At 39.3% G+C, this 144,179-nt stretch overlaps 2 protein-coding genes across 8 annotated transcripts; both read right to left on the bottom strand.

Moving 5' to 3' along the window:
* Nucleotides 1-2,987: 2,987 nt before the first annotated feature.
* On the bottom strand, nt 2,988-9,321 carry fscn2a (fascin actin-bundling protein 2a, retinal). 2 transcript variants are annotated; one of them, XM_053653960.1, is made up of 5 exons: nt 8,133-9,321; nt 4,976-5,132; nt 4,188-4,318; nt 3,907-4,110; nt 2,988-3,717 (listed from the first exon to the last, which is right to left on the bottom strand). In XM_053653960.1, the coding sequence occupies exons 1-5, from the start codon at nt 8,953-8,955 to the stop codon at nt 3,512-3,514; spliced, it is 1,521 nt and encodes a 506-aa protein (XP_053509935.1). In that variant the 5' UTR covers nt 8,956-9,321; the 3' UTR covers nt 2,988-3,511. The 2 variants fall into 2 exon arrangements, with proteins under 2 accessions (XP_053509935.1, XP_053509927.1); XM_053653952.1 differs by having other exon boundaries at nt 3,907-4,074; nt 4,197-4,318.
* Nucleotides 9,322-40,711: 31,390 nt separating this feature from the next.
* LOC128625465 (BAH and coiled-coil domain-containing protein 1) lies at nt 40,712-120,177 on the bottom strand. Of its 6 annotated transcripts, none has more exons than XM_053653784.1 (29): nt 119,705-120,177; nt 116,576-116,908; nt 78,651-78,833; nt 67,314-67,439; nt 64,989-67,136; nt 64,559-64,685; nt 64,245-64,450; nt 63,850-64,008; nt 62,350-62,594; nt 61,175-61,529; nt 59,511-60,377; nt 58,725-58,894; nt 58,439-58,575; nt 58,159-58,269; nt 54,654-54,780; nt 54,342-54,543; nt 54,082-54,255; nt 52,938-53,111; nt 52,615-52,862; nt 51,199-51,276; nt 50,797-50,926; nt 48,432-48,549; nt 48,057-48,132; nt 46,128-46,236; nt 45,867-45,983; nt 45,538-45,690; nt 44,202-45,400; nt 43,824-44,060; nt 40,712-43,705 (listed from the first exon to the last, which is right to left on the bottom strand). In XM_053653784.1, exons 2-29 carry the CDS (start codon nt 116,745-116,747, stop codon nt 43,496-43,498), a joined length of 8,358 nt encoding a protein of 2,785 aa, XP_053509759.1. In that variant the 5' UTR covers nt 116,748-116,908; nt 119,705-120,177; the 3' UTR covers nt 40,712-43,495. The 6 variants fall into 6 exon arrangements, with proteins under 6 accessions (XP_053509759.1, XP_053509777.1, XP_053509787.1 ...); XM_053653802.1 differs by having other exon boundaries at nt 52,938-53,108; XM_053653812.1 differs by having other exon boundaries at nt 54,672-54,780.
* Nucleotides 120,178-144,179: the final 24,002 nt, after the last annotated feature.

Here is a 144,179-nt window from a genome sequence, read left to right as displayed (position 1 = left end):
AGTAAAGATTAAGTTCAGTATATCCTAGACCTGCAAGAAAAACACCAGATCTTGTGTCAAAGGCTCTATAATAGGTGCTGCCAAATGAGATAGTTTACACTAGGCGATAAAGTCTTAGTACTGCTTCCCATCTAAGGTTGACATTGCTTGCCAAATGGCAAGGGCCTTTTCAACCTGAGTCGGCTGAGTTCCTTGAGCTGTCAGCCAGTTAATGTTACCTTATCTTATGTGTCCTACCTTACCTAATCCTTCATTGCTGAGTGTTTCCCAACAATTCTGGACATATCTTTAGTAAGTTTAATGAGTTTATTCTCAGTAGCATTGGCAAAGATGCAGTGAAAAAACTTTCCATTGCCAGTGTTTCTGTGGTAAACAATCATCTACAAGTCTTACTGGAAATCATTTTACCCTGTGTCATCCTACACCAGTGGCAGAACTAGAGTTTTATACATGGGGTGGCCACTGCTACTTTCGGAGGTCCACACACACACACACACACACACACACACACACACACACAAACACACACACATGTGATAGTAATAACTAAAGGTGGGGGAAAAATTTGATTCTTAGATGCATCGCAGTGAGACATGGATGATTCTGAATCAATTCACAAATGTCAAAAATCAATTTTCTAAATGTTAATTGATAAGGTAATGTTGACAGAACGCAAAAGGCAGACTGCGGAAGGGCAGAGCCCGGACAGTCTGTGGCGTGCACATTCCCCTTGCGCTAGTGCTGTAGCATGCAGTGTGCTCTGAAGCTCGAAGCGTGAGCAAGCACTTCCGGGTTTCAGTGACATTGACTTTGTTTACTTTTGACATGTGCATTTGTTATGATGTCATTGGTTGTTCCCTTATGTGTCAACATTAGTGTCAGCTGTTTGGTGTTCACCCTTGATTATGTTTGTTACTTAAACCAATCATGTGTCTATATGTGGTGTGAAGTATTGTGTGAGTGTTACCACCGTACCAAGCCTTTGTTCCTCATTTACATGCTATAGTTTTTGTCGTATTCTCATCCTCGTTATTTGATTCTAGCTTAGTCTCATTTATGCCCGTTTGCCAATCTCCTGACCCTTTACCTGTTTTTGATCACGCCTGTGTTTCATGTTTTGGATTTTTCTGCCTGCCTCTCTTCAGTAAAGCTCTTATCTGCACTTGCATCCATCTCAGCCCCCATTACACGACATACATAACAGAGACATATTTTTGACAAGTCTCTGTTCTAACTCGGTTTACACAAAAACGTCAGACTTAAAAGCTGTGAAATTCGGGTACAAAAGAGTCATACAAAGCTATTTTGTAAAATAACTATTTATACGATTTATAAAACTAGGGATCACCACTGCAGTAATGGCGATTTGGCACGCATTCACCGTGAGACACACGTATTTCAACCAGTTCACATGCCACACCTTGTATTTCTCATGTTGAGAAGTAAGGGATAACTTGTCCCGCTGACGTTGGGGAATATAGCCAAATTAGTGCTAAATTATTATTTTATATGTCATCAATGAAAAATATTGTAATAGAGATTCTACACTCTTTGACATTTACTTAATCAGCTTAATGAATGCAAATAAAAAATTTAGGAGAGTAATTAGGCCTCCTTGGTTAATTTTTTTTTTAAAGGTGACCAGTTGAGCAGATTTGGAAGGCTGTCTAAGATTGCCAGACTGGTTTTAGTTCTTCCCCACTCGAATGCAGATGCAGAGAGAGCGTTCTTCATGGTGGGTTTGAACAAAACCAAAACTAGGAACAGTTTGGCTCTGGACGGAACGCTATCATCCATCATGACTTTGAAAATGGCTGGCCTTGAGCCACAGTGCTTTAAGTGGGAGCCCCCTACCCCATCATCAAGGCATCAACATGTGCAACAAACACGTACAAACACAAACACCATTCATAAACTGAAATGTGTACTCACACACACACACACACACACACACACACACACACACACAGCTTGACATACATGCTCAGGGCAAGCTCTGCTGGTTGTGCTGGTCAATTATGAACAATAGGTAAAATTTAACTGCTACCAAAAACTTGAGAGAATTAGGTGGTGCCGAGGGGCCGCTGCTGCAAATATATGAGTGACGCCTCCCCTAAGAGATGTAATCTCACTCCAGACTTTTGATAAAACTTGAGAGCCCTGGGGATATGTATGGTTATATTGGGTAATACAGAGAGTACCGTGTATACTGGTAGTGATATGCATAGCTAATAGGGACAGTGCGGTGATGAATCGGTGATCGGTGAAGATACAGAAATGAAGCTGTGGGAGCACAGACATTGTTAAAGGCTATTGGATGTTGTTTATTAAAAGGAACTAAATGAAGCCACGCTTGTATCGCCTTATTTATATGTGCCGTCCTAACATTACAGGTAGCCTATTGGAGCCTTATTAACTCACACAGTGTCTCATAAAAGTTATTCAGCAAACAAACCTGATGCTAAACCTTAAAAACTTACTTCAAATATGATGTTTTCTTATTCTATGGTATCCTGCAACCGTATTCTCTCGTCCTTGGCTCGTCCTTAATTTGAAAACTGCACACGGTGCCGGAGAAAATAAAAAACCTCTTCTTTCGACAAGAGGTGAAATGATGTGCCACTCAGCATCAGCAACTACCAGTAGCGAATAAAATGTTGGGGTGGCACCCGGGGTGGCCAATCAGATGCCAGGGGTGTCCAGTGCCACCCTGGACACTTCCCTGGACACAATGTCCTACACCCATTGGACAGGTTTATATATTTATTATTTATTACAGGTGTGTTTACAGGTTTGTAAAACTGTGATATATCACAATTTGTGACATTGGGTTGTGCAGCTATTATTTATTTGCTTTAAATGGCAAATGACATACTCAATGTGAAGTATGTCAATTATTATCTTAATCACAACTGAAATGAACCTCACTTGGCCTTCATCATAAGAATGAAACAGTAGAAATTTAATCAAATGAAATGAGCATTTTAATGAAGCAGGTGCAAAAAGTTAAATTCATACTATGTCCAACATGTTACCATGTAGACTACTAGCTCAGTAAACACTCACAGCCACCCAAAACAAGAACCCTTAGATGATTTAAGCATTGAAGGGTTAAATAAGAAGGATTGCTAGGACTTTTTAAGGCCCTATTGAGAGGACACAGCAACAACACTCTGAGAGCTTTATATTACCTTTTAAGTATTTTATATACATATAAATATCAAAGGCAGGTTAATGTGAAGTGGAAACACCAAAAATGAAATATCAGTATCAGGAACTACTTATGGTTCTCGCTAAGCTAAATAATAACAATGTATAATAGTCAAAAATACAAAGATAATGGCAGCACTATAGACAGACTTGAGTCCTCGTCATTGACAGTATTTAACAGATAAAAAAAATTAATAAAATATGTCAGCCATTAACAGCAAATGACTTTTACTTATTCATCAGTCTGTGTGGCTCTGTTGCTACTACAACTTGGTGTATTAGTGAAGCTTCATTAAAAGACTCAGTACTCCCAGAGACAGGAGCTGTCCATAGTAGTGACGTCACACTTGAGAGTGCCTCCTTGGTCAGCACGCAGATATTTATTATTTTTGCTCTTGATGGCCATTTTTCCATGCTCCAGAAACTCTAGAAAGAAGTTCTCTGGCTCTTCACCATCTGCACACACCAAGTCACTGCTAGTGACATACCAGAACTTTCCATTTCCACCTATGAAGGAACCCAAACAGTTAGTAGGTTTTTTTGTTTGTTTGTTTTACCAGCACAGCTGAGGAATCTAGACACTAAACTAGAGCTACTTCTACTTTGTTAAAATCCATATAGTAGAATGTCTGAAAGATAGTTATTACTATACTCAAAGAGACTATGCACCACTTTAAATTTGATGTATGGACTTACACTGTATGTGATATGCACCATCGTTGTAGAGCAATGAGAAGATGTCATAAATAGAGCGGTTGACGTCCAGTGTATTGGAGCTCTTGTGGTGGCAAACAAAGCCATTCACCCCTCGCAAGATTAGGATTGGACGGTTTATCAACTTCAACAAGAACTGCTCATCACTGCCTAAAGGCGCACAAGAAGAGTGAAAGCTTATCCTTTGTTCTTTTTTATAGGTTTGATAGCAGCAATGGAATTTGAATGAGTTAATAAGTCAGGTAGCTGACCTATTATCTTATTACACTCACCCACTGTATCGCTGACTGCAGCAAGCTGTCCATTTTTTCTGTTGCAGACATATTTTCCATTACTAGCTTTTAGAGCCACTCTTCCACCAAGCCATTCTATGTCGAACATTGTGTTGGGCTCACTGTTGGTGAGTGTATACACAATATATTTATTCTAAGCATATGAATAATATATTAATATAAAGATTCAAATAAAGCCATTGAAATAAAAACAAAATCAAATAAATTAATTAAAATAATTTTATTCAAGTAAAAATCTAATAGGAGTCTAGTATATTGCCATTATATGGCTGACATATTAAGAGTTCCCATGAACAGCTACCAAATTCAGTGCTTGGATTCAACCCTTTAGCTCCTTAATTTGTTATGAAATATTGAGGGAACTGGCCACGCCTGGCATGAAACTGCTTAAAAGTCAGTTTCATGGCTGTAGTTCCTAAAGGGTTAATGCAATATTTTTGTTAGACCCCTTGAATTAAAGCTGAAAGTCTACACTTCAATCACTTATTGATTGCTTCATTTTAAATCCATTGTGGTGGTCTACAGAGGCAAAATTATGAAAATTGTGTCACTGCCCAAATACTTATGGACCTGACTGTAAGTAAGTAAGTGTGCTTCATCATTTTTCTATAAAGTCCTATAGCAATTTCTTCTATTTGTGTAATGACAATGCCCCTTTGATTCTCCTTGTTTACTCTAAACCTAAAACCTGGATATTTAAATAAAAAGAGTAAACCAAATATCAGAAATGGTAAAAATGCATACAGACATTGCCTTACATTTCTGTGGCTGTAGTATGGATGCCTGCATGAATGACGAGTGTCCAATAATTCCCTGAATTAGTTCTGAACATGCATTTCTTAGTCTTTTGGTCAAGTTCCATCTGAAATGTCTCCTGATCTGTTTCCTCATCCTGATTGGCTGAGATGCTGACACCTGTAAACAGAAGGTATTTGTGAGGGTGTTCAGTGATTGTGATTGAAATTACTAAAAAAAAATTATTACCCTTAACATTTTTATAAGAGGCAATTAGAACATTTGAAATCACCCTATATTGTAGTGTTACTTTTTTTTTTTAGGTTTTCTGTGAATTAGCAATTGATTTTTTATTAATCAGTCTAAGGCAAAGGAAATCGTGCACATCACAGACTAGTTAGCATGATTGTCATATCACAGCAAAACAGTGACTACATTTCCCATCCTGCACTGCGGGGATTGCACCGCAATTCCCAGAACACTCGCCTTCATTCTAATCATGCACACCTGCATTCAATTCACAGCACAATCACAAACACAGTTTAAAAGGACTTTCTATGCATTCGCTCTTGGCAAAGTATATGCTCAGTTGCCTTCTGTCTCTGTCATTATCAAGCCATGATACTGTGTTTCTTTATTCTATTTTTTGACCTTGTTCATGTTTATGACCTCGGCTTTTTGCCTTGCCTTGTTTGGACTGTTTGCCTGATCACCTGACCTCTGCCTTACTTTGTTTATTGATTTCTGCCTGATCCTTTGAACTTGTACTTCTTGGATTAAACTATTAACCTGCACTTGCTTCCGTCTCAGCCTCCACTATGTTCCATAACGTGACAGTGATATCATTGTAGATTTGTGCATACTGCTGGCTTTTATTCATTATTAGCAACCATGTGGGAGAATATTCGTTTATTCTAAGAGAATGTGATAAGTAGGCTAAGTGTCCTGTGTCTTTTACCATGGTGTATTGAGGTGAAATGTTAACCAAAATACTCACTTATAACTAATCACTTACTAAATAAAGCTAATATCATAAATTATGTATTATGATACATAATTGTGCCAAATGCTGATGCCACTTAATATTACTCAAGGAATTCATGTAAATGTGAAAGGAGGTAATGCAGATATCTCACAAAACCCTTAACAAGTATAAAATTGTCTACTCTATTGTCTTCTCTACAGGGTTGTGCATTTAAATGCATTTAGATAAAAAAAAAAAACTTTTTATCTAAATAAAACAATAAAATCTCAATAAATCAATAAAATCTCAGCATATCTATAATAAAAACTCAGCATGTAAACACATATTTCATCATGGCATGTCTAAGAATTACCTTCTAACTCTTATTCTAAGCCTGTTACTAGAATAATCCTGCACCTACAAACTCCTCCCCACCTGTTAATTTGCTTACTGCAGTAGATCTATGCATGGAGCAATGCAAATGTGAAGGGCCAACTAAGCAGCTTCATGTGCCTTACTCCAACTAACATAAAGCAATGGGGAGCTAAAGTAAAGAAATGTAAACCAATGTAAAGAAGATTTCTTACTCCCCATTTCTTTAAATTATTTATATATATATATATATATATATATATATATATATATATATATATATATATATATATATATATATATATATATGTTCTTGCAATGCAACATACATCTGTACTTTACAGTATGTTCTCATTCCACTGGTTGAGTCCAGTGAGATTCTCAACAACCTACCAGTAGTTTAACTATTTAAGATGTGCTCATGTGTTCCATTTGCTGGACATTTTGTAAATGTAATTTCTGAACACTGTCCAATTAAATACTAATGAAAATTGGATTTATAGCAGATGAATGCAATTTTATTCATATTACTTATTGCTGGAGCTATGCCCAGCCATATTACGATGATTAAAAGCAATCAATCTGCCTCTTCCTCTGTATTTCATCTAAACAGTATGATAAAAGTATGCCTGAATTAAGTCTTAGATCTGTTTCTTCTACCTGCCTACCCCTTCGATCAAACAAACCTTTTTACCCTTCTACTGTATATAGCTCACTAGTAGGGTTTGTTATAGCAAAAAATCTCTGGCTTGTTAACAGGACTGAACTCATATGCAACTAAAATCTGCAGTGGGTTTACAGTGAGGATACCAGAGTTAATTAATGCTTCCTACAAAGGCCATAAATGTCTTGTCTAAGACTAGATAGCTGATGACTTGATTTGCTGTGTATTGCAGTTTCAGCACTGTGGTTGCTGTATCCTGTACAATAAAATGTTTCTCACAGCATATTTTGATCATCTAGTAATTCCATAGGTTAAGCATGACCTTGATCACATATTGAAAAGGAACATCTGGTGGGAATCATCTTAGTTTCTTCTCTCTGTTTACCCATCAAACCTCACACTGAGTTCTTTCCTTTCCACTCTTGGTCACTGTTACCCTACAAAATGCCATTCAGAAGCTTATTTTGCCCTACAGGGTTACATTTCTAGCCCATTATCCCATTACTGTTATTAAAGTAATATGAGTGTTGCTGGCCTATAATTTGTATGAGTGCAGAATAAAACTGCAGACCTCTGTGAACCAGATATAGAGATATATGTGCCTAAAAAAGTAACTAGATTGTTCCAAATGTCTATCTGTGCTCTTAGCAATCATGACCTCAAGGTATAGTTTGGTGGGTTATAGTTTACAAATTTGAAGCAACAAAAGAACCTCATGTCTGAAAACAACTATAAAATAACATTGTAAATAAAATTATAAAATAAAATGGCATGCTACCTATATAAATTAAGCCTGAGACTCCAATTTTAGCTAGTTCATTTGATAGGTAAATAATAATACACAGCAAAGATCTGCCTTGTCACTAGCTAATATGATAAAAATATTTGATGGTACTTGTGGACTTCCCAAATTCATTGATCTCTCCTAGTATTTTCCAAACCAGTCTGCAAATATTTATTTGTGGACTGTAAAACATCACAGTGCATAACATTGTTTGACTTGCATGAATGCACGAAAATTGTGCTAAACGTTACAAAGAATCAGCTAAAAATAATGAACAATTTTTACTTTACTGAAATCATTATATTACATCACATTACATTGCCTTACTTGCTATTTAGTCATGGTCCATCAATATACAATATATATCTGCTCAAAGTAAAAAAGCATAGTGGTTACCTTGACGGACAGATAGGTATCTTTTGTTGGCTGCCAGGAAAACCACTTGAGGATGACTCTCCTCAAGATCAAAAAGCTCATCTTTACCCGGCTTTGTACATCTCCCAGACTTCAAGGTGCCTGAAGGACCCGTTGGGGCTAGGTACTTTCCCTCATTATCTTTGAAAGCCAGCTTACCAGACCTGAGATCCAATGTAAAAGCTGTTTCAGGACCATAATCATCTACCAGCTTTCCATTGCTACTGAGAAAGCGGTTGTCACATGTTTTCACACTGTACTTTCCTTCCTTGAAGACCAGGGTAATCAGGGAATCCACACCCCATGGGATATCACTGTCAAATGAAATCTCACTCTTTGAATCAGACAAGTGTGCATAGCGTTTGCGCGCTATGCTCAACATGTTAACCTGTGGGTGGAGGGCCAAGTGGATGGTCCACAACTCAGTTTCTCCAATGGTCTGGCTAAAACAGGTCAGGAAATCTTCTGTGCCTCCAAAGTATCGCAGATAAGGCTCTGACTGCAAGGCCCAGCGGCCATCTGACTGAGCTACAATCAAAAAGCGACAGTCAGATTCTGGAACCTCAGTTGCACAATTCACTTTGCCATCTTTATCTGTGGATAGGTAACGGCCAAGGTGACTGCGAAGGAAAACCACCTGACCATCCTGGTCATCCTGCTCCAGACTCCAGAGTTGTTTTTTCTTCATACTTGTACCAGATGCATTTACCTTGAAGCCAAAAGTCTCAGCTGTGAGGTAGCGGTTATCATAGTTGATGAGCCCAAATTGGAGCTTTAAAGATTTGCTTATTCCATTGGTAGCCATTTTGATCAGATAACTACAGCTTGGTATTAGATGATTAAGATAGATGGAAAATTGGGTGCTTTTTTATTAAGGCTACAACAGGTAAATTTAAATCCCTTTGAAATTCCTCTAATCCTCTGGTTCCAGATTTACTCACCCTTCTGTCCTTCTTGTTCCTTATTGTCATACAGTACTACTAAGGTTTTTTTTTTTTTTTTGGTTGTTGCTCTTTTTGCTGTTGTTGTTTGTTTGTTTTTGCTCCACACTTCACTAGCTAATGTCTCTCTACCTCTACTGCAGTTGTACAGGTGCCTGCTTTCTTTTCCTTAATCCATCTGGATTAGGCTCAGCAGGACAACACAAAGTAACACCTCTGACATCACACAGCAAGGCTCTAACTCCACCTCTCTGTCTGTTTTCTTCTTTCTGCACAAACCCTTACTGCATAAAACTGCTACTTAATTTACTTTTCGATTCTTGTCTTCCCTGACAGCCTCTGTCCACTCACCAATATTAGATTTGTAGTAGGTGGATAAGTGAGTGGATCAGGATCTTGAATGCATTGTTTAATTTCTTCAGAGAAACATTTTTTGACCATTTCATATTTTGTCCACTTGCTCTCTGATTTCATTTTTTTAAACTGGGCAAATATTTATTAAACGGAAAATGTGTTTGTGAGATCACATGAATTTGTGCGTTTGGTAAGTGTTTTTACAACTGAAGGAAGAGTCAGGCCTTTCTCCCTTATGTTTGTTCCTAGGTAAATATTTCCAATTTACATCTAGTTTGACTGCGGTTATTTTCTTTTTCGCAGGATCAACTTTTTCTTCCATATATGTCAGTATCCTGCCTGAAAACTGCCCGATACCTTGTGTCCCTCCTAATTTACCAGTCATGTAGCTAAGACACAAAATACAATAATAAGGACTACCTCACCCCTAGACCCTAGCATTACTGACTCTATTGAGAGTCAGCAAGTCAGTAGAGTCACATTAAAAAGTATTGAAACCACTTTGCTCCTTTGTTTTGTGGCCAACATCTGATACATAAGTACTTCAATCTAAATGTGGTTTCTTCATAATCTCCCATATTGACACTTACAGGGCCATCACAAACTTTATGTTCCATTGAAGAAAGCACTCTGCCTGGAGAACACAACAAACCCAGTATAAGCTTTGAACTTGAACTTTTATTTATCTGACTTGCTAATAGCATGTTGGACAGATGGCAAAATGAACAAAACACACTCTCTTTCTGCTGCTCTGCACCATTAACACACACTTTGCTCACTGTGGGGAGAAAGAAAGAAACATAAAGAAGTAAAATACAGATGTGCCTCAACAGCCATCACCCTTTTGGCACATCACCCAATTCACACTCTCACACTAAACTATGCCCCACCTGCTACAGTCACTCCATAACATTATAGGTCTTGGCATGCATGCACAAGTACACAAGCAGGTATCCAGGTGATTCTTACAGCCCCTCGAGGTTAGGAGGGGTGAAACTGCCAGTAAAACCCATTTTTCTAAAAGTGTAATGATAAAAGGTTGTAAGTAAATTCCCTGCCAGGAGCCTCTATGGGACTATTGAGCAAGGCCTCTGCCATTCTACCTCTGTATTCTACCTAATTTGTAAGTTGCTTTAGATAAAGTCATTTGCCATGTGAATGAACACAATTAATTATTTACTAAGCCAATGTTTTAATAATGTTTTCACAAAGTAAAACGTTTATTGTATTTGGGTATGTAGTTGTGGAGTTGTGTTAGGTCACACCACCTCTCCATTGCACATCAGCTGTTGGCTTGGTACTAAAGTGAAACGAAGCATAAGCCCTCACACAGCCTCACCTGATAAAATGCAAAAGACACTGTGTTAGCCTAAACCTAACACTAACCGGCCCTGCATGCCCAATCTATCCCTAATCCTCACTCAGCACTAATGGACATGGTATATATTGGGTCAATAAATCCTTTTAAGGGCTTAAGTTAATATTATTGGGCTTTCAAAGGACTGGTAAATTAATGTGCTCACTGTGGATGCTGAGTGTGTCCCACTGTTGGAATTCAAAAAAAGGAAATTTACATTCTTATTTACAAAGCAACTACTTTCATACTTTGCATCTCAAAGGGACACTAGGGCTAAAACAAAACCTTAAATCTATTTAAATTTTAGACTTATGTGTGTTTCATGATATACTGACGTTTTTGTTATTTATCACCAGTTCACTGCTAATATTGGTTATGCGGTAATGCTTTAGAATACAGATCCATCATTAATGATTAACTACACAGGAAGAAATTAATAACGCAGTATTAACATTCTAGTAACTACTATTAACTGACAAGAAACTCTGATTAACGAAGTAATAGCACACAGATGTATGCAGTAGTTCATTAGCTAATCAATAACTACTATTTCTTTCATGCCTCCAGTTTCCTCACCCAGTTGGCTGATTGACATGTCCAAATTGTCCGTGGTATATGAATGTTTATGGGATTGAGCCCTGTGATGGATTGGCACCCTGTCCAGGGTGCCTGTGCCCAATGCACCCTGGGATCGGCTCCAGGTTCCCCGTGACCATGAAGGATATACAGTATAGAAAATGGATGGATAAATACATGTGGAAGTAAATAAACATAAAAATAAAGGAATGCATAAATAAATACATATAAAAATAAATGTAAAAATAAATCAAAGAGTAAATGCAGAAAATAATAAATGAAGGAAAAAAGTCATATATTTCTATTTATTTTTTTATTTCTGCAAGTTTGGTCCTATGTGACATTTCATGGTTAGAAACATTTGCTGTGGCAAGCTAGCTAATGTTAACGTCTTTAGCGATGGCGTATGGTTTAATAATAAGTTTGCAGTTTAAGTTAACTCATGAGGACCTTCCATTGATATAATTACTAACGAAGCTAATTAATGCTAGGCTATAAATAAACCAACCTTTCATAATCTTTAGGTTTTTTTTTTTGTTTGTTTCTGTTCACTCAGTGATTTACATATTTGCATATCGGTAATCACTACATATTAAGACTCAGACTCAGTTTGTGTTTCATTCAAATACTTTATTAATTCCAGTGCATCATTTAACTAGTTAGAGTGCACACATCCTAATTTATGTTGTATTATACACACTTTTGTTAATACTGTTTCCTTTAAGTTACTGTTGTGTGGAATGAGCTGAGGAGGGGATGGCTGGTGTATAGTTGCCTTGCGGAATCGCCAATGGGGTCCGTGCGCATTAAAGGCCGACACGCCACATTCACTGCTATTTTTAGTTCCGCTTGCCAGTACCAAGATGCAGACTGACTGTGGGGAGAGTGGGGTGTTTTGTGTTCATTTTCTTTACTTTGTTATTCATTATGTATTTTTTTTATTTATTTGTTTCTATCTTTATTTCAGTTATTCAGCTGACCTTGTCTTTAATGTTGTACTTTTGTTTGCAGTGTAAGTTTGTAGTGTTTTGTTTCTCCCCTGTGTGTCTAAAGTGGACTAGTCCATTTGTATAAATGTGCCTCTGTTGATTTATTTGTTAACTCAGTTTGGTTCTGTTCAGTCCTCAGTTATTTGAGTTTAGTTCTATTGAGTTTGTAATGAATAGAATATGATGTGGCCTGTGTTAATAGTTGACCTCTTTTATAGGCCTAAATATTGATTTTGATTGTTTGAATTTAATTAGATTTATTGGCAAATATATACTGTGATTCATTAAACTCTTTTTTTGGGGGAAACTGTGTCCTTTGTGCCTTGACTGCCTTGGTCCCTCACAAACAGCTTACCCAAATCATAAGTCTGCTGTTACCTATTTATTTATGTAAACAATCTTGTTTATTCTTTAACAGTAGCGGTTTCACTTTAATTATGAAACAGTATATAGTTTCTTAGTAGTTCTCTGGGAGGCATGAAAGAAATAGTAGTTATTGATTAGCTAATAGTGAACTACCACATACATCTGTGTGCTATTACTCACTTATTAGTTAATCAGAGTTTCTACTTAGTTAATAGTAGTTACTAGAAAGTTAATATTGCATTATTAATTATTAATTAACTGTGTAGTTAATCATTAATGACGGATCTGGATTCTAAAGTGTTACCAGTTATGCTAGCTAATACAATAGAACCCATTAATTATTTTAAGTTACTTAATACCAGTTAGTACTGGGTTGGCTTTTCCCTATTTTGTGATATGTGAAGGAAAGGATGTCAAGCAAGTAAAATTTGGTACTAACACATACTCTAACAATGTAGACATGAAGCTAATATGAAAAAGCTATCCGAATTTTTGCGAGCACACATGAGCTACTTGAATTGCAAAGTAGGACGCTGTGCTTAAGAGTCTCACCTATTTTTCTTAAGTAAAAACTTTGACTAGGTATAATATTGACAACTTTATACTCTATAGAAAAAGATTTTAGGTGCACCCTTAAATTGCTTTACGGCTTTTAATAAGTAAAATTAAAATTCAATTAAAAATCACTATTGCAGTTAGCTCACCACATTTTGGTGAGCATGACTTTATATGTTCTGCTTACATTATCCTTATGCATCAACTGTATGTACAGTAGAGTATTCAGTATTTAAGGTATCCAAAGGTCATATTTGAGTAAAGATAAAGATATCTTTCTGTGAAATAACTCAGTCAAATATCCATACCCATGAGAAAACTATTCAATTTTAAAACTTTATTATATATTTAAAACATTTAAATAGTTGATATTATATAAACTTAAAGTGCCAGTAGTTCACATATTGTTTGCCTTTCTTTTACAAGAAACGTGATGTAAAATATATTTTATGATAACAGTGTATATGTGATAAATCATGTGTCCCATATGCCTGAGGAAAAAAAACATTTGGAAAAAAGGACTTACCTTCACATTCATGCAGTTATCCAATCAGCCAATCATGTGGCACCAGCACAATGCAAAAAATCATTGAGTGAGTATATATATCGGTGAGTGTATATAAAATTAGCTATGAATTATTTGTCATTTAGGGCCCAGAAATGTTCAGAAATGGTCCTGTTTTGTACATTATTTTATTTATTATATTTACAGTGCAAGCTATTTTTGTGTGAAAAAGTTCAACTGTGAAGCTCGTAAGTGTCACTTACACCATGGACAATTCCCCTCCAGATCGCCAGAGCGCAACCTCCCTCATAGTTTCAATGTCTTCCTTGGTTGTTTCACTGATTTCCTGTGTACACATCTTGTGTTTTCTTTAAATTGTCCCCGTAATAAGTTCTGTGTTATACAAGTGGTTTATACATACTTAACTGTATAATGTTTAAAATCAGCAATTGAACAAAAGTGTATTATGTGTTTCTTGAATTTTTTTTTTTTTTAAAAAGTACTGTGCTTTCCATCTCTGGTTGCTGGGCATTTGTGTTGTCTGGTGTGTGTTCCCTTTCCAAGGGAACTCTACGTTGCGTCGCACTTGACGCTTTGGGAACACCCTGTTTCCGAAACGGTGTCTGAATACCTGTGAAATCACAGGTGACAAAGTAGAAATGCGTCACAGAGACTATATAAGGCACCCACAAACTATGTCTTTCAGCTTTTTTTTACCCTAGGTTTCAGAGGTTGTGTTCCACCATGCTCCTGATGACGGGCACACATTCTGTGTTAAATGTTTGGGGGTAGAGTCCTTGAGGGGGCTGTCTGTGTGCATTGTGAGAAATTCTCACTAAAAAAACTCCGGGCTCAGCTGGCTCTTTTCTCGATTGAAGGGAGCAGGATGCCTGCCGGCTCAAATCATGGAGGTCACGCCTCCCCCCATACAGAGACAGGTTGTCCGGGCAGCCACAATCCCAGTTCTCCAGAGGCACGAGAATGGATCTGAGGATCGTTCTAAGTGCTAGAAGAAAGAAGTAGTCCCGTGGGGCTGATAAAGTGGGGTATTGGGGACTTTGAGGTTGTTACTGCCCCCAGTATTTCTGTAGGGCCTCATCTATTCAACAATTTTCCACGTTCTTATGTCCCTGTTCATTGAGCTGGGCAGAGTAATGAACTTATGATACTTTCACTTAAAAAAAAGTCTCTCTCTCTCCCTTGAGTCTGCCAAGGTACGGGAATGCAACTGAGTTTGGGTCTGCGTTACCTAAAACTGTGCTTATTATATGAGCAGTTTCAGTGTGTTATGCTCAGTTTATCATTTCCACATTCAGTTCGAGTATTGATTTGACACAATAAAATCTGAAAATCGCACATTCTTGCATCCATGTCTGTTGGGTCTGTTATGAATGCAGAATATTTCTGAGGAAATATTTCTTCTCATATTTAAAGGGGGTATTTATTATCACTGGAAAGTTTTACGCTCTATTACATGTCTCTTTCACATCGTGATTCCAAGCGTAGTGGGACCCAGTGACTACCAGGATAATGATACAAACGCTTCAAATTTACCCATGGGGTAATTGTATGCTCTAAATATGTATTGCTTCACTTCGTGGTGTGGATAGCATCAGTTAGACCCTGTCACTGAGGTGCAGGGGCTACGAGACGTTTCACAGGCAGACTAGCGGTGTGGCTACTTAACGGCTGACTATATGCTTTGTGCTGGGGTTCATCCACGGGGAAGTGTATGCTCTAATATGTTTCATCTCATCGTGGTATGATTAGCTTTAGTTAAACCCAGTAACTGAGGTGATGGGTTTTTTCGCAAATGCTTCTCAGAAGAATTTAAGTTATATAGTTGCTGTTCAGGTGGTCAAATGCTCATAAAGGGGCAAAAGGGATGAGGGAAGGTAGCTGACTTCAATTCTGTTATGTAAACCATGCTCTCTTACAGGCAGTTTCTGGATGTTTTATCCAGCTTAGACACTGTTATCTAAAGCCGCATTTTCCCACAGCAACATTTCCCCTCCGCTCCTCAGTCGAGGCTGTTGGGGCAGGTGAGTCCATAATATTTCTGAGGGAATATTTTTCTCATATTTAGGGGGAAAGTCCCTACCAAGCCATATATTAGGTTACCTGAGGGGTCCTAAAAGTAAAGGGTGGGATTGATCTTGAGGGGCTTCTGGGTGGGCCTTTTGGAGTGTAGCTGAGCTTAGATTGCGTTACCAGAAACCTGGCTCATCATACGTGTGGTTTCAGTATGTTACATATATACTGTCATATTGTACGTTCAATTCGAGTACTAATTTGTCACAATAAGATCTAAATGTTGCACACTCCCGCATACCCCCCCCCCCCACCCCCTTTCAGCCGAGTCTGTTAGGGCTGGTATGAACGCAGGGTATTTCTGAGGAAATATTTCTTCTCATATCTAAAGGGGGAATATTGTTGAAGACAGACATCCTACTGAGGTAGGGGCTGAGGCCCGGGGCATGGAGTGGTTGAGGCCATGCCTCTTTCCCGATTTCCCGAGTTCGTCAAAATCAGTAAAGTCTACTGCTGGCAGCTCCGCTTAGAGTCTAAGCCTTAGACCAACTCCGAGTATGGTTATCAGACATCAAAGACCTGTTGAGGCAGTGTAGGTTATAAGTCTGGCCCCTGAGGGGTACCAACTCCTAGGTGTCTCTCAACCAAGGTTGGGAGAACGTTTTTAATATTAGAGCGTTATCCACAAGGAAGTGTACGCTCTAATGCGTGTCTGTTCTTTTGTGGGATAAATATTGCCAGTAGAACCAGTAACTGAGGTGCTTGGATTCTACAGGGGTGAATTCAAGGAGACTTAGGTGGTTATACTCGAGGGTGTGGCTTCCTCTAAGGCAGTATTTGAGGGTATGCTGTAAGATGAGACATTCTATGTTTGTTCAAGAAATGTTTTAGTGCATATATACTTCAACAGACATTTTTTGACAGACATGTTTCAGTATGGCATAGTGAGTATTCTCATTCCCAAAGCATCAAGTGTGATGCACTGTAGGGAATGCCTGGGTTATGTATGTAACCCTGTTCCCTAAGAAGGGAACGAGACATTGCATTTCTTTGGCCATACTTTGCCATGCCTGCAAACTGCATCTTCCTTCAAACAAATAGAAGCTGAATGACATAGTTTGTGGGTGCCTTATATAGTCTTCGTGAAGTGTTTCTACTTCGTCACCTGACTGAGGCAATCCAATCAGATTTGCGTGATTTCACAGGTATTCAGACACTGTTTCCGCCAGGGGGCATTCCCAAAGTGTCAAGAATGATGCAACATCTCATTCCCTTCTCAGTGAACAGGGTAGTTAGTTTGTACTCTTTTTTTGGTGTTCTAGCCTTTTGAACATTGCCTTAAGTGTTTTTTGCTTTTTTAGTTTATGCCTTGTTTAAAAAAAATATATTAAAAAGTAAAGTCACCTCCCTGGATTTGTTAGTATCATTTTTAAAAAAAACACCCTGAAGATTAGTTTTTAAAGAATTGGGTATTAGTATCAGCTGTATTAATACTGAAGATATCAGTATCTTCAGTAGTAAGAATTTATTGATTAATATTATTATTATTATTATTAATAATAATAATAATAATAATAATAATAATAATAATAATAATAATAATAATGTGATGATGATAATAACAATAATTGTACTTGTTATTATTATTATTATTATTATTATCATCATCATCATCATCATCATCATCATCATCATTATTAAAAATTATTATAATTAAAGCTGCAAGCAGCATTTTCAGGGGCCAAGCACCCAGGCTCAGTAGGCCACACATTCACAGAGGGGCTACAGTTGTTGCATAAGCAATCACAGGAAAGCAGAGCTATAACTATAGGCATAGGGATTCAAGAATTATTTGCAGCTCCATGCATTTGCCAATCCATTATGGGAGAATGGTTTTGAATTTCAGAGTTCCTTTGATAATGTTTAGACAGGTATCAAGATGACGTGAGACAAATTTGGTGAAGATTGGACAAAATTTGATGCTGGAGTAGCAAAAATGGCATTTTTAACATGTTATTGTAACTTCTGAGCAGTAAGTGGCACTGCCACAAAATGTATTGCATAGCATCAGGGCATGGTCCTGAAACGCCTACCAAGATTTGTATCAGTGTGCAAGGTCATTGCTGAGATACAGCCTCATTTCCTGTTTGGTGGCTTTGCTGTCAGATTTGTTGGCCCATTATGGGCAAACTGTTTGGAGTATTCAAAATTCTTTTGATAAGTTTTGTGAGACTTCTCTGAAGATGATGTATGACAAATTTGGTGAACATGGAACAAAATATGTAGAAGGAGTAGTGGAAAACAGTTTTTGACAAAATCCAAGATGGTGGAACATCTAATCTAATCCATGGATGCCCGGCTTCTAAATTTTGGACAGACGTGTACTTTCAAATTAGGCCAAATTTGACCAAAATTTGTATGGTAGACTAGAATGTTGGCAGCACTTGGCCCAGATTTGGTCAGAATGTTCCTTAGACCCTCCCTAATTAGTGTGTCAAAATTTCACAACTTTTTACACGATGGTACTTTGGGCTGCCATAGACACCCTAGCAAGAAGAAAAAGAAGAAAAGTTAGAATAACAATAGGGTGCCTACACACCTTCTATGTTTGGCACCATAATAATAATAATGGGAAAACCTATAAACCTGGGGGCATGAATAGAATGCTAGGTGACAATTTAGCTAGCTTAGAACACAGATGGGTGGATGGATGGATGAATGAAATGACTCCTCTTCATAGTCTAAGAGTAATTGTTTGTAACACACATGCACATGAGAAATCATAATAATCCATTTTATTTATGTAGCAATAAAGAGCAATAAAGAGCAATAAATATGACCATGGTTAGTGGTTAACATGTTTTCCTCACACCTCTGGGGTTGGGGGTTCAATTCCCACCTCTGCCTTGTGTGCACAAAGTTTGCATGTTTTCCCCATGTTTCAGGGGTTTCCTCCGGGTACTCCAGTTTTCTCCCCCAGACCAAAGACATGCATTGTAGGCTGATTGGCATTTCCAAATTGTCCGTGGTGTGTGCGGTTGTGCCCTGCGATAGGTTGGCACCCCATACAGGATGTTCCCTGCCTTGTGCCCCGAGTCCCCTGGGATAGGCTCCAGACTCCCCTGCGACCCTGTGTAGGGTAAGCGGTACAGAAAATGGATGGATGGTAGTATGGAAAATATGACCATCTATCTTTTTTGTCCTGATAATTATCCATCCATCCATCTTCTACCGTTTACTCCTTTTCAGGGTCACGGGGGAACCTGGAGCCTATCCCAGGGAGCATCGGGCACAAGGTGGGGTATACCCTGGACAGGGTGCCAGTCCATCGCAGGGCACAATCACATACACACTCACACACCCATTCATACACTACGGACACTTTAGACATGCCAATCAGCCTACCATTCATGTCTTTGGACTGGGGGAGGAAACCGGAGTACCCGGAGGAAACCCCTGCAGCACGGGGAGAACATGCAAACTCCTCACACACATGGCCCCGGCGGGAATCAAACCCCGGACCCTGGAGGTGTGAGGCGAACGTGCTAACCACTACCTGCTAATTATATTGCATGCAAATTATTTAAATAAAAATATAATGAACAATTAAGATGCAGCAGCCATGTTGAATATATTAGCACAACAAGAATAGTAAAAAAAATTTGAGATGCTCATTTACCACCAAAGAAAGATATGGTATTTTTAGTCTGTTTACATCCCTTTGGGTTCTGGTTGCTCCTGCAATAATGTTAATGCCTGGCCATCACATACCATGACCTCATCCCTCATTTACATGCATGCATATGTACAGTAGAAATTTGAGTGCATGAAACCACAACTGTACCATGAAGTGTGATTATGGACATCCTCAGAGACCACTGACAGTGTACCATACCATGGGAAATGTCAAATTTGTTATTTGGTGGTTCCACCAAGGCCATTCTCTCTGCCTTGTCACCCACATACTGTGCCTGAAAGTAATCATTTCTTCTTTCCACCTTTCTGTCTGTTCCTAACATTATTTCATGAAACAGCTTGACTGTGGACAAGGGAAAGTAGAAGTCCATAACACATGCCCATCACACTTCACCTAATTCAGTTCATCTTACCTTCATATCCTTGGCAGATGTCCTACCTTTTTTCTTATTGCTAAAAAAGCCTCATGATATACCAGACTTAACCAGCTAAATGGAGAGATGTGGTAGATGAGTTACATTTTAATGGATGTAAATGTTTACATTGCCCACAATTAATAGAGCAAAACTAGCCTACCATTTGCTTGATACAAATCTATTACTTTGGCTCCTCTTGCCCACCAGACCTGCATGATTCAATCTGATGCTCTACTTCTGCATGGAGCTTCAGCAGTTGCAACTCAATTTCTGCTGTGGATGATCCCACATGGATACTCTACAATTGCTGGGGATTCCCTCTTGTACCTTAGAACCCTTGTAAAGACTCTGATGGTACTGAATTTTTTTTCAACACACTTAGTAATGTTTGACCTTATAGTATACAATTGAGTAATCATTCATAATCCCAACATTGGGTGTTTCCCAGAAGAGGGTAGGTTCCCTATTGAATATGGGTCATCTTCTTTATATAATCTCAGGGATTTCACCTCTAGCTTGTTCATTAAATCTAAATCTACATCCGGATCTCTGTAAAGCTGCTTTTGACAACGTGTAGTGTTAAAAGGGATTTACAAATAAAATTGAATTGAATTATAATTTAAATATCTTACTGTTACAGGGCTTTGTAAATTTAGGCAACCAACCAGCTTTATTTGAAATACTAAGTATTCCACTTATTGAGTGTATACCATTAGAAAATTATGCCTGTGTCGTGACGCAGAATGAGAGAGTGCTAAATGAAGATAAAGCAAATGAAAAGCCAAGAAAATACCCAAAAGCCATGAAACAAATGAGGGTCAGGCACTGAGCAAACTGTCATTAGCTAGGCAAATCCAAAAGAGCCGAAAGCTAAACGAGATCAGGCTCAAAATCAATCAGGCCTACAAACGGCTCAGCAATGTCACTGAGAATGATTCTGTAGCGATTCTTCAAAGAGTTCATATTTTACCTTACAACACATTGTAATTAGATATCTGGTGACTTGGGGTATGAATAGGCTAGTGGTGAGTGCAGGGATCGATCACATGATGGAGCATGGAGTCCATCAGATGCCATGGAAGCCTGCATGAGATTATTGGATAATATGGTTGTTGAAAAGGACCATCCAAGCTGTTATCAGTGTCAAATCCAAAAGCCAGCGTCTGTCATGGTATGGGGTGTGTCAGTGTCCACGGCATGGGTAACTTGCACATCTGTGAGGATACCATTAATGTGTATGTACACATTATGTATACCAGAATGATATGTACACATTTTGGAGCAACATACGCTGCCATCCAGAGCAGAACAACGCCAAACCACATTCTGCTGGATTACAAGCATGTGCTTGCGTAAGCAGAGAGTGTGAGTGCTAGCATGGCTTGCCTGCAGTCCTGACCTGTCACCGATTAAGAATGTGTGGCGCATTATGAATGCAAAATAAGGCAACAAGGTCCTGCACAGTTGCACAGCTGAAGAAAAGCATAATGGATGAATGGGGGAAAATTCCGTTTGCTAAACTTAATCAACTGGTGTCTTCCCTCAGCGCCCAAAAGCTTAATAAGTGTTATTAAAAGAAAAGGTGATGTTACACAGTGGTAAATAGTAGACTGTCCCAACTTTTTTGGAGTGTGTTGCAATGAGTCTGTATTTTCAAAAATAAATTAAATTCACAAAGTAAAACATAAAATATTGTGTTAATAATGTGTTTTCAATTTAATTGAATTTTCAAATGATTCTTTTTGTTTTGCATTTTCCATACTGTCCCAACTTTTTCGGAATTGGGGTTGTAGAACAGGTTAAAAAATTAATTAAGTTTAAGACAGTAACGATGGATTGAATATGTACATATATTGAAATATATTTCAACATTTGCAGTCAGAGATTGTGGTGATGTTAGCTAAAGACCTCTTTCTTCGGTGTTCCCTCTGAGCATACTTCGGCTAGAATGCCTGAATACTAATCCAAGAGGCAGAGCTTTCTGAATTCACAAACAACATGATTAACAGTCAAGTCACAATGTCTTCTTATCATGATTGGCTCGATGTTACTGGTCCAAATCCTTAGATTTGCTTTCTCCCATTGAAAGAGCCTGGGGTGCTGCAGCGACATTTTTCCTTTGAACATATGTTGTTGTTGTTGTTGTTGTTGTTGTTGTTATTATTATTATTATTATTACTATTATTATTAACCATTGATGAAATGTGGACATTGTCTTTAACAGTGCACATTGTCACAAAGCAGCTTTACAGAAATCCAGATATATATTTTAAATGAAATTTATCACTAATGAGCAAAAAAAAATGAGCAGTGGAAAGGAAAAACTCCTTGAGATTGCATGACGAAGAAACCTTCAGGGGAACTAGGCTCAAAAAGAAACCCAAGGGAACACAAAAGGGAACCCATCCTCAGCTGAGTGACACCAGATTTATTCATCATTTCCCTTCTACAACTGTATACCATAGATCTTAGATCTAAATCTCAGATTGGGATCTTACTATTTAGAATTGTGACTGGAGTGAGAATCATGTTCAAGATCTAATTCTTTAGAATCTTATTAATAAAAGTTCTGGTGTTGGTATCATTACTTAAAGTCTTATTGTTGGCCTTGGTCTCAGTTTCTGATGATCATGATCAAGTTTTTTCAGCATGCTGAAAATCAGCATCTGTTCTTTCCACTTTTGCACCATGTCATCACAGTCATAGAAAATAAGCCATTTGGAGGGATTTTTTTTTTAGCAGTGTGTACACATGGCTCTCATACAACAGATGACAACACCCCCCTGGCAATTCCATAAATTGTAGATTAACACCATGAAAATTCAGCTGCATACCATTATTGAACAATAATTATGAATAATCACAGCTAGTCATAGTAATAATCACAGCTAGTTATTGTAGAATTATTGTGTTAACAAATTTGCAAAAATGAATCAAAATTGTTTATTGTCACTTTTATTTGCTCAGGCACTAATCTTTGAGAAATATTAAACAGCATTTGGGACACAGTATTACACAAATGGTGTGTCATTAAGAACATAAAAGATTGTACAAAGACTGGTGAAACTTTGATGATGAAGATCACCTACTTTTTGTGTAGGGAAAAAAAATTATAAATTATAAATATCCTTTATTGCTCTTGATTTAATATTTTATGGAGGTTTCCTGCTCCATAATTTTCCAGGCTTTTCATTATGGTCTTATAAACGGTGTAACATGCAGTAGGTTAGCTGTTTTGCTTTTTTTTTATTTTTCAGAAGACTCTCTTGGGCAGCATGGTGGTGCAGCAGGTAGCGTTGCTGCCTCACGGTTTCTGGGTTCCAGGTTAGATTGTGACCTCTCTGTTTTGCTCAGGCTAGTGTTTCTGTGTATGTTCTCCCTGTGTCTGCATGCCTATACTTTAGGTTCTACCGTTTCCTCCCACGTCCCAGAAACATAGCAGTGTGGTTCTGTAGGTGGATTGGCTTAGATAAATTGCCCCAGGTGTGAACGAGTGTGTGAATGTATGTGCTCATGGTGTCGCATCCAGAGCGTATTCCCACCTGACGCCCATTGTTCCTGAGATTCGTGAGATGACAGGTTCTGGATTCACTGCAACCCTGACTAGGATAAAGCAAATACTGAAAATGAGTGAGGAAACTCTCTTCTTCATAGTGATCAGCAGATGGAGCCATTTAACTGTCAGAAATAAGCTCCTAGTACCACTTGGTGGCAGTAGAGTCTATAAATGGTACAAATAAAGGAACAAAGCTTTGCTTGAGAGGCAAGAAACAAAACAAATAAATACATTTTAAAAAATACATTTACAGTTACCTAGAAACAAAAATAGCTTTTTATTTTGTTGTTGGTGTTGAAAAAAGATTGTTGATGTACTGACAGTACTGAAGATCGAGATAGATCAGAATATTATGGGGTAATATAGCAAGGAATCTAATACTATCATTAACAACTTTTTCTCAGTTTAACAAATATGACCCTAAAGATAAATGTACCAGTTCTCCTGAATTATCACCTCAGTTTCAATCCAATGTTGCTGCTGAAATGACATTCACATCCATATTTGCAAAAGTAACACTTCCTTTATTCATGCCATGCTGAAATCATACTGTTTTAACACCCTTATTATCCACATTAAAGCCCATCCTGCTCTGTATCAACCCCCCACTGCTGTAATCAACACCTTCAGCCATACCACTGATGGATGAGACAGGAAGAGGTAGCCCCTGCTGACAGGAAGCTCATTTTGAGTGACAGGTGTGGTCATGCTGCTGGGCTAGGCGCTACCTTAAACAATGGTCATAAATGTCAGTGGATGACAGTAGCTGTTTAAATGACAATTTGGCTTGTTTATTCAGACACTGAATATCACAATTAGTGATGGCAGCCCAGTGCATCTCACTGCCATCAGCTTGATAAATGGCTCAAGCTCCTCTTCCACAGTACACATTTTAAGATTGTGTTTTATGTTTTTGAGTAAATTGCTGTCTTCTTTTATTGTACCATGTTCATGTATTCATTAAATTATTCTAGTGTCCCTTTTAAATAGGAAGTGTAAAATGAGAGTAATTAAAATGCTTTGTTTTTTTAGCCGATATTCCAGATTTCTTTTTATGTATAGCAAACAGAGGTCCCCGAGAGATTCAGAACTGCTGAAGGCAGAAGAGTCATAAGCATGTGAACATTAATGTTTAGTGAAGTGTTCACAGAAACTCAGAGATGGATGTATTCAATTCAAGCACCGTTATGTCTCATGTCCCATCTCACCAAGTAGATTCCCTTTTCTTTCCGTTCGTCACTCTCAGTCTTTCTCTTCATCTTTTCTTTGTCTTTTCTTTGATTCTCAAGGTTTCCAGCTGAAGGAACTGTTGAGGGAGCTACAAGGAGATGTGCATTTATACAGACAGAGAGAGAGAGAGAGAGAGAGAGAAAGAGAGAGAACAGAGAACTGATCAGCTTTTATAAGATCCTCCTGTTGGTCAGGACATAGATGAATGTGCTCACCTTTTCAGAGAAGGCCATTGTTCAGGTTTGCTATCCATTAGCACCTACTACTGCATCCATTAGCTTGTTAAACTCACAAGAGGGCATATTCTATGTGATAATGTCTATTGTTAAAAGCACTATACAAATTAAAGTTCCAGCACTTGCATGAACTCTGTAATCTTGTTCTATGTTGATACATAACTGCCCCCCCACCACACACACACATGCACACACACACACACACACACACACACACACACACACACACACACACACACACACACACACACACACACAAAATGAGACTCTGCTAAGTGGAAGGATGTCAGTGTGATATTGCAAACTCTAGATGGCTTTTATGTTATATATGGTATAACAAGTTTTTGACCTGTCTGATTTGGAGAAGTGTGTTTGATTATAATAATTCATTGCCATCATCATCTTAAAGTATTTTTTACATGAATATATTTGAAAATGAATACTTCTTGTACTCAATTACATTTCCATTAAAACATTTTACTTAACTTATATTTTCATTTAGACCTTTTAAATACCAAAAATACACATCTTGAGGATCATGACTAAATTTGATGAGTTATATACCACAGCCATCAACTTTGCATAGGAACTGCTAGTTAGTCTCGTACATTAAAAGGAAAAATAATGAAATTGTCAGGTTGATTTCATGCAAATAAAGCAGTAAGGAAAGCTATTTCCTCTAACCTAACCTTCAACTTTATAATTTTATAACCTAAGTCATGCAAATTGTTACAAATTCGCAAGTATGCGAACAAAACATGTCCTGGCTTCTAATTTTTTAATAATTTTCCTTAAACATTTCCTTACTGTAAACTGAAGAAATTTGTCATGATGATGACATGACATGATTTTAATACATTTATACATGTATAATTTTTCTATTTTCTTGCCTAAAGCATAATGATTTCAATAAATAAAAGCCAACAGGGACCAAAATTTTGACACAAATATACATAATCATTTAATATTTTGTCATAAATCAAACTATATGATGACTGAAGACAATAAATTGACACATTAATAAAACTGATAGTTAAACATGGGTAATAGGTTTAAAAGGCAGTCCCTTGTGAACTCACATGCAAATCATCACATGATTACATGTGCAAAATGTTTTTCAGACACTTTGCAAGTTACGTTTCACCCTTTTCTAACACATCTTGGACTTTCACACGTAGTGCATGCGGTATCATTTTCACATGTGATTCTTTTCACATGATTCATTTCACATGAACCATGTGAAATTGTTCATTGTTTTTTCGACAATTCACTTTGCACACCTTTTTTTTCTTCTTTCATTTATTTTTTGACATGCGGTTTCTAACATTGGGGCATGGTGGCTTAGTGGTTAGCACATTTACCTCGCAGCACCAGTTTGGGGGGTTTGATTCCCCCCTCCGCCCTATGTGTGTGCAGAGCTTGCATGTTCCCCCCGCGCTTCGGAGGCCTCCTACATCCTCTCTGGTTTCCTCCCCCAGTCCAAAGACGTGTTGTAGGCTGACTGGCATTTCTAAATTCTCCGTAGTGTGTGAATATGTCTGTTTAATTGTGCCCTGTGACAGGCTGGCACCCTTTCCAGGGTTTCCACCGCCTTTTGCCCCAAGTTACCTGGGATAGGCTCCAAGCTCCCCTGTGACCCTGTGTCAGATAAGCGGTACAGAAAATGGATGGATGGATGGTTTCTAACAAGCTTAATTCATTTTCACATCACCAACATCATATCACTCATATGATGTCACATATTTCCGGGCATGGCAGGGTGAAATGCACTTTCACATGTTTTTCACATGATCACGTAATATTCACATAATTGCAATCATGAAGTCATATGGGAAAACATATGATTGTATTGGAATGTATGTGATTTTCTTTCCATAAGGGGTGGATGGTACAGATGCTGTTCTGCTTTAACTGGAGAAAACCGTGAGCTTCTGACCAGCTCTCATTACTGAGGGTGTGCACACATCAGCACCACAGGCTGCATTTCCCTCTCATCAGCATGTCTGCACTTACTGACTCTGTAAATCCACATATCAATTCACAGACGCACACAAGCTTCTCAGTAACAGTTTATGTGGTCTAATGGGGACCTTTGGTACACAGAGTTGAAGTGGTCATCATACGAAGCATTAAATGCCAGCTGTTTAAGAGTGCAGCTAGAGAGCTGTTCTTTATTTTCATGTAGCGAGAGATTATTACTGGACAAGAAGATTCAAAGCAGAAATCAACAGAGAGCGCGTGTGTGTGTGTGTGTGTGTGTGTGTGTGTGTAGTGTTTTGTTGTTTAGGAATATTTGCTACATTGGTAATGATTTATGGATAATATATATTTTAAAAAGTCAAAAATGTAACATCAATTAATTTCATGGCTTAATACTAGACATTGATAGTTTCCTATACAATTTTTTTGTTGTTGAAGAATAAACTCAATTTTGAATGGGATTAACAGAAATTTAGCCAGTTGGAATGTCAGTCAATATACAGTGTGTCCAGAAAGTATTCACCCACCTAGTAATTATTTTCTTTTTGCTGTATTGTAACATCAAATTTAAGTGGGATTTTTTTCTGCTCCTTTTGAAGTGACTTTCTACAGAAATAAAATTAAATAAATTATTTAGAGGGATTTCTTTAAAATCAGAATTATTTAAAGAATTATTAGAATTCTTCTGGACATCTGGAGTTTGCTAGAAGGCATGTGACAAAAAACTAATCACTAAGGGGGCGAATATTTTTGGAGGTGCTATAACATAATGAATATAATAGAGAGTTGTCTAATGATATTATGTATAAGTGTAGCTACACTGCTTAGATAAAATGTATAAAAGAAACACAAAACTACTAAAATACTTAATTTTATTCTGAAATCATTATATATTGCTTTTATAGTTACTTGTGGTTTTTGCCTTGTAAGAAGATGGATTAAATTTAAAATGCTATTCAAGTTGTATTTTATTTGTGTATTAGTGTCACGGTGGTGCGGCATGTAGCCTTGAGGGTCCTGGGTTTGATCCTGTGCATGCTCTAGTTGTGTTCACATCGGTTTCCACTGGTTCTCTTGTTTCTTCCTACTGTCTGAAAACACGTAAGTAGGTGGATTGGCTATGCTAAATTGCCCCTAGGGTGTGAATGTGTGTTCGTAGTGCCCTGTGATGGAATTCTCTCTCAATACGTCTTAGCTCTTATAAATCCTCCATCTTGCTAGAGAATTTGTCTCCATGCCTGTGTATGTAGTGACTGTATCTCCCTCTCTGCTTTCACTGTTTAATATATGGTATTGCAATCTAAACCTGGCTGGATGTGTGACGGGTTGTGATGTGGTTTATTACATTTCCACACACAGAGCCTGTAAAAGAAGGACAGATTTACACACAGGAGAGTAAATAGTGAACAGGCGGGACACACTGCAGCTGGTAATGCCAGGGGTTGAAGTACAGACACTGACTTCTAACTGCTCAAATGTGTTCAGTTTTCCTCACACAAACTGTAACATATGGTGGCTATAAATAACTGTGTTTCTCAAACTCACACCAAATAATGAGGCCGAAGCTACTATCAGTGGTACCAGTACCCATAACATTGGACCTGTAATGTTTATTGTCCTGTAAGAAATGCAGTAATTGACATGAGTTCCTTACCAAAAACACACCACTGTCAGATAGTTTATGAAGAAGGTCTGCAGATTTATACCTAGCTTTTTTTCTCTTCAAAATCTAAACTGCCGTTGAGACATTTCCAGATTCATGCAGTTTGGAAAGCACACGTTTTAATTATATAATATTAAAATCAGTTGAGAGACAAATGTATCCTCTGTAGCGCCCTCTATCTGCTGATATTTATATAACACTTTTGGCATGCCTTCCTTTTGTAGCTGGTTTGGCATGTGTCTGAAGCAGTGCATGCTTGATGCTCACTTTGCCAGCACAGTTCTAATTTATTTCCTATTGGGATCCATCATTTGACCAAAAAAAGTCATTTAGCAGATCATTCCAGCTGTATTTGATTGCAATGAACCAGACCCCCATTCAAGCAACAATCCAACTGGCACCCAGTATATGACCCATACAAGTACGTGGCAAGATCAATATGCAGAAAGCAATAGATCTTTGTTTGTTTGTTTGTTTGCCTGCTTGATCATTTATTTACAGTTGTGTGAAAAAGTATTTGCTTACCCCTGATTTCTTCTGTTTTTGTGTGTATCTCATACTAAATATTTTAGAAATTAAAACAAAATCTAATATAAAAAAGGCAACATGAGTAAACACAAAATATAGTTTTTAAATGATAATGTTATTTATTGAAGCAAAAAAAGTTATCCAATACCAACTGGGCCTGTGTGAACATGCAAATACATTTTCCCACCACTGTATTTACATAATTATTTACTTTTACTTATTACTTACAGCAACAAGCAGATTTCAGAAATTATTCCCATGAAGGCTTCTTTATCATTAATAGATCTATCTATCTAGAGTCCTAATCTTACCTAATCTAGAGTCCTAATCTTAAATGTCAAATACAAAAGCATGTAATAGATATCAAAATCATTGTAGCACCATGTAATTAAGGGGAAATTTTAATTAAAAGAAGACAAAAGAAAATGAAAAAATGAAATGCCCCCAATGGCAGCAAAGAAGAAACACATTCTAAATGAAATTGCAACTGCTACTATTTGAACGTTTTTTTTTTTTTCTTTTCTTTTAAATTATCTTGGTACTGTTTATAGACATATTACAGAATTAATTAATTTTTAGGTCAAAGTTAGTTTTGCAATATTTACATCATTACAGTTCTAGAAAAAGATTCAAGAAAGCTTCAAATTTTCACAGTAAATGTCTGGCATTATTTAGATTTATTTCCCCCAGGTGTATAGTATAACATTAAATCATTCAACCAGTGTGTATTGAACATTGTGACTACAGACCTCCATTTGACACGAATAGGCACTGATAAGTAAGATAAAATTTCACTGATAAATATTTAGCATTGAACATAATAATATAATGTTTGGTGTTGGTTTTATTGGACGTATTGGGAGCTGGATCTAAAAAAAATAATAAAAACTTAAGAATATCAGGATAATATACAGCTGCACATCATGCAGAGAACATTTCCTTCTTCCATGTTACACCTCTGGCACGGAGGAGAAATATAATTTTCAAGAATGCTTAGCCTACATGGACCATGTAGTATCAAAGGTCAGTTTAACGCTGATTCACAAAAAAAAAAGGTTTTGTAGGAAGTATATTTTATGATATAAGAATGATGTTAGCTGAATATGGAAGCATATCATTTAAGGTCATTTAATATTTTTATTTTCTCTTCAGAGGCACTGAGTGCATCTCTTAAGTGGTTTAAAAGTACGCTTGCAAAGGGTCAAAGGTTAGTGAGGGCATATTTAATCCCTGCGCTGATTGAATCAGTCACTTCTCATTGTTTATGCAGCTGTGAGGTATGCAGGATAGAGTGAGGGAGGGAAGAGGTGCAAAGATTTGTGACCTTTGACCAGTGCCCCCTGAGACAGGTGAACATGGTCGGCATAGTGTGAACCCCAGAATACAGTGGGCCTGAGTGGTTGGTGCTGATGTGTTAAGCCTCTTGAGTGTAATGACCTCAATAGCACTATGTCACTTACACACACACACACACACACACACACACACACACACACACCATATAGTATTCTAATCCTATGGTATCCTAATCAAGTAAAATTACCCTTGGAGGTTCAATGAAAAACAGAGCATATCCCTATTTATACTTGAAGCCTCAGAGAAGAATTCAAGTAGAACCAAATATTGAAACACTGAAAGCTGAAACATACATTCTGTTACATTCACATACATACTAGCATTTAGTCCATAGTCTATTCATGTCCATAGGCATTATGTATAACTTTGTTATGGCCACCCCACACTTTGTTTTTTCCTTCTTACTTTGGTCCCTATCTAGTGTTTGAATGAGGGCGACATCAGAGCCAGTACTTTGCTGTGTGTGCCGCTGGATTTCAGACAATGCTTGGCGATCAAAGGCAACAATCCTGGCTACTTTGAGGTCAAGTCTCTGAGCCTTCAGGTTGTTTTCAACTTGCTTGGTCCACATCTACTTTGGTGCTGATCACAGCACTTTCCACTGTGTGGGCAGCTGAGAGCAGAACAGTCTGTATGGTAGCCGGCTGGCATTCACCCTGCACACGTGGCCAAACCTTTGTCTCTGGATTTTCTCCTCAATTGTGGGGTGCTGTTCATATCTTAGTGGGGTGGTCTTGATTTGAAAGTGATTGTGAAGGGGAAACTCCCAGGATTTTTCACAAACATTGCGTTTGGAAGACCTAAAGCTTGTACATGTCTGAGTAGAGTAGTGTCAATATCTCCATAAAATGGCGATGATCTTGATGGATATGTTTTGGGTTTTTTTCCACATTCAGCACTTGAGTGAAGCGAAGACTGTGGTAGTCTGACCAATCTTGCTGTGAATCTCAGCTTGGTGTTTTGTTGAGGTGGACAATGGTTTGCAGTCCATCAGTTGCCAGGACCTTGGTCTTGTTTGAATTGATATTCAAGCCAGAAGACTGCATGACACGTGCAATGTTACTGAGGATGTCTGTTGCCTCAGCTACAGGCTCTGTGAATATGGCACTGTCATCTGCAAACATTAGGTGGGTAACAAAGTGGTTTTCATCATACAGAATGTTTTCCTAATGATCACTATATTGAGGGGCAGTGGAGAGACAATGTCATCCTGGCAAATCCTTGGCTTGGATGGAAAACTCCTCAGACAGATTATTTTGAGCATGCACACAGCTATATATATATATTGCTTGGAGGAGACAAATGGCTTTCTGGGGCACATGCTAATTTTCCAGTGATTTCCATAATGCTGGCCAATGTACACATTCGAAAGCCACTCTGAAGTCGATGAAAATTATGACATTTTACTTTCCACATTGTGGAGTGATCAAATGACTTTCCTGAAGACTTTTGGCTGATGATCAAGAGCAGGCCGAAGCTTCTGTAAATCTCTAAACTGTCACCTTTTTCATGATTGGCACAATGATTGCTCACGTCCACACTACCTCTTAATCCTACCTTAACCACACCCACCTTAACCACCCTAGTCAAAATGTTCTTGACCTGCCACTGCCTGTAGAACTTCTTTAGAAAGCTTGAAACATTACCAATCCAAACCAAAACTCTTGAAGAGTGTGCACTCTATAAAAGGTTCAATCTAGAAACCTTTAGGCATTATATCTGAAGCCCTTAAGGTTTGGGAGCAACTCTTTGGAAGTTCTGTGAACGTTTCTCATTCAAGAAGAAAATTCCAAGTAGATCCACCTTTAAAAGCTAGAACTGTTAACAACCCTTGTGGTAGTTTTTGTTCTAAGAATATACAAATGCTGCAAATGAAATGCTACAGATTTATTTATCTAAATGCCTGCAGTTCTCCAAAAAGTTGAAATAAATGTTCGGGAAAAAAATATTTTCCCCATAGCAGTTGGTGTGAATGGGCAGGTGGTGGCACTGTGCCCCTTATGGCTCAAGTGAGCAAAAAAAACATTGGTTGCGAGTAATTGGAGAGAGCATAATGGCTTCTCATTGCTCTAAAAGTGGGCTGAGATAGAGCACAGGTGGTGGAAGCTGAGGTTCAGTCTGTGTGTGTGTGTGTGTGTGTGTGTGTGTGAGTGTGTGTGTGTGTGTGTGTGTGTGTTACACAATGGGGGACAGCAGATCACCTTACATTATCCTCTGAACTTCAAACGGTTAAAATCGTTAAGACCATGAGCAACACAGTAAATCAGAGGGGGTTCTTCACAGCTGTACTCCTCATAAATAATGAAGTTGGGGGGGGGGGGGGGGGTCCATGTTAGTGTACAGTGTACTGCTGGCAATTTGCTATGAGATATGCCATTATATAAATGTTAACAAATAAAATATTCTTGGTAGCTTGTTGAGAAACATGCAGTGAAAATGCAATGTGAAGATAGACATATATTCTCCCGAATTAAACATAAGAGAATATATTCCTTGGTGTCATATATACACATGAGGAACACACCTACATAAATGTGTAGTACTTGACCTCAGAGTCCAGAGAAAGATAAACTGTTGATTTATATACACACCAGATAGATTACCGTTGACCTTTATTTTCCTTGTTGGCGTGCTATAATTTTCCCAGTGCTATGTTGCGTACAAGGGCCTGACTTTGTATTCCTACTTGAGCCTCTGTGCAACAGAGATGAATCCTTATTTAAGTATTTGCTTAAAGAAAAATTGCTCTCAAATTTCTCACAGAAGATAACTCACCTGCAGGTCAGTTTCCTTTAAAAAATCAGGCAGATCCCTTTGTGGCTTCTTGCTGATAGTGTATACACAACCCAGTACCAGTCAAAATTCTGGACACACTATACAGTATTTTCCATTGGATGAAATATAAAGACAAATAGTGAAGTTAATGACCATGTATAAATTTATTTCTGAAGTAGTTTTTACTTAAAATTAAATAGTTGCCTATTATTAAATAGTTGTGTGTATATAAACACCGATCACCTCCTACCTAATATTGTGTCTTACCACCAAAACAGCTCTGACCCGTCAAGTCATGGACTCCACAAGACCTGTGGAGGTTTTGGTGTGCTGTGGTATCTGGCAGACTTTAGCAGTAGATCCTTTAAGTCCCGTAACATCCCACATGTGCTCAATCAGACTGAGATCTGGGGAATTTGGAGGCCAAGTCAACATCTTGAGCTTTTTGTCATGTTCCTCAAACAATTCCTGACCAATTTTTGCAGTGTGGCAGTGTGGCTGTCCACATGATGTAAAACAACACAGGATTCATCATACCAGGCCACCTTCTTCCATGGTCCAGTTCTGATGCTCACATGTTCATTGTAGATGCTTTTAGTGTTGTACAGGGGTCAACATGGGCATCTGACTGGTCTGCAGCTACGCAGCCCCATGCACAGCAAGCTGTGATGAACTGTGTGTACTGACACTTTTCTGTTCTAGCCAGCATGAACTTTTTCAACAATTTGTGCAACAGTAGCTCTTCTGTGGGATCAGACCAACCTTCGCTCCCCATGCACATCACTGTGCCTTAGGCACCCATGACACTGTTGCCGGTTCACCGGTTGTCCTTCCTTGGACCACTTTTGGTAGGTACTAACCACTGCATACCAGAACATCCCACAAGACCTGTCGTTTTGGAGATGCTCTGACCCAGTTATCCAGCTATCACAATTTGCACGTTTTCCTGCTTCCAACACATTAACTTTGAAAACTGACTGTTCACTTGCTGCCTAATATATCCCAACCCTTGACAGGTGCCACTGTAACATGATAATCAATGTTATTCACATCACCTGTCAGTGGGTTTAATGATATGGCTGATTGGTGTATATTTACAATATACACAGTCAGGTCCAATATTTGGACATTGATCATAAGGTAAACCCACTGCATTTACTCTGGAGAAGCCTTGTCTTGACTGTTGACTTTAAGCCTACCTCCTGGAGGGTGTTCTTGATCTGGCCAACTGTTGTGAATGGCTTTTTCTTCACAAGGAAAAGAAGTATTTTGTCATCCACCACAGTTGTTTTCCATGGTCTCCTTTTTGGTGTTCCTGAGCTCACAAATGGTTCTTTCTTTTTAATAATGTACTAAATCATTTATTTGGCCACACCTAATGCTTTTTGCTATTTCTTTGATGGCTTGCTTCACTGGCAATCACAGCTCTTTGGGTTTCATTTTGAGAGTCAACAGCAATCGATTCCAAATGCAAATGCCACACTTCAATCAACTTTATACCTTTTATCTGCTTAGTTGTAAGTGAAAAAATGAGGGAATAAAACATATCTGGCCATGGAACAGCCAAGCAGCTGATTGTTCAATTACTTAAGTACAATCCTTTTTTTGAATGCTATATATTAATTACTGCAGCTACAGTGAACTGGAGAATTATTCAAATGGCATGTTTGGCAAAAATGGGGCCTACATACAAGCGAAGAATTCAATGCTCACTATAAAATATGGTGGTGGCTCATTGCATTTTGGGGCTGTTTTGGTTTTCCAGGTCTCGTGAAAATTGATGGCACCGTGAATTCAACTAAGTACAAGGAAGTTTTAGCATAGAAACCTGGTTACTGGTCATTGCAAAACACTGATATATGTTGCATCTCATTCTCCAGATTTGAGTATTGCTGAAAACATTTAATTGTACAAATACAATGAATATGTATTGTGGCGCAATAATATTCTGCTTCAAAATCATTTTCTGGGGCAAAAATCAGCTGTTTTAAGAAAATTCTAGGGGGAAAAACTTTAAAATCTTTGTGAATGAGAAAATATTGTGTTAAAATAAAACTGTATAGTGTCTATAAATTTTTGACCATTGTCTTGAAGGGTGCCAATAATTCTGGAGCTGACTGTATATCAAAGGCATGATGACAAGCACAGCTTATTACCAAAACGGCCTACAAGTGAAGCAGCTGTATGCTGACCTCAACTGCACAGCACAGAGCTGCTTAAGGGCACAATAGTGGCTCTCCTGCAGTCATGTGATTTGAACTCAAAAGCTTCCGGTCACTAGCACAGAATCTTAACAGGAAAAGAAGAAAGTCAGATACAGACTATGAAAAGAGATGGAGTGAGTGAATGAGAGTGAGAAAGAGAAAAAGCAAAGGGAAAGGGGAAGGGGAGGGATCGATGAATCTCTTCACAATGAGCTATTCAGTGTGTATAACTGCCTCCATTCAGCAGCAGATGTGTGTGGGTGGAGCGACCCAGCATGACAGAGCTGCCCAATCTCCCATCACTGAATCAGGATATGGAATTCATATAGAACGGATAGGGGGGTGGAACATATTTTGGCGCATTGTATAAATCCTAAAATGCGATTAGTCCTCAAGACTGCATGGTAAAAAGGCCCTTGTGTATAGACACTTGATCCCAGTATCCATAATGCATGTGACATCATCGCTTACCTCTGACAAGAGAAGTCACTTGACTGATCCAAACAAGGCTGCATTTTTCTGACACACAGACATCCGATGTGCTTTCCTTAATGATAAAAAGCTAAACATGAAGGGAAGTTTGTATTGCTGCTGTTTTTTCTCTCTACACACATAGGAGCCTGAGGGAGGCAGTGTGTATTGTTTGGAGATTAATAGCTGATCCCCTGTTTTCGAGTCTCTAGGGAGGCTTGGTGACCTTCTCGCTCAGGTTCCCCTTCCTCCTGACTCAGCAACAGCTGCTAGCACATGCGCACATACACTATAGGCAGTAAAACCTGGCACAAAGGGTACACAGCACGAAGTCCTTTCTTATTAAACCTATTCAGCTAATTAGTTCATGCTCAGTACTGTGCAGTACTCAGTGCAGTGTATTTTAGAACAACAGGTGGGCCATTAAGGAAGGCTGTGAAAGACCTTTAAGCATGTTCTCTGTGGTATAGCAAAGTGGTCAGATACTTTGCAAAAAATAAAAATAAAAAAATAAATAAGAAAAAACAGACAACAATTCTATTTTAAGGTAGATAGAATACTCTATGATTGCTGTTTGAATTATATTAGAAAAATTATGAAAGAACCTGCCATAAAAACTGCATCAGTCTAAAGCAGCATCGTCCAGTGCAATGATACTCCCCTACACACACACACACACACACACACACACACACAAGTTTACAGCCTTCGAGACCTGAGTAAACAGGGTCTGCATGCTATGTACACAGCGACAGAATTTAGTGGGCTTTGCTGCTTTGAGTGTCATAAACACCCACAAACTTTCAGCCAAAAAACTTTCCTCACATGTGGTACAGCCAACTTGGTTGCATCGAAGACTAGCAGCGCACAGCAGAAATCTGAAGATGATGTAGTTGATTAGCAGATTAGCTGTGCTTTAGTGCACAGAACATTAGGTTCAGCAGGCTGCTGGGACTGCTAACTCTAATTCCATATCTGGTAATTTATGTCTAAATGGCAAGGATAGAAGTTAGCCAAATGCATCCAGTTGGCTTATTTATTTCACTGAGGTGCTTTCCCAGCTGTCTTACTGATCAAGAGGAAAAGGAAAGGAAACTGACTTTGTTTTATTGCCAGTCAGTCTCTGTCCTGGCATTGTCATTCAAGGAGGAACTACAGGCTACAGCTTGAGCTCTAACAGGTGACACACTGATTATGGCAACTGAATGACAGACACAAACCCAGGTACAAGCACAGACTCCATGAGATCTCTGAGTCCTATTAGCTGAGAGGGCATCCCCTATGTGACAAGTCCAGGGAGGAAAAACACACATACACCTTAATTTCCCAAGGTAACCTTTCAGCACTGAGGAGCACCTTCACTGCACCCACAATGCCCTAATGGATCTCCAGCAGCAAGACCAGAGGGAGACACACTGTGTGTGTGTGTGTGTGTGTGTGTGTGTGTTTCTCTGAAAAGGCTTTGCCTTTGGTTAGAGCTGGCTATCAGCCCTGCTGAAAGGCTTCAGGCTTCTCATTGTATAGCATTGTTACAGTCCAGCTCAAAGAAAGCAAGAAATGAGAGGGACCTACACATTGAAGAGAACAGCTTAACATTCTTTTGACTCAATTCTGGTAACATATTAACCAGAACAAACAAACAAAAAATAACCAAACTGTCAGTATGCAGGATTAGTCAGTAATGTAAAGCAGATCATTTTCAACACCATTTAAATTTAAAATTTAAATTTAAATTCATGCATAAATTATGAAGTTATCCCGACTCCTTTGATGTTTTTTTTCTTCTAAATATGACATTAAAAAGTATATTTATTTTCCATGTATAGGAATAAAATGAGTTTAAAATATATATATATAAAATTATACCTGAGAAAAAAAAATTTAAAATATTGGCCAAAATGATAGAAAATATAAATTCTGAAAGAAATATAGCAATAACATTGGCATGTACTATATTTACACAGAGAAAAACGAAAGAAAAAGAAAATTAGCTTTAAAGAAAAGTAATGTCTGTTTTGGAGTATTTAATTTAATTTGAGATTTTGTTCAGAAAGTTTGTTAAGTTATATGAGAGGCATGCTGCATTTGAGATCAAGAAATCAGGATAATGATTTATGAAAAATTACGTTATATTATATTCTCTTAAAAACAGCTTTAAATTGATTTGACACAACTGTGAATACTATACATGAAAGGCTTAAGAGTAGTGTTTATAAGGCTTTACACCTACATAAACCTGCATAAGTATTTAGGTTAAGGTTAAGGTTTAATATAACAAGCATCAGTTCCCATAAAGACTGCTTATAACAATTTTGATGTCTAATAGACAGCTTAAGTCAAGTGGCTTGATTTTTATTTACATATGTTTGTGCTGTGACGCTTTCCAAGCTAGTGTACATTAGAACATCACGATTTGTAGCTCAGTGCACTTCTGGAAAGTCAAATAATGGAAGAAATGTGACATGTCTAAACCAACTTCAATCCCTTTTAAAGCCAGAGAAAATATACTAAACTCTTTATGAGCAATTACAATTACAAATGAGGGTTGACTGGCCCTTAAGAAAAGTGTAATTCATATTTCTGTTATTATAAAGATTAATTCATTATTTCAATGAATACTTATATATGTGTATATTCTCTCAAGACTTTACATTAGATCACTATTTAGAAGATATTTATGAAAACCTATGGCTATGACATGACACCATAATGACAGTGAGTTATGAATATTTTCTCTGGATTTAAATCAGTGAATTTATGATTGTTTCAGAGTGATGTTTCAACATATCACATCTTTACCATTATGTTACTTTGAAGTACACTGAGCTACATGACATTCTAATATAAGTCAGCCTGGAAAGGGTCAATACACAAACATATGTCAACAAAAATACCAAGGAATGCCGCTTGACTTTCACATCAAAATTCACAAAGTTGAGAGTTGATGCCTCTTGGAATAAACCTTAATAAATATATGATTAATATTATTTGCATTAACCACTTGTACCACTTGAGAGGTCCAGTTTTACATTTTTCACCCTTGGTAACAGCATTCTTGTTAGTTTTCTCTAGTTAAAGAATACCTTATTAAAGTTACTAAATAAAACAGGAATAAAACATGGTTGGGTGTGCTGATAGAAAATAATCACCCACAGGGTGCCTTTACCCCAACAGGTGATTGTTTTTCTACAACTGTATATCTTGAAGTGTTTAATTTATCTTATACTATATGTTATCATTGATGTTATATGAGCTATACAATTCCCTCCCCATCCTCTCTTCTCTCTCTCTCTCTCTCTTGTGGTAAATACACTCATTATCTTTTGAACAAACACTAGTGCTGTGAATGCTGATATGATGGTAATGACTGGGTAATACCAAACCGCAAAGCTCCTAATTAAACTCAGCATACATGAGAGTGGAATTTGACTGGTTATGTTACAGCAGGATTTCATTCATAACACCCACACATAATTAGTGTTCATCCAACTATGAGTAACTAATACAGTTATCATACCCCATGTAGTAGGGCTAGTAGTACACTAAGTACATATGTAGGTGACCTTAGGCCTTGCGCACTTCCTTTCATTTGAAACAGAGCCTTGCTTCTCTTTTGGACAACCAGGGATTCTCATAATACAGAGATGTTTATAGAGAGGATGGGATTGGGCAGGTGGTGAAACATTATTCCTATAGAGGCCCGGACAATCAGCTATCTGAGAGGTGGGATCGCAGGGGCACTGTGAATGTTAGGAGCATGGCCTTACATTCTGTAAGCATGGTCATAATTGCACATTTCAGGTCTTACATTTACATTACATTACATTTATTCATTTAGCAGACGCTTTTATCCAAAGCGGCTTACAAATGAGGAAATACAAGCAAAGTGATATATCAAGCAGAGAACAATACAAGTAGTGCTACTGTACAAGATTTATAATTGAATTCTGGAAGAAGCAAAGTGTGCAGAGTAGAGGTGTAAGAGCCAGGGTAAGGTTTTTTTTTTTTTTTTTTTTAAGGGTTTGTTACATGTTCACGGAAGAGGTGGGTCTTTAGCTGTTTTTTGAAGATAGTGACAGATTCTGCTGTCTGGATTGAGGTTGGAAGTTCATTCCTTACATCATGTTAAGATCCCAGTCTGAGTTGGTCTAAATGACTATTTGTTACACTGACATAATACCTTTATGGCTGGTTTGGCCAATTAATTTAGAGTTGTGGCTAAATCCATATGGATTACCATACTGTTCATTTGGAATTAACAATAAATCTTCCTAAATTGTCTTCCTATACTTATAGTGAATCCTAACTCATAATCAAGCAGGGGCTAAACATTTTCTTGGTGATGTTTCATAGACTGGCCTACCTTTGACCCAATGTGGTTTATGCTTGGTGATGGAGTTAAGTGTTCAGTGCTGGACATGAAGGATGTGCTTTCTTTAACCTGGCCACAATATGTAGCCCCTGCAATGACCCTGAATCACTGAAAGGTCAATGACCTAATTTAAGGCTCCCCAGTGGTGCTGATAAAAGTCTTCATACTCTTTTGCACCTACACCTATAAAAACTCAGGCAGGTGGAGGTGGATAATCCGGGCTGTCAAACATGACAAAGGGTAACAAAATTTTCCTTTTCACTATTTATTTTTAATTGCTATCAAAGACCTGATTTGTAAAGCTTGACTGTCAGATGGGATCTTCTATTTAAGGATAATCAATCATCCAATAAGCACACAGTTCTTTGAGCTTTAGAAAGAATTGGAGAGCTCCACACCGAGGCTGCCATCCATGGCGCCATCTTGGTTAACCAAGCATGATATTTATTCATAGTCCCTCTATAAAAAAATCTTAATACTAAAACACATTTACAGCTTGATACTCATAAAGTGTTTTTTTTTTTTCTGTAAAATGTTTACTCCCCAAACCAGACCTTACTTTACACATTTACAATCTTTACAACAGTTTTCAGCACAGAGAAATAAAACTGACAAAAAAAGAACAACAATAAAGTATATACTTAATTTTGCTTTCATCGATGTTAAAACAAAAATTCTGTGACAGGCTGAATATTAAGTACATATATTTTACCATGTACAAATCAAAGTAGAAATGGAAAGAAAACGGTTTCACAGGATAGACGTTCCCGCGTCCTCCTGATCATTTCCTATTACCCATTATCCTTTATTAGAAGCGCCACAATTGCTGACCATCATTCAAATGTTGAGTCAAAGTAGTATTGCACTTTTATCAATGGGCAAATGACCTTTTCTTAAATTATGATAAGTGACCAATTTCTAGGCAAGACCATCTGAAAATCTCTAATATCTGTTCTTCTAAAAAGTGAGACTGACCACTATTATAGAACAGTAATCAGTTTTCTTTGCCTTTTTTTAGAAGGACAATGTAACTAATAGAACTTTGCCTTCACGATAAAAGATCAGAATTTTGTGCCATTCAGACAGGTCTTCACAAGATGTTCGCGCTTAACTTATACTAAGTACATTCATATTACTCAGTCCAGTGCCCTCCTTTATCAAGACAGTAAAACAAAGGCAAACATTTAACATACAATTAGTATGGCCTACGCAGAGAGTTAATAAATAACCTATGTAAGAGTCAATTCAAGTTTAAATTATATATGTAATGTGTAACCTTACTGCCCATTTTATAAAGAAACTAGACATCATCAAAAGTCCTCTTTTTCTTTCAGGTTATAGGTGAGAGGCGAATGAATAGACTGAATATTGAGACACATTTTTGGTGTCCATTTGTAAAGCACGGAGGATAAGGTTAAATGGTCACTGAATGATGTCACTTCCCCTGCAGGGCCACAAAAGTTGTTAATGGGGGCCAGAAGGTGAAGGTCTAACTATAATTCAAGGCACAAACCAGCATACTAGTCCAGTGTTCTCTCTGTACAAGTACTCTCTGCCAGACCATTGCACGTTGATTTAAAGAGACTCTAAGTTCAACACAAACTAAATAAGCACTGTCACATTTTTGTTTGGTTTTGTGATGAAACAGCAACACTGACAATAAATAGGTAATAAAAAATAATAATAATAATCAATACTTAGAGAATACAGTGAAGGTTGCATAATAAAAACAAGATGTTTTTGGCACACAAAAAAAATCTAATAAAGTATCTTGTGATTGTGTGAGCCTGTCAAACAGTCCACACTTGCTCTCTTTTATGAACACGATTGTCCCTAAAGACAAACAACTCATCGGCTTCTCTAAGAGCTCTTGTTACGATTGGAACAATGCCATTACTTTGTTTCAATGCCTTAGCAAAACAGTCTTCCTCAATATGCCATCAACATTGCTGATGAGTAGAAAGTTGAAGAAAAATGGTATGAAACATTGTCAGTAAAGCAAAATAGGATAGTCATCACAACATATTAAGAAATATGTTGATTGCAGAATGATGTACAGCACTAATTAATATATTTTGCAATTTCAAGACTGCTCTGGTATTTTATACCTGCATGTTAAGTACATATTTAATAAAGTAGGGACTGCATGTTAAGTACATATTTGTAGCGCCTGTATTTTCCATTTAATTATTGTTTTTCTGATATTTTACGATATACCTCTTAGACATGTATTTCTCATTTAAATAATATCAAATAATGTTTACAGGGTTTCCCCCACCTTTTTTCATTTCATTTCCTTTTTTGAGTAAAAAGCACAGTGGACATGAAAATAATGGTATGAGCAGAAAAAAAAAAACAGAAAAATTATTCATAAATGCCCAAAGTGCAGCCATAACAATGACTGAAACTTGTAACGTCGTCTCTTTCTGTCTCAGCAGGCAATGTGCAGTGCAATGCATACATCTTCAGTTCATCTCTTCTCATAGAAAAATAAATCAATCCAAGCATCAGACAATAAACCTCATATGTACTGTACATCACCCATATAAAATAACTTTGTATATACATATAGACAACAATGACAAAACTAATAATGAAAATCAGATCACACATGCACCTGTACACTATACACCTGAATAAGAAGACAGGTAAGAGGTACTGAAGTGTATGGCTTGGTAGTAAATAACTCCTTAAATATATACATAGATAAACTTAATATACTAAATCTATTATTTATTTAAATATCCCTGGAATCATCACATGGTATGGGGGAAAGCACACCACTCTGCCTTTGTCTCTGTTTTTTTTTCTACGCTGTAGAATTCTGACAACAGCCATCTTTCAAAACCAAAAAAAGGGTTCTGCTTTGGTGACTTTAAATAGAATGTTAGTTTTTTGAAGTTAAATTGTAATATGTGAGATTAAACATGGATGTAATATACAGAGAAGCTGGACCACAGGCAAACTACCTGTGGTGGCAGTTCGTCTTTGGGAGACCAAGCACAGGTTGTGTGGCTGAGAGGTTGTGGACTGGTCTTCCTAGCCATGCATTTCACCACAACTCAATTCCTTTTGAACTTAAGATAATTACAGTTGTGATTCTTGCAATACCCCATCTTGACTGGTTGGTCTCTTGTCAAATCCCTACTCAGGCAAAATGCTAGATTGTCATTACCCTCAGACCAAAGCTAGCAGAGGATAGATACTCCGTCTGCAGGGAGCAGCTGGCCACTGGTAGGGTCATAGGTGCCGGCCAGGTAGTAGAGGTCCTGAAGGTTGCTTCCAGGCTTCCTGTTGCGGCTCAGATGCTCATATTCCTTACGGCTCACAACCTGGCACTTATGAGAGATTGTCTGCACGTCATTCTCATCTTCATGGCATGATTGATAGAGGGCATGCTGATGGGGAAGAAATATTTTATTTTTTACTAAATTAATGGCAGAAAATCTGCAAATATAATATCTCCTGGAGAAAACTAGGCTACTAAGTCATAGTTCAAGACCTTGTCGTGTTTACCTTGCCATCATGATGTCTCTTGCCAAGATTGGTCTCTTCAGGATGGTAGAACCACTTGACCTTAACTACCATGCTGCTGCTCCAGGACTCCCAGAAGCTCTCAATGCGACCGATGAAGGGGAGGTGGGGTCGGCCAGCTGACAGGAACACTGCGCAGTCTCCTACATGCACCGTGTCCCTGCCACGGACTATGGACTTATAGTAGAGCTTACGAGCTTTCCCTTTTAGCCCACGTCTCTTGAGAACAAGAAATATTATTTTTGACATAACATGTTTGTATGAAAATTGTTTAAAATGGAATATAAGCTATAACTGACTGATAGGCTTTGGACAGATATAAGACAGACATAAGACATGTTTGAGCAATTCCTGCCTTACCTGGGTGGGATTCCCGGACCATCTCCACAGTTGGCTGGCTGGCATGCAGGAAGATACTTTGGGCCTGCTATGGTCAGCCAAGAGTTTTTGTCTCTTGACCAGGTCTTTAGAGGATTTGGAAGATGAACTGAGGCATTCTTTCCTTTTCAGGGGCTTGCGGGTAGCACTGTCAACATTCCCACCTTTGGCACTGGAGACAGCCATAGCTTTGGCCACAAATGAACGCTGTGGGGGTCCGGTAGGAGCTTTATGGGGATGAAGCAGGGAGTGGTGGGGGGTTAGGCAGCTCTGTAGGAGCAGTGTGGAGTTCTCATCATCCTCAGAGCTGTAGGAGGAGTCATTGTCAGAGGAGCAGACGCTGGAGCTGGAAATAGAGCCTGAACTAGAAGAGCTAGATGACCCTGAAGAAGATGAGGATACAGAGAGGTGGGAGAGGAAATGACCAGCCATCCTCATGCCACCAGAGGCTGGGACCAGAACTGACTCACTTCTTCTCCTTTCCTCTTCTTCTTCATCTTCATCATCCATGTCTGAATAAGAGCTGTGGCAGTCCCTGTGGCAACTAAGGCCCATGTCTCCATGCTTGCCTATTAGCAGGGATGGGGATGGCTTTCTCTGGATAGGAAGGAGCTCTGCCCGAGAACTGTCTCCCTTCCTTTTGTCCTTTACCAACAGGACTGGGTGAGAATAGGCTTCAGGCTTGGGTGGGGCACCTATACCTTTAGAACCAAACCCAGACCCTCCTAGCATTAGCAGAGCCTTGCTGCTCTTGTTCTTGGGATTCATTACTCCCTCATGATCCAGCTTGATCAAAAATTCATTTTTCTTTCCCCGAGGCATGTCTGATTCCTCAGACTTCCTACCCTGCCCATAGGGGCTGCTCCTGCCCTCTACAGGCATGCCAGCGGTCTGGCTGCAGAAAGACGAGTAGCCATTAGCAATACTACTAAAAGAATCCACCTCAAAGGACCTGCTATTGAAGATGCATTTGGCTGATGTTGTCACAGAGACTGAAGCATGAGGAAACACTGCCTCCCTGTTCTTCAGGGTCTTCTTAGGTGCTGAACCATTAAGTTGAAACAAATTGATAGGCGCTCTCTTTCTAGGCTGAGCTATTGATGGCCAGGTAAGTGGAGATGCTGAGGTTTTGGAGACACCATCTGAGATAAACCTCTTCAGACCTGAACCTTTAGGTCTCCCTGAGAAATAATATATCAAACCATGTCTTTTCTGTAGATTTAAGGATGATTGATCAAAAAATATATTTGGTGCATATTTTTTGCTGTATTTTGAAACACACTTTTGGCTACATGCATGCTTCTAAGATAAACCATACCTGGTTTTCTCATTGGCTTTTCCTTGGTTCTGGCTTCCTCTGTGCTAGTTGTTTTCTCAAATGATCTGTCAATCTGTGAGCTTCTTCCCTCTTGACATGAACCTATCATGTCTGATCGATCACTGGAGACCAGAGTAGGACTGGACTCGGCATCTACCAAAATTGAGGAAGAGGATTACAAATTTGGCACAATATTGAGATCAGATCAGTAACAAAAGATCAATCTCATTTGATATGCATTTTTTTGTGTATTTGGATTATATATTTGATTAAATAATGTAATGCCATGTTAACAGTTTTTGTTTGTGGAGAGAATCTAAGGGACCCACAATGAATCTGGTATCCAGGTGGAAGGAGACGAATGTTGCGGAGAGAGATCCATCCTCTGTCCCCATCATCAAACTCTACCATCACTCCACCTGGCTTACATTCATCATTAGAGCCACCTATTAAGAGCGCATGAAACATGAAAACACAAAATTCCATAACTTCAGGAAGTCCATAACATGACAAGCATGTGCATAAACATAGTATAACAAAAATGGGTAGTCCCATAATAATGCAGTTAAGAGAAATTCCAGATTTCTCACCCCTTCGCACATAGCCTGGGTAAAGACATCGCGAGCGCTCACTCCAGTAAGCGCACACTCTTGTTTCTTCAGTCAGCACTGCCTCTGTTTCAGGACGCACATCCAAAACCTGGTACGCACACAAAAACACACCGCTGCTAGCCAGTGCCAGTCCAAGACAAAGAAGTGTTTGGACCCAGAGAAGAAAGTCAGATAGCAAAACAGACAGCTACAAACACAAGTACATGCACTTGCACGCACACACCAGTCACTGTGGCAGTGCTGAAAGCAGCACTTATCTCATGCCAGCATGCCAGTCAGGCCTGAAAGCAGCGGAAGCTGTGATGTGGTAAACCCCGACTTGCTGAGTAATACTAAAGAGTCTGTGAATGGGAGGGCTGTGATTGCAGGTTGCCAGCATTTCTCCCTTTCCACAATGCAGACAGGGCTCAGCATCTGCCATTTGCCAAGGCCCTCTTTCAAGTTGCCTTAATTTAGGGTTGCTATGGTTACAGGTAATTTTTCACTGATGAGGTGTGAAACTGGATTGTGACAAGTGAGAGGGATTGAGGTTTTCCTCAATGTGTATGTGGGAGGTAGTAGATTGAAGTCAAAGGTAAAAGTTTACTTGAGTCATGGAAGGATAGGGAAAGCAGAAGTGCATGTGTTATTAGATCCAGCTGCTGGGAGACTGCTGTTTACTCAGTGGAGCAGCTGCACAACAACTGTATATGTGACTGTGAATGTGTGTGCACGGCACATGTGTCTTGAGTGGGTTTGTGTGTGAGAGCTGTGCTAGATTCAACTAACCCAAAGCAGAAGTTATGAAATATAAGTATATATGAAGAGCTATGGGAAGAGCCCAGGAGAGTTTGTAAAACAATTATTAAAAAAAAAAAAAAGATGTCTTATCATGCCTCAGCAATGTCACTGGTAGGGGTATCAATAAACATTTTTAAAAGAACAAACACTTTTTAGGTTACATGAATTAGATATGTAAGTAAAATGAAAGTACCATTTATACAGTGACGCTTGTATTTAACTGGTTCCTGTTCAGAGTGTAACTGTTTACATAATCATTCTGAATAGTCATGTCAGGTTTATCTATTGACACATTCCTCACAAGATTTCGACAACTCATTTGCCAGTGAGGTGTGAGCAGAATTTGATAACTATGCAAAACAATAGTCAGAAATAAACGTCCCCCCTCCCCCTACCTCACAGGGACAAGGAAACACATAGTGGGAGGAAAAAAGAATGCTAGCCAAGAATACTCTGCGGTTTACAGTGTATCATTAGAGGCCATTTCATTGGTGGCTTAGATAAACAGTAATGTTAGCATAACCCCATGAGTTCAGCTCTGAACACACAAAGAAGAAGAAGAACTTGACACGTTTCTCTATCTATCATTTCAGGCCAGAGGAAGCTTAGTGAAATATATCAAATGTATTGACAAAGAGGACAGAAGCTGAAGGGGGGGGGGGGGGGGGTTGGGGGGGGTTTGTAAGTGCTGGTTCTTAGGGATGTGGTTCTAATGGAAGGGTGGCATGTTTTATAATGAGGAGGAGGCTCTAAAGAGACTGGACTGCAGCAGTTTCATAATGGTCATTACAGGAAGAGAAGAAGGAAGGTGTTCATTAGGCTAATGGATATTACATTTAATGAGGAGGTGTGAGCTGAGAGAGGGCTTTCCTGGGATCTGGTGTTGGGTGAAGGGGGCGACACAAGAGAAATGGTTTCTGATGAGAGACCTTAGTGGAAGAGGATATGGCTGAGTGTGAGGCTCTGATGGAAGGGGATATTTAGTAGGATGTGGTGAAAGTAGTGGGGGGTGGTGTAAGTGGTAGCTATGGAGGAAAGGGTGTGAGTGTGTGTGTGTGTGTGTGTGTAAGAGGATAGTCCTGAGAGGCTAAAGCCTAGGCTTGTGCTGCAATTTGAACAAGAACTCACTGCTTCCTGCAAGAGCTGCTCGAGGGAGTAGATTCTGGGGCGGTTTCCTCTCTCTCCATCGATAACAATGCTGTAGCTGAGAGAAACAGAGAGAGGGAGGAGGAGAGAGTACAAAGGAGTTATTTTCAGCTGTGTGTGTAATGCTTGACTTCCCGTGTCCGGCTCCACTTCTCTCACTCGCTTTCTGTGACTGACCCTCTGCTGCATGCTGCTCTTTCAAACCAGGGTGAAACCAATTTGCTCAAGTGCATATGAAATTTCCACAATTCTCTATATAGAGCATGTATATGTATATGTAATGTATACCATTTGGTGCTTTCTTTTAGTGTTGGAAGATAAAGTGTTTCACACACAGTGTGTTTGCATTGTGCTCACATGTCAGGCAGATCTAGAGTTCTCACACGGGCGGCGTACAGAAGCTCATCTTCTTTACTGATGAGTATTTTGAGTCCTTCAGTCAGCAGGTCTTTGGTCAGGACACAGTTTGGAGGAGCTGAGGGCAGAAGAAAAATACACAGAATCAAATAGCAATTATTATTAAAAACATAGTCATAGTGTATGCTGTATATTCTGGAGTCAGTCCAAGGACATGGTGCTACTATTACAATTATCTCAATGACATATATATATATATATATATATATATATATATATATATATATATATATATACACACACACACACACACACACACACACACACACACATATATATATATATATATATATAGTATTACACAAAAGTGAGTACACCCCTCACATTTTTGTAAATATTTGATTATATCTTTTCATGTGACAACACTGAAGAAAGGACACTTTGCTACAATGTAAAGTAGTGAGTGTACAGCTTGTGTAACAGTGTAAATTTGCTGTCCCCTCAAAATAACTCAACACACACCCATTAATGTCTAAACCGCTGGCAACAAACTTGAGTACACCCCTAAGTGAAAATGTCCAAATTGGGCCCAATTAGCCATTTTCCCTCCCTGGTGTCATGTGACTTGTTAGTGTTACAAGGTCTCAGGTGTGAATGGGGAGCAGGTGTGTAAAATTTGGTGTCATCGCTCTCACATTCCCTCATACTGGTCACTGGAAGTTCAACATGGCACCTCATGGCAAAGAACTCTCTGAGGATCTGAAAAAAAGAATTGTTGCTCTACATAAAGATGGCTTAGGCTATAAGAAGATTGTAAGACCCTGACACTGAGATGCAGTACGGTGGCCAAGACCATACAGCGGTTTAACAGGACAGGTTCCACTCAGAACAGGCCTCGCCATGGTCGACCAAAGAAGTTGACTGCACGTGCTCAGTGTCATATCCAGAGGTTGGCTTTGGGAAATAGACGTATGAGTGCTGCCAGAATTGCTGCAGAGGTTGAAGTGGTGGGGGGTCAGCCTGTCAGTGCTCAGACCATACGCCGAACACTGCATCAAATTGGTCTGCATGGCTGTCGTCCCAGAAGGAAGCCTCTTCTAAAGATGATGCACAAGAAAGCCCGCAAACAGTTTGCTGAAGACAAGCAGACTAAGGACATGGATTACTGGAACCATGTCCTGTGGACTGATGAAACCAAGATAAACTTATTTGGTTCAGATGGTGTCAAGCATGTGTGGCGGCAACCAGGTGAGGAGTACAAAGACAATTGTGTCTTGCCTACAGTCAAGCATGGTGGTGGGAGTGTCATGATCTGGGGCTGCAGGAGTGCTGCCGGCACTGGGGAGCTACAGTTCATTGAAGGAACCATGAATGCTAACATGTACTGTGACATACTGAAGCAGAGCATGATCAGTATGCAGTATTCCAGCATGATAACGACCCCAAACACACCTCCAAGACGACCACTGCCTTGCTAAAGAAGCTGAGGGTGAAGGTGATGGACTGGCCAAGCATGTCTCCAGACCTAAACCCTATTGAGCATCTGTGGGGCATAATCAAACGGAAGGTGGAGGAGCACAAGTTCTCTAACATCCACCAGCTCCGTGATGTCGTCATGGCGGAGTGGAAGAGGACTCCAGTGGCAACCTGTGAAGCTCTGGTGAGCTCCATGCCCAAGAGGGTTAAGGCAGTGCTGGAAAATAATGGTGGCCACACAAAATATTGACACTTTGGGTCCAATTTGGACATTTTCACTTAGGGGTGTACTCACTTTGTTGCCAGCGGTTTAGACATTAATGGCTGTGTGTTGAGTTATTTTGAGGGGACAGCAAATTTACACTGTTATACAAGCTGTACACTCACTACTTTACATTGTAGCAAAGTGTCATTTCTTCAGTGTTGTCACATTAAAAGATGTAATCAAATATTTACAAAAATGTGATACTGTAAATACAAAAATGAGATACTGTGTATATATATATATATATATATATATATATATATATATATAAAGAAGCAATATATATGAGAAGTCATGCAAATTACACCAGCAACTATTTAAAAAAAGATGAAAAAAAGATGAAATTTGAGGAGCATTATAGAGGCACATGACTAGCCCAATCCCAGCAATTTGGAGGAATTTCTCAGTATAAAGATGGTGAAAAAAATGCAATAAGGCAGCATGTTGCAACTTCTCTATTCTTTGGTTTGTGAGGGATTTCTCCCCATGGTGTAGGTGTGTACCGCCTCCTGAAGTATGCACCCTGAGCAAATCTCGCACATATGCATTTAATCAATGGAAATCCGTCGGTCAATCAGTCTGTCAATCGCTTAGCAGAAATTTCTTTTCCAGGCTGATAGTTACCTGGAGAATTTCTAGTGTTTGATGAAGAGTTCTCCTCATCCTCATCGGAGAAGCTGCTGTCTCCACCCAGCTGGAAGCCATCGTCTGCTGCAAAGCTCTCCAATAGACGACTGACTGCGCGCCCTTTAGACTACACCACACACACAAAACACACACACACAGTGAACCATACAATAAGGGGGCACAGACAATGACAAATTCACATACACATTTCTGAAATCAATACATTAAAATCACAGCAATGGCTCCTGGGTTCAATCTTTATTGTGCACACAAGCTGTGCTAGGGTTTTAGTAATAACACATCATTACTGCTGAAAGGTATGGTTATCACAGTAAAAAAAAATCTTGTTTCAGCAAGCAAAACATTTGCCTTTGGAAATATGCCCTCTTGTGTATCTACCTGTCGAAATCTGGTCCTCCGTTTACAGGTGTCATCACTCTGAGGAGACTGGACCACAGCTGACCAACCACTTTTTGTCTGTAGCATTAGAGAAAGTGATGAAAGAAACAGAGACAAAAATCAGGGCCCTGAGTCACAGAAGCTAAGCAATCTTTTTGTCACAGTTATAGAGTAGTAGAAGTACATGTACATAAGTACAAAAGTGCATGTATTCTAAAGATATAATAATGTATATTAATACATCATTCAGATTAAACAGATAATGCGTTCTGAAAAGATACAATAGGCGTGGTGTATACCAGGACTGGAATCCCTCTGAACGCAACAAAAAGTCATGCAAGAGGGATGTTTTTATTTTCATGTGAGTGAGCAGTCACATATGTAGCTTGCAGATGAAGATGAACATGACTCACGACACAATCCAGTGCAATCCATTCATTCATCCTAACTACCTAGGAATTGTGGCTTAAATTATACTACAAGTTTGTTTATATTTTGAGAAATAGAACCAACTGATTTTGTTAAAAAAAAATAATAAAAGCACAGGCAGGAACAAGCAAAAATATTAATTGTATGAACAGGATAAACATTTTTTAAAAAACATCACACACTCATCTCTAGTTAAGTCTGATTATAAAGCCAGAATCCATAGATAGTGCTGACATTTCTAGCTTTGGGGGTTATTCCAATGTTTTTTCCAGTGTTAGGCTGTGCCCACTTCAAATGTAAAACTGAATAGAGATACAGATATTTGGAGCAATAAACAGATACAGATACTATCATTGTTTGTTGGTAGTGACGGAAAACCTGTTTGATGTCCAAGAGCAGATGTTTGCTCTAAAAAACCTTGTATACTCCTTTGATTCATAAATAAAGACAGTTTGAAGAAGCACAGCATTACCAGCCAGTAAAATGACTCAATGTGTAAAAAACTGCTTTAGAGAAAAGGTTAAAAATTTTATTCCATGCACTTATTTCACTGGGTATATGACAGCTTGAAAAGCTAATGCATATGATGTATGCATGCATCATATATTTAGAAGGAAATCCAATTATTGAATTATTTATACACAATATCAGATTTTCTTGTACATGGGCATGTTGTACATATACATAATCACTGAAAAGCTGGAGCAAAGCATGAGATACATATTAGGAAGGTCACTTCGCTATACCAATGTAACTCTACACTCATGTTGCTCACGGGTTCTTTGGATGGTTAATGGTTCTGATTTTCTACAAGGACTCTTTTAGAAAAAGGCTCTACTTGGAATCTTTCTCAATAAAGAAAGCTTTATTGTTGTTCTTTAAGAGTTTCCACAGAGTCCCCATTACTGACATTTTAAAGAGTGTGTAAAAGACATGGCTCATTATTATTTAACGTCATCATGAATAAACTTCCTGTTCTGTGTTCACCTTGCTAAGAACTCCACGGAGCATGGAGCTCTTCCGCGTGGCTCTCCTCAGCCTCTCGCTGGTGGTGGAGAAAGACAAGAGACCTGCAGGTTTACGATAGTGACCAGCCCACAGCTTTTCCTGCAGTCTGGGACGACCTGGTCTCCTCCTCACCTCCAAGGTCTTTGCTGCATTGTCTGGTGCTGACCTGCAGTGGGGCCTTTTCTTTACTTTCACCTCACCTTCTGTATTTGAGCGAAGCTGGGAACCTGCAGGGGTCCACTAATAAGACAAATACAAAACACAACGAATAAGTAAATAGTGTCTGTGGGTTTTGTACTCACCGTACAGTTCTTGCCGTTCTCTTTTATTCTTTGCCTTCTGATTGACTTCCAGTTTCACAACAGAGGAAGGGGAGGGGTCTTTTAGGATGGAGCTGGATAGGAGCTCCCTGAAGGGTGGGACTTTGATGGTATGGCTTGCATCGATGTTGTAACTGCCCTCAGCTTCCTCCTCTTCTGTGGGATAAACAGCAATGTTTTTGCATGCAGTTTCACTAAAACACGATCTATTGCAAAACCCATTTTCAAATAAAATATACATCATATTCTTCACATGACTCCAACCCTAATCTAGATAATATGAAGTGCAATTCAACTTAATTTGTATAGCACATTTAACAGTAGATACTGTCACAAAGCAGCACTGCAGAAATCTGGATACAGATTTAGATCCCTTATGAATGAAATATATATGTAATTAGTGTCCAGGGTCTTTATGTTTTATGATTATAGCAGCAGTTCTTAGAATGTACAAGTCTACAGTATCCAGATAAGATTACCCACTGAAGCAATGGATTTACGAAATGTTTTTGGGAAGTGCAATTTTTTTTTACAGTATCCTTGTGGGATCCATAGCAACAGAAGGTGAATCACAGTGAGATTGAAGTTTCAGAGAATGACAATTTTTGATGCAGGAGTCATCAACCTCTCCGCGTTAATTATGTGTAGTGTGTGCAGTATCTGTGCATGTGCATGTGTGTGTGTAGCAGTAGGTGTTAATGCCCAGTCAGCTGTTGAGTTGTCGCATGAGACGGCAGGCTGCAGCTGTGTCTGTGTGTCTGCCAGCAAGAGGCTGGAGTGAGAGGTGTCAGGTGTCCACACACCCCCAGGCACTCTTGTCATTTACAAGCCATTCATCAACACCCTCTCACTCACCTCCGCGCACACAATCTCACACACTCTTGTCTTTCACTTGTCAGCATTAACAAATTAACATCTCCTCACATGACCACTGGGGGCACACTCACTCAGAGAATTTCTTAATTATCTGTGCATTACTGAGACTTTCTTTTCTCAGTTTAGATCATAATGCTTCCGTGTCTGTGCTTATCTATATACAGTGATCAGATTTATTCAAATATGCTCGTACAATAAGGACATTCCTGGGGTTTTCTCAAAGGCTGATGATTAAATAGGTCAGACTCACCTTGCTCAGAGGACTCTGTATCCTCTGCGAATGTTTCCCCGTCCTCTGTCGCATCCTGTCCTCTGGCCCGAGGCTGCTGCACACAAGCTGATGCTCGATTTAAAGCCGCCTCACTCTTCTTCTTACTTTTCCTCAGGCCCTTCCAGCTCTCCCGAGTGCCGCTGTCTCCACTGCCTGTACACAGAGACATAGTTAGAAAAATGCCGGCTAACACCAAATTCACACGTATAAACAGCATTTAGACAGTGAACGTATCTGACCTGTGTCACTTTGGCCTTCAGACTCGTTGGCTGTCATGTTAGAGAGTCTGGAATCAGCTTTTGGGCTGCGCTGAGAAGCGTACAAGTGAGCAGACCCCAAGGTTTCACGGTCCCTGATGGTTCTACTGACAGCAGGTTTGGACTTCAACTGTGCCATGTGATGCTCGTGGAGGCTGCTCTTTTGAGTGGATTGCATCTTCACCTGAGAGATAAAAAGAATTACAGGGACATAATGTTAAGCAAACCATAATGGAAGTGCATGAGGCATGTGGGAATAAAGATCACTGATAAATAACGACATGATGAACCCACTGAGGAAGGGACAGTAACCTGTACGGCTCCAAGACGGCCAAAGCTCCGGTTGGACAGCCTCCTCTTCTTCATCAAATCCCCACCTCCTCTACCCAAGTCCTCTGTCAGCTCGACCACCCCCACGGTCCTGTCATTGAAACAATGCCACAGGTTTTTAAAACACAACACTTGCACGCTCGGTAAAGAAATACAGCAATTGCACATTTCTGTCGCTGAGCATTAGAGCATTTGTTCTGCATTTCCATGTCAGTGCCATGGCGCTTCTGTCTTACAGCGAGAATGCCCTTGCATTTCCCTGGTAACGTGCCCAAAGAAGCGCAGAAACGTGTGGCAGGCTGCACTCAAACAAAGAGATTAACCTCCCTCCTACCTTTGCTGTGCCATTTGTTACTGGGAGCTTAATGTGAATCGCAAGTGGAGCCCTTGGTGCAAAAGAGGGAAATCTCATTGACATTTTTCTCACCCATGTACTGCATCTTACATAATCGAATTAGAGTGTGTTTTTTGTAGCTTACTGTCTGTGTGTCTATTTGTATTTGTGCTAAACGTCTGTGTATGTGTGTCTCTGTGTGTTTGTGTATGTGATATCGTGCCCTGGGGCAGCATGATTGACAAGCTGGGGACAGAGGCTTCAGTGGTGTGTGTTGTCCCCATGAGGCAAGTTCTGCTGCACCATGCAATGACAAACATGATGTGACACGGCCCCTCCCTATTGGGAACTCTCCCAGCATCTAATTAAACAGAACTGATTATCAGGGAGTTGCACTCATTCTCTCTCTCTCACACACACACACACACACACACACAGCTCATTGTCTGTTTGTAAAAGAAATCACACAAGATGTAGCTGATGCTAATACACACTATGCCACTTCCCTTTATCATAATATACTAAATAAAATGTGTTATGTTCAAGTGAAATATAAGAAAGAAAAACACAAGAAGAAAAGAAAATGTCTCATGAAAGGTTGTATGTAAGGTACCACCTCAAAGGAATTTTGAGAAACAGTGATAACATGAAGGAAAAGCACGTGTTATGAACAATAAGTCAAAATGAATCTAAAAGAAAGAATGTGGCTGCTTGCCTGGTGACTGCAGCAAGACATCCCAGTCATCACACACACACACACACACACACACACACACACACACACTTTTCTAGCATGTGCTAAAGGGATTCTGGCTAACTGCCCATGCGTCTGAGTGTCACTGTCACGGAGTATCATGTCGCGGCCAGCGTGGGGACATGACTACAAGGGCGGAAACAGAATGGAGGTGACACAGCAGCAGGACAGCTGGGAACACAATGGAAGACTGCCCAAAGGTCCAGAGAGAGAGTAAGAAAGACCAGAAGTGAGAGAGAGACAGAGAGAGAGACAGAATGACACAGAGAGAGAGAGAGAGAGAGAGAGAGAGAGAGAGCACATGGGTCCTGATGATGGCGTCAATTGAAAAGTAACAGGCTCTCTTGACTTGTAAATCAAGGAGCCACAGACACTGCACTTGTCTGAGAACAAGAACCAGTATGACCTTAGGCTAGTCTGACCTCCAATTCACATAAAATGTAGCATACATTTATGCGCATATCACAATCTACAGTACAGTGGATATAAAAAGTCTACATACCCCTATTAAAATGGCAGGTTTTTGGTATGAAAAAAATTAAACCAAGATAAATCATGTCAGAACTTTTTCCACCCTCAATGTGAAATTGCAACATATAAAAACTAAGTGACAAACAATCAGAAACGTTTTAGGGAAAAATAGGAAAGTAAAAAAAAACAAAAACATACAATAACCTGGTTGCATAAGTATGCACATCCCTAAACTAATAGTTTGAAGAATAACCTTTGGATTTTACTACATCATTCAGTCTTTTTGGGTAAGAGTCTATCAGTGTGGCACATCTTGACTTGGCAATATTTTCCCACTGTTTCTTACAAAAACCTTCTAGATCCTTTAAATTGTGAGGGCATCTCCTTTGCACAGCTCGCTTCAGGTCACCCCACAGATTTTTAGTTGGATTCAGGTCTGGACACTGGAAAGGTCATTCAAAAACATTGATCTTCTTTTGGTCTTTGTTGATTTGGATGGATGCTTCCAGTCATTGTCGTGCTGAAATATAAAATTCCTTTTCATCTTCAGCTTACTAGCAGGCGTCTGAATGTGCCTAAAACTGGCTGGTATTTGTATCTATTCATAATTCCCTCCACCTTGATATAAGCTGCAGTTCTGGCTGAAGAAAAGCCTCCCTAAAGCATGATGCTTCCACCACCATGCTTCATTGTGGGTATAGTGTACGGTGTGGGTATTTTTGCACAAACATACTTTTTGGAATTACTGAATTATTATAACTTTTGAAATTGGTCTCATCAGACCATAACACGTTTTACCACATGGGTTGGGTGATTTAGTTGGGTGTGGATGTTTTTTGTGATAAAGGGCTTCCATCTAACCACGCTACCCCATAGCCCAGACACATGAAGAATATGTCACATGCAGAGAGCAATCAGTACTTGTCAGATATTCCTGTAGCTCCTTTAATGTTGCCATAGGTCTCCCTAGTAAGTTTGTGTCTTGTCCTTTTATAAACTTTGCAGGGATGTCCTGTTCTTGGTAATGTCACTGTCATGCCCCATTTAGAGTTCATATTATTGATGGGACGATGAATGGAGCCCTTTACCGGGAGATTCTTGAGAAGAATCTGCTGCCATCCACCAGGATAATGAAGATGAGACGTGTGTGGACCTTCTAGTAGGACAACGATTCAAAGCATACAGCAAAGGAAACTCTCAATTAGTTGTGGAGAAGAAAATCAAGGTGTTAGAATGGCCCAGTCAATCACCTGACTTGAATCCAACTGAGCAAGATTTAAAGACAATATGTTTAGAAGAATGGGCCAAAATCACACCTGAATACTGTGGCCCATTAATTTCTTCATACAGGAAGTGTCTTGAAGCTGTCCTTACAAACAAAGGCTTCTCCAAAAAGTATTAAATAAATTTCAGTTAGCTTGTTCAATACTTTTTTCCGGTGTCATTCCCCTTTATTACACATAACCTCATTTATGGACTTTAATGATTTCTTTTTATGTGTGGATTTCTTAAGTTAATACCAAAGTCTGGTGAAAATTTTATTTGAATAGCCTCATTGGAAATATATTTACTGAAAATATTTTTGATGCATTCAATACTTATTTCCCCCACTGTATATTCATAATCCATGAACCTTGTACTCAGTATCAGGTTTCCACCACATTGCTGGCATTAGCAAGCCAGGGTCCTTTCTTACATATAAAAGAAAGTGTGCTTCTTTACTTTAAACAGACAGGACAGCCTGCTTGTGGTGTGATGTAATTCAGACTCTTTACTGGCTATGATAAGACTGAAATGGACTTCATTACTGGGGTCAGATGAGTTCCTCTGTTTCCAGTTTATAGTATGAGGTGTGGTCTAAGATGAGGGGCTTATCTAAAAGTGTGGATGTAGAAGGAGACATTACTTACTTGACTTTCTTTTGTGGCTCAGGGGGAGCCACCGGCCCTAGACCTGTTGATTTCCGCTTTCGTGGTCGGCCAGGGCCCCGACGTGCCGGACTGCGAGGAGTCTCCTCTTTCCTAGAGAAGAAACAAAAGCAAAGTTTGGTTAAGGATTTTATTCACCAACATGGTTGGCAGGATTCTAAGTGAACACTCTGAGTGATGGCTTTGTGATTTATTTTAAGAGCACTAGAAACGAATGTTTTTACTAAGGAGAAGTTGGACTGGGAAGGAAGGCAGTCCTTACTGGTGCTCGTGCTTCCTCTGAAGCTTGACTAACTCCTTCTGCTTCTCTTTGTAGCGCCGTTGCAAATCTGCCAGCCTCACTCGCATAGCCAGTTCCTGACTGTCTATAGCGTCCATAGCACCCTTCACAGGACAAACCTAGAGAGCAGCAGTAACCATGCCGATCAAAAAAAAAAAAATCTAAGATTTGGGATATTGGTATGCATAAAAATATTTGTATGAATTAATTCAATGCAAAATGAAGTGCATGAACATGAATAAACAGGTATGAAGTCAAAGTTAATTACTGGCTCATGGCGAGGGGTCCAATTGCATTTCCGCCGCAGGTTGAGGGTTCTTTTTGCTGGACACTGCTTCTCAGCATCTGCTATACTGTTTGCCTTGGAGTCCAACTCCAGGGCACGAGCCACTGCCAAGGTAGCAAGACTCTGGAGGTCAAATATTATTTGTTCTTGTCCTGTGTCAGGAAAAGAAAAGGATACCAACTATTGAGTTCTAAGGACACCGGGGTCCTAAACATCCAAACAATGGGGTTTGCTATGTGAGTCAGGAGCTGGATTCATATTATTGTTTTATGAAGCAGCAGGATTTATTTATTAGAGCAAAGACTGTTATATTTAAATTTTGATTTGCATTGTGTATTCTGAATAAAGTGATTAAAGTGATTAAATAAGTACATCAGTAGCTTTTAAACCATTTTTAGACCAATGTGCTAATGGGCTAATTACCCTTATCAATGCTAACAAGCTTTAGCAAAGTTTTGATTTTGCTCAGAAATGGAAAACAAAGCACAGTCCTTGCTTCACTTTGTGAAAAGTGTGTGGATCAAACGAGTTTGCAGAAACAAAAGGCATAGAATGTCCCTCAGTACAAAGGGTAGCAGCAGCAGCCCGGCTTGTTTCCCCTATCCCTTGGGACTGAAAGCTCTTTAGAACAAGAATCCTTCTTAATCGAACCCCGCCCCCAAGACAAACCACTTCATTCTCTTTTCTGCAGGTATATTATTTTTGGACTTTTAGTAAGGTACATTGCTAGCTTGTTTTCTAGCATGACTTCTGCTCACTAGAGCTCACCTTCACTTTTTTCTGCACTGTGGTGTTCCTGTTGGCGCTCCAGATCAGCCAGCTCACTAAGGAGCTCCATGCCATATGTACTGGCATAGAAGGGGCCGGCACAGCCCTGAGAAGTGGTGGAAGCAGGTGGGGAGGGGGGAGGGCAGTCTCCACAGAAGGCAGCGGCAATCAGGAGCTCCAGGCTCCAGTAACTTGGCACAATTGGTTGTGGGAAGGGAGTGGCACTGATAGGAGATGAAGGAGGAGAGAGGATCTGTACACAGTCTTCCTCTGGAGCTTCCTTTTCTGTCTCTTCTGCCACTAGCTCAGTGGCTGTGCTGGGCTGGAGGTCAGGATTAACTGGAACACATGGATGCTCGGGAGCTGGTGCTGTCTGTGATTTCAGCTCAGAAACAACACTGTCCTGCTCAAGAAGGCGACCTTCTTCCTGACAGACTATGGTAGAATCCTTATGTACTGGTTCCTCTAACCAACTACCAGGACAGTGTGCTGCTTCACAGGCTGACTCCTCTTCAGGGTGGCAAATAATCATTGCTGCTTCTCCCTGTGCTTGTTCATGCTCCACAGGCACACAGCAGCCCACTGGATCCGGCTCTCCGCTTTGGTCCAGTGCACCTCGTGCCTGCTCTTGTGCCAGATCTTCCTCATTTTTCTCCTCCACTGGCAACTGGGACTCTGTGATGGGCCTTACTATTGCCTGGCACTCAGGCCCCTCTCCAATACTGGACAGAGGGGCTGGAGCATGCTCCACAGGCTCAACTGGAATGGCTTCCAGCTCAGCTGGCTCAGCCAGCTGTACATCTTGTGGGGATGGCCCACCTCTGTATCCCATGGTGATTGAAGGATAGGTGTATCCAGGTGGAAGATCTGTGGAAAGAAAATAATTTTGAGACAATTCATCACCTCAACAGAGTACATTGCATATTACACAAGCTGAATTTTGTGAGAGAAGCCCGTGTAGGAGGACATCTGCTTAGATTTGCTGAGCTGATCATTTCCACACTAGGCATCTGCAGAGCTGTTGGGAAGAAGCTCTGAAGTAGAGCTGTGCTGCATTTCTTCAACTGCTCTGGTACGTTAATATCATCTGACACACTAAAGTACTTAGTGAGGTGTTAATGATAAAGAAAAAGTTGTGGATAAAGAGGGAGTAGTGGAGGCAAGGTCTCTGGACAAAGTGATTCTCATCATTATTGAGGTGGCAGGGCTTGGAAGACGAGCTGCCGGCCATTTTCCGCAGCTTAATCAATCACGGGCTTGCCAATGCAGCCACCCACACAGAGCCACAGATTCTAAAAGCAGCCAGATTGTTCCTGCATGAGTGTTGAGTAGCTCAGTGCGGATAACGATCTACATATGGTGTTCTTGATTTGTAGAGTGAACGACTGGAGTCACTTATGCTTCAGAAAAAAGACATGAAGGTGGGCGTACAAAGACTGGTGTGATGGTTTGATGTGTTTTCTTTGAACCTCAACAACACAAATTCCAAAAGGCCTCTACGGTTGACATTAAGCCAGGCAAAACTATTTGTCAGCACAATCTCTACATAGGCCCAATAGATGTAGACACACAAGGTTCTGAAGCCAGATCCTGTCAACTGCACTTGTAAAGTACAATAGTTTCAAGCTGTATATCCAAATCAATAACATGAATCTGAGTCTTACCTGGTTCCATAGACTGAGGGTAGTCTTGTGGTGGCTGGCCCTTTGCTCTCTTGTCCTGAGTTTCTGTTATATTGGGTAATTGAGATGGGGCAGGGCTGATAGCAGGGGAGCACGGCACAGTAGCGGCAGGACTCGGGACAGGACAAGGGGTGGAGGGTGTGCTTTTTGGATGAGGATGCATACATGGCGACTGACAGCAAGGTGACATGTGTGCAGCAGAGGCCCTGGGAGGTGATGATGCCCGGTTTGAAGAGCCATAGGTATAAGACTTGGTAGCTTTGGGGTTCCTAGGCTCAGACAGGATGTCCTGCAACTCCATGCCACATGCTCCATGGTCCTCAGGTTTCTTCTGCATCTGAAATAAATAGAGTTGCAAATTAAGGCAAAGTGAATCCATAAAGAGCTTTTGATCTATCTTTCCATCCAAATGTCAAACAAATAGGGACAATCTGACGAACAAAAAAGTCTGAGAAATGTACTGATGGTAGCCAGTGAAAGCAGCATCAATAGAACGCCAGTGCATTGCTGAAACTGACACAGATTTGGACTGAAATGCGTTTAGATTTTGAATGTAATACAATAGTACTTAGTCCCCTAATGCTGCACTGTACCATTCTTAATACTGTGAAATACCCTTGAACTGTGCAGAGATTATGAGGAAGCTTTGGAGCCATGGGGGCTGCAACGCTTTGATAGAGGGATCGTTCAGATGATAACTCACTGGTTTCAAATACTATGTACTCCCCTCTGTGCAAAAACAGTTAACTGATGTGCACTATAGTTTGTGCAGGCATTTTAGCATTTATGAAACCTCCAGCTCATAGAATCCTAATGCCAATCTGCATTATATGGCGATTAAGTTATCATATGTTGTATTAGTACTGTTTTTTTAAAAAGAATGTTAATGTTAAATTAACATTTTACTTCAGCTCATATATTGTATTAGTGTGTTGTGACTTGGTTATGTCTGGCAAGTAATACGTCACAGTAAAGTGATATCTTGAAGAATCTTCACCATTTCACATTTCTCATGAAGTGATAAGGCAGAAATGCTGAGACCCCTGCAATGTGTGGGAAAAAATGTCTTGTATATTATCATACATGGCCAGTCCATTTGACGTTTTCCCATTTGCTATACAACTCTAGCATTATATATAAAACCTTTAAAAACGTGCCTGGTTGTGAGTATTTCTGTGCTGAGGCTCTATGCTGTGTACTCCTCTGTGTTGCTGTGGTGGTTGAGGTGGTTGCTGAGGGCCAGGATGTTGCTGATGCTGCAGCTGCTGATGTTGCTGGAGCGCATACAGTTCTTGTTGCCGTAGAAACTGGGAGCGAGAGTACACAGCGGGATGCTGCATGTGGGAGGGAGGCCCTCGGGCCCTGTACACTGGGGGCCACAAACCCGGCTGCTCCATCACATCTAATAGAAGCAAGAGAAAGGGGGAGTAAATTTTGTGCAATCATTTTATTTTGGTATATACAGAAATCAAACAACAATGTCAAATTCACTTACACAAGTACCTGCTCATAGAGACACAAGCACAAATACAGTGCTCTCTTATTGTACCACAGCCTACACTCAGGGCACTGCAGCAGGACTGTTAAACCAAACAGAATACTCCCACATTTTCTATCTCACATACATGCTGACACATAGATAATATGTTTTGTTCCAAATTGGTTTCTGGAATCTTTGAGAAACATGTTATTACATTGATGATAACAATGATGATGATGATGAGATTTAGCTTCAGAGTGGCCAGTCTGATCTAAGAAAACAGGCATGTCCCTTAAAATTACCCTATCTCCAAGAGCCACAGTGGACCTATATGGAAGCATGTAATGCAAAAAAAGTTCCCAGCTCCCATGCTGTTAGAGCCTCTTCTGAGCAGCTTAGCTAGGGAGCATGCTGCGGGTCAGCAATAGCTGAGCATGCTTACTATGACACACCCTATAACTTTCAAGGCCCAGTGTTGTTCCTCCTTTGCCATATTTCTCACAGCTCTTATAAAATCTTACACATTCAGGCTAACCCCTCCTGCTCAATACCTCCACCCCCAATCCCAACCCTCCCTGATGCACCATGGACCTTGTTCTGAAATGTTAACCCAGCTTGGCTAATGTTACCCAAGGGAAGACTTTTGTGGATGCACATCCAGACTTAGCTTAGACTCCAACAGAGAGCGGAAGGAAGCAAGCTCTGTCAAGGATGAAGAGCTAATTAAATTTCACAGCCTGTTTGCAGCAAAGAGGCATGTGTGGACTAGAGGGTCTAGAGAAACTTCATGTGTGCTATCACAGTAGCGGCCTCTATGTATAGACCTGGGAATGGGAAGAGCATCCTGATAATGCAGATGTCCATCCCTATGGAGATGGTGGAGGGAGGTCCATAGGAAATTGCTGGATTTTAGGGAATCATGCACAGAGGTTTTGTCCTTTAGCTAACCACAAACACCACATAACAAACTTCACTTCTATATTATAGTTCTCTACAGCCATTCTCTAGATGTCTTTAAACCTAAATTAGTCATTGTTGGTAGATTTATAGGGACAAGCCCAGAAAAACCGCAGTGTAACAGCCAAAATAAAATAGACAAATGATAGCGAATAACAAGAAATAAAGTTGCAGACAGAGTAAAATGAGTATAGGAAAACATCAAAAGACTTCATCATACCTATGTGATGAGTGGCTGGATGGGCAGTAGGCTCAGTGGGTAACACTACCAACTGGGCAGAAGGGTCCTGGGGCAGGGGCAGTACAGGCTGGAGGGGAGCAGGCATAGTTGTAGAGAACCCCGGGGGAAGATTCTGATGGAGACCGGTGTGGCTTATACCTTAGGAATAGGAAGAAAGGAGGAAGATTTTAATGCACAATATTCTAAAGTACATAATTATTTGCACTGTCAAATACATACATGGCTTGGTACACAGTACACCATATGGTACAGCACACAATATGTTTCTCATTGTTATAATTATTCAACTATGTTTAAATGCATAAAACCATCATGGAGCTTCATGTCTCATTTCCTTTTCTGTTTCCTACAACTTTTTTTTTTAAATTACACACCATAGGAATGACCTGTCATCCAGAGGGAAGGACTTGCTGTGCGGGGCATCCAGTGGTGGTGCGCAGAATGGGCATGTGCAGCAGGGTCTGCCAGCTGGCTTGATGGCAGGGAACTGCCACTAGGCACCATAAGATGAGTGGGGATGTCACCACGGCAACTATTGGAGGGATGGATCCTTGCAAATTCTACCCTTTCCTTGTTGTCTCTAAAAATGCAGATGAGCAAAGGCTAAAAGTCAGAAGCTATGCAAGTGATAGAAACATGTGTGTATATATGTGTGAGAGAGACCTTGTGTCATAAGTGGATTATTTACCTGATAAATGTTTCTCGCTCTCTGTCCAGGCATGGATGACCCCCACTGACACCCATGTGCTCCCCACTCATTCGCTTCCTGTCCTCCTCTCTGGATGAGTCTGGGGGATACATGGGCCGTGAAGCACCTAAAAAAATTAACATTTTATTTCAACACCCTTTCTCTAACTATGATATCTGAAATGCTATCTTTTCAGTAATCAAAACCATCTGTAAAGTAACAGCTGCACAGCAGCCTCTGTATGTGTTCCCTCTCCCTGTGCAAGGATTTAAACAAGCAGCAGGAAAAACTGTTTCCACTTTAGGCCCTGAAAGGCATGCTGTTTATTTTTCACCAGAAAGTTCTTCCAGAGGTCACACACAAACAAGCAGGAATGCTTGCTTTTCTGCTTGTTTATTCAGTGTCTAAGAGGTTAAAAATTTGTGCTTACCTTTCATGCCAGAGTGAACCCGCCCCTGGCAGCTGCTTGGATGGTTGTCGGGAGGTCTGCAGGTTGGTTCTTTCTGCCGTGCCACAGCAACTGCGATACCCACAGGGGGTTGCCGCACTTCCCCCTCACCATGAGCCACCTCCCCCATCTCCCTGCTCCGTCCTCCACATTCATGCCGTTCACTCTCATTGGTTATGACTTTCCTGGAAGGCAGGGTTGTTTTTCCAGTCTGTAAGGTGCAGTTGGTGCTGTTAGGTCCTGTTTTGATGCTTCCCAGTCCTCCAAATGGGGTTTTCTGGGACAGGAGGAGAGGCTGCTGCTGGTTGCTATACTTAAGAAGGTTTTTCATGGCACTACCCTCTCCCTGTGGGCCCAAAATCTCCTGCTGGTTCTGTACAGGAGCAGGTGGGGGACCCATTCCAGCTGACTGGTGTTGATGGGGCTGCTGTCTACCACTGGCAGTTCCACTGACAGATTCCATATAAGCCCTGCGCTGATCCTCCTCCAGGTGGGCATGATGGGGGTGCATTGCCCATGGTGGCACAGGTGATTGCTGATGTGAATGATGCTGCCCACTGTTATTGTAACTGTATGGAGACATGTCCATTTTCCGCTTCATCTCTTGACTGCTATTGGTCTGGCCCAGCTCTGCTGAGGGAGCACCTGAACCCGTTCTGCCATGCTGCTGGTGGCGGATACGGGCAACCTTTTGGCCTTCTCTCTGCATGGAGCAGCTCCCACCTCCAGAACCAGGTCCTTGCTGAGACATGTTCTTTGCAAGGGGTGAGGAGTTCGGAGTTGACCCAGAATGTGAGCAATCCCTATAGGACTGTGTGTTAATATTACTAAGATGAGTTAACAGATGGCCAGTTTTAGGCTCCTGTGTCAGAGCAGATCTATAGACCTCTGTGTCCATGCCATTGATACAGTCTGCACTATGAGAGCGCACAGCCTGATGCTGCTGCTGTTGCTGTTGTTGTAAGTGATGATCATTGTTGTGCATCCAGTCAGGGGCTTTTTCTGCTTTTCTGTAGGGATGCTGCTTCTGTGGTGGAGGTTGCTGCTGCTGTTGTTGGTGCTCCTGTTGTTTTCTGTGCCAGTTCCCTGGATGCCCCACTCCCCCACTTGTCTTTTCCATGACCTTTTCTTTGGTACTGCTTACCCCAACAGCCACGCCCTGGCATTCAGGGTTTCCCAGTTGAAAGAGGCCTCCAGCTTTCTCCCCAAGGTGGCCTACAGATGGTACAAATGTGGGTCTGGTTGCTTTGGGTTCTCTTGCTCCACCGTTGCCAGCCCCTTTTTCATGTAAGGAAGGATTGGTTATCGGGGCAGGAGGGGGGCAGAAAAAATCTGGGTGATGGTGCGAGTGGTGGCTGTGGTGTGGATGTTGGGTGTGATGTGGATGACTAGGATGGAGCTGTAAACAGTGAAAGCTGCCTGGATGTCCCCCACCAGTTGCTGAACCCACAGGCAAAGGAGGAGGCACAGAGTATGACAAAGACTGGTGTAGCACCTGACCCCTCTCCACACAACCAGGAGGAGGCTGCTCGCTGATCCTCATCTCCCCACTCACAGCTTCTTTTGTGCAGCGCCCATTAGTACTGTTACCCATGTGTCTGGCTTGTGCATTTGTTGAGTCTCCAGGACCCCTGCCCATGTTCTCTCCTCCACAGCTGGCCATGGATCCTTTGGACCCAACTCCAGCCCGAGAGTCTCCATTCTGCATCTTCCCATTGAGTAGACAGGCACTAAGAGGCTTACCAATACTCTGCGAATGGTCCTTGTACTCCATAAGTAAGGAAGCCTTGTGCCTCTCCATGCCATTCATGTTGTCCATAGTGGCAGGGTGCTGAGAATGGTGTTGGGGCTGGTGTGAGTGGAGGTGCTGGGGCTGTGGATGTTGGTTGTGGGGGTGGCGATCTTTAGACTCATGCTTACTGCTGGCCCTTTCTTTGTCCTTTGTACCTGAGACCATGCCTTTGTCTATACTGGCTTCCTTAAGACCCTTGTGCAAGTTCACAACACTACCTGTGTCCCTACTGCAAGAGCCCTGGGTGTTTCCTGGCTCTGTCCTTGACATGGGTGGAATGCTGTGATTGGCTGAAATAAGTGGGGGTTGGGATGGAAGGCTTCTTAAGTAGAAGTTTTCTGGGAAAATGATAAAACAGTATAGTTAATAATTCAGAGCACCTCAGTGCTAAAATAGTTTTCCACGGGTTCTAAAGGTATATAATTGGAGTATATATTTGGGGATAAAAACAAAAGGACAGATACAACAGATGAAAAATATACTACAATGAAAAAAATGTTAGATGCTTTACCCACCTTTTTGGGTGTCATAGAAATGGTGTTGACCATAGAGAACCCCACTGTTGGCATGGTGATCCAAATGACTTATAGGAAGGAATGTGTGGGCTAGACTTCCTGAAAAGCGTGGGTACCCTGGGGCTGCTGAAAGAAAAGGAAGAAGGGTGAAGAGAACCGAGAGCAAAAAGAAGACAACAGAAAAAGATAGAGAGAAAGCCAGGCAGAGCAAGAAGGAAATGTGATCAAAGATTACTGGGCATAAAAGGAGAAAAAAGACAGAGTATGCTTTCCTTTAGCTGTTAAAATTCTGGTTATAATCTAATCCTTTCATTAGTTTATTACAATAAGTGTGCTCCACACACCATTAACCACAAATATCGGATGTTATATTTGCCATTCCTAGTTCTTGCAATGCAAAAGATAAGACAATATCTTGCTGAAACTGTGTCCCAAACACATACATCTCACTGAATTAATCTCTCTGACTGACTGCTGATGGAGCAGATAATGATGTTTTAAAAAAACAATGCAGCTGCCTTTTTTCATGTTGTCAGGTCTCTATGTTCAAACATTTGCATCAACAGCCGCTGGCCAAGCTGACATAATCACTGGTGAGAGGGGGTCACCCACAAAAAGACACACTATGTTATTTATTTGCGGATAGAAGCTATATAGAGGTGTGTTTTTGTAGCTTAAATGCTCAACAGACAAAATGTTTGAATCCATTTATGCCAAAGAGCTGATCACAACTTTGTAAAGCATGTGGTGTTTGTGCACTCAACAAAACTTAAGGGCAGATATTCTTTAGCCAGTGGATAATAAAGGTTGTTTCGTCTCTCTCATGTCTTTGTTTTCACTCTGCATGTGTTTAAAACGTGAGACAATGGAGCTCTTGTTTGATGCTGAACTTCAGCTGAATCGCTTCTGTGCAACGCATTCAGGCAACCTATAGAAAACTTGGAAAGCTCAATAAAAATAAATAAATAAATAACCTTAAGGGGTTTGGAAACTACTCCTCTATATACATCAGCTTTGCAAGAAGCTATAAGCCAAAGGCAAGAGCTCAACAAGTAAAGTCACTGGACGTTCCAACCTCTGACTGTACTACAACAAGCCCATGTGTATAGCATTTTGAACAAAATCAAACAGAGCACTCATGCAAACCTCTGAAGCCTAAATAAACATATAAAGATGAAAGAAACATGGTTTTCCCTACAAAATCCTTCACAAATAGAAATGATGTTGATGTTCTAGGAGTGCATCACTTTTGCCAGTTAATGTCAAATGTGATAATTTAAGAAGAAGACTGTAGAATCTGATCTTATGTCAGATCAATTATATTGCAAACTGAGGCAGAACTTTAAAACGCAGATGATTTGTAATTCACCAGATGCGTGACAAAGCCAGATAATTAACCCAGTTAATCTGTTCCTCCATAAATCTCCATCACCCATTAGGTCCAAAAATAGCTTTGGCCAAGACAGCAATACTTCATATTCAATGTTATTGCATGAAGATTAGAAAGAGGATGGAAAAAAGAACTGAAAGAATATTCATTATACCTGTATCCTTCTACATAATGATGATAATTGAGAAGTATGTAATTATATTACATTAAATTATGAAAATCTACTGAATATTATTGGATATTCTCCAAATTACTGAACTTAGATATGAATACTTTTATAGAAGCCATATACTGTATGTTCACAATAAAGATGACACCAAGAAAGCTATAATCAATAGCTTATCAAATTACTCCTGCCTATGTCTCTGTGCCATTATTTCTATTTGTACCCATAGTAACCATAATATATATCCTAATGAACTCAACAAGCTGATATTCAATATGACAAATGATTATTTGTGCTTAATGTTCATCTATATCTGAACTTCATTTTTTTAATTGTGGAAGGACTAAGGATGAAATAATATATGATCTATATGATCTACTACACAACACAACCATCCAAATAAACTGAAACACAAAATGGACAATTTAATAGTCTATAGAGTATCTATAGCAGGGCCTTCAAACTGAAATTCTGCCCGGGCTACATCGACAGTTTTGTGAGACCCTAAAGTGTCATAATCAAAGTCTATAATTTTTAAAAGCTTATTTAACGTATTCTATCGACTAATGCCAATAATCTAGGCTCTGAAGTTACAATAGGATGTTCCTATAAGAAAAATAAGTGCTAACAGACACTATTAAAATGTATACACTATTAGGTGATAACATTTATTATACTGATTATAAAAAAAGTTTTTATTTTAAAATTAATGCATCCCTTTGTTTAATCACATTTTAGTGGATAGCAGCTGCTGTGATGAGAACCAGAATCAGCCAATTGGGATAATGCATTTTTCTTGCTTCTGTTTGAAAGCTACTAGCCAGCTACCTCCACTATAAGAATGGAGATAGTGAAGTAAAAGCCAGTGAAATAGCTTACTGGAATTTACTGCACAAGACAAGTAGATCAGAGTTTATAATATAAGGTAATTTTTCCCTTATTATTAACATGATATTTTACAAAAACCTGGCTGTGTAAATGTGTACATCCCTTAACTAATACTTTGTTAAAGCACCTTTTGCTTGTAATACAGCACTCAGTATTTTTGGGTAAGAGTCTACCATTTTGATTGGTCATTTGCAATTTTATTACACTCTTCTTTTGCAAAAAAAAAAAAAAAATCACTCAAACAAGGAGGGGATCTCCTGTGTGCAGCCCTCTTCAAGTCCAATTTCAATTCCACAGGTTTTCAACAGAATTTAGATCTGGGATCTGACTGGGCCATTCCAAAACGTTGATCAATCCATTCCTTTGTTGATGTTGGTTTGTGTCATTATCATGATGGAAGGTGAATTTTTTCTTAATCTTCTGCTGTCTAACAGAAGCCTGCAGATTTTATACCAAAATAGATTGGTATTTGGCGCTACCCATGAGTCCCTCTGTCTTGACTAGAGCCCCAGTCCCAGCTGAAGACATATGAAGAATATGAGAGATTGTTGGCACATGCAGGGAATGAACAGTACTTGCCAGATATTTCTGCAGCTCCTTTCATTTTGCTGTAGGTCTCATGGCAGCCTCCCTGATGTGTTTTCATCTTGTCCTTTCATAAAATTTTGAGGGACGTTACTGATCTTGGTAATGTCACTGTGGTACCTCATTTTCTCCAATTGTTGATGATGGCCTTCACAGTGTTCCATGGCACATCTAATGTTTAGGAAATTCTTTTGTACCTCTCATGCTTTGTAAACTCTTTGCAGCCCATAGCTTCAGCAGTCAGATAAAAGCAAGAAATGTCAAGAAAATCCTATAGAAACAGCTGATCTTTAATTAGGGTTAATCAGAATCACTTCATTGATGGCATCTGACATGACTTATTTTAATTTAATTTTTTAAATCACAAAAAAAAAAGTTTTTTTTTTATCTCTATAGTTTATTTATAGAGTTCTACTTAAGAAAATTAAATGATGCATCAAACAATTTGTCAGTGCTATTCAGTTTATAAAATAGTTGATTTAAAAAGTAACTTGCTACCGCCCTGATACTGGTAACTATAATCAAACAACTAGTTTGTCCACTTGTAAAGACACTACCACTTAAACCAGATATGGACAATCTCTCCCTTGACACGTTTCATCATAGCAGCAGCTCTTGCCATTTGTCACCACCTTCATATGTCACTACTGGCTAATCGGCAGCACATTCAGACAGTCCTGGTCTGAAGACTGCCACAGATGATAATTAGATTTATTTTTTTCTCCCACACCACCTGTCAGCATTAATGGACACCGTCATTAATGGCAATTTGCTTAGGACTTAAGGAAGGAAAAACTGGTCTTCATTTAAACAAGGCTTTACTATTATTTTATCGCAAGAGGAGCAAAAACAGCATTATAGAGTGTAGCAAGCCTTGCTGAGTGTGAATATGTTTTCCCCCCCTCACTTGGGATAGTAATCCCCATTTCACAGTGCAGTATGGCTGTAACCGATAGCGGGAAGCTGCTCAGTGCTGGGCAGGGGCATCACTGGATGGGGAGTGTGGGCAGCTTTGGGGTGGCACAGAGGCTCATTCAATTGTTAATCGAGCTGTGAGAAGAGAGGGTAGCTGCAGTCCACCTGATGTTTGATATCTTTACTGCCGAGTGCTGGCGCTAACTACGTTAATGCAATGCCAGCTGGCATGCTTGATTAAAGATGAGCAGGTTTTATAGAGAGTGACAGAGACCAAATTCAGCAGTCCTATGCAGACTATCCAGCACCTGTGGAGGGGATTTATGGGATCCTGAGGCTTTTACTCAACAGCAGTCAGCAAGAAAGAAAATCTAACAGACAAAGTAGACCTTGCTGCAGTTGGAGAGAAAGAAAAATTGAATGGAATTAAAAACTGTTGACAGCAATTCTTTATGTTGATAATAAGGAGATTTAATATGGCAGTGGATGGCAGAAGTGGAGCTCATTTGACCGATATTTGATATTTCAAATTTCATGATTTTTTTTCACCAGTCTATTTTAAGCCGCTAAAATATCTGTATCCCAGCTTTTAAATGAACCTAGTTAATAACGAGCAATGTATAAATAAACGTCTAACTCTCATAATAAGCAAAAAGCATGAACTTCTGAAGGATTATGTTTAGTAGAATGCATTTTTTCATTAGACTTCAGGAATGTAAATTTCCAAACACACTAATCATCAGATCATTCATCTCTACATCTCAGCAGACCACCACACAAAAATGATAAGGAATGCAGTACAATATATACATTTACATCAACACTTTCCATGTTGTATGTAATTCTTCAATGTAAAGTTCAGCAGAAATCAAAGTTTCATTAAGTTTTTGAATTTCACTGGTAGGTGAATGACTACCAATAAATTAGAAGTAGATAGGTCCATAATGATTTGCGTATATATATATATATATATATATATATATATATATATATATATATATATATATATATATATATAAAATTTTCCTTATGTCTAAAGTTTGGACTGTCATAAATGTTAACTATTTCCTATAAGGAAAAACAGACAAGGATCCATAAGTATTTGGATAGTGACACAATTTTCGTAATTTTGCCTCTGTACACCAACACAATAGATTCGAAATGAAGCAATGAAGATGTGATCGAAGTGTATACTTTCAGCTTTAATTCAAGGGGTTTACCAAAAATATTGCCTTAACTGTTTAGTAACTACAGCCATTTTTTACTACAGCCAAGATGGAGTCCCTCCAATGGAGTCCCTCCATTTTCACAGGCTCAAAAATCATTGGATAAGTGACTGATAAGCAGTTTCTAGGCTAGCTGTGGCCTGTTTACTCATTATTTCATGACAAATTAAGGCCATAAAAGGTCTGGAGTTGATTCCAAGTGAATTTGCATTTGGTAGCTGTTCGCGGAAACTCTCAATATACGGTTCTACGAGGTGTTGATGTAAGTGAAGAAGGAGGCCATCATTAGGCTGAAAAACAAAACAGATCTATCACACAGATAGCAGAAACTTTAGGAATGGCCAAATCAACAGTTTGGTACATTCTTAAAAAGAAGGAATGCACTGGCAAACTGGGCAACACCAAAACAACTCAAAGACCATGGAAGACAACTAAAGTGGATGACTGCAGAATTTTTTCTTTGGTGAAAAACCCCTTAACAACATCTAGCCAATTCAAAAACACTCTGCAGGAGCAAACCACTGGTGGCCATCAAGAACAGGAAGGCTAGATTAGATGTCTAAAAAAGGCTGGATCAGTTCTGATGCAAGAGCAACTTGTTCAAGAAAAATGGCAATAGAAGAGTATGGAGAAGGAAAGGAAGGGCTCATGATCCAAAGCATATCACATCATCTGTCAAACATGTGTAGGCAGTGTTATGGCATGGGCATGTATGGCTGCCAATGGAACTGGGCCACTGGAGATTATTGATGATCTGACTGCTGATAGAAGTAGCGGGATGAATTCTGAAGTGTATAGAGCTATACTTTCTGCTCAGATTCAGTCAAATGCTGCAAAACTGATGTTTATATTTATTTATTTACTGTGACGGCACATCACAGTACAGATGGATAATGACCCAAAACATATTGTGAAAGCAATCCATGGGCTTATTAAGGCAAAGAAATTAAATGTCTGATGATATCAACCCAATTGAGCACGCTGTCCACTTACTGAAGACAAAACTGAAGGCAGAAAGCCCCACAAACAAGCAGCAACTGAAGGTGGAAACTCATTGGTGCCATTTGATGATGTTCATGGTAGGGATGGGCGATATCTTATCGTTTGCGATATACCGGTAGAAATTCCCCCCACAATAAGAATTAGTCTTCCCGCAATAATAACAATACAGCCTAGTTGATGACGTATTTCTGTGTGCGACGGTCTGCGACTGATTCGCAGCTCACGTGCAGACCGAAAACAAGTATGGCGGAAGGCAGACGTGAAGCTGAGGAGGAGTTTATCGCTAGACGAGGAGCTACTGTACCTCTACAATCTGGAACTGGTTTGGTTACAAAAAATCATTTTTATTTTTAGATCAATGTTTGTGTTTCTGAGGCTCTCAAGATCACAGCTATCACTTGTAGCCAAAAACAGTGGCGCATGGTATTATATTTATATTGTCACTGATATCTTTATCGCAATAAATACCAGAAAATATCGTGATATAGTTTAAAGTCCATATCGCCCATCCCTCTTTCAGGTAGTAATTCACTACAAAGGATTTGCATCCAAGTTTTAAAAAATTTTAAAAAATATTTATGATTATCTTAGTTTTCTGATTACTTTTGAGCCTGTGAAAATGGAGTGACTTCCCAAAAAATGGTTGTAATTCCTAAACAGTAAATGCAATATTTTTGCTGAATTACAGTCACTTCAATCGCATCTTGATTGTTTAATTTCAAATCCATTGTGGTGGTGTACAGAAGCAAAATTCCAAAACATTGTCACTGTCCAAATATTAATGGACCTGACTGTGTGTGTATATATATATATACACAGTAATTAAAAAGAATAAAAAAAAATAAAACACAAGTTATACTAACAACCATTTCCTGAAAAACTGCATCACTTTTATTATTATTGCGTTTTCACTACAGTTTCTCGAAGAGATGTTATTAGTGCTTTACCAGTGTGAATTCTATTGATGATGATAGGTATGTAGGGCTTTAATATTAGCCAATTTAATCTGTCAAATGATATATTGGTTAGGCACTAGTGCGTGTGCATGATATTTTTTCTATTCAATTCACCTTTTCCCAGCAGACAGCTTATGCCTCTTCCAATCTCCACACATGCCACCAAATACAAGCTTTCAACTGTAAATAGGCGAGAGTAAATTGCATTTGAGACAAAAGACAGAGATAGCAAAGGGAGTGACAGCAAAAAAACAGAGGAGGGACACGCAGAGCTGCTTGTCAAGACTACTAATTGAGAAAACGTGATAGAGCGACACTTACAAGGCAGAGGAGAAAAACGTGAAATATTGTTCCCTGTGATTGTTAATTGAAAGGAAGGGAGATACAGAGAAAAGGGTGGGGATAACTCAGAGAGAAGAGGCACTGAAGATATGCTTGTGTACAGGGAGCTGACACAAGCCATGTGTGAGCCAAGGAAGATGGGAAAACCGAGTGAGCTGGGGGCGCAAGATGGAGGAAATGGCAGGCCCTGTGTTTGGCATAGTTAAAGTCATAATTTGGACACTAACCATCAGGCTTCCAGCCCTGAGGTTTTTCCCTGTGTCTTGTAGAGTATGATTTCTCCCTTTTCAAGAAATCAAATATAGTGTGTGTTTATAGACTCCATTTGCCAGGCCTCAGGCTGTCGATGTCATAAGCCTATTTATAACATTCTATTCATGTGTTACTGTAAAGTTAATACTGCCATAATCTGCCAACTTGGAAGACATTGAAAAGTAAAAGAAACAAAGCAATGCTGCTGTATTAGATGGGGGAAAAAACCCTTTATGCATGCGTGTTTATTGGGGAATTCCATGGTACTTTATCAGCAAGAAGTTAAGTGTAAATGTAAGCCAGAGTTGAAATCTTAGATCTTAGGAGGATTGCCCTGGCAGCTGATCAGGTTGAGACCTAATGCAATTTTTGGGACATTATCACGAAGGCTCATGTGTGATTGTAAGGAAAAGCCAGCAAAGAAGAACAGAAGATATATCTGGAAATTCAGTAATTATAATTCAGTAATTATAATTCTGTTGGCCATTTGAACCAAGGACAAAATTCTTCAACAAAAGAATGAATTTCTCAATAAATGAACAACAGAAACTCAGTGTATAATTTATGATTCAGAGAATGGGGTGTAAGTAGAGAGAATATGTCAGTGATTCAAACTAAAAAAACCCAAAAAAGTGTAATCTCCAGTAACCATATTGTCCTGATCAGAATTCATGGTGGCTCTGGAGCCAATGCTGGAAACACAGGTCACAAGGCAGAAATATACACCAGTCCATCATAGACCATAACATACATATTCACGCCTAGGGGAAAAGCTAAACTACCTACCAGATTGTAGGAAAATTAGAAATGGAATGCCAATAACATCCCAGGTTGAGAGTATGAAAAAATGTATCGCGTAAAAATCTATTTTGTCAAAAGGCAATTTAGTCATAACTGTATCCCAGACTTTCCAACCTAACCTCTCTCCTGTTTCGTACATAGAATGCACTCAACTAATGGACTTTTTCTGCACCATTCAAATGGTTAAATAGACCAAGAACCCACAGACACCACAGACACTTCAAGATTTTGGATGTTGATCGCCACCAGACTGATTTGAATACTGTCACGGTTTCCCCTTTAAGCAGCATGCTGGAGAGCATGTGGGTGCGCGTGCACGATGCACCTGCTTTTCGTATGTTGACAATCGTGACATTGTGTACATTGGACACGTGCTTTTATTATGTTTTTGTTATGTCTCCTCCCTGTTCTGTCATTGGCTGTTATTTCACATGTGTCTAGATTGGTGTCAGCCGTCAGCAATTGACGCTGATTATGTTTGTATATATACCGCGCACCTCCCAGCACACGGCGCGGAATATAAGAATAGATTAGATAAGATACTTACGTTAGATATAGTAGATTAGATTAGTTTAGATTCCATACGATAGTTAACCACAGTCATAGTCTTAGTTATTTTCCTTGTCATGTTCCATGTTTAGATTAGTGCATTTAGTCCACGCTGGTTTCTCTGCTCCCAGTTCCTCGTTATAGTTTAGGTTTCTTGTTTTGTATATCACCCCCGTATTCCGTGACCGCGACCTTGATTCATGCTTTGCCCCGTGTATGCCTGTTTGCCGATCGCCTGACCTTTGCATGTTTGTGGATTATGTTTCTGGATTACGTATTTGGATTTACCTGCCTGTGTCTCACATTAAATAACTGTTAAACTGCATTTGCATCCGTCCCTATCTTCGTTAGGTCTCGAGATGTGACAAATACATGGTATGAGCATTAGTATAGTTTAGATTAGATTTAATATACTTAGCATAAGATTATCCAATTTTACATTGGTGACAAAAGCAAAAGACATATACAAGATTGATGCAAAAGAAGGACTATTTAAAGGAACTTTCATATCTCAAAAAACCTTACAAAGGCAACAGGCGAAGACAATTACACACACTCACACACCAATGCTGCTGGCGGGAGACTGTAGGCACCCATGGAGCAGAGGACAGGCTGGGTAATTGTGCCCCTCGTTTTGATGACTCGCTTTCGATGGAAACCGGAGAAAAGACAATATGCAATTAACTTAAAAAGGGAGAGAGCCGAACACAGCTGATGAAGGGCTGGGATTCAATCATGCTCCCTCAGTGTTCTACACAATTAAACTGCAATAGAGATAATAGCCCATCATAATAATCCTGCTCATAATCATCCTTATTACTTTTAGTAACGTCCCTACTATCATCGCCTTTTTTTATTAACGTGGCATTTCTTCAGAGATGACTGACATTGATAGCACAACTGTTATTCTACCCAAGTCATTCTAGCAAGTTGAGAGAATTTGCAAGTCTGAGGTTGACTGTTATATATTTTCTACCAAGCAGATACGGTATGTTGTTGTTTTTAAGCAAATTAGCAAAGGGTTCTTAGACAGGATGTCTCCAGCACTAGTAACACTTTAGCTGGTTCAGTGAGCAATCACACCCCTAGAGCAACTGTCCATAATCTAATCTGAGGGCAAATTCTTTTCAACGGTGTGCACTTCTAGGGACGCAGGGGGCTTTCGGCCATTCTGACAGGGAAATTGGTTCCTCAATGGTTCTTTGGATAGTTATTGAGTCCTACTTGATGGAGATGCAGTATGCTGAAGGATTTCACAGTTTAAGTTTTCTTCCCCTAAGAGTGTAAGTTGCTAAAAGTAGTAAAAAAAAAACAACAAACAAACAAAAAAAAAACCCCACCAACGATCGCATCACTGGTGTACATTAAAAATCTGCAGTAAAAATGTATAAAATAATGGTCATAGGAAATACACTGTGATACTGTGAGAACAGTGTGCCTGGAAACCAATAATAAAAAAGGCTAGATTGATAACGTAGCTCCAGGGCATAACAACAATGTGGTTCCGAATTATACAAATCACAAAGGGATGAAATCCTAATGGTTTATGAGTATTTCGCACATTGAAATGCAGAATACTCCCACCCGACTGTTTCTCAACCAGGTCTGACCAGCACCTTGGCAAGTCTGGACAACTGCTTCTTCATCTGTACTCCCCTTTCTGTGCTTCTAACAGTTTTTTCCCAATCTGTCATCTGTTTTTGCAAGTGGTGCTGTGATGGTGGACAGAATCAGAATAAAGGGGAGGGGAAAGCGATCACAAGTTTAGCAGATCACTGGCCGGGAAGAGCTTGGGGTTGGGAGTGAGAGGCATAGCAGGATGGGAAAAGCCACAGTGTCTTTCAGATGACAGCTGCAACCACTGTGGACTGTGTAGCATTTTACTGCCTGAGGGGTGTGTGTGTGTGTGTGTGTGTGTGTGTGCATGTTTGCATGTGTGTCTGTGTGTTTGGGTAGAAATGGCATTCTTCCTGACGTGTACAAACGACCACAAGATTCTTTGGCTGAACTTTTGCCCTCTTGTCACAATCTGGAAAAGCTCTAGGGTGGGGCCTTGAAGACAGTGGGAACCAAAAAGACCTACTTGGACTATAAACTCAATGAGAAAACCAGCAGGCATACAGACTTTCCAAAGACATAAACTCTGTCTCTTTCACACACACACACACACACACACATACACACACACACACACACACACACACACACACAGGTATATGCGCATGCATAGCCATACAGGACAAGTGTAGGTAGGGATTGACTTACCTTCATGCGAGTGTGGGAACCAGATCTGGGAGGCAGTGGAGTGTGGCCCTCCACGGCACGGAGGAGAAGAAGGGGAGGACGGAGGTCTGGAGGGGTGAGGTGGGTGTGAGGGAGAGGAACCAAGGCTGCTTGCCAGAAACGTCCCCATAAATGAGGCAGAGGAGTTGCCCATCAGTCCGCTGCCTGCATCCGAACAGGAAAATAGGAAGTGAAGCAAAGGGGAGGGGAAGAGAGAGAGAGTAAGTGAAAAAAAAACAAGGATTAGGACTATGAGCTTTGGGTAGCTATGGCAATGGTGGACAAGTCTAAGCATATTGATTCATTTTCTGACTGGTTTGCCATCTACAACAACACCTGGCATACTGCTCTAATACGCTTGCTGAATACAGACCTTGCAGCAAGATCTGCAAAACTTATCTAACTAACATTGATCCAACCAGCCACATATTTAACAAATTTGAGGGGAATTTTGCTAAGAGATGGGCAACACAGTGACACAGCAGGTAGTGTTAGTGCCAAGTTCAGGGTCTGGGGTTCAATCATGAGCTCTGTGTGGAGTTTCACATGTGCTTCCCATGTATGCCTGGCTTCACCCTAACCAGGTTTCCTCCCATTTCCCAAAAAACGTGAAAAACCAGCAGATGGACTGGCTACTTTAAATTGCTCAGAGAAATGAATTGGTGTGCCTTTTGGTGCCCTGTGATGGACTAGCATCCCAATCAGAGTGTATTCCTTGAAAACACCATGTGTACCCAGGGGAAAGGCAGTGTACCCACCATAAGCATGACCAGGACAAAGCACCACTGAAATGGTTGTGGAGTGATTGGGATACATACATGTTTTGGCATCTCTTATCTAAAAAAAAATCATCACAGGTGGCACATTGGCATCATTGCTGCCTCATGGTATCAGGGTCTCTAGTTCTAGTCTGTGTGAAAGTTTGAATGTTCTACCCATGGATTTTCTCTGGGTTCTCCAGTTTCCTCCCACATCCAAAACATGCTTGTAGGTGACTTGGCTACACTACATTGCTCCTAGGTGTGACTGACTGTATGAATGTGTGTGCACATGGTGCCATGCATGTATTCCTGCCTCATGCTCAGTGTTCTCGGGACTGATTCTGGATCCACTGCAATGATCCACTGCAATGACTCCATCATCTAATCAATCATAAATACAATACTGTGATATTTAGGCATTTTTTCCCTGGTGTTCATTCAGGTATTCTTATGTGCAAATTCTAAATATATTCGAAAATATCATCAATTAAATATACAGTATATACATACTGTAGCTATAGCAGCCCAGAGACATATGGACCAAGCCTGGTTCCCTCACACCCGACTGGGCAGACATCTCATCTCACAGCTGAATGCACACTCTCAGTCTCCTTCCCTCTCACATACTCCCTTGTGTTCCTTTTCTAATCCCCCCCATTTCTCTCTCTCTCTTGCTTTCCGTCCATTATCTGTTTTTCTCAATCTCTCATTCTCACGCCCTCAATCTCTCCCCGAACCCTGCTCCATTTCTCTATTCCTTATCTTTTCCCTTTGCCATACCATTCGTCGTCCTTCTGGAATTTTCCATCCGACTCCTATTTCTCCCCGGCACTCACGTTTGCACTTTCTCATCCTTGCACATTTAATGAACGAAAGTATTCTTCAAGAACAGAGCAATGATTGACACTCGATAGGTACAATCTTGTCGCGCTTCGACCTTACGTTTTGAGCCGCACACCTCCAGTCAGACAAACATAATCATGCGGCCTCAATTTCAAGCAGGTAAACACTTTGTCTTAATTATACAGAATGACACTAAGATGTATAGACTACATTACCCAGAGGCTCGGAGAGCGCTCACTCCACTCTCAAAGGGTTTCTGTTTGCCTCAGCGCTGTAATAAATGTAGCAGTGCTGCAATCTGTTCTGCACCCACTCCAGTATGTGTTTAAGTAGACAATGATGAGTAATTGACCATTCAGAACAGCACCTCTGTAAACTGCCCCCTGATTGTCCATTATTGTGTTATGGGTACAACCAGGAAAAAAATATACTGATTAAGCAAGGCTTTGTGTTCACGTTACCCTGGTACACTCTTTTGACAAAGACACCTGAGATCTATTCCCCAATGTCAAAACACTAGCATGGTGCATGAATAGAGTATATATATGAACATATCTGCTGTGTTTCATAAACTATAAACATATAAATTACAGCTGCTGAGACTGTGTATTGGTTTATTCATAAGCATAATGCATTCAGTCATTTAGTAGTGGATGGGGTTATTAATCAAAATGCTGCGATTTAAAATACGGCAAGTAAAAAAAATTTTTAGCACACCTTAAAGAGGTTTACACATTTTAATTCTCTTGTATTTTTAGCTCATTTTCTTTCAGTTAGGGAATTCTTGATTCCCACCTACTAGTTAGTTCGCCTGTATTGCATGACACAATATGTGAATGTGACTCACCCTCTGCATCTTTCAATCAGCTGCTCATTCGATGTCATAGAACAGTTTAACATATTTTTCAGAAAGTTTTAACTGCTCACTTACAAAGAGAAGGTGCCCACAATTGACTAGTGTTACTCCAATCGACATGGGACAGGAATGTGCAGTTTTGACATTATTTAAAAGTTACAATATACCTTATCACTTACTATTTCACTACATCACAACTATTTGTAGCAAATAAGCTAAATAAGCTGACAAGACATGTTCAGCCATTCATTCCTCAGGCATGTTATCCTGCAGGTTTCACGTTCTCTGCATGGTCCACTTTTCTGCAGCAATTCGGTCAATTCTACTTTTTTTACCATTGCATGTACACACCGCTTCAACAGCTTGTTCAGATAGAAGAAAGAAATACACATGGATATACAAAAATGCATTTAGCCAAGACTGCTCCTAAAGGTTTGACAGACAGATGATGTGCATCCTTAAACACTTTGTGATTTATATTTTCGTGTAGAGAAATTCACTTCTCTGAATAATTAAGGGACATGTATATTTTATATATATATAAAACCCATTTTTTCAATTGGTCTAAAAGAAACTACCCATACCGTCATCCACTTTCAGTAGACCTCTTTCTAAGGACGTCCACTCCACAGGCATCAGCACACACCAACACATTTACTGACCAGTGTGATAATCATTCCAGCATGAGTTCTTTCCTCTCCATCTCCACTCTCCACCCCTCTCACACCATTTTTTTTACCACCTACAACATCTCCATTTGTCTCCCTTGCCTTTCTCTCTCTCTCTCTCTCTCTCTCTCTCACTCACTCACACGCACACACACACTCTTAACCTAGAGCATGTCCTGTAGTGAACAGGTGTTGTAAGCAGCCACATCATCGCGTCCCCCCTCCACATTACTCTCCCTCTTCCTGCCTGTGCTAGTTCTCCAACTCTAATAATTTGATCACACCCACACAGACCAAAGTGGAGAAAAGTAACAGGTTAGGGGCTGCTGCCAAGGAAAGCAGGCAGCCGAATGAAGCAGAGGTCTAGGGTGCGAGAACACAAATGGGGCCCACGCCACTGTTTGCTTAGCAACTTATTAAAAGGATGACATGGGCTTCAGCGAGCTAAGCCAGTGCTCATAACTGCCTGTTTTCCCCTCCACTCTGTTCTTTCCCTCAGACTGCTTTTATTTTCAGCTTTGGCATACGGTCCTTATTGGTGCCAGAGACCGTTTCTGTGGACACTTAGGAAATACGCCTCACGTGCACCCTGATCAGAGCCTGCAACGGAGATCCTTTTATAAAATTAAGGCTTTAGGGTTTGCCTTTGCTTACCTCTATACACAAATGTGCACAACTACAATTAATATGCAATTCAAATGTTCTTGTTTACAACCATTGCACACAGCTGGGCTCACATGTGTTTTCATGCTGAAACGTGACTGTGCAGTTGATGTGAGGACAGGAAGGATAAAAAATGACTAATACATCCATGGACACATGAAAACAAAGTAGATATTATTTGTTTAGCACACAATATTGGTAACAGCACCATTTTATTCTGATCTGAGACCGGTTTTGTGATCTCTTTAAAAGTGGTTACTCTTTGATTTGGGTCAAGAGAATCTGCTATGCATAATCAGTTAACTTCAAGAAGCAGCAACAAACAATGTGATGTGCATCTGTTCACACCCATAGTGAATCACTCTAAATTCATACTACAGGGTGTCCCAAAAGTCTCTATACAGTTTTTAGCTAAATATCTTGCAAACCTTTTCATACTTAGTTTATATTATATAAATATTTTTTTCGGATAGCCTTTAAGAATGCCTTTGACAAATGATTAACATATTGGAATCATTCTCATGGCTGAATCGGGAAGCTGTCACAAGGATGGACTTTAACAGGAAGCATGGCGAGGACATCACAAGACACAAATTCAAAAAGACTGGAATTGCTGCGGACCAACCGAGATGGGGACATCCACCAACATCCTCTGCCAATGCACAACCGACATGGTGCTGGCGTACATAGTCCCCTACGTGTGGAGATTATTGGGACACACTGTGCACACTGAAGAAAAAAACAAAACAACTGCATATGGATTCAAGTAACACTTTTCCACTGGACAGCATGGTACTGTAACAAATCCATGCTCGCAGATTTTGTTGTTATTTCCATGCCTAAGTGACCCATGCCAATATTAAATACCCATGCTGAATTGGGTTACTCTTCTTGCCTGGGTACTGAGTATACCAAACAGGGAAATCTAAGAGGTCCAGAAATGGCTTAAACAGAATAGTCACAGAATCGCCCTGATCGCCACTTTAATGTAGTGCAAGTATGGCACAGCAACTCCAAAGTTTATTTGTCTTGTGAAAAGTAATTTCTGGTGGATTTTTATCTTACTCTCTGTAATGCTTTCATGTTGCTGATATTTAGCTTGATTTGAGTTTTGTGCTTTGTTTGTTTTTTACCCATAGCCCACATAAAACGCTCCATATTAGAGTTAATCCAAATTCCGAAAACAGCATCCTATTCACTGTGTTTGCTCAATACTGTAACATGTTAGCATACCAGTGCATATGCATTGAGGTATAAACTGCATTTATGATTCAGTCACAAGAAAAGCACAGCTCTTATTATTTCTTTTTGTATTGTACTGTACTAAAACTTTGACTGGGCTGCTGTCTGCCATTTCTGCAGGCCAAAGAAAATTGCAGCTTCTTGTCTTCAGTAAAAGCCCTATGAAACGTGTGTGACAGAAAAAAACAGATCTGAATCTGTAATCATACTGTGCCATACTGCACCGTTTGGTTGAAAAGCGCTAACAGAAATACAAACTGACTGTCAGAGGCAGAGAACTTGTAAAAACTTTTATTTCTAGGATTGTCAACATGTTTTTCCTTTAATATAAATGCGAGAAAATGTTAGGTAATTCATGCTAGAAGGGAGTCAACTTCTGAATTCTTACACGAGAATTCAAGAGAACATAAAGGAGGGTGAAATTGCTACTATTGAAACTGTGTTTTGATTGTTTTGCTTTGTTGCATAAATATGAGGTTAACATTTATGTAGCTATCTAAACAACTACCAGCGGCAAGCAGCAGTTACACAGCCTAAAAGCATGTAAAAACATGCTACATTTTTAACTTGCTACTTGTGTAAAAATAAACGGGTGACAGAAATATTCCACTTTCTTGCTACGCCTCATGCTATGCCTCTTATAACATTATACAAGCTTCAGTAATTGCTTGTTAGCTAAACGCAGGTGGGTAAGTGGTGGTAAGGTTGTCGTTCCGTGAAGCTTGTGTTAGACCAATCAGAAATGTTCACCGTAGTTGGCTCTACTCTAGTTCCTGCTTCTCAGAAAGGTACCTACTCTGATACTAAACTAAATATCAGCCTTGATTGCTCCAGTGGAAACCCACCTTGGCACTGTTGAGCAACAGAAGGAGCCAATGAGAATGCCACACAACAGCTATCCAGATAAACGACAGATGTGACAGTTGGACCTGCCAGCTAATTCCTCTCTACTCCAAGCACACAGGCACATTCTCTCTCTCTCTCTCTCTCTCTCTCTCTCTCACATACACACACTCCCAGACGTGGAAGACATGCAATTTAAGATTTTCAAATAGTGAGTACAGAGGAAAATGTGTACATATGGCCTCGTCAGCGCTCAGTCACTAACATGTGGTGGAGGCTTTAGGAAGCTCTCATCATGCTGGCACGATCCAAGAGAAACAATTGTCTTGGTTCCACAATCTTGGCACACAAAGCCAGCCACACAGGCTCCTGCTGAAATGAAGCGAGGGAAGAAATCTACTCAGGAGGTGGCGAAAATGAAGAGCAAAATGACAGCAAGACTGACAGACTCACCCAGCAAAAACATCCCTGTAGTGTCGTAAGAACTCCTCTGTCACACTTGGCTTTTCTCCACAAAACAGGTGCTAAATATACGGTTTGAAAAATGAACCAGTAAATCACGGCACCGCACACTCCCGTGTCTCAGAGAACGAAAGCCTGGCCTGAAGATGAGCAGCTCAGGCGCTACGGTACTCACTGGTACGCCAGTTAAGCCTCTGTTGACGAGACAGAGCAGCCAGCTTACTCTTTTCACCCAGTGACTCAGAGCACACTTCCGTGCTGTAAAAAAGCAGAAGGAATTTCAAATGGCTACTCAAATGGGGGGATTTCCTTATAACGGTAAAAATCATCTTGAAAACATTAGACGGATTGGTAGCCAAGCATTCCTGCCGGTCTGGAGGCAACTGGGGACGGACGCCCTGTTTTCGGGACGCTGTGGGAGAACAGCTAAGAGTAGGTGGACCCCCTTGAGGTTCTGTGTGGGTGTGTGTATAGTGGGGGCTGGTGGGTTTGGTCTGATCAGAACCAGAGTAAGCAGCGTTGGAGTTTTCCCAAGACTTGCGTAGGAAGAGACCAAAGGAGGGCAGCGCACGCCTCCAGCACTCGCCTCTATGCATGCTTGTGGAGTGAGTCTGGTGGATGTGGTCAGTCTGGGGGTGGTGAAGAGATGTGTGGGAAGAAGGGTGTGTTAGAAACTGTAGGTAGGACTAAGTGGAGAGAGGAAGAGAGTAAAAGAGTGTGTGGAAGAGAAAAAGAAAGGGAGAATTGTGGCCATTCGCTTCAGGGTTGGCAGCCAGTGTTTGTGCAGTGGCTTGGTGGTTAGCCACTCAAACTCAAATCAAAGAGGGTGGGGTGAGGAGCATTCTGCGACTTTGTAGTCTAATGTAAATAAAACAGGAGCAGAAGGTCACAAAAAAAAATTTTTTTCTTCAAATGTGCTGTTTACATTACACAAGTTGACATAATGGAGATAAGCCTCCTCAACCTCAACAAACCAAGAAAAAACCTATTCAGGGACCTCTTTAAAAACAAGTGGATCAAATTAAGGCTTTATTGGAGGCAGTTAAGGTGCCTGTGAAATGGCTACAGCCAGCCAGACAGTTTGGTCTTCAAAACTTAATCATGCCAATAACCATGGAGCCAGCCAAGTCAGACAGGCTCATACAGGCTGTGTGTGAACACATGGATGTGAATGTGCAAGAGTTCACGCCTGTGTGTCAAATGCAAGCGAAGGAGGAGGGATACATCTGTAGGACTGAAAAGCAGAGCAGAGGGAACACATGCAGTGGGCTTCTACCTACTGCGCCAGCCTCATTCCTCAGGGACACTGAGCAAAGCTTTTCAACGATTAATCATTTATAGGGGCCTGTCTCTAGAAACAGCTTTCTCATCAACAGAGGTTCAAGCGTTGCTCTCCGTGCCAGCAGTTGGGGGCAGACGTGGGCAAACGGACTGCTGTCTGGAGGCAGAGAGCTGCAGAAGACATGTTTTATGGGGACGGTAAATATCAGAATCGGATAGGGAAAGACATTTGCAGAGGAGGATAGAGGCAGGAAGTATGGCGTCTCAAGGACAATGAAAGCTTTCACATGGACACTGTGCCTGAAGGGGGTCTGAGCTGTGGTGTAAGGAATACAGACGGGAAACAAAGACATAAAAAGAGAACAAGGAAGAACATAAGATAGATTAGAAACAAAAGGCAGCAAGTGCTGAGTCATGGCCTGTTGTCAGGAGATGGAGGTTCATGGTGGAAAGAATGACAGGAGAAAGTCTGGACAGCAGACGTGTAATTCTAGTCCTGTTATACACACACACCCACACACACATGCCATAGTGAGTCAGGATTGGACTATAACGCTGCTACAGTGGCCAGTTTCTGGAAACATGTTCAGAGATGGTGAGTGAAAGTCATCACAGCATGCTCTTGCGCTCCCACCACTACTTCATACCTCACATCACAGGAAGACCATAACACTCCAGACTACTGCCGTTTGGCTTGGAAATGGCTCCACTGGCTCTGTTTTCTCTAAAAACACCTCGTGTTGTTCTTCCATCCCACACTCACTTTATTAAAATCAGCTTTTTCTTTCCCGTTCTACCTCTTTTTTCCACCTTTTGGTGCTCACATGAAAGGATTTTACTGAGTGTAACCGGCTGATAGGGAGATAAGACAGCACATTTGATTCATCCATCTGCTTTATATACACCTATCTCACATGGGTGAGTGTGCTGGATACAATTATTGTGAAATAACTGGTCCTGCTCTTGCTAACACACACACTATATTCAATATACACAAGCATGCCCACACACACTTAATAAACTACAACACTGATTAAACCACTCCAAAAAAAAAACATTGTCAGATGACAGATGACAATATTAAGCACTCATTTTAAGCAATGTGAAAGTAATAAACTGTGTTGGCAAATGATAATGACAATAGCTAACTGTATCCCCATTATAAAATGCTTAGATTAAAAGAAAAAATAAAACATCTGCAAAAAGAACCATCAGTGTTGAATGTATGCCTATATTTGTTCAGAAACAATACATCTAACTAAAGCAGCAAGTCAAGATTGTCCTGTTTAGATATAGTGATCAGCATGAATGCACACACAGAGTTAAACTTTCCCATGCAAGTATACTTTATTTTGCCAAATAAGGTTACACATAATCTGGTGGTATTTTGGAGAGCAAATTTTGAAACAGATGTGGTACTTAAACTATCTCTACCACCAGAGAACCTGTGGATGTAACTGAATACAAATACTTTATTCAGAATGAACAGAAAATGCGTTCGAAACAGATACATTGATACAGACATGAATAGGATGTGCTAGTCTGGAGATGATTCATGATAGTATCAGGAGTCACCAATAAATTACAACTATGGCAATGGCTATCAATTCAGACGATTTAAATGTCTGCCAGAAAACATGATGTCCGCAGCTTTAAGAAAAGGATTTTATATTTTGTTCCTTTTTCAGCTATTTTCTATTCTATATGAATTCGAAGGAGAGCAACAAAACATCTTTCTTTGATGCAACTTAGCTTCCTTTGTCTGTGTAGAGGTAAAGCCCATCAATGTCTTCACTTTCAAAATATGAACGGAGATTTAAATTAAGAAAATGACACAAAATTCTGTTTATCAGGGCTACGTCACTATACAGGAATTCAATAATTATCTTCACTACTGTTCAGGGGCAGTCAGTTACAGCTACTAACTCGATACGTTTATTCACAGTTCTGACTACAGTTTTGCAAGCATTCCTGGCCTTGTTAACAGGTAATTAATTAAACAAAGAAAAAATTAAGCCTTAGTTGACTCGTAACCAGCTTTCGTTATCTGTCCTGCTGTAACGACATAACATGTACATGACACATGTTACATATGTTTGGCCACACCCCCTTTGTCATCACATTTGGTTGTTAGGGGGCATTTTAATGACTATCTCACATGAGTAGGAGGTGCAGTATTTGTTTTTTTGTTTGTTTTTTAGAAAGCTTGCCACAAAGGTTCACATAGCATCTGGTTGAGGTGCTTTAAATTAGCCTACTATTTTGTTTATAGTTGGGGAAATTTTGGAAACCAACTAATTTCATTAGAAAATGTTGCATGCAGGTACAGACCAAAAAGAAATAAAAGATTTTTTTTTTAAACAGTCCAGGAATATAAAAAAGAAAGAGACCCTTCTGGTTTAAGCCACACCTACCTCGGGTTTAAATTCAAATACAGATACAAATATTTGTTGCACTAAACAGATACAGAAACAATTAGTGTCATTGTATTACACCCCTAGCATCTATACAGTTTATACGCCATGCAATATGTAATGAAGGATGTAAAGAATACCTCACCACGTGGTTTATGCATATTTATATATGTGCACATTTATATTACATATTTATATGTTAATACGTATTGTTTTTGTTATACAACATTGGGTAAAAATTGGAATAATAGCTATAAGTGTTAGGCTTTTGAGATTGTGTGCAATATACTATCATCATATTGTACCCCTAACTATCATGTGTGAGCAAGTTACCGCCATAACAATGCTGAATTAGAGTAAAAAGGGGGCGTGGTCAGACATGTTGAATACAGTGGGGGAAATAAGAATTGAACGCATTAACATTTTGTCCAGTAAATATATTTCCAATGAGGCTATTCACATGAAATTTTCACCAGACATCAGTATTAACTCCACACATATAAATAAATTCAAACATTAAAGACCATAAATAAAGTTATGTGTAATAAAGTGGAATAGCACAAGAAAAAAGTATTGTAATGACAGCTTCAAGACGCTTCCTGTATGTAGAAAGTAATCGGCCTCAGCATTCAGGTGTGATTTTGGCCCATTCTTCTAAACATATTGTCTTTAAATCTTGAATATTCTGGGCGGCCCTCTTGTAAACCTTGATCTTTAGCTCTTTCCACAAATGTTCAGTTGGATTCAAGTCAGGTGATTGACTGGGCCATTCTAACACCTTGATTTCTTTTTCTCTGAAACCAATTGAGAGTTTCCTTTGCTGTATGTTTTGGATCATTGTCCTGCTGGAAGGTCCACCCACGTCTCATCTTCATCATCCTGGTGGATACCAGCTGATTCTTCTCAAGAATCTCCCAGTATAGGGCTCCATTCATAGTTCCTTCAATTATATGAATTCTGCCAGTACCATGAGATGAAAAACAGCCCCACACCTGCTGCCTCCAAGTGTTTCTGGAGCTCTTTCCGAGTGGTCGTTGGCTCTTGGGCTACTCTTCTGACTATTCCGCTGACTCCCTGGTCAGAAATCTTATGAGGAGCTCCTGTGCATGGCTGGTTGATGACGATGAGTGATGTTGCTTCCACTTGCTGATAATGGCCCCAATGATACTTACTTGAAGATTCAGAAGGTTTTAAATACGTCTGTATCCGATTCCATCCATATGCTTCGCAACAGTAAGGTTGTGAAGGTCTTGGGAGAGCTCTTTGCTTTTACCCATCATGAGATGTTCCTTGTGCGACGCCTTGGTAACGAAAAGCCTTTTTATAAACCATCAATTTACTAACCCAGCTGATATTAATTTGCACAGATAGGAGGTATAATTACTTTCTGACTATTTATGGATTTCAGCCGGTTCCTTGCCTTACCTTGGACAACTGCTTTTTCTTAACGTGTTCAATACTTTTTTCCTGTGTCATTCCACTTTATTACACATAACTTTATTTATGGACTTTAATGTTGTGAATTCTTTATGTTTGTGGATTTCTTGAGTTCATACTGATGTCTGGTGAAAATTTCATGTGAATACCCTCATTGGAAATATATTTACTGAAAAAAATGTTCAATACTTTTTTCCCCCACTGAATGTGTCATGCTATATCATTACAGCAAAACATTCCTGGAAGCTGGCTACAAGTTTGCATAGCTAGCATTAGCATTTAGTCCATTTTTATTGTTAATTAGCCATTAATAAAATCAGCAATGTTTGCAAAACTGAAGTCCAGATTGTAAATAAATCCAACTAGTTATTAGCTATAATTAATCTCGTCATAAAATTGAAGTACATTATACACATACACTACACATGCATGTGCTCTTTATTAGCGGTCGACCGATTGATCGTTTTTGCACATTAATCGGCACCGATAACCAATTGCTAGAACGGCAATCGGCAAAAGCGTATACTGATAGTTTTTCCCGGTTGCACACACTGTGGAGCGGCTGAGAAGGGTCCGCTGTCATTATACAGAATGAGAGCGGCCTGTAGAGGTGAAATAAGAACTATCACTGACTAATTTTATTATGTTATTTGAAGTGTTTTTTTGTATTTATTTACTTATTTTATGCATTTTGGATGTCTATTTTTATTTGTTGTTTGGAGTGTTACTTTTTGGTTCAGTTTGGATTTGTTTCATTTTTTTGATTTAAGCCACCATTCTTGTTTTGCAAGCGAAGACATTCTGTGCATGGAAGGCTAGCATGGACAAGGGAAGCTAAGATGCTAAGATGTTTTGTTGCTCTGAGGTCAGAAAACATAGGCTATTAAGAGATACTACAAGATACAACACAATTAATTTTTGTCAATTTTAGACACCACATTCAATAAATCACGATAAATGGACTATCTACGATTCCTATATCATTAACCATCATAAGCATATCTTTCTTACCTTCTGATTTTGTATATTGTACCACTGTCACTAACTAGCTGGAACTATAGCTCATTTCTGACATAGATATGGTCAATCAGTTCCAACCAGACACAGACACAAACACACCTGCTTATACAAACCCACACAAAGAGTTTCCCAGCCCTGTCTCCCTACAATCCAATCTGCTTGTGTTCTCATGCTGTTCCCACTAGTACCGTAGGGGAAAATCTGATCTAGCCACCCACAGGGCCCATACAGCAGAGCTGATATGAGTTGCTCAGGCCCATAAACATTGTTTTGGTCCCACTTGATAATGACAAACTCCTTTTCCCACCATCATAAAGGCCACTGGGGAGGACAGCGTAGGCTAGGCTAGGGAGCCCGGTGCCAGACCTAGAGAGCCACATCAGCATGCTAAGAAGATACAAGACTGTTTGTGTTATAGGCACTTCTAAAAGCAATTCTGAAAGCAATTGCTTCTTATAGCTGATGAAAATCGGGATATGGATTTGGAATCTAGACCTGAATCTATATCTGCATCTGGAAGTTCTCTAGAAACCACGTATTCGGTAACTTGTTAATTTAATCACCACTGGTAAGACCATTTGCAAGAAGAGGTTAAATAATGCTGAATGTAACTAGTTTATTAGTAAATAAAACTTTAAGCCAACAGAGAATGAGACTATTCCTAGCTGCTAGACCTCACTTTTCATGCTGGCAAATGAGACAGTGAAGCCTGTGACACTGTAATGAAAGCCATGGTGTTTGCCATTGACAAAACAGATGAAATAGTCCCCCTGATGGTCCTGTGGTGTTGATGGACATTGTATTGGATTTGCAAACTGCTCTTCGTAAGCCTAATCCAAATGGTACTCATCAAACAAAATGCAATTCAGTTACAGTGTAGGAGGAGTGGGCAGTTCTGCACTGTTCCCAGAACACCAAGCTCTTTCTCGGCTCCATCTTTAAGAGCCGCCATCTGTTTGAGCTGAGCTGGGCTTGAGTCATAGTGCACTGTACAAAGCGGCTCCCACAGCTCTGATATCTCCCCAACACAATTTCACATGGCTTGCTCGTTCCACTGGCGGGGAGTTGGGGAATTTTACAGCTCTGGTTTGTTTCAGAATTACTGTTGCCCAATCCACGTGGTTTCCCAGTGAAGACAGAGTTGAACAGCAGTATTAGACATGTTATGTGTCAAAGCCAAATAGGCAGGAAGTCTTGGTCAAATGGTTATGTGATCCTAAAACACGAAGGCAACATGGACATCCCATGGGAATTGTATTCATATAGCATTTTTTCAGGTTCTAAACTTAATAGAGGAATTAGAGAGTGGTATGATCTGTAGATTCTGCTAGCTTTGGGCTGGCCACAAGAGCCTGGTGTGGGTGAGGAACACTCTGAGAGACTGGGTGTGCATGGGTGGGTGTTTGTTACACAAGTCTTTGACTATGCACGCCGACGCCACACGGAAGCCTGTAAAAGTGTACGAGTGTGTTTTAAGAGAGGTTTTTATCCATGCTCCCCCCCCATGCGGCCATTCCACATCAAAGTAAAACCCCTGCAATCAAGAGCTGGGTGGTCTTTTTCAGGCTAATAATGATGAACGTGCAGGTAACCAGATGACTGAGCTCAGCCTATGTGGCTCGACAGGCTACACTACGCAAACACACTGGCAGGCCTGAAGCATTTACATAAGCAACTTTACAGCCACAAGACTTAGTAGCAAGACTAAGTATCTCCAGAGAAGCTTTTCTATGAAAAATGGATGATCCACAGAGCAACAGTGCATAAATCCACTGTGTGCTACTACAGTGTGCCTTCGGAGTCTTCAGGGTTGATTTACTCTACAAAGTCTGTCTGCCTTCCCCCTCCACCCATTCTGCCACTTTGCTTCACTGTCTCAATCACTCATTCTTCTTCTCAGTTTCCCTGCTCGGGCCCGACTCTTCATCCCATATCTCCCTTCTATCTCTCAGTCATTCCCATATTCTTGTCCTCCCACTAACCTCCCTCTCGGCATACAAAGCTGCCCCTCTCTTCTTCTCTACCGCACTTTTTGGCTCTCTTTCTGTACATCAGTTTGGCTGGAGAGGCCAAAGAAGGCAGAGTTTTCACAGCTAGTCACAGTCCCACCCCTCCCTCTGTCCAAACGCCACATAAATCAGCATCCCAGCATCCAACTGGCACAAAGCTGGAATGTCCTGTTTTAATGTGTCCTTCACGTCCTCTACAAGAACCCACTGTGTCCTTTGCAAACACAAATACAGAGATGAATGGACACATACTGTATAATATGACGAGAGATGACCAAGTGTATTATTCAGATCAATCTCTGTATGGACAGCAAATGTCTCCACAATGAAAACAATCAAACCAGTGGTAAAGAAATCTTGAGACGACAAAGTCAAAACCAAGGTTACAGGGTAAGGGCACATTTCTATTTCACAAGATAATACACCATGCATGGGGCTTGAATGTGCATGCAATCATTGGTGAGCCAACTGAAAACGTTGTCTTCTCCGGTTTCCTGCTCTCCTCCTCGTCTCCATAAGTCCCAAGCTTGGCGTTTTCATGCCCAACAAATCCAGGATCTTAAACATGAGTTATGCTTTCCATCCGCCAATGCTGGTCATCCGAGGAATGCCAGGACACGGTCTGCTCAACATCTGGGGGATTGGATGAGCAAAATTGGGAGCATTTCCGATTATCTGGTCCTGGTATGGAAGATCGGATTTACAGGCATAAGATCAGATGAGGTGAGACATGAAGTGGATTGTTCACTCCTCTCTGTTAGGCTAATTTAAAAGCCAAAAGAAATAACAGAACAGTCCCAAGGTCAAAGACAGACAAGAAATATTGCCTCAGGATTGTCAGTCTCTCTCTTGCTTTCACTCTATATGTTTCTCACTCTAACCTGGACTGCTGTGTTTGGTATTATACTTTGTTCTCCTTTTCAGCACATTTATCTGTGTTTGTAAAGCACTCATTCCTGGGCTTCTGCTTTATATCTTGCAAGGGAAAAGAGGGAGAGGATGGAGAAAGACAGAGACAGTGAAACAGAGGAAAAAAAGAGAGCGTCAGGGAGATGTCAACATGTACACAGATGCACTACAGCTGGGATCTACATACTAGGCCAATAGCTAAGATTGCAATCAGGGCAGCAAATGCTGCTGGGCACTGAGAACTGCATACACACATACTCTTATACTCACAAAAGCCTGTGGTATCTGATTACAGGGATAGAAAAGGGAGGGTCATGGCAGTACGGCAGTCTTGGGATAAAACAGTTGGCCGGAGCAGTGGCTACATAGCTGGTTGGTACAGTCATAATGTGAATGTGCCTCAATGTGACTAGCAAACATCCATTCAGCCCGACTTCCATTTTTACCTCTGTCACACTCAGAGGCGCTAGCTCGGACCGGAAACCATCTCTTTAATTCGCTCACCCTGGGCATAAAACATTGCACACACAGACCAACACTAACTCCAATAAAGCTTTTCCAGATGAGTTCTCGCGTCACTGGCACCGTTTTATCTAAAATGGAAACTCTTTATCCCTCCACAGCCATTAACCGCCAACTTGCGATGGCGTGGTCTGGCGAAACTCGTAGATTACCGTCTTTTTTCCCTTTAACTGTATATATGGAGCTTGAGTTGCTATAAACCATGTCAGCACAGCTGTGGTGGGTAATGTGTGGGAGGTAGGGGTGAGTGCAAGTGTGGATTTGGGGATTCTTTATGGATTACGGGGGGATGAGAGAGAGACAGAGAGAGAGAGAGAGAGAGAGAGAGAGAGAGAGAGAGAGAGAGAGAGAGAGAAAGAGAGAGAGAGAAAGAGAGTATTCGAGAGAGTGCCAGAGTTAGAGTATGTGTGTGTGTGTGTGTGGTAATGGGTGTTTGTGAGTGTGTGTGCAATTGTGCCCTGTGATAGGTTGGCACCCTGTCCAGTGTGTCCCCCTCCTTGTGCCCCGAGTCCCCTGGGATGGGCTCCAGGCTCCCTGCGACCCTGTGCAGGATAGGCTGTACAGAAAATAGATGGATGGATTGTTGTAGGTGATATAACAATAACGAGTCTTTATTGATCACATATACATTACAGCACCGTGAAGTTCTTTCCTTCACATACCCCAGCATGTCAGGAAGCTGGGGTCAGAGCGTAGGGTCAGCCCTGATACAGCGCCCCTGGAGCAGACAGGGTTAAGAGCCTTGCTCAAGGGCCCAACAGTGGCAGCGTGGTAGTGCTGGGGCTTGAACCCCCGACCTTCCGTTCAGTAAATCAGAGACTTAACCGCTAAGTCACCACTGCCCCCAAGAAATGTCTTAAACTTTCATTTTATTTTTATGTAACTATTATTTTGCCTTTCTTGTCTGTAGTAGAACTATTTTCTCTAATAATTTCATTTGCTCAAATTGTGAATATTGTGAATATTGTGAATATTGCCAATAAAGTACCTTGAATTTGAACAGCACTCTGTCACACAGTTAGAACACAGAGAACTGTTTCTGTGTGTGTGTGTGTGTGTGTGTGTGTGTGTGTGTGTGTGTGTGTGCGTGCGTGTGCATGTGTGTGTGTGTGTGTGTAGAGGCATACCAAGGCCACACTCTAAGGAAGGAAGCACATGGTAAAAAGAAAAGACATGAAGTAAAATAAAAACGAATAATAATAAAATATAAATAAATAAAATGATCCGTCTCCAGTGAAGCTCTGACATAAAAAAAAAAAACTATTACAACAGCACTCTAACAGGCACCTCTGAAATACTGAGGGGGAAAATGCCTTCCAAGCATGACTTCAATCCTTCAACACCTCCTCATGTCATTCATATCAGCCCACACCAGAGTAAAGCTTCCAGCGCTAAATCAAGAGCTTCTCTGGGAAAAGCTGACTGTGTTAATCAGAGTCACACTAAAGAATATAACCGGCAAAAAACACTACTGTCAAATGTGTACAGCTATACAGATGTCAAATAGCCAACAAACACACATTAAAGCATGACTGTTATGGGGGATTGTGATTTTCTCAGTCATCTCTGGCACAGTGCAAGATCTCCTAAGATAAATGTGTCAGGAATATTTTTTTTATATATTTAATTAGAAATCTGGTCAATTATTTGAAAGAAAATAAGGATGCATTTGTACATAATTGTAATTGTACATAAAGGATGTAATAGATTACATGTATTTATTCAGAGCCTATTTCCCAGCTACCAACATAAGGGTCATTTGGACACAAATCTAGGAAAAGCATTTTTTAGTTTATGTTTGGCAACCAAAAATGAACCAGTATCCAATATTCTCCAAATAAAAACAAGAAAGGAAATGAAGCAAAGACATTTAACAGAGATTTAAAACCACTCTGCTAACCAGCATTATGACAGTGAAGCAAAAAGCTAGTGTAACTGCTCAGTCCCTCCAGGATTTCGCAGAACTTAAAGCAACATCAAGCAAACTCCGCAATAATCGGAGGAGTTTTTTTTTTCTAATTTTTCAAAATTATCGCAGATTTACCACAGATTTAGGCGTATTGTGTGATGTCATCACAATGTGCATTCAGCCAAAGCCCTCTTAGATTCACGTGCATCGAACATAAGTACAGCTAACAAACATTACTGTGAAAGACAACTCCGTGCAATTGCAATTTCACCAACTCAAGTAGTTTTCCACAAAAAAAGCACAAAAAAATTTTAAAAAAACAGGTTGCATCACAATTTTTTTTTAAATGCAGCAGCATAATCAAGCATTTTTAGCCACAACAATCCCAAAAAACTATCCCAAAATCTCTATTTTTAATATGGATGCAAAGTTTCAGACAAAAGTCCTTCCTCAACTGTGCAAGCAAAGTGCTTCTAAGACAGTATGAGATGAAACCCTCTTATTTATTTTTATATGAAGCACCCACTTGGTTTTTATTGGCTCACAGTTCAAAGTTCACCGAGGTGAAGGTGAATTTTATTCATGTTTGGACTGACTTCTGCTGTATCTAAAATAAATAAATAAATAAATAAATAAAACGTTTTCTCCAATATCGCTAAAAATCATGAATGCTACAGCTAATTCATATTTACTGGCACCTCTTAGTTTAGCCATGTTATACAAGTGTACAGTGCCCTCCACAAATATTGGCACCCTTGGTGAATATGAGCAAAGAAGGCTGTGGAAAAATTGTCTTTATTGTTTAACCTTTTGATCTTTTGTTGAAACAATTAAAAAAAAATACTCTGTTCTCATGGATATCAAAAAATTGCAAACAAAACACAGGTTTATCCAAAAACAAATATCTTTGTTAAATATAGGTCTGCAACAATTATTGGCACCCCTATGAATTCAAATAAGAAAAATATATTTGAAGTATATTCCCATTGATATTTAAAAAAAAATTACCTGGGTGACTAGGAACAGGAAGTTGTTCAACCATGACTTCCTGTTTCACAGGGGTATAAATATGAGGTAATACATAGGCAAACTCCCTTAATCATTCATAACAATAGGTAAGACCACGGAATATAGCTGTTATGTGTAGCAAAAGGTTGAGTTTCACAAAATGGGAAGTGGCTACAAGAAAATAGCACAAACATTAGCTGCGTTTACATGGACAACAATAATCCACTCTTAATCAGATTAAGACCATACTCTAATTAAGAAACTACCATGTAAACAGCAATTTTTACTTAACTTAATCTAATTAAGGTTATAATCAAGGTAAGCAATAATCGAATTAAGACAGGTGGAGTACTCCTGTTTTAAGCGCATTATGGACGCGTATTACAGACATTTAAACACCTTAATCACATTATGAACGTCATGTGGGAGTTTTCACCGCATTTTGCGACAGGACACGATCACACACGGCAGTTTTACGTTTTACGGTGAACAAGAGAGTTCGGACGCATCCCAAATCGCATACTTTCCTACTGTAGGCCTGTAGTGGGGAAAAATACATGCATCTCGGCTACTATATAGACGGTAAGTACGCGATTTGGGACACACCCACGGCTTCAAGCAGTTGTCTATGCGGCTTCAAGCAGTTGTGTATTAGCACGTATAACATGACAAATAATTAACTGCACTTAAAGCGTTCGTAAAAAAAAATTAATAAAAACACCAAAAACTGTATACGGTATCATAACGAAGACGAACTGTATGTTGATACGTGAAATTCTGGAGGGACGGCGTGGCGCGGTGATGTAATGACGCGGGCTGTTAATCTAATTATGTTCTAAAACATGTAAAACGGGAACATAACAGGAGTATTCTAAAAGCGACACATGTAAACACCTTAATCACATTATTATCTTAATCGGAGTAAGGTCAATAATTAGATTAATGCTGTCCATGTAAACGTAGTCATTGAAAATGCCCATTTCCACCATCAGGGCAATAATTAAGGAGTTCCAGTCAACTTGAAATGTTATGAATCAACCTGGAATGGGACGTGTGTCTATATTGTCTCAGTGCACTGTGAAGAGGATGGTTCGAGTGGCCAAAAAATCTCCAAGGATCACAGCTGGAGAATTGCAGAAGTTCGTTGCGTCTTGGGGTCAGAAAGTCTCCAAAACTAGAATCCGAAGTCACCTACATCACCCCAAGTTGTTTGGAAGGGTTTCAAGAAAAAAGCCTGTATTCTCATCCAAAAACAAACTCAAGCATCTTCAGTTTGCCAGACACTACTGAAACTTCAAATGGGATTGGTTCTATGCTCAGATGAAACCAAAATAAAGCTTTTTAGCAATAAACACCAGAGGTGGTTTTGGCACACACAGAGAGGCAGCCATATGGAAAAGTACCTCATGCCCACAGTTAAATATGGTGGTGGCTCCTTAATGTTTTGGGGATGTTTTTCTGCCAGAGGACCTGGACATTTTGTTAGGATACATGGCATCATGGACTCTAACAATTATCAACAGATATTAAATGAAAACCTGACTGCCTCTGCCAGAAATCTTAAAATGGGCCATGGTTGGATCTTCCAGCAGAACAATGATCCAAAACATACATCACAATCAACACAAAAATGATTTACTGACCACAAAATCAAGGTCCTGCCATGGCCATCCCAGTCCCCTGACTTGAACCCCATAGAGAACCTGTGGGGTGAACTGAAGAGGAGAGTCCACCAGCGTGGACCTCGAAAATTGAATTAACTGAAGAGATTCTGTATGGAGGAATGGTCTCAGATCCCTTGCCATGTATTCTCCAACCACATCAGGTATTATCGGAGAAGACTCAGAGCTGTTATCTTAGCGAAGGGAGGTAGCACAAACATTGACTAAAAGGGTGCCAATAGGTGTTGCACACCTATATTTAACAAATACAAGTATTTGATAAACATGTGTTGTGTTTGCAATTGTATGATATCCATGAGAGCACAGTATGTGTGAATCAAAAGGTTAAACAATAAAGACAATTTTTCACAGCCTTCTTTGCTCATGTTTACCAAGGGTGCCAATATTAGTGGAGGGCCCTGTTACACATTCTCTCCAAGTTACGTTAACAACAAAAAGCCTTTCAAATATGTCAGGTCGCATGTGCTGTTAAGGGTATTAAAACTGCCACATGAAACTGCTTCACTTCAGCAAACACAATTCAAGCTGAATACCTGTACACACATTTCATTTAAATTAGAAATACTTGTGGTTAAAGTCTTATCAAAATATAAGCCAGACACAAGATACATTAAGAATGAAACATTAAGGTGTCATTGGGGCAAGTGTGTCTGACTCCTCACCCCTTCTCAGTCCCTAATGGTGCGGTAACATCAACATGAGCTTCACTGGAGGACAGTTCACTTATTATAACACTTCACTGGCACGAGTATTTCCTCTAATCGCAGGATCAAAATGAAAAGCACATTAGTGTTGAGCACTGATGCAAATGCATCAAAACTGACCTGAGATCTGATTTTTGTCTGAGCTTACAACAGTTAACAGTAAGATTTACAGGCAGGTTTTGATTCAGTCTGAGGTGTTGTGACTTACTTGACTGACAAAGAGGTTCATACAGGGGTGAAGAATGTAGCGCTGACTCGGTTAGAAAGCAGGGGAAGTGTGCACATTGGCCGAACGAGTCAACGGTTTCCCATTTTCACATTTAAATGGGGTCCACATTCCTTCTGGATGGATTCAGGAGCGCAAGCAAACAAAAAGAGTCACTTGTGTGTGAGTGTATGTCCACAGCACTGCTTGTGTGAACGCTGCAGTGTTTACATGTGGTGAAAGCTAAGGTATATTTACAGTTAGCACCTAAGTGCACTCTGACAGAGAAGGCCTGACCTTTGTGTGAACTAAGAGTCAGCAAAAGCAGAGAGAAAAGGAGCACTTCTATTTCGCTCTCGTCCTCTCTGCGCTCTCTCCTCTACTATTCTCATTCTTAGAGAAGCAACGATCCGGAGAACAGCAACACCATGCAGGCGCCATAACAACGGGTTCAGTGAATTATTCACAGATTAGGGTACAGCCTGCTTAATGACTCATGTCCACACACACAAACACGCACACACACACACACGCACACACACACTCACACACTCTCACACACACTTAACAAAATGTACCTCTACCAAGCTTTTTGTAGAAGAATTTAATAAGGCACTGAAAACAGCGGTTCATCTTCCTCATTCATCCATCCACGCTCCAGTCGGCCTCTCTTTTCTTTCTCTCAATATATTTCTCTCTATCACACTCTCTCTGTCTCTCTCTCTTTCTCCTGTTCCATTGTCACTGTATTATGGCAGTGTGTGGGACACAGACACCGGGCTGGATTCTATTGAGGCAGTAAAAGGGATGGGGGAAGAGGATGGATGAAAGAGATGAAAGGAAACAAATGAAAGATTTCCTTCCCAGGCTCATTAATCAAGAGACCCGAGAGCAGGACAAGGCCTCCCTCTCTCGCTATCTCTCTCTCTCTCACTCAAACACAGCACACTAACCATTATTCTGTCTCTCACAGCATACATACCAACCGACCGTATTAATAGGCACAATCATATACATACAAACACTGACAGACCATTCACCCTTATGTAAACACACAGAGTTATATACACACACACACACACACACACACACACACACACACACCCTGTGCAGATGGCATGTGCAGGAATGTCGTCCAGACGCACCGGGTGGCAGTGAGCTGGCACGGAGGCAAGTCCATAAAATCAGTCAAGAATTAAAGTGACGCCACGCATCAAAGCAGTGCATCTTCAAACTGGCCTCTTTTAAAGAATCCACACACACACTTGCACATGTTATCGTATAAAACACACACATACAGTGATAACTAACGGCCAGACGTGTGAGAGGGACAGCTGTCACATACTGATACACTTACGTGTCTCAGCACACACGAGAACAAATGCTCAAACAGTTTACAGACACATAATCAAACAGGATTGGGCAGGCCTAGGTTCTGCAAGACCGCCGGCGACTGCACAGCATTTTTTTATGGAAGTGTCAACAGTATGAGATTCGAGACACTTCTCCTGTATAAGGAAATCTCTGACAGGATGTTTGACTTGCTATATTTTACTGCAGAAAACAAACAGGCTAGTCATCCATGGTCTGGTCTTGCAAGTCAGACTGCCAGCATTCGATAAAAATCGAGTACATTTCATCACTAAACATGGGCAAAAACAGTGCACTTTCAGAGAAAGAGGCAATTTGACTGACAAGATAGGTAACCGACCATGAGCCCATAGGCAAACATGCGAGATTATCTCGATTACTCTTGACTAACTGTGGTGGAAAAAAAAATCGAATAACTTGAACAGATGGGTTCCTAAGTGGCGCAACAGAAAAGCATTCACTTTATCACCAGGAGACGATCCAGACAGTGTTACAGACATCTATAGCCAAGTGTCCAAGAGAGCAAAACTGGTCGTGCTCAGAAGACAGTTAGTGTCAACTCCTCTGAGTGTGTTCAGTTGCCCTGGGACAGAATATAAGCAGCAGTTTGATAAGATGTGGTGGCTGGATTCACATGTCTTAGAGGAAAAGCATGTGTTAGCCCTCACCAACCTACCCCTAACCCTCAAGCTGGTTCATAGCTATGGTGTCATATCAGTGAATCCATCTTGTTCCAAAAAAGTTGTTCCACAAGGCATGAGTAACATGACAAAAAAATAAATCATGATACCTGAAAACATTTGTGACTATACATTTTATTTATAACAATGTTTACATTTGCTAACAAACTGCCAGTGAAACAGGAGTGCTATTTTACCTTTGACAAAAATAAATAAATTAATACTGAAACTGAGGAGGGGGGGATGTGTGAGCTATACAATATTGTAACATTTTGCCATTTTTAAAAAATCAGTTACATATTTTAATCTATTTATGTAACATATTTAATCGAATTCTGCTTCCAATCAGTTTTAAATTAATATCTCTGAAGAGTGTATTGTGAGAATTTATGACAATCGACATATTACACAGCTCTAGTATCGCTGTGTTCACAAGTTTGTTTTCCAACTAAAAACCAAAGCAGAGTCTAGTCTTCAAGATTCTGAAGCTTGTGACCAGAAAAGTGTGCAAAAGTGTCTGCGATGTACTGAAGACTAATGGCACTTTTCCACCTCACGGTACGGTTCGACTCAACTCGACTCTGCTCGCTTTTTGGGAGGTTTCCACTTTGGATAGTACCTGGCGCTTTTTTTAGTACCACCTCGGTCAATGTTCCAATCGAGCTGAGCCGACACTAAATGTGAGCCACGCACTAAGAGAGTAGGGAATTCTCCTTAACGAGTGGTTCGGTATTGTGCCTGAACAAATGTGTGTCAATTAATGCATACTTTGCAAATGGTAATATTCTATTAATTGAAAATTATATATCATTTATCTCATTACAGATAAAATTACAACAAAAGTTTCTGTCTTTTTACAACTTGCTTGTTACCAATTTCCAAACAGGCGTTTATCGACATCACTCCTGTCGCGGCTGAATCTAACTTAGTCACATAAGCCACTTTTCCACTGCATGGTACGGCTCAACTCGACTCGACTCGGCTCGCTTTACTTTTCCGAGCTTGCTTTTCCGCTACAGTTTAATGATTCACGCAGGAATAATGTTGTATTATCGAAGCCCTGTACAAATACATGGTCAGGCCGTATTCCAAATGCCTTTCCTGTTCACTGAACATGGACCCTATTAAGGATGTAAAATAATAGTTTTACCCATCACTGGTCTTGGATCCATTTTACTAACCTGTAGGAGCTCCATGCTTTCATGCTTGTCATCACTACTAGTGGTACTGGATCTGAGCACGAACTCAGAATGGTTCGCTAATGTCAAACTAACCTACAACACTCCCTGTCCTGTCCTTGTGCCAGATTTGTAACACTCACAGTCCTTTCCCAAACACTTTTTTCTATTGTGTGTTGCTTTTGGTTTATTGAAGGATTTGATCATCGGGTCATGATGTAAATCAGAGTTCCAGGTTGTGGTGTAAAAGCGCAGGAGATTTCTCCAATGCTGGCAAGTGGGACACGGCGTAACGAGGGATCACTAAATTTGATGGAACATCATAAAGTTTCCCGTAGAGAGCGGCCTTGTGAAAGGAACATTAACATGTTTAGGGTTTTCTGTATGGGACGTCAATGAGACACAGGCAAGCACATGAGCTGGTGGGACAATCACAGACCTGACTGTTTTATCTTTGTTCCCCCCTCTCTTTCTATAATACAACCAATACATACCCACAGAAATATGCACAGATTAAGTTACACAAAGCCCTCTGTCTGCCAGAACAGCCAAAGGTTCTTAGTTACACAAGAATGTCTCTGAAACATGGTTAAAGAGAAAGAGAGAGCATTACTTGTGTGTGTAATCATATCCTGACCTCACTGTAATAAGATGCATCTCAGAGGAAGCATCACACATGCACAAAGAATAACTATATCCACAGTGACTGAGACATATTCACACACACACACACACACACACACAGTCTATGAAGTGTATGCTCTACCTTCAACTTTTCACATATCTCTTTATTAACAAGTCACAACACACACACAACACATGTGGATAGAATCATCTACGGTGCTAAGCATGCTAAAAAAATACCAAATTAATAAAGGCAGAACAGCGGCGCTGTCACTGTACATATAGTGAGAGAGAAGGAGAGAAAAACACAGAAAGGAAGGGACAATTTGAGCCTCTGTGCGATGATTTTTTTTGCTTGAGCATCTCTGTGTTTCGGTATCACTTCAAAGCATTCAAAGCTATTAGTCAGACGCTACACTAAACCTCCCCCATTCCTATTCCCATCTAATCTCCAACTAACCACAAAATACGATAACATCTACAACTAATCCCGCCCTACACCACCCACCTTATTCTACAGAGGAAACACCTTTGCATGTACACACACCTTAAATACAGCTGACTTCATTCATGTGCGCACACACACACACACACACACACACACACACACAGAGACACTTCCTAAAACAACAGTCAGATTGGTGTACACAGAGCCTGAAGGCCACAGCTTTGGTCTTTGCCTGCCATGTCTCACCCTCGTGTCTCAGTTTTTCCATGGTGTCTTTTCTAATGACTGATTTGACACCATTTTGTGTGTTTCCACCTCATAAAAGGAGTTTTACAGTAAAATCTGGTTCATTTGAACTACTTAAGCAAATCAAATGATTTTTTTTTAAAGAGATGAGACACTGAGGAGGGAGTATACGTACACATTCCAAAATGACTATGGAAATTCCCATTTTACTTAAATCAAACTAGGTCATGGAGTCTTTTACAATAGATTTTTTTTTTTAATTGTATAGTCATCTAAGTTGCAATGAGACACACCAGAGGAAAGAAAGGACCAAAAAAACTATTTTATAGTGAACAATTAAGAGCTGCTGTAAAACAGCAAAAACAGCTAAATGTTCTAAACATCCAATTAAAAGGTCCATATAATTCACTCCAAGCCAACCTTTTAAACAACTACTTTTGCCTTTGTAGTTTCGCTAAACTACAGAACAAATTGTATTTGAACATTTTGACCCATTTACCTTCTACCCCCTACTTTAACATGCATTGTTGGGTTTATTTCTGAGAAAATAATTGAAGTCAATATAACGCCTGTGAATCAGTAGCTAAGCTTACATGCAGCTGCAATCTAAATAATCAGTCCCTCCAGGATTTCACAATATTCGCAGGAGCTTGACATTTTTCAAAATTACCACAGATTTGGGCCAAGACAGGTCATGTGACATCATCACAATGCGCCATGTCAAAGCCCACAACGCGCATTCACCCAAAACCCTCTTCGATTCACATGCGTCGAACATGAGTACAACTAAAAGGTCTCATTTACCAACAAACATCACTGTGAAAGATCATGCAAAACAATTTTGTGCAATTGCAATTTCGCCAATTCAAGTAGTTTTCCACAAAATAGGCACAAAAAACTTCCCAAATTGCATCGCAAATTTTGAAAAAAAGCCGCAACAAAATATTCACTGTTGATAAATGCTCCTTGCATGAACCCATGAATTGCGTTCAGATGTAACATGGTGCTCTGGACGAAGAAAAACGGTTACTGAAGACGAATGAATGAATGAATGAGTGAATGAAACCTACAAGTAAATAAAGATTTAGCAAGTTGACAAGTTTTGGATTTATGATACACATAAACAGTTCAAGAATTTGCTATCATTGACTTTCATTTGGAATATCTTTGCAAGTAAACACATGAATGAGACACAAAAGACGTTCAGAATAAAAAATAATAAAAACATGTTTCTGTCATCTGGCATGTAATTGTCTACTAGAGTGTCTCAGTTCTGTTTACAGATGATAATGGCTTTGGCTCTGGCACTATGTCGGTGGAAAATTGGTACCTGAGAACCATAAATCTAGCCCTCCTCCATTCTCCAGCCGTTAGCCTCCTCCCTCCATCACTCCTGCCCCGCAGCAGGGGATTAACTCCTGGGCCTCTGCTGTCTCTTTAAAACTGGATAGATTTTATACAACACTAATCCCTCTCCGCCACCATCACCCCCACTGGCTGCTCCCTAAGCGATGTGCTATGCATGGGCACGATTTCTCATGGCGAACTGCTTACATTTGCACTGAAAATGTAAGAGCAGAAACCAGTTGCTCACACTTTGAGAATTCAGTGTAAATGTAACATAAGAAATAAACACTTGATGGAAACAAAGATTGTGTGACACTGGCACTGTGTCAGTGTAGTGTTTCTTATTGCGTAGAAATAATAGTGCTCTGTTCCTTAAGTTGTGACCATGAGAGCTGTAACAATGAGAGAACATGATCATTCACACACACACACACACACACACACACAACGAGAGAGAGAGAGAGAGAGAGAGAGAGCGAGAGTGCACATGGGTCCTGATGATGACAGGAAGCAGTGTAGCCTAGTGGTCAAAGCAGGGAAGAAGGAAAGAAGGCAAGGAAGACAAATTCTGGGGGACAAATTTGAGCTAAACACATACATGAACGATGGTAATGCAATAAAAGCAGAGTGATTCCCACAAAACAAGATAAAGCCGGAGCGGGCAAAAGCCATTTGTTTTAATCAGCGTCAGAGCAAGAGGAGCAGAATCTGTACAATGCACCACACACACACACACACACACACACACACGCATACACACTTCAAGCGCAACAAGTCCCCGTGCATTTGAGACACAAGCTGACTGTGTGCCACATCCCTGGAGACTGATTAAAATGGAATTTCTGATGCTAATCTTTGTTTTTGCACAAAAAACCCCAACATGTCCTCGAGAGGCACGCTACATGTATATTTAATGGCGGCTCTCTGCATGTGTTTAGCAGCATTGGGCAATGCTGCTCTGATGGCTCAGACAGGGAAGTAACACATTACTTAAATGTGGGTGCAATTGGGTGAGAGAGAGAGAGAGAGAGAGAGAGAGAGTAAAACAATAAGCCTTCGAGTCTAAAGCATGAAGTTATTTATTCATTCATTTTCAGTAAGCGCTTTATCCTGATCAGGGTTGCGGTTTATCTGGAGCCCATCCAAGGAACACTGGGCACAAGGCAGGGGAATTCACCCCCAGATTGGACGCTGGCCCATCACAGGGCAAAATGCAAACACACATTCATAACTGTAATCTAGCATCCTTAATGCACCTGCATACAGGTTTTTGGACAATGTGAGGAAACCGAAGAACCCGGAGGAAACCCACGGTGAAACAGGGAGAACACGTGAAACTCCACACAGAATGTAACCTGAGCTCAGGACTGAACCAGGGACCCTGGAGTTTTGAGGTGACAACGCTACCCACTGCACCACCCGTGCTGTCCATATGTAGTTATTAATATTATTGATATTATTATTGTTGTTGTTTTAACGTTTAAAAGTGCTGTGGTGCTTTGGGACCTGAGAAAGCCCCCAGGAGCAGCAGGGCCATGAGTCAGGCAGATGAAAAGAATCAGTGCTGCACCTGTTAGGCCCCAGAGTCTGAAACCACAGCGGGGCTGAGGAGGTGAGGAGGTTTCCATTGTTAATGCTCCCCCATCATCATCACACATTCTACAAGTTCCCTAGAGAGACAATCGGGTCTGCGTCTGCATGCCTCCCCAACCGCTCTCACAATCCGTCCTCTCCACAACCGCCCTCTTGGACAGAGAATCCAATAATAAAAGTGAAATAAAAAACATGTAATCTGGCTTTTGTGCATCCAACATTAATAATGAATAACAGATGGCACACAGGTAGCCTGATGGGAAGCCATGAGATGGGAGAGCAAGACAGACAGACAGACAGAGCCTTTTATTTTAAAACCATTACGAATCAAAACTCAAGGGTGTTAAGGCAAGATGGCTTTTCAAATAATGCATCACACAAAAGGAAACTACCAGATCTGTGCACTCCTGAACATCGCCAATTGAAAACTCAATTCCCAGAATCCCTCATTGACAAGTGCCTCTCTGAAATTCATTTCACTTGAAAAAATCACCACAGTCTGCTAGTAGAGCATGTATAGCTATAACTATATAACTATCTATAACTACCCATGATTCCATCAAAGATTTGACAAGGCAACGTATTAACCACATGCCTCCCATTTTTACATTAATGGGATTTAAGGATTGCTAATTTGTCCTGTGCTGAAAAAAGTATACACTGCTCTTGTTATTCCTTTTTGTACAGCTTTTTTTTTAACCTATAGCCCAGTATACATTGCATATGGAATGAGACACTTGCTGTTATAGGAAAATAAATCAATGACAGGGTGGTGCAATGCAACCTGACGCAAAGCAGTCAATTATTGTCCTATAACAGCACATCCTGAAGTGTTTTATACCTCTTAAACCATGGCAATTTGTCTAAACTAAACATGTTATTTATTAAAGAGCATGTGGTAATTCTGATCAGTTATACTGAATGTTATGGAGCGTCCTCATGGTAAGGTTGTTCCTCTTATCGCATACGTTATAGCAGCTATAAACAACCGTTCCATCATAAGACTTTTTCTCTCTTTCTTTTGAAGTTAATACGACAAAAAAAAAAAAGTGGGAAACAGTATTCAGTAGCATTTGTAGCAGAAAGGACATGATGGTGAAACTTGCTCTGTTAAAGACAGTCTGACATTAAAAAGGACATTTTTTCACCTTGACAGATCATGCGCTTTGTGAACACAATTCACCAGTATCAATCACAAACAATTCATGTTTCCCCAAAAATCTTCTATGAAAAAGTAACGTTTTGCCCGTCTCAAAAACGTCTTCTGATTTTTGCATCATAAATATATGAAGCAAATTATTATTGAGCTGCACACTGGTTCAACCTCCACTAAAGATCTCCAGAAGACTTATGTATAAACATTTCGAACACACAAAAAGGGCAGTTTCCATCAGTTTTTCCCATATAAAAAATAATCCTTAAGTCAGACACACGTCTGCCTATCTAAATATTTCAGTATCACAGAATATATATGCAGTCGGTTCCTCTTACAATACAATGCAATAAAGGACATTAAAGAATGAATTTGCTTATGTCAGCAAGAAGCATTTTCACACAATCTGTGATTCTTCTATTCTGAGGAACGGTGGTCGAAAGAGACTTCAGGTTAGAGTTGCTGGATTGTTGGTAAGATAAGACGTTTAATGTTAGTCCTATATATTGCTTGTGTAAAAAGGGGGGAGGCAAATGAGCAACATTGCATAACCTCGCATGTGCTTTCTTTCAGGAAATATACCTTTCATTACAATGACACAGCATCGACTCACCCATAGCACAATGATTCTTCTTTCATGTCAGACTATATTCCAATTGCTTAGATTCAAAATATGTGTGAAATGTATGCCATAAAAGGAAAAAAACAACAAAATGTATGTAATAGTGAGAATTCTGTCAAAATATTTTTAATTAAACAAATAATATCAAGAGATGTTTTGAAGAATATATGTAATTATATTTCTTATTCCTTTGTACAGCACACCACTTATTCACTGTAATGTCTTACAATCACTGTATTTTTTTTCTTTTTTCATTGTGTCTTAGCAAGAGACTGAACATTGTGGATTATTTTCAGTCTTTTGCATATTCTAGAAAGGCATGAACAGGATCTTGGTTTCATAAATGTGATTTTCTTTTCTTTGGTATGGCTTTAAATCCAGGCAGAATTTTATACATAATGCCTCAGGTCTCTTAGCTAGTACAGTATCTATGAATGAATGAATAGAAGAAAGGAAGGAAGGAAAGAAAGAAGGAAGAAAGAAAAAGGAATGAGAGAGAATAGAAGAATTCCCTTCACCTGCTTCCAGGTTCTCTAAACATCTCTTTGTTCTGGTTGCCTTGGCATTTATCTCTCTCTCTCTCTCCCTCTCTCTCTCTATGCTGAATGACGCTTACTCAGCTAAAGTATAAAAATAGACAGTGGCGTTTTGAAATGAAAGACTGGTAATGTGATACAGGAAGGTGTTGCCCGGCCTTCTCGTCTCCTTTGTCTTTGACCTGCCTGGCCCGCAGTGTGGGAAGGGTGAGGCACACTGCTACACTGTAGGGCACTTGGCAATCTCTTGCATACACATATGCATCAACAGCTCTCACACACCTCAGACAGACTCTCACCCCCAATGATGCAGTGCACCGCTGACACCATTAACAAATAAACCTTGATGCTGATTGGTTCTACCAACCTAGCAAGTAGACAGACACACAGACATCCACACCATCTCTGAGCAGATTCCTGCACACTGAACAAATACAGACAGAACAACACCACTGCTGATGGTATATAAAACTATTCAATTTAACAGTTTGTTTGTTTCGCTAAAAAACAGGTTATTTAGATTTTGGACCTCCGGCAAGAATACTAATACAAACCAGAGGGTTCACCAGAGTTCTAGCTAGGTTGCTACACTAAGTACTACACGAGGGTCTTCGTTAACCATTTGCACTGACATCATTATTAAGCATCATTATCCAACTGTCACGGCTGCTCATCGGATTATTTGTGTGTCTGCTCTTCAAATGTCCCTGCCAGTCTAGGCCTCATGCCAAACACGCAAAGTGTGAACATGTTTTTTTGGGTTTATTTTCCAAATGGCACAAATGTGCAGACCAAATGGGTAGGAATGAGCATGCACTGCTCGAAATGTCACTCAAAACACTCACAGCATTGTCATTTGAAAGATGAAACAGAAAACCTAGGTTTAAAGTTTGGGGGTGTTTTTCTTTTTTTTTAAAGGTCCCTATATATAAGGAATGAAAAAAGTGAAGCATGCTGTTGTAGGAAAATAGTCTCCAACCTATGACCCCAAAGCTGATTATTTTCCAATAACATCACGAGAAGGCATAATCCCATGGCAACTTGCAAACACATTTTTTTGTTCATTAAATAATTACACATCAAACTTTTCATACATTATCCGTTTATTATTACGTTTAATGTTGTGGAACGTCTGCCAATTAAGTTACTTTATGTTATCACTTACATTATAACAGTTAGAACCAGCCAGAGTTAGAATCCTCACCAGCCTCTCTTATAAAACAAAATAGTTATCTTGTCATTAATAAGAAACCACAAATCTTTAAATCTTCAGGACTGAGAGATTTACCTCTTTAACTCTGACTGTTACAAGGCACTGACACTGGAAACTCCTTACAAAAATTCCTAAAATAAACATCCCCTTACAGATATTATTATAAAAATGATAATTCACTAGAAAAAAATGAATCACCACCTTCTGCCCAATCAGATTTGAGAATTCAACAGTGCTGTGGTGAAATAGTGTTTAATTGCGGGATCCTCCGCAATGGGTTGGCCCGAGTCCCCTGGGATAGGCTCCAAGCTTCCCCGTGACTCTGTGTAGTATAAGCTATATAGAAAATGGATGGATAGATGGATGTTGGTTCCTTCCACAGAATCTGAGAACATCAGGAAAGTCTTAGAAAATCACAAGGAGGTGTTAAGAAGCAGAAACTGGCTGAGGTCAGAGGAAGGGTTGTGTGGGGGAAATGAGCTGGTGACAAAAGTCTTCTCTGTGGACACATCCTTGAAAAACACCAAGCAAGAAGGATGACTAGCACCATAATAAATGGGTATGACAGAAATCTGAAAGAGATATATCATTAATGTTATGCTGTGGATAATGACATCACAAAAAGCTTATTTCCATGTGCAGCACAGAACGTAAAATATTCCAGAAGGTTTTTAAAGCCAAGAAGTCAACATTTTAAAAAATAAATGTACCCGGCAAAAAAAGATTTAACACTGCTTTGATAATCTCCTGAACGCTAAGAGTGATCCTCTAAACAAATACACTAACAGTTTCCTGCAGTAAAATGCACTGTTGTTGGAAAATGCAGTGCATTTTTAGAGGATGACGTTAAATGACGCTTGTAGGATAAACATATTACGTTTTTAGTATATCATACATTTAATCAGTCATCTCAGTTCATCTCAAAGTCTATTCCCTGGAGTGCGTTTTTCAAGAGGCTACATCTGATAATACTGACCGATCAAACATGCCAGAAGCCTGATTGTGAAAGTTTTGTGAGAAAAGAACCCTGATGCCAGAAGCACAACACTTTTACTACCTCAGTGTCCTCAAAAATGCTAATGTTGCTAACAACCACAGAAAATAAGGAGGGTGTAGCATTACACTGAGGCAAAGTGTCTCTATGAAGACTGTTTAAAAGTGACAGAGGTGACACACTGCAAATTATATGGCACTTCAATGGTACGACAGCCAATAAACACTGAGCAAGAGTCACAACTTGTCGTAAACAGGACACACACTTTCTCAACACTACCAAACACCTGGGTTTGTCTTTGAAGAGCAGCTTTTGCATACCACTTTCCTCTAGGGACCTTGCAGCAATGAGCCATTCAATAAAAAGTGCACAGTAAAGGTATTTCTTCCACCCTGACAACAAAACATACATGATCATTTTGAGGGAAACGGCCGGGTCACAGGGCAGCTCGGATATCCAGGCAGGATACAGAAACCAGGGGAGTGATGGGGACATCTTACCTCAGACACAATAAAAGAGGATGGAGGGTGTGTGTTTTTATCTTTAAACAACACACCATAAAAACACACACGCACAAAGCTGCAACAATGGCCCTGAGGTAGGGGGAGATGGCAGGAAATGGCTCTGGCTTTGCTAATAATGAGGCAGACTTCCCTGATGAAAGGTGTGTGCATGCATGTCTGTTAGATCAGGAGGAACAAGATCACATACATAGGTCCTCTAATGACGCACACCCATTAGCAGCCATGTACCACAATTAGATGCAGCACAGCACATCATTTTAACGAAAACCTCTGATTAATAATCATAACTTCAACCTACTAAGTAGGTTATAATCTATAATTGAAGCTTGTAACAAAGAGCCGCACACTCGTGACATTTTTTGGTGGAGACATCCGTGAGAACGAGATCAGACAGACGCGTCGTTTAAAATCATAAAAGAAAGTTTTCTGTGCTCATTAAAGTGCAGATTCCTCTGTTAAAACGTGCCCATGAACATGTATATATGAGCACAGAGACACATGCACCGCCCACCTACCCCCCAGGCGGCATCCCTCACATGGATGAAATGTCAGATGGCATGCTGCTGCAGGTAGATAATGGCTATTATATGCAGCCTGATATTTATGAGGAACTGTCAGGGAATCTCAGCAAGCCGTCACTCCATCTGCAAGCGGCACAGCCTGCTGGGCGAGGCATGTTTCACCAAGAGGAACGACAGAAATACCGCAGCTGGGAGAAGTGAAAGCTAGCCGCTTCCCCAGAAACAAGCAGCTATTTCATAATTCTATGAGGCGATGGTGGTGCGGTGAAGACATGAGCGTGCTGCTGCCAGAGAAGCCTCAGTCTTTGCAACTTTGATATTTAGGGAACTGTGGTTCATCCAATCCTGAAATATGTGGCGTCTTTTTTTTTTTTTAAAAAGAATTTATCTGACCCAGTGGGTGTGTTGTGTTAACCTCTTGGAATGGGATGGATTGGGACAGAAGCACTTCAGTAAGCAAACAAGTAAGGGGGGGGGGGCAACCACCACTACCATGAGTACCACCAATGGCCAACATTTAGAAAAGAACTGCTCTAAGTGATCACACGGCTTATATGACTTGACCATTTGGCTGTCTGTAAATCCAAAGTGCAAATGTGAGCTTCGGTTTAAATTCTGCATTTGCCATTCAATTATATATAAGCTACAGGGCATGGTGCACGTAATTTAAAATCATTGTGCCATTTTATCTCCAGACTCCAGCACATTGGTTTGGAAAAATAAAAATAAAAAGCCAACGTGGAAAAATATGAGCTTTAATTTGACACTTGTAGTGGTTAAACCATGGAGGAATCACAGCCTGCTGTTTTTTTTCTGTTCATTTTAGGTCACCAAAATTGGAAAATTGGCTACCCGGATTTTATTCGGCATAACTGATTCATACGCAAGAGCTCAGATCTAGCGTTGATTCTAGATCTGGTGTTTTTCCGCTGGAGTCTGCTGCTGGTGTGTCGCAACACGAGGATCAAAGACAGTGTCAGTGCAAATCATCAAGTCATGAATAAAAACTCTTAAATAGATCAGAAGCACCAGCAACAGTATGAGCACAGATCAGGAGAAGAACCCTCCAGCATGACTTTTGAGAGTTGAAGGGCAAAATCTTACTGATGAGATGAAACTGTACTACATTGGTATGTACCAAAGGAGAAAGAAAATAATCTTTCATTCAAGCAGGAATAGAGTGAAAACTAGTGACATTCCAGGCTTTGTAGAGCAGGAGCGATATTCAGGACCTGGTCACAAATGTCTGATTCAAAAAAAGGATCTGAACATGACAATATTTATTTAAGCTTATGGTTATACAGCCAACATATTTTGATCCCCAAAAAATAGGTTTACCAATATAGATGAAAATTCCCTTGAAATAATGCTGACATTCTGCAATTCAACCTTACTGTCAGTTTTTTTCCCCATTTCATATCCAATGTACTGGAGAACACAACTGTATCAGCAAAATCTGTAATGCGGATCAATTACTTATGGCTTGTACTGAAAGCCCAATGTCATTTTTTTCATCCTCAAAAATAATACCCCATTTATTTCACTATGAATACGGAGGACACTTGATGTAAGGTGTGTGAGTATGTATTTGAGTGTGTGTGTGTGTGTGTGTGTGTGTGTGTGTGTGTGTGAGTGTGTTGGCATGGGCCATGGGAGACCTACAAAAGACACAACACATCCTGCTAGTGACGCACCTGTAACCTTTAGCTAGCATTAGACTAAATGCTCTCTGTTGCAACATCTGCAAGAACAAAAACAAGCAGCTAAATCTATAAATATCCCTGTGTGTTTGTGTGTGTTTGTTTGTGAGTGTGTGTGTGTGTGTGTGTGTGTGTGTGTGTATGTGTTTCCCATGCATATGATGCTAAGGATGTTAAATTTGTTTTTACACAAAATATATAATATATATATATAAACATGTGCATGGATAATAATAATAACAATAATAATAATAATAATAATAACAATAATATTAATAATATGGGAAAAAAAACATTAAAAATGGAGCAATGCAATTTTGACTCAAGTGCAAAATGAGTCTGGATTAATCATTCATATAATTGATATGCTTGGCATGTCACACTGATAATACGATGATGTTTCTATGTTAATTAACGAATCTCACAATCTCACAGCCATTTCAGTTATTTTTCGGTATTTTTATTTATGTATATTTATTAACCTCTATAAAAACCAAGTTGAACTCTTTGCCAAAACTGAATATTCGTACTAAACATGCATTCAGCAGCATGTTGAAACAGTCATGTAGCATATGGTAGGCTATTTTAACATTACTATTTGATATGTAGTGTGTACCTTTGACTGATCTAAAATTAAATAAGTCTGAAAGTGTTAATACAAAAAAATAACAATGTTCATGAATTCATTTAGAAAGCATAAATCAAATATAATAAACTACCTGCTCTCTTTATAAAGGGCCATATAACCATAAAAACAATTTCCATTTCCTGAATGGAATACAACCACATCAACACAACTGATGATCACAATCCAGCTGCATTTGTTTGAAATATGAAAATGGATCTCTTTAAATTCCTGTCATAAGCTGATGAATAACTAGGACGGTCAATTTCAGTGGCCCACTGCATTCACAACAATAGGATATGCACCAGCAAATAAGTTTACCCTACTTTACTCAGAAGCAATAATTCCTCCTTAAGTGTCAGATGATTGCAAGTTGTACTGGAAACATGAACAAGACTAATCATCTGACTCCACAGTAGTTTCAAAATATTTCCTCCCAACATGTCTATTCATCAGTATTTTTATAAATACTTATATACAATATTCAATATGCAAAAGAGGTTTTCAGTTATTGCAGGCCACAGGTGATGACCCTGATGTCCATTCTCCTGGACATGAGCACCTCCGTTAACATCTATCACACAAAAAACCAGGGCAAAATTATATCACACTAGTGTGCACTACAGATTTGATATCCAGGCACTATGCCAATAGCAAATGAAATAAATAAATAAATAATCTTAAGCGGTCTATTACTAATTATTAATAATATTATACAGAGAGAGAGTGAGAGAAAGCGAGACAGAGAGAGAGACAGACAGTGAGAGAGAGAACTATATGTGGGTGGGTGTCTATATATATATATATAATTATATTGTTATAATTAATAAAAATACTTTTTAGAAACTATATAATTTATATAATAACTATGTTAAATTTGTTCTCTGAATTGTCTATATTCATTCTTTTTAACTGACTCGTATAACTAATATTCCTGAACTGCATGTCCTGCTTGCTTGTAAACACTACACAAAACAATGTAGGAATGATACACCCAACTCCTGGATTATAATATGAACTGGTGAAGGCACCAGGTTAGTCAGTAGAAATAGCTCATTATTTACATACATGTTGACGAGCAGAAGGGAACAGACCTGAGTGTGTGGCCATGGGCAGATGAGATGGGTAATACTTCCCAGGCGGGAAGGCAGCGGCGTGCTGCACGGAGCTGTGGCCGCTCGACGTGATCCGCGAGGCGGCGCGGTGAACCAACGCGCCCCGCTCGGACAGGAGGTGCGCCGGAGCGCCGAAATCCCGGCTCTCCATAACCTCTGTGTAGCGCCTTATAATCCCAAATATCCTGGCGGTGTAGACCACAGCGATCAAACCAAAGCCATATATTTATAATCCCTCTCGCTGGGCGTCGGTGTCGCTTTCAGAGGAAGTCTCGCCTCTCCGACTGGCGGCGCGGCTCCTGATCATGTTTTCTGCAACAACAAAACATGAGGAGGAAAAAAAGACACATTTGACTGGCGTGCAGCAAAATTCACCGGGAATCAGCTCATGTACTGTGTGCAAAACGATTGCATTCGTCATCTGTGGAGATATTTCATATGTATACTACTACAACAGCGATGGTGAAACAATGGACATTCAAATGAGTTCACAGTATAGGCCAGGATGCGTTGTGTGTATGCTTGCAAATTCATCATTGCTCCATCATGCCCTGTGTGTGTGTATTATGTGCGGGTGTATTATATATATATATATATATATATATATATATATATATATATATATATATATATATATATATATATATATATACACACATACACACACACACACCCACACACACACACACACACACATATATATATATATATTATATATATATATATATATATATATATATATATATATATATATATATATTATATATATATATATATATATATATACACACACATATATATATATATATATATATATATATATATATATATATAGGCAAATGTTCAGCTGCGATATACAAAGGGCACAATAACGGGATTACTGGGTGAAAATGAGACAAGAAATAATGAGGAAATTATGATTTTGCAAACATACAACACACAGCCAATATGCAAAGGCGGTTCAACGCATCCTGGGCTATATTGTGAACTCTGCATTTGAATTTCCATTGTTATTTAAAACACACACAAAAAATAGTGCGTTACAACTTTTCATAGCAATACAATTAATTCAACAGTCCACTCAAAACAGACACACGCACAATCATTTGTGGCATTTGCATGGGGTTGGAGTTGCAGCAGCCAGAGCTCGAGCCTGAACGCGGTGCATGACGGGATTTTGGTTTTATACATGGTCGTGTTTGTGTTTGAGAATGCAAAACAAACGCTCGCGAATGTTTAAATGCCAACAAAAAAAAACCCATGTCATTTCACATAAATCATGTTCAGCTTCTCATAAAGCCCACTTTAATCGGACATAAAATTATGATTCATTGGGCTATAATTGGTCTCAAATTAAACAGGCCATCAGCACACTGAAAGGATTTACCGAAATCAGCGTGATCGATGCATGCAAAACGGCCTCAATCGCCACGCGACAGTCTACAAGGCCTGTGAACTAGGCACGAAAATGTGAGTGTATGTGCGTGTGTGAGTGTGAGTGAGAGACAGAGAAAGATCTGACACGACTCTTTTCTGTCCTTATTTCTGAATTATTATATGTACCAAGAATCAGTGGAGATAAACAATGATATATCGAGCTCGTTGGTTTGTTTTTTTTTTATAGCCTAGTTATTTCTATTTGCTTCAACTAAACGAGACACCGTGCCAATCAAGACAAGACAGAATTCAAGATTTTATCCAATTTCATTGTCACAATCCCCAACATGCTGAATTCGCGAAATTTAAATCATCGTATAAAGAATTCAGTGTCAGAATACAGATGAATTTCTGTGTGAGCTGAATATAATTTCAGGAGAATATATTCCAAGCTGAGTGGCCTGAGAAGGAGCTGCCTTTGTCTCGCTGCAGTCTGTCAGCCATTAACATTAGCGCTCAGCACCGAGCACAAATCCCCCCAACACCCACACACACACACACACACACACACACACCAGCCCTCGCTTTTATTCACGCCAACAAACACGCCACAATCCAGCGACTCCATATCATTTTTATAGACCGAATAATGAGCGCCGAAGTCGCCCGGTTTTTTTATTTTTTATTTTAATGACAAGGCAATGTAGGAAGCCGTTTTGTCTCGTTTAACAATGGCTCGTGCGAAATGCACGATATACTATGTGTGTGTATATATATATATATATATTTTTTTTATTATTATAAAAACGAAGAATAAACCAACGTCAAATTTCAGCAAATGTTCTAGACTTTAGGGTGCAGTCCGACACATGAGCTAAGAGTAAAACGGAACGCCGTTTTGCAGGCTTAATCAAGCAGCGCGAGAGAAACGAGCGCCTGCGGAAACGCTGTCCGGGTGGAAGCGCGCGCAGTCCGGACACCGAGCGAACATGGTTCCGCTCTGTAGTGTGGCCTCGCCCATAGGAGCATGGGTTTTAGATCAAACACAACACAAGTGCAAATACAAACATCTCCTATTGTTTAAGAAAGACAACAATATTTATCCTGAAAATAACTGACGTCACGTATGAACGTAGGCCGAATTACACGCAAGTTTATGTGAATATAGGCTATGAACAGGATAAATCCATTACGACAAAAATGATACAAGAGCGATTAAAAAAAATAAAGCTATCTATCTATCTAGAAAATTTAATGCTCAGTTTCTTTGGGTTTTCTCTCTCTCTCTCTCTCTCTCTCTCTCTCTTTCTCAATGCTTACCAAGGTGCAAATGGTTTTCGGATAGAAACAATCGAATGCAAAATATTGTAAAATGTAAGCCTTGACAGATTCTTGAAAATATTAGGCTAGGTTTGCAATATATTAGAAAAGCTTTAAAACAATCTATTCACCAAAATAGGAATTAGAGCTTTGTGCAAAAAAAGAAGAAAAAATACATCTAGGTTATTTGTATGAGACGTTACATGAATATTAACCTTTTTTCACGCTACCACATTTTAAATTCTCTTTCATATGCGGAGTCTTTTAATTCCAACACTTTGAGTTTATTTATAATTATAATGATTATTATTATTATTATCACAAATATTTGGTACACAGTATTTTTCTTTTTTTAAAAATGCGTTTGCATTACAGCCGTTGTAGATAAAAATGAACAAATCGGTTACTTACTGGTATGTTAAATCCTTGCATGGCAATAAATACAATTAATTAGAAGTAGAGAAAAAAACGTAGATCAAGAATGTTGCTGATCATATTTCAAAAATCAGATTTCAAAGGTAATCCTCGTATTCCGCTCGCGCGCACGCGTGTATGTGTATGTGTGTGTGCGTGTGTGTGTATGTGTGTTGTAGCGTCTCGATCTGCCAAAGCGCCGGTGCAGGCCGCTGAGTTCAGACCCGAGTCTCCAAACGGCGATCCTCTTTCCCAGCGCTGCTCGAGCCTCGCAACCCACGGAGAGTAAACACGCTCTCCCATTGGTCAGATCCGTGTGTGTCAATGAGCTCGCGCAGCTTTCCGAGCCACACTTGAAGCGCTGATTGGTCTAAATCTTTCGCCAATGGAAAAGTAAGATGTAGAAAGCACATCGACGCAGCGGCAAATTCAAGCTAAACACAGAGCAAATATGTTATAAACAATTTTATACGCACAGACTTATTTTTATATATTTTTTAAAACTCGGACATGAATTAAAAGTCTGCACAGTAACCCAGTGACTGTCATACAGATGAACGCAGACTAGCTATGAAACACTTTCTTATAGGATTTATGCTTTCTTGTAATCTAACTTCTTTTGGTAGTGTTTTCTTATCTTACATTTACAATTGAACTTGAATTCATTAGTTAACATCATATTATTGAAACGAAAAGTATGAATTAAAATGAGAGTTAAATCTAACACAGATTATAAACCTGGGATTGATGAACAATTTTTTATTTATTTATTTATTTATTTATTTATTTTACAGATTATCATTTTTTATAACAATTACCCAGCGTCTGAAACGATCAGTAAATAATAATTCAGATGAACATGATACATAAATTGGGTTCATTGTTTGTGTGGATTTATTTATTTTTAATTATTATTCCAAGAAAATGTTTCCTTACTCCAAATATATATTTTGTTCAAAAGAAAATCAATTCAAATAATACATAGTAAACTATTTAAATAAATAAATAAACAAACAGATAAATAAATAAGTATTCAGATAGATAGATAGATAGATAGATAGATAGATAGATAGATGCGTGAGCAGGTTTTTAGGTGAGCAGGTTTTTAAAAATGTGCCCCTCTCAGAGCAGGTTTTGATTGGCTGGCACAGCGCCAAGGCATTGTCACTCACAGAGTGTAAACAAGGCTCTGATTGGCTGCTGTCCAGTCCGCATTGGGCTGTCTGAAAGAAGAAGAAGGGGGAAAAGCAATAACTGGCTCTGCGGTTTCAAGGCGTCCCGGGGTCCGATGATGAAAGATAAGCGGGACCGTTTCAAGGCGCTCCGAAAGGCGGACCCTTATGGCCCAGAAGTCATTTGTGTCAGGCGTGAAGTGAAGGCGCCTCGGCAAACGGGGAGAAATAGTCCTATTTATATTGTTTAAAAAAAAAAAAAAGAAAAAAACGGCACATGGTAGGATTTTTGTTAATAGCATGTCACCGACTCTGGGGAGAAGCAGGACAGTGGGGCGCCAACTACGAATCACTAGGCGGATTAACGCGAGCATTTATGCTTGAGGGAAAAAGTGGGAGAATATGGAAGAATTGGATCAACTAGGAAGGTCTGTGAGGAAAAAAAAACAACAACACAAGCTGTGCTTACAGTATTCCGGTGTAGTTTACTGTAGGTTCCTGAACCTAATTTAGTCCTTCAGGACTCCAGGACTAAAATAGTCTCAGGATTAATTTAGTCCTCCAGGACTAAATTCTGAGACTGAAGGGTTTTTGGATTTATTATATTTTGTTTTGATTAAAGATAATGACTAGCATCTTAAATGACTATTAAAATAGTGGCTAAAATGCTAACATTTAGGACCAGTGAATTAAATGCTTATGATTAGTCCAGCATGATAGCAATAGAAAAAAATATTTGTTAATGCTTGTGCCTTCTGTGCTAAAATATAAAAATATGCATATTATTTTATTAATGCATTAACAGATTAACTTGGACATGATCACAATGCGATATTTTAGTTAAATAGTATATTTAGTGAAGTTAAATACCAGTATTGTAGCGTCTGATCTCACTGTTTATAAAAGAGTTGTCAAATATGTACATATGTAATCAGCAAGTCACTGCAGATACTGAGATATGTAGCACTTTATATTATATATATATATATATATATATATATATATATATATATATATATATATATATAAACAAGGTTGTATAGCAAGTACATTTTCAGCAGAAGGACAAATATCTATTGAAAACACGCAATCATTGTGATTGTGTAACTTGGTGTTCTTCCCGACACGGTGATAACTGCCGCACAGAGATGGATGTTTCTTTAGAAACACACCAGGTCCTACAATGAGGATTTGTCCTTGGCCAGCGAAGCATGTCTGATTGACACACACATACTTCCGGCTGTCATCTACTACCAACAACCAAAACTAGATTTTTTTTTCAGCTTTAATGTTATTGTTTCCAAAGGCCAGTCAGTAGAGACAAAGTAGACCTTTTTAGTAGTAGTAGTAGTAGTAGTAGTAGTAGTAGTAGTAGTATTTGGCTGCATACTTGAGATTGTTTTCAAGAATAATGTACAAGAATGTGCTGGATTTAGGACTATAGTGAAGGATTATTTTAAGTATCACTGTTATGGGCAAATCAAATTGCTGGCCTATTAAATGATTTACATATCAGTTTAAAAAATAATTGATTTATAATCAAACAATCAATTTAAAATCAAACAATCGATTTACATTTGTTGCCTCGATTCATTTCAGTCGTTATTTGACATAATGATCCATCGTTCAATTGTTACACCACTACTCATAAAAAAGTGTACTGTACCTTTCCTTGTCACTGGTGTGGTAGCCTGATCTCTTTTACTTTTAATATGTGTCTTTCACCTGGAAATATGGATATTATGTACCTTTAAAAAAGGTTCAAGGTTCATATTTGTAACATAATAGTAAACATTTAAAGGTACATTATATGTACATTTCTAATTAAAAGATACATGCTAAATGTACAAATGTATGATTGAGTTTACCATCCCAACAACAAGGAATGGTACATTTTAGTACCCTTATTTTTTGTGTAGATGTTTTGGAAAAGATGTAAATATAGAACAAGTGTGAGCTGTTAACACCATTCACAGCATGCATATTGGGTTCTGAATGCAAAATGAGATCAACACATTGAGATAACACTAGAAATAAAATGAATAAATGTACATATATGGTATACAAAATTATGGAATAAACAAGTTAAATCTCCTGCAGACAAATGTATCATGTGCGCTTGTGTGGATAAAATGGTTGTTACTTAGTGTGATCAATAGGCCTTATATAAACGTTTTTTTTTGAACATTAGTATTTTCACATGGGGAAGTGAAAGAAAATGTTGACTCTCCAATTTGGGTTCTGACTTGTGAATGTATATACTTAATTGTTTAGTCATAAATTTTCATAATAACTCTGAAAAGCTGCAACAAGCTTAGAATAGCAAAGCAACTTAAGCATCCATCAACCTTAGCTGACTCATATGATCCTTTTGGAGAAAAAAAAACATATAATCTGAATATAATATTCATATAATATGAATTATTTAAAATGACCGTGCCCTGACAGGTTTAGATTGGAGGCCATTTTAAGCTGCCATAATTGAAAACACTAAAAGACATGAGATTAGCTGAACTTTTAGGGTTTTTTATCCTTAATATTTAGTTAAAAAGACTAGTAAATTATGAAGCCATTTTTTTAATAATAGATTAGTTAGCTCAGACTGCTGAGTAGTATTAAAATAACTACATTTGGCTGTTTCTTTTATTATTAAATAAGGATAGACTTGCATGCCCACCAACAGCAAATAAACATCAGGTGCAGGGTCTTTAATAAATGATGTTCGTCATCTTTAAAGCCAGCTTTTCCCAAACCTCTTGCACCCAGAGACCCCTTTAATTGTAAAACATATATATATACACACAGCGTGTCCCAAAAGTCTCCATACATAGGGGAAATACATTTTTTATTCTTAGTTTATATTTTTATATATATATATATATATATATATATATATATATATATAATTATTATTTTTATTTTTTCCAGAAAGGCTTTAAGAATGCCTTTGACAAAAGAAGAACGTATTGAAATCATTCTCATGCCTGGATCAGGAAGCTGTCATAAGGTTGCGATGGACATGCAAGTACATGCATAGCACCAGATGTGTTAACACGAGTTCATCATGAGTGGGAAAGACAACTCCATGTGTGGTTTTTGTGTGTTTTACAAAAATGCCTTGTAAATAAAGTTACACTTTGCTAAAAAGTGTTAATTTCCCCTGTGTGTGGAGACTTTTGGGACACCCTGTAGATTTATTTGATGAACATAATCCAGCTAATAAATATTAAACTCATTATTCCAGTGTGTGCTGTAATATTCTGGATGTATTAGAGCCAGAGTGTTTATTATTCCTGAACTTTACACCGACAGAACACATTAGGTCCAAGTTGACATTATTTAGAAGGCCGACACGATTTTGAGTTATTGAGATTTGGTTCAATGGGTCAACCAGTTATTAAAGGGGGCAGTCAAACAGGATATAAGATAATAATAATAAGATAATAAATATAAATTTGATGATTTTGGCTTGTGATTTCTATTACACTGGGGTTGGGGGGACAGGGGACTCCACTTTGAGGATGACTGCTTTAAGAAGGTAAACTCTTTAAATTCACTCAGACACACTTTATATCTTATGATAATTGATATTGCTTGATTATTCTGGGTGTTATGGCAAATAGGCCATCAAAAAGGAATCACGCAAGGATGTTACACCTGCCCTTCATCGGTCCCCTTCATACAGAAAACCAAGGAACATTTGGACCATATGGTGCCTTCAGAGCTAAATGGAGATTAACTGGCTGTAACTGGATCACAATTTTAAACTGAGAGATATATATCGGAATTAAGTAGAGTCAATCAAAAATTGGGTGGCACAGTGCACTGTGATGGACTGGCACCAGAATCCAGGGCATGTTCCTCCACCACAACCCTGACCAGGATAAAGTGATTACCGAAGATAGATGAACGAATGTGTAAACAAATGACTTAATGAACAACCACCAATTCTACTTAAATTTCATCTGACTCTCATTTCAAGGCAAACAGCATTAAATTCTGATTAAATTAGAGAAGGTCTACCCAAATGAAGACCTTGAAATTATCAGGGTCTATGTAACTTTTTTGTCAACAATGAGGTCATGTAATAAATATGTTATTTACAAGCTACTGTGAATGTGACAAGTTTGAAAAGTATAAGTAATATAAATTTTAAACACTCTTCAGTCAGCCTTCAAATTTTAACATTTTGAGGCTCAATATTTAAAAATTACAGAAACTTGTAAACACGAAGTCTTGAAATGTTAATTGCCACTACAATATCACTACAGTACTTCATAAGATGCTTCATGCTTTTCCAATGTAGTGTCCATGCACGACACATCAATTTAAGAAAACAACAGTGAAATTGTGTTAATAAAGCAGAGGCAAACCTGCTGTCAGTTGGTATACTATGTCCCACAATGTACTATGTGCAATGTATTACTGATTACTCACAGAGCTGATAAAATAACATAATAGGCAAATAAGAAAATAGGCAAGAGGTCATCCTTGCTGGATATAAGTCTAGATCAGAGTGCAAACATCCATGTCCTCTGCATCTTCAGAGCTTTACAGGTAGCTATAATAGGCCACCTGTAAGTCCATCATAGTAGACTTGTTAATCTACTTAAGTTAATCAGAGTATATGTACCAAATGAAATCAAAGTTCTGTGGCTAGGATTTAAAAAAACAGTGCTGTCTTACTGTAACTGTAGAAAATAACGTCATTGTTGTACTTCGTTTTGCACTACTGGTAGAATGGTGCGCGTGTGCGTGTGTGTGTGTATGTGTGCGCGTGTGCGTGTCAAACACCCACAGGATGTGACACGAAGCCAAAGGCAGTCCAGAGGAAAGAGAACAATACGCGGAGGAACCAGCAGAGCCTCATGCTCATTAGCCTCCTTCATCAGCCAGGGACTGAAAGAGAGAGAGGAGTGACAGAAATATAGGGGGATCTGGGAGAGCAAACAATACTGTGCTGGTGTAAAGGAGAAAGAAGGAGCGATTCGTTGTGTCAGTGTTACGATGCTGAGGAACACTGATGCTTTGTGCTGTTGTGGAACACTCTGAGTCTGTGTGTGTGTGTTTGGGGGGGGGGGGTTTAAAGTGAGAGTCACTATTTGGATAAATGGGCTGTCTTATTTCATACTATTTCCTTTTGTGGGAAAAGAACTAGAAGATGATAAGCATTGTCCAAATGCTCTTAAAATAATACAGTAGTGATACTCATCAGAATATTCCCACAGGTTTTTAACAATCCCAGTGTTCATTTTTATTTAAATGTCGGCTAATAGATCATGAGTTTGTTTCATATTTCAGTGATGAAAGTCCACCAAAGTCAGTGTGCAGGCTGCATTCTTGGCCAACACAATATTATGTCTGTCGTAGGTAGAAACATCTGGAATTCTTCATCAATACACTTCATTCAGCACAGATGAAAATCGGAATCCCTCAAAACATTCCAAAGACTCATCATTGACATGCAGATTGAAGGAGAAATAAATGCAGAAATGAGATGTGGAAACCCTAGAGAGTGCCTGAGGTTGTCCTATAGAGGGTATGCATTGACATCACTATTCCTGCCGGAACACGCCCCCTCGGCTGGACTGAGTGGCAAAACATCCAGCAAAATGGCTGGTTTCAATAGGGGAAGCTGCAAAAATGCTAGTATAACTAACAATTATCAGCTTAAATTAAAGACAGTTAGACTCGACAGTGACCCTTACAACTTGCCAAGAATCTGTGGTCCATGGACATTAACATGTGGCCAGAAATCGGTTTTCCCAACATTTATATGTACCTGATTTTGACGCAAATACAAATACAAATACACTAAGCACAGAACGAATGCATACAAAAGCCTTGACGCTTGGTCCTACTTCAAGGCGGGATTTGTTGGAGAAATTAAAGTGACAAGAACACCAATAAACATTCTGGTTGTATGTGGACAGGTATAAACAAATATCTATATTTTATGATATAATTTTATCTGGTAAACCGTAAGCTAGCTAGTCCTAGCTTGTTTGTCGTTAACACTGCTTCCACATACTAACGTTATATATTTGTGAAGGTAAAACACAGTCAGAGAATGAATGAGCCCCCCATTATTCATCAATGGAAATAGGCAGAGTTTAAAAAGAAATATGTAGTTAATCATTCAACATTGTACAGCATGAATACCATATGCAAAAAGAACTTACAATTACACTGCTAGACTCAGTAAAAAAAGGAGTGAATGGTTTTTTTGGCACTCTGTAAAAAGATAGCTCTGAATTCTTGTTGATTCTGTTAGCACAGTCGATCTCACAGCAACTTTTTCCCATTTTAGATGTGTTTTCGTGGAATTCACACTGTACAATAACCGCGGCGAGTTCCGGCTACCGTGACATATAGAGGTGCAGCCCCTCTATAGGACGCACTGCCAGAATGGATGCCCATATATTTTTCTCTCACAATAAAAAGTGTACCACTGTTCTTCCTTTGTCTAGTTTCTCTTTAAAAGTGGAATATTGCTTTATTCATGTTTTATTTACATGTACTCTTTCAGTTCTTGGTACACTTTCCATTCAACCACCCCTCCCCCTTTAAAAAACCCTAAAAGCATATGGAAATAAAATACCAAATCCTTGGCTCAGGTTAAATGCCTATGCCTATAATTTAATTGGAGGGTTTAGTCAGTAAAAGTGAAAGTCATTCTCCAAATCTCAGTTCAAGCAAAATGATGAAAGCATCCCATCTTAAATCAATTTCATTACCTCCATCTTAAAGTTTTAATCCTCTAGGCAAATTTGTCATTTGCAGCAAAAAAAAAAAAAAAGAAAAAAAAAGGGAAAAAAGCCTTAATAAAAATTACCCTATTAAGCACTCAACCAGCACAATTTCATTACAATAGTCAAATAAGACACCTTTAACCCTCCTATTATGTTGGGGGGAAAAAATTACATCCATTATGTTATGGGTGAAAATGACTTCCATAGTTTAAATACACAAAAAACCCCAGCAAAGAACAGCTTAAAACAGTAAACCTTTATTATGGCTTGTCCAAGACAAGCCATAAGAAGAAATACTTGCATATAAGTTCATGAAAGTCAAAGAATTTCAAAGAGAAAAAGAGAGATAAACCAGTATTTCAGGCATCTCAAATGTGGAAATTGGTCAAATTGACCCATAACACAATAGGAGGGTTAACCAGTGAAATTAAAACTTATTTGTCATGCAATCTACAAGAACTTAAAGTAGCCAGTACGTCACCATGGCATTCGCCATGGCAGGCTAATTTTATAGTAAAAATAAATAAATAAATGTATAGCATTTTTTTAAAAGAAAACATTTCAAAAGTTCAAAATTAATTAGATGCCTGCAAATCCCCATAAGTCTAAAATCCCACAAAGTATAAATCAATGTTTTATGGTGGATTAAAACAAACCTGTGCATCCAGTGGTGGCTTAATTCAGTGCTTGGTTTTCAATCACTAAAACTACTATACTATTTGTGACTGTCTAAGCCACTGCTTTTGGAGACTTAAAACGTCAATACATTTTAAGTAAACTATTCAACCACCTTGTTTCCTCACAAATAATCACTGTTGTAGTAACACTACACATGATGCAAGAGTAATACGTCCCCAACAGTAATGTTTTCTTAATAGCAGTAATCAGTAATCTTGTTTCTATGGGTAAAATTATTCGTTCGTCATTGGCTGGATATTGTTTAGGAAGTGTTTTTATTCCTTTTCCTATTTTAGGTGTAGTCAGGGTCATTATTAATTGTCCATTGTAGCAGCATGATTTTAAAAATAATAATAATGAGAAAGATTGAATTCCTTGAATGGTTTCTTCAAACAATACAGTCAGAGTATTTACTACTTCTGGGAACATGACAATGATTATTAAAAAAAAAAATCATGGCTCACATCCTATGACTCAGTAGAAAAGCTGACAAATACAGAAAAAAATATAAGTACTGGAACACTCTCGCACATGCTTACACAGCCACACAAAGATATGTAGTTTGGGGAATAAAGCATTCAAATGGCAAAATACCCTTTCCAGAGAGAGCAAGAAAACCAGGGCATTAGCAATCCTGACTATTATGAGGATATACAATCTGCAAAGGGAACTGTCTTTAATCCTTGTGTTCTGCTCATTATTCACCAATGGATGTCACATTGATAAAGTATTGAATGTATTATATTTTCAGCTATTAGTAATTTAAACACTATTTCAGAAACAGACACATATCATCCCTTTGTGTGCTAAGGGATTCTCCTGTTGGCAAATGTACACACAGGTGCAAGTGCAAGGGAACTTGACAGAGATACAGTATTTACAAACACCAGTCATTTACACATTCATTTCACCTTTACAGAGACAGAGCAAAATGACCTGAACCTAATGTGACATAATGACTTTCATCCGAGAACCTAGGACAAGTTCATAACGTTTCAAGCTGGACACAAATATTACATTATAGGTCCAGTTTTAGTGCAATTAAATAAATGCAGTAATTATATAGCCACAAGCAGCGATCATTGGGGTCCAAGCACCCGTCTCAGTGGACATGATGCATGGAACATTTGTATAACATTTGGCCACAATCCTACACAGGTTACATTTTTGGTAATGAAATCAAAATGCAGTAGCTGCCCAGCTTGTTATGTACACCTAACTTGTAGTTGTATTAATTAGCCAACTTATAAGCTACAGCAATTAGCTTCATACTGTATAGGTGCTTATTGTAGGTGTAAAATTACTGACTGTAGTTCACATGCTGCTAGGCATAGTTTGTCTCAACTCTGTATCCTGTCAACCACACAAACAATACCAGGTCAGTGGTTGTCCTGGGTGAAAGGTGTAGATGGGGGTCTGAGTGGTAGATGAATCAAAGATATGGGAAAAATAAACTTAATTCACTCAAAGTGAATTTAAATAGACAAAATAAAAATTCCCGCTCTGTGGTATTAGCATGTCTAATACTTCCCCACCCGCAAGTGTCATGTCATGTGGGAAGTCAGGAGATTTTAAGGTAAATCACAGCATATGCGGTCTCATAAATGGTTTTGTTGGAAAGGGGGAAAAATAACACTAATACCAGTTTATACCGGAATCTTGGAGAATTTCTTACGAACAAATGTGTCTTCAGATCAAACGAACATGGCAGAAGACTGGCTCAGTCTCACACCTATGATGTCAATATTTGTATACATTTTTATATGAGACAGTCTGCATCCTCCCCCCGACGATACAGTATGAGTCATAAATATAGAACACTTTTATTATTTCCTATTTTACTTAGAGGGGTTAAGATTGTATTTTTCACATGCCACACCATAGGATAATCTGGGGCAATAATTGTTCAAGAATGAACTTGAAATGTCTTAAAATTCTCAAGGTGGGAATCAGCCTCAAAACTGACCTGATTATCCTGTAGTGTAGCCCAGGCATTAGAAAGCTTCTTACAGACTTGCACACAAATGCAGCATATAAAATTTCAATTTGAGTGGACAAGTGGTTCCAAAGAACACTTTTGGAAGTGGTTTTCTGAACGATGGTCTCTCTATTGATATAGCTATAGTTCCCCATGAAGTTTCATGTGTGTTTGACTTACAAATTACAAATTTCAGGATTAATAAATATTTCAGCTAATTCTCCTGCCTTCACTGCTTGCACCTACGGCTTAGCATTCCTTTTCCACCTCGGCTTTGTGTAAGGAGAGTATCCGAAATGGACATGCAGCTGGGTGGCCTCACAAACCTTTTAACCTTTTTAAAGCAAGCTGTTCTGTGGGAGAAGCAGAGGCGCCAATACTTGTGCACAGGAACAGTAGCTCTCTGCAGAAACAGGCCAGGCTGTTTGAACAGCTCTTCATTTTAATAGGCTCTTAGGACCCTGGTGTGTCAGAATGGCAGTGATGCGCCTTCCTACCGCACCTTCCTAATTAAAATCATTAACAATTCCAAAGTGCATTACACTGCAGTGTGTATGTGTGTGTGTGTGTGTGTGTGTGTGTGTGTATGACCGAGTCCTGATATCTTGATTCCAGAACACACTTACAGTTGTATCATCATTGGAAAATCAGTCAGATGCTTATTTCACACAGGCAAATCGATGCAAAGCAATTTGCAGTGAAATATGATCTGTGTTATTAGCTCCCTGTAGAAAGGAGGTGTTGCGTGTTCTCCTTTGAAGACTCGGGCTCTCAAACAAAGGAGGTTAACGTCTCCTAATGTCCCTCACTCACCCCTGGAGGCACAGACAGACAAGAATGCACTTTATTGGCACAATAAAAAAAGACACTCAGATGGGAAAATTAGTTGAAGGTCTAGATAATAGATCCAAGGTTGTGTGTGTGTGTGTGTGTGTGTGTGTGTGAAATGGATCATAATCAGTATATTCATATTAATCGAGCAAATATTGAGCTGATCTTGAAATTAGCACTTGTGCCAACTGAGGATCTTTAACACTTATCCAAAACCTAAAATTTCACCTCAAATATGATTTTTAGTGGTGCCAGATGAAAGGATTTAAGGGACCTGAACCAGAACAAGCAATGAATAATGAAAGCTTGACTTTACAAATCTGCCACTTTTTTAATGTCTTGTCCAGATCTATGCAAGAATATTTGACTTTATTAAATAAATAAGCAAACAAATAAATAAGTAGTGTAATGTGACCGTATAATTGTTTATTTACTAAGTAAGAATAAATTATGAAATGTTGCATAAATTTCTTTCTTTCCGTCTGTCTGCCTGTCTGTCTATGTTCCCTTCAATGATGCTAAATGTCACCTGAAACACAAACTGTCACTTTCATCCATCAAAGCTAGAAGGGCGGGATCTTAAGTGCTCTGTGTTTTGATTGGCGCATCAACTTGATTTGATTATTCATACATAATTCAACTGACATTTTACAAGAATTGGTATGGTATTTAGACGAAATATTAAATGCTTTTAGGAATAAATATTTTAACCATTAGCTGTTTTTTTTTCCACTTTGGGTGTACAGTGTAGGGGTCTACTGCCATTCTGATATCTACTGTATCTGCTGTTGAAAATACATTGTGTTCATTAAAATATTGTGATAATACAGATGCTAATATAATTTCTGAATTGTTTTGTCTTGTATAAACAATCTGCATAATCATAAAATTATATATAATACTCTAATTATCATCTAATATTATGTTTATTATCCAATGTCACATGCGATGGCAGAATATTGCTCTGCATAGCACACCTTCCTAACAGCTACCCAGACACATACATTCCTTGCATGTTAAAGCCCCAACATCATCGATCACACCAGTAATTCTGCACACGTTACATGAAACCAATCCCTGGTCTGTTGGTTCGCTTATTAATTTGCTGTTTTTCCCTTTATCTTGCTTCCTTGGTTTCTCCATCACCCTGTGGTACCATTGTGCTCTGCAGTGTATTTCAGTAAATTAACTACAGATTGTGTCAATCTTTTAGTAGAAATTGCTGGTCTAATACAACAGACTATGCTCACAGTTATATAAAAAGGGTATTGCATTCTGTGTGTCTGAGAATCACTGCTTCAGAGCTAGCCAGAAAATATTTTGATCATAAACATTTTTTTATCTAAAAATGCTGTTTTAAATTATGTCTAGAACTTCCTAAAGATTTTCCTAAATGCCACCATTTGAAGACCCTATACAACTCTTCCAGAAAGCTTTTGTAAGCTTTTTATTCTGGTCAGGGTTGTGGTAGATCTGAACCTATCCAGGAAACACTGGATGTGAGATGGGAATGCATAATGGACGGGATTCATACTTAGAGTAACTAATCCACTTATTGGTATGTTTTTGGGATGTGGGAGGATTTAAAAAAAAAAAAAACAGAAAAAAAAGCTAAATGTCTTGAAAATTTTAATACACGTACATTATTATTATTATTAATTCAATTGACTTCAAATTGATATATATAGTGTTTTTAACAATGGACATTGTCACAAAGCAGATTTACAGAAATCCGGATATAAATTTCAATTGAAATTTATCCCTAATGAGGAAGCCAGAGGTGACGGTGGAAAGGAAAATCTCACTGAGGCGACAAGAGGAAGAAACCTTGAGGGGAACCAGACTCAAAAGGGAACCCATCCTCATCTCGGTGACACCTGATAGTGCATATAAAAATCAGTTCTCTTCTATAACTGTATACTATAGAGTCAAAGAGTGCTAATTGTGTTAACAGGAACTTGAGAGTGAGCATCATTAGAGTGTTAACTTTAGTCTATTGTATCAAACTGAAGTTATCAACTTCTCAATAAATAACAGACTTGAGTGTAAACTGTTCTTAGCAGTTGTAGTCTTTAGACTATACAAGCAAGATATCATTGTTGCTTTTCTTGCTGTTTTAATAAAGTGGAAAAATAAAAACACTTCAAATAATTCATATTCATATTTTAGTTGTATATTACATACATAATCAAAAAACAATTACCAGTATTGTATATAATTTTTTTTAAAAATTAAACAATATCGTTTTCACATACTTTATATGCAATTCCTGGGGTGCTTCCTGTTTAAGCGACTCGCCCAGTGTCACATGACACTCATGAAGTCATGTGAATTTAATCACATAACAACTCTGCTAGAATATAGTATCAATCTTGTTGGCTAGCTTTAGATAGAACATGAAAAACACACCAGAGCTTAGTTGCATCACGTTACTCGAATTCAACCTACATGACATATGCGTTTCTTAAAAGCCTTAGTTAACATAAATGTAATGAATGCATCCTACGCAGTTTTTTGTTGACTCAGAAAATGGACTAGTGACTGAAACAGTATAGCTAGGTGCATAAATATAGTATATTTAGATGGAGGAAAATTTAACAACAAAAATTTTTTGCTTGGGGAGAAGATAGAAAAAATTATATAATTTGATAAATTTGTTATGCAGAGAAAAAAAAACAAGGGTGTGGGATTGCATAGAGAATGCCTATGCAATTCTCACAGTCAGCTGAGCAATTATTTCAATAAAACAATGCCAAATAGTTACTAATAGAAAAGGAGAAGTTTGAACAAAGAGGGAAGCTATGAGGAAAATTAATATTAAAATATTAATTTCAAAAGCAATTCCTGTAAATCGACTTGCTCTTAGAGGTTAAACATGAAAGGAATTCAAAATCAGTACCAGCTAGTTTTGCCCAATAAACAAGTTTAGTGCAAAATGTTACCCTGTGTTCCTTAAATAAACAGCAATTTGTCTATTTTGATAACAAACAACTTTCTTTGGTGCATTCTTTTGGTCATTCGTGTTACACACTTTCTTTGTGGAACACTGTTGTTAATGTGTAAAGTTAATTTGTGTCTGGATATGGATATCCTTTTCTTTTTTTTCTTTTTTTGCTTTACTTGTGCTTATAATTGGAATTTTATGAAAGCACGTTTATTAACAAAACACTTTTTTTTAAAAGAAAAAAAAAGAAAGAAAGAAAATGACAAAAAAATTACACATAACACAGTTGTACTCCCACTTGTGTTGCCCTTCACTGTCCTGGCAGTGCAATGTTTGGCTCATTCATTTCTCTCTTCTCTTGCTGGTTTTCCACATTAGGTATAGCTGCCAAGGGGACACTAATGCAGACATTTCAGACATCAAATATATCAAACTAGAAGATCAGGTGACCAGGTTACTTGTTTTTGTCACAAACATGTAAGGAACTGAAGGAAAATAAACCTGAGATTTCCTACACATTCTCTGAACCTGTCTGATTAGACACACAGTGTTGCCACGGCGACTACTGACTTACATATATATATATACTGACTTACTTATACATATTGCCACATTTAGGTTTATATATATATATATATATATATATATATATATATTATATATATATATATATATATATATATATATATATATATATATATATATATATATATATATATATACATAAAAAAGTGTGTATGAACAGCTAGGCCAAGACTATTGTTTTCACTATATAGTGAAGGCATTTGGGTTTGAGATCAAAAGATGAATATGAGACGACAGATCAGAATTTCAGCATTCATTTCCTGATATTTACATCTATATCTGTTAAACAACTCAGAACATGGCACCTTTTGTTTGAACTCACCAATTTTCATATTTATTGTTCAAATTATCAGAACATGTGACTGATAGGTGTTTCTTGCTGCCCAGGTGTGCCCTGTTAAATTGTTTGTTTAAAGAAATAATAGCTCTGAATGTCTGCTCTTGGTTTGAGCCCTATGTTTTGCCTGTGAAGACTGCAATTGTTGTTAAAAAGGATAAACGGACATGAAGACCAGAGAGTTGTCTATGGGAGAAAAGCAAGCCATTTTGAAGCTGAGAAAAGAGGGAAAATCTATCAGTGCCACTGCACAAACATTGGGCATAGACAATACAGCAATTTGGAATGTCCTGAAAAAGAAAGAAACCACTGCTGTACTAACAACCAGACATGGAACAGGTCGACCAAGGAAACCAACAGCAGGTGATGACAAACATTGTAAGAGATATGAAGAAAAACCCCAAAACAACAGTTAGTGACATCACCAACAACCTTCACAGGGCAGGGTGAAGGAATTGCAGCCAATCATTTGAAGAAGACTTTAAGTGCAGAAATATAGAGGCCATACCACAAAATGCAAACCACTCATGAGCAGTAAGAATCAGAAAGCCAGATTGGAATTTACAAAGAAATACAGAGATGAGCCACAAAAGTTGTGGAACCAATAATAACCTCTACCAAAGTGATAGAAAGGCCAAATTGTGGAGAATGAAAGGATCTGCTCATGATCCAAAACATAGAAGCACATCAGTCAAGCATGGTGGAGGTAGTGTCATGGCTTGGGCTTGTAGGCTGCTTCTGGGACAGGCTCACTAATCTTTATTGATGATGTAACTCATTATGGTAGCAGCAGAATGAATTCAAAAGTCTACAGAAACAATTTGTCTGCCAATTTACAGAGAAATGCATCCAATCTAATTGGGAATGAGACAATTACCCAAAAAGCACTGCCAACTCAGCTAAGGACTTCATCAGGGGGGGAAAGTGGAAGGTTTTAGACTTTGAGCAGGATATCACCTTCTGAAGAGGATGCTGAAGGGAGAAACCCCCCAAAACAACAACTGAAAGAAGCTGCAGTAAAGATCTGGAAAAGCAACACACAAAAAAACAGTTTGGTGGTGTCAGTGGGTCACCGGCTTGGTGCACTTACTGCAATCAAGTGATATTCAACCAAATATAAAGTGTTAGTTACTTACATTTAATTTAAGACTAACTGTTCCTATATCTTTGCTCACCTACAAATTGGGTTGTCTGCCACCACAGGTGCCATGTTTTAAGTTGTTTAACACATTTAGATGAAATGAAAGCTGATTTATCATCTCATATTCATCTTTTGATCTCAAACCCAAATGCCTTCAGTGTCTAGCAAACACAACAGAATTGGCCTTCCTGTTCCAATACGTTCAGAAGGGACTGTGTATATATAAAATGATTTACATACATGTTTCTTCAATTAATATAGTCTTAAATATACCACCATACAGATCCATCCAACAAATCACAACAATCAGCAGCAGGTCAATACAATACATTGTTTGAGGTAAAATAGACACACAACAAAGCCCTGTTTTCAGAGTCCCAACAAAACAAGAATTACTGGATTCTCAAAATGAGGAACAAGGACACAGTGTGAAAGACACAGAGCTTCACTCTTGCATAGAAATCTTGGTGATCTTCCAGTGTTCATCTCCACAGCCAACTCAAGGACATGTCCAATATTAACCTTCTTGAAGTAAAAAAAAAAACAAAACAAAAAAAAGCTGTTTCAAACCATAGTTCATACATAACCATTTCATATTTACAAGATAATAATAATAATAATAATAATAATAATAATAATAATAATAAATGATTAATTAACTATTTGTCTTCTGTCCATTTTATTTTACTATATATATCACAGAGCTGTTGAAACCAAAGCAGTGGTTTATATTAAAGCACTGGTTATAATATGTGATTGGATTTATAGTAACAGCTCATTCACATGTATGCTAGACAGTCCACAATCTAATAATAAACAAATAAAAAACTATTTTGGGATTTTAACAAATATATATAATACGTATAATCACAGATTTGGTGTGCTTTTCTGTAAGGAGTGTCTCTAGTGCCAGTGTGCAGGTAAAGCTGTTCCTTTAATTTTTCCGCCGCAGGGTGAGTCTTCACGACAGAGTTTGCACTTTGTTTTTCAGCATAATGACAAGCTGCATTTTTTTCTATTATCACGTTAAGAAAGAACAAAAAAGGGAGGCTGGTGAGGGAACTACTGTTTATATCTGCTATAACAAAGTGATAACAGAAAATAACTTGTTTCATAGATGTTCCATGACATTACACCTAACTATAAATGGCTAAACTGTAATCAGTTGGCAAATTGCTGGGGAATAAGAACAATAAAACACTTCGGCATGTGCTGTTATAGTAAAATAACCCACTTCAGGGTGGTAACAGCATCACATCACCATCCATCCATCTTCTATACTGCTTATCCTTCCTTCAGGGTCACGGGGAAACCTGGAGCCTATCCCAGGGAGCATCGGGCACAAGGCGGGGTACACCCTGGACAGGGTGCCAATCCATCGTAGGATCACATCACCAATAATTGATTATTTCTATAACAGTACACACCATTGTCTTTCATTCTTTATTTACAGGAAGTGCCTTTACAGGAACTTCTTATAAAATTCAGCGTAGCAGTATTCCTGAATGTTGATTATTTTTTCAATATTTCAGGCTATTATTATTATTATTATTAGTAGTAGTAGTAGTAGTAGTAATAGTAGTAATTAATTAATAGTACACATTACTTAATAGTGAATAATGTAAATGTAAATAGCGAATACAGCAGTAACATGGTAACATTACCAGCTCAATAGAGATTTTGTGTTCTTGTGCTCTTTGCTTATGTTGTAAGTGCAACCTGTGTGTGACCTGTGATATAAGATGTTACCAATATTTTTAACTGTTTCATATGAATATCTGAATATCCTGTTTACACCCTTTTGTCTTTTTTGGTAATGTCTCCTTTAATACCCTAAAACTTCTTTCAGGAATTTTTAAGTGTAAATAATGTTTTCAAATATTTGTGTCTTTGACTGAGATAGTGGATTGAGAGTATAGTCACTTAGTGTGTTTTACAAAATAAATAAATAAATAAATAAATAATGACTACTAATTTCCAGAAACATTATGAAGTAAAAGCAGGGAAAGCCTACACTATAAGGTATTTATGTGCGAACACTGAATAAAGCACTAATAAGCTGTGGATTTAGCCAAATAATCACTGTATTTACTACTTACTATATGCTGACTTATTAGCTATGAATTAATGTCTAATTTGTGAACCCCCTCCCTTCCCTCCCCAAATACCAAATTATTATTTCATTGCATAATGTTTATTTGGTTTGCATGCATCTCCTACAAACCCCTTAGACCAATTATCAACACGCAATGTGCAGCATGTGGAAAATACATCAGTTCTCTAGCTATTATTTCATGTAATGTATCACAAATGCTCTCTCTCTCTCTCTCTCTCTCTCTCTCTTGCCCTCTCTCTCTTTCTCTCTCTCTCCCCATCAGCAGGAGGTTCAGTTATGAGCACTATTGCTTCATCAAACCACAAAGAAGAATGGAAAACTCTCTCTGGAGAGAGTTAGAACACGATATTGTTTTAGAAAAGGAGGTATAATCATAGGAGGCATTGTGGGGTTAAAAAGAAATGTGGACCTCAATCATTATATCCAGCAGTGCTGTGCTGGATCTTAAGACATGGTGTCTGGGTAGCTCGCTGGACTGTCTCTCGCTTAGCCATTCCCAATTCAAATATAGATACAGCCAAATGAGGAGATTGTACAGGGTCATTTCACTATTATTTGCATCAACCCACTGAAAATCCTCCCTGTGGAGGAATGTGAGCCTTGTATACATCCACAGAGTCACGAGTAGAAACTGGGAAGAAAAAAACAGACACCTTGATGGAGATCTGGCAAGAACAGGCTGTAAGGCTAGAACAGGCCAACGTAAGGCTCGGTGACCATGGCAGGAGGAAGGAGAGTGAAAAATGAGCTTGGAGATGAGAGAGGGTAGGGTGTCTCTTCAGCTGTCATTTCCTGTGCGGAAAAATCCATTCATCATCTTCGCGTCTTTGTGTCACGGCTCACTTTGGGAATGAGGGAGACTATGGTAACGACGACACAAGGATTGATGGGGTATAGGCAGGGGGGCCTGGTGGGGTGCATGGATGGTCAAACCAGATGCAGAGTGTGCATGTTGGTGTGGTTGGAGAAGCCTGACCCCCACACCAAGGTCAGGGTGATATGAACCCACTCAGCTCATATGGTCTCATAATGGTGTAAAAGTGAAAAATATAAAAAGAAAAATGCTCAAGCATCAATTGAGCGTTTGGATCTGGCACATTCATCTTTTAAATTGTTCTGCCGGACCCGGCCTTTTCACACGGCACCTGATCGAATGTTGCTGATTTATTGAGTAAGTGTGCATCCATAAAATATGGATTATTCTAACACCCTTCTAAACACTCCCACATCTGAGCACTCGCCAGAGAACTTACTTAAATATTTCTTAATTACTTTGCACATCAGTCCCTTGTGTTTCAATCAAAGGAAGATGCATTTGCTGCAATTAGAAGCAGATTAAAGTCAATTAAGTGATACATAACTCATGTCAGAAGTTTCCTAAACTGAATTAACAGTCGAAAATGAGACATGAATGAAGAGTACAAAGTGCAGGTCTCCCTCTAGTGGAGAAGGAAGAAAGCATCCCTTAAGGGAGTTCATGCGTTAAACTGCATTGTTCCTCAAATAATCTTCAAGATCTAAACAGCACATTAGTTGAAGTTGTTTGAATGATTAGTAAAAAAAAAAAAAAAAAAAGGGGGCTCAGCTTGTCAAAATGACTGAGGATCTTTCGCTCACTCTCTGGCACTGGGCACGAATGTGTGGCTTTACAAACTTGGTAGCTGATCACAACCAGGTGGTGAGTTTTTGCATATGCTTTTCATTTGTGCAGGCTGAAAATGGGGCTCAATTAAAACCAAATGCACTAACTGTCAGCCGGATGAAGTGGTGTGCTTCGTCAAAGACGCTTCTCTTGCTGTGGAGGAACAAAAAAACAAAAAACAACACCACCCAAGATTGTAACAGGTCACAAGGGAAATCACATGCTTTATACAGTAGGTCAACTCAAGAAAAATGTTGTTTTGTAGTCCTTATAATGGGATAACCTTAAAGTAGAGGTGCTCACTGGGACTAACAAAGTCACAGGAGTGGATTTCCATGCAGGTGGGAGCAGGAAGTCAGATATGAAGCTCATGGGATTAAGCAAAACCATGTTCATTAATGTGAGCGTGTATATGGAGCTGGTATGCGTCACACTTTTACTGCATTTATTCATTCATCTTTAACAACTGCTTTGTCCTGGTCAGGGTCACAGTGGTTTAAATGACTAACTTGTTTATATTTTGATAAATAGTACCAACTACGTTTGTCAGAAATTATTACAGACAGGGGCAAACAAAAGGTGGCATTGTAGTGCGGTAGGAAGTGTTGCCATCTCACAGCTCCCCAGTTTCATCCTGAGCTCAGGTTACTGTCTGTTTCTGTCTCATGTTCTCCATCTGTCTGTTTGGGTTTCCTCCAGGTTCTCCAGTTTCCTCCCACCACCCCCAAAAGCATACTGATAGGTGGATTGTCGTGTTAATTTGGCCCAACATGTGAATATATGTAAATGATGCCCTGTGATAGACTGGTGTCCAATTTGTGGTGAATCCTTTAGTCACACTGAGTGACTCTGGATCCACTGCAACCCTGACTAACATAGAGTGGTTCCTAAAGAGGAATGACAGTATAAATAATAATAACTGCAGGAGCAAGTGGGATTGGTCAAACTTTTTGCTGGAGTGGGCGGGACTGGTTAAAAAAAAAAAAAAAAAACAGTCCTGTGCATTAATCTACTTTAAAGACATTTCATGACCTCTGACAGAGTCGAGCGCCAGTTACGATCACGGTTTAGTGCTGTTTACATTGTGTGGGATTGTAACCCACATAGAGCATTGTGTCCCAGCATTCCTGGATGATGGAATTTAAAACGAGGGTGAGATGGAGGCGTATGGGACTGTTGAAGCCACTCAGGTTGTTAAATGTGTAGCTGTTAAGATTAAAGACTTCCAGGAAACGGACCAAGAATAACAACTTTCCTTCATGTTCACTGGCCAGGATAAAGCCAAATGTTTTCAAGTGCATTTCCATGCATGTCCTAATAGCATGGGAAAAATTCCAAAGAAAGTAGAGTACTTAACATTGCTAGGATGAAGGCTATCAGTAATCATTTTTACTTCTGCCTAGAGAAACAGTGCATCCGTCTGTCTGTCTGTCTGTTCTATTTCTGTCTACATGTTCTATTGTTATCATATATTTATGGAGAATAAAAAGACAATACGTTAGACAATTATCTATCTGTCTCGCTATATGGTATTGAGCTATTTGTGCGAAGCAAACAACATTGTTGTGATAGGAAGGTCGTGTGTGGGTTCATGGCTTGTGATTCTGAGCAGAAACAACAGACATGGAGGAATTATGACAGAGGTCAATACCACAGAGGCAGATTCTGCATCCTGCCACACCTGGGACTGCACAGATGTGCAACTGGCTCCAGCTGTGCCAGATGTGTCTACAGCCATCTGTTTGGTTGGAGTGTGTGTGTGTGAGCGTGCATGCATGTGTATTTATTTCATCATTTTGTCATCCTAAGTTGTTTTTTAAGCATAGATTGATGACGCAGGGTAAGTGCAACTGGAGGTAGCTAACCTTTGCAAGCTAGCCTGATATTTTAAATAGATGACGCCATGTAGCTTCTGTTCTTTTCTTGTTTTTAATGTGGCATTCAGAACTGTACTTGTTTTGAGTCTCTAAAGTAAACCATTGCAATTTCAAAATAACACAGTGGATGTTTCAGCCTCATCACTGTTACATTTTTTAATGAAACTTTTGCTAAACACACAAAAAAATTGTTATCAGATTTGTTTATATTTGGAATGTCCTTAAATCTATTTTCATTCAGGAATAGATTAATACAGTATTTCTATTTGTCATCACTATAGGTAGGAAAATTCTAAATCAGGTAGTTATAATTTATGCTACACATTTGTTGTAAGCAAACAAAAGTTGCACAAATCACTAATTCGCTAGCCACTAATTGGAAAGCAAGAGTACGAGTACTTTGGCATTAATGTATCACTGTGGTATTTCAAAGACATGGAAGCAGGTCTAGATTCAATTATGATACATCAAACTAAGTTGATTAAATATAACCATGTGCTGTATTGTTCCACTTTATTTTATTATCATACAAGGAAGAAGATGAGAGAACAACATATCTCACATTGAGATTAAAGCGTCGAGAAGCTCTTAGGATAAAGTAGACACTTGAAAGCGTTCCCTCTTCAACTGAGGCACCCACTCACAGACTCATAACTGTAGAGTTTAGTGTTTTCATCCATTTAACTACTTCAGGTTGCTGAGTATTAATATATAATGACATGCCAATAATCACTTCCTTAAGTGTTCTGCATAACATTTTTTTATTCATTCATCTTTTTTTTTTCAGATTTCCCCTTGGGGAACAATAAAGTCTGTCTGTCTGTCTGTCTGTCTACACCAGTCCATCACAGGGCACCAAGCGCGCGCGCGCACACGCACACACACACACACACACACACACACACACACACACACACACATACATACTTACCTATGGCAGTTTGGCATAGCCAAACCGGAAACCCGGAATAAACCCACATTGACACGGGGAGAACATGTGAAACTCCAGACAATCAATAACCATGGCTCAGAATCGAACCGGGGGCTTTAGAGCTATTTGCGCTCAGATAGGTTCAAGTCTAAACTCCGGCCTCCCAACATTCAGACATGGAGTGTGGTTAACTTCTGTTCAGCTCGCACTCACTGTTTGTTCACCGTCTGAAAAGTCGTGCACTGACTGAAAACATTTAAGGCAGCACTGTCTCTTTACATGGCAATGGAAATGGAGAGAGGTGAATTGTAGACACACTAAAGCCACAGAGAAAGCCAACAGAGCGAAACTAACACAGCTTAGAAGGACTACGCTGGGTTTAGCAGGCCTTCCGCTTTAATATATGGCAGTTGTAAATTCTCCATTTACTGCTGTCTGGGTCTCATGGTTTAACGCGCTGCCGTAAGAGAGGAAGAGAGTTTTACTGAAAGATCAAGGTTGTAAGTGCACAAAGCCGCCCAATTTCCAACATAACTCAAGTGTCAGCATTACATTGATGACTATAACTGAGGTATAAATGCAATGTCAGATCCAAATAAAGGACTTCGAAATTATTTGCTATTGAAATTACATTTATTTGAGAGTGGAAATCAGTTGATCCACAATGAAAGAGTATCTACAATGGTGGGAAGATGAAGACAACCTTAGACAGCTCATATTTTTGCTGTCCTCAAGCTCTCAATAGAATAATACAAGTTATTCATTGTTCTTGATTTCTTGGTTTAGGCATGTTGGGAGGTGGGAGAGAGAAAAAAAAGTGGAATATAGACATCCCTGAGGACCAGCATTTGGAAACACTTGTTTAGAAACATTAAAGACGAAGGCTCTCATTGAGGGAGAGTATAGATGTATAACATCTCTCTCCAAGCATTGCTACAGTATTTATAAACTACTGGGATGATTCAGAATATGATAGTTGAAAAACAATTGAAGCACAGTACATTAGCGAAAGGGGTGTGTGCCTGGAGCTGCTGTTAATCCACATCCCTGTCATTTTACAGTGGTCTTTAGATTCAGGCCTATAGCCTTTATGTGAGTTATATTGGTAACAAGGTAATTGGTAATTTGATAATATGGTTCATCATTCCTACAATCACTTAATGGGTGACTCATTTCAATCTGCACCACATTGTACTCCTAAAACTCTAAATGGACTCTGAGAGAATGTAGCATTGTCTCTCTCTCTCTCTCTAATATATATATATATATATTTATTAGTCATGTAGATTCTTTTAGTTCATCTCTTCTGGGACAGCTGTAGGACGAGTTGTTGCATGCCACTGTATTACAGCATAAATAACTACTCCAAAGATAATACAAATTTACTGAGCCCTAAGATTTAGACGCTGCACAAAACATTAATGACTTGCCATACACTTTATGACGAACACCTGCACATCTGCATATAGAGTGCCCTCCACTAATATT

Source organism: Ictalurus furcatus, chromosome 2 (genome assembly GCF_023375685.1).
Source record: "Ictalurus furcatus strain D&B chromosome 2, Billie_1.0, whole genome shotgun sequence".
Lineage (NCBI taxonomy): Eukaryota > Metazoa > Chordata > Actinopteri > Siluriformes > Ictaluridae > Ictalurus > Ictalurus furcatus.
This window is presented reverse-complemented; position numbering and strand designations above follow the sequence as displayed.

Bases quoted from the DNA above. Each gene is read 5' to 3' on its own strand.
- LOC128625465 (XM_053653784.1), bottom strand. From the start codon at position 116,747: ATGGAGAGCCGGGATTTCGGCGCTCCGGCGCACCTCCTGTCCGAGCGG. The intron at 64,009-64,244 runs GTGTGTAATTTA...CCTATTCCTAAG, and splicing joins GATGACAGGTCATTCCTATG to GTATAAGCCACACCGGTCTC. The intron at 45,401-45,537 runs GTATGGTTTATC...ATTATTTCTCAG, and splicing joins AAAGCCAATGAGAAAACCAG to GGAGACCTAAAGGTTCAGGT.
- fscn2a (XM_053653960.1), bottom strand. From the start codon at position 8,955: ATGGCTACCAATGGAATAAGCAAATCTTTAAAGCTCCAATTTGGGCTC. The intron at 4,111-4,187 runs ATAAGATAATAG...ATAAAAAAGAAC, and splicing joins CGATACAGTGGGTGAGTGTA to AAAGGATAAGCTTTCACTCT. The intron at 3,718-3,906 runs GTAAGTCCATAC...GTTCCTTCATAG, and splicing joins TGGTGCATATCACATACAGT to GTGGAAATGGAAAGTTCTGG.